Source organism: Gambusia affinis, linkage group LG21 (assembly GCF_019740435.1).
Source record: "Gambusia affinis linkage group LG21, SWU_Gaff_1.0, whole genome shotgun sequence".
NCBI classification, from domain to species: Eukaryota; Metazoa; Chordata; class Actinopteri; order Cyprinodontiformes; family Poeciliidae; genus Gambusia; species Gambusia affinis.
The window spans coordinates 16,315,997-16,460,175 of record NC_057888.1 but is presented as its reverse complement, the minus strand read 5'-3'; the positions used below and the strand labels follow the sequence as shown (position 1 = coordinate 16,460,175).

General features: G+C 40.7%; 1 protein-coding gene across 4 annotated transcripts; it reads right to left on the bottom strand.

Annotated features, from left to right (window-relative positions):
* Window positions 1–40,602: 40,602 nt before the first annotated feature.
* LOC122824055 (matrix metalloproteinase-16-like) lies at window positions 40,603–115,531 on the bottom strand. Of its 4 annotated transcripts, none has more exons than XM_044104244.1 (11): window positions 114,947–115,531; window positions 97,034–97,182; window positions 95,907–95,921; window positions 95,584–95,706; window positions 88,096–88,400; window positions 68,387–68,554; window positions 62,165–62,382; window positions 51,791–51,929; window positions 47,842–47,992; window positions 47,504–47,619; window positions 40,603–43,917 (listed from the first exon to the last, which is right to left on the bottom strand). In XM_044104244.1, exons 1-11 carry the CDS (start codon window positions 115,070–115,072, stop codon window positions 43,583–43,585), a joined length of 1,845 nt encoding a protein of 614 aa, XP_043960179.1. In that variant the 5' UTR covers window positions 115,073–115,531; the 3' UTR covers window positions 40,603–43,582. The 4 variants fall into 4 exon arrangements, with proteins under 4 accessions (XP_043960179.1, XP_043960180.1, XP_043960183.1 ...); XM_044104245.1 differs by having other exon boundaries at window positions 68,393–68,554; window positions 114,947–115,530; XM_044104248.1 differs by lacking the exon at window positions 95,907–95,921.
* Window positions 115,532–144,179: the final 28,648 nt, after the last annotated feature.

Below are 144,179 nucleotides of genomic sequence, written 5' to 3'. Positions count from 1 at the left end.
GGGGAACGGCCGAGTGGAGACAAGACAAATGACAGGAGGTGGACCAGGATTCGACAAGTCTATCAGCCCAGTTGATGTGGGGATTATGTTCCTGGAGCCATTTAAAACCGAGGATGATGGGAGAGTTGGCCATGGGAAAAACAAAAAAAGAGGTGAGTTCACTATGATTTCCAGAAATGATTAGGTGTAATGGTCTGGTCTGATGAGTTATTTGGGGTAAAGTGTTTCCATCAATGGCAGTGACTCGAAGAGGGATTGAGAGTGGCTCGGTTTCAATAGACATTTGTTGAACTAACATACTATCTATCAGATTTTGCTCACAACCTGAGTCAACCAGAGCGGACAATGAGAATGACTGATTTTTACAGATCAAGGTGGCAGGTAGTGACAGGCGAGGAGAATCTTTTCTCTGTAGGTGGTCCGCCAGCTCCCTCACTTCTACTGGCGGACCCGGGAGTTTAACCGGACTGGACATTGGGCGAGGAAATGTCCTGGGGAGCCACAATACAGACAGAGACGAGAGGAGATTCGTCTCTGACGCTCCTCAGGAGAGAGATGTGTCCGACCCACCTGCATGGGTTCAGGGTCCTGAGAAGCCTGTGGTGGAGCAATCGCTGGCATGCCTCCCTGAAACAGAACTGGTGGGTCTCTCTGTCTCCTCGCCCTATTACGGGACCGGATCCTATTATCAAGTCGGATAGTTAGGCTGATTAGTTCTTCCAAAGTCTCTGGTTCATCTAGGACAGCCAGTTCATCTTTTAAACCTTCGTTAAGAGCGTTGAAATAAACGCTCTTCAATGCAGCTGCATTCCAATTAGTTGCTGCTGCTCTTATTCTGAAGTCTATAGCAAAATCTGCTACTGTGCGTTGGCCCTGTTTAATCCCCATGAGCTGGCGCGAGTTGAAAGACTTATCAGCGTCTTGATTGAAAACCTGTCGGAACTCTTTCAAAAACTCATCAAACGAGCAGTTATAATTTGAGGGTGACGGAAATCGGGCCTGGGCCCAATCTAAGGCCCGGATAACAAGGACAAAACATAAGCGATTTTAGAACCATCTTGAAGGAAACTCTGAGGGGAGTGATTGAAAATTATAGAACATTGCATCAAAAAACCTTTACATTGACTCTGGTCTCCAGAAAATCTCTCAGGCAGTGGTGGTCGAACCTCGGAAAACGTGGGCTGGACCGGAGCCGGAACTGGAGCTGGGTCTGACGGAGCCTCCTGAGAAACGGAAGGTTTGAGATAATTAACAATTTCAGCTAACTGCTTGTTAGTCTCGGCTTGTCGGGCGCTAAGTTCTCTTAATGCTGCTTCGTGTGATTGGAGCAGGTTGTGCTGCTCGGATAACGTTCTCCTGATCGCGTCTGCTGGACTTGTCTGTTGGCCTGAGTGTTCTGTCATATTGGGGTCTATATTTCTAGCCCACATGCAGAACACGACTCAGGAGAGCAATAAAAGATATGAATGAGTTTATTTGAACAGCTCTAGAGAATGAAGCGGAAATGGCGGGTCTTGTCCAGGGGGGGAAGGGCTCTCGGAGTATCAGCACGCTACGAAGGAACGGCAAGATGATGGTGAGTTCACAGGGTGTGGGAAATCGAATTGCTGGCGAAGAATTGGAACAATCTTACTTGTGAGCAGGCGTTTCTTGTATTAGGAGGGTAACTGCAGGGTTCGGGGTCCTAGTTTCTTGTGGTCCTGGGGGGAACTGCGCTTAGCCACCGAAATCAGGCAGTAGCGAAGGAAGGCGTCGGGGGGGCAGGCCGGGTAGATTCAGGCGAGCGGAAACAGGGAAGCGGGTCGACTGCCAGTGGAGGGATCCAGGAGGGACTTGCGATCAACAGAGGAGGTAGCCGGGAGAGTCCAGGACTTCTCAGGGCAAACAACCTGGAAGCAGGAAACAACGAAGAGAATCACTACTAATTCGGTCAACGAGAAGAAATAGAGACTAGCTCTAGAGGCTCAGAGGTACCGTGGATGGCTAACACTCAGGCATCAGAGTGGTGGTAGTCAGCTCCTCTTGTACACCTTGCCTGACGAGTAGATTGATCTCAGGTGTGCAGGATGACGACACACCACTCCAGAGAGGGGTGAGTTTGGTGCTATCTGGTGGCGAGATGGTGAGTAGCAGAACCTAGACTCTCAAGGAAAACAAGGAACCCCGGAACACAACACTCCATCTTTTGAGCATTTCTCATTTTCTGCAAATAAATTCTAAATTTTTGCTGGGAATTTTGGGGACATTGTGTCAGTAGTTCGTAGAATAAAAGAACAACGTTCATATTACTCAAACATATAATATACCCATGAAGAGTAAAATCAGAGAAACTGATTTTGTTAAGAAAATGTTAGGATTTTTTTTTCTTTCCATCAATAAGCTAAGCATGCCATATTTTAAAGAGAAGGAAAAAAAGCATTTTTTGTGGATCAATGGATTTCTTCTTTTGCAACCTAGAAAAACAATATTGTATATAGTCTTTAAAACAAAAATTGGTTACTCTCAAAAAAGCTTGCTGTATTTAGCCACGTTTAATGGATGGGTGTTTCTCTGCTCCGGCTTCTTGTGCTGCTGGATAAAACTTGTGCGGTCGAGATTAATACTTCGGACACTGCCAGACTAAACTGTAGTAGTTCATATTTATTTGCTAATGACCACTCTTTTCACATGGTGTCATTACAAGAGATTTGAAAACTATAAATAGTGTTCCAAATTATGTAGTACTTTATTTTCATTCCTTTTTTTAAACTAAAGATATATTCTTCGCTCATATTCATCAGTACTTGTTATAAATCTAAAACCTACAACTTTCAACAACTTTGTCTTCTCTATTTTTATGGAGAAAAGTTTATGTCTTCCCGTGCGTCGTCTCTCCCTTGACTGACATGTTTCTCGACAGTCTGCAGTAATCCTTCTGCACCTGATCTGAACTGACACATATTCAGCAGTGGGTTCGTGACGACATCCCGTTGCTTAATTTGCAGTGATCGACTCTGACACATACCAGAATCTGGACCCCTGCTTCACCTGCACCAATCAAATCCGTCCTCTGATGGTACCGACACAGACCGCTTCCTGCATCAAAGCCGCCTTGATTAGCGCAACATGTTTTAGTGAGAATGGGGGTCTTTTAGAGCCACTGAAAGCTTCATTGAGCTCTCAGTGGTGATGATGATTGTTTTATTGAAAGAGCATCTAAATCCAGTGGACATTCATCCTGTAAAGGAGGCCAGTGGCCATTACTCAGAGATGTGTCTTTTTATCCCCTTTCTATGCTACCACTGACTGGAAACCACACCCACTGTGCAAGCTTGTACTAAAAGGTGAGATTTTAAATCAGCCATCCTACTTTCATGCGCTCATAAATACATTGTGTGAAATAATATAGCCAAATGTGATGCCACATTTCTGACTCATTCTACCAATATCATTCTTTAATGGCATTCAACAAAACCTTAGGAAATAAAATTTTTTCCATGTATCACCACAAGGACACAGTGAATGTGGGCTTTATCATCCTGTTGTATGACCTTTCTGAAATTTTGCAACCCCAACCTCAAAATCCAATATGGCCACCTTGCATATCCGCCTTATCATCAGTGGTTTTGCTCTAAGATTCAGTGTAAGATAGTGAAAGCAGCAATAAAATTGTTTCTTTTGGTCACCTTTTAGCTGATCATAGGCAGTAGGCTGTATTTTGTGAAGTAACAAGTTTGAAGTTGAGCTAAATTACAATTTTTCTGTTTTATTTATGACACATCAATGGGCATGTCCCTTCAAACTTGGACCTGATGTCCAGTCATCCAAATGTGGCTAATTGCTGCACCTAAAACCAAATTAGGCTTAACGTGTGACCTTACGTCAGCTGCATTTTAAACACACAGCCAAAGTGAAACGGAATATTCCAGACAATCAGTGGATTATTTTCATTGGATACCAACAAACATGCAATCAAGACAAAAAAAGAAAAGTAATAAAAAACTAGAAAGGGTGCATTTCGTATGAAAATGCAAGTGTGAATGCTGAATGCATTAGGAGAGCAAGCTGAATAGTATAAAAGTTGAATGGTGAAAATAGCACAAAGTATGCAGGAGAAGAAGCGTGGTGAAATTTACGGAGCAACCAGAAAAGTGGAACTCAATAGTGAACTACAGCAATCACACTATTGAATGCCTACAGCATTCACACTAAATAAAAATCTTCATCAACAAATATCAACCATCCTTAGGATTCAGAGACATCAGTTACCTAAAAGAACTAACAACATTGCTAAAAGAGCCTCATATATGAGTTTTTGTTCAATAAATAGTGGATAACATGATTGTTTTGAGATCTTACTTTCATGAAAGATCCATCACATATTGATCCTGCCATTCCTATTCAAGTTCTCAACGGAAAACTGCAACTTAAAAATAGTTAGATACCCACTTCATGTGTACTCAGTATTGAAATTCTTGGAAACAACAGAGCAGTCCCTAATTGGGTTTAGTTTTTTAATTTAAAATACACATCAATGTGTTAGTTCTCAATCAGAGTCCATTTCATGAAGTCATCTTATGACCCTTTAGAGAACAACAATCCAGTTGTGGTTAAATTAATCCAAAGGAAAAAAAAACAAACACTTGATGAAAAAGCAAAGCTCAATCTGCTCAACCAATTCATCTAAATTTTGCCTCCACCTCCCATTAATTTTTTATTTAGTTTACAAATAATTGCTGCCACTACACCATTTCAGGCAGCACTGCAATAGGTTTGAAAACCACAGAATAAGAGAACTGAGATGCTTTTTTTCTGTAAGGAAAGGGCAAAAGAACTAGTGACATAGACACAGATATTGAGGTAAATAATGACAGGATGATCCAACACAACTTTATATCAATGCAAAAACACCACCAGGTAAAGGTTAGGGCAAGCATGAAGAAGAAATAAAAGTTGGTAAGGGTGAAAATATGACTAATTCATCTTTTCTTTCACCTTTGAGTGGTTCCGAATGTTTCTTTCCTTTTATAATTTCCATTTCATTCCAGCAGCAGCTCACCTAAGATCATCTCAGGACTGTATGCATGCCTGCAGTACATATCAATACTCAAGAAGATGTCTGATTCTGCCCTTTTCAGCTAAACTTAACAGCCCTTAAAGTCCCTTCTGAACTTTTCAGAGGTCTGCTTGATGCATAAGTTGTTTTTGTGCTTGGGTCTCAGTCCTTTAAAAACATCCAAATAAAAAGGGAAACCCCTCTTTCTTGGCCTTTCTCTGTTTACCTTGAGCCGATGGCTGCTTTTACTTCGTTCATAAATCTCATTGTTGGCCGCTGACTGGTAGATTGAGCAGACAAAATGGGCTGCTAGTTTGAGCCTAGAAGGACTTTGTTCCACAACATTAAACTTTTGTTTCCAGGAAGCCTCCATCCTGAAACAAAGTAGTACCGTTTCTGCACAGAGAGGAGGAAGGAGTTAATAAAACCTAGAAAGGAAGTCCTTTGCCTTGATGAGGCCGTAGGACGTCGGCTGTTAGTATTATGAAGCAAAGGAGGTCAGTCACTTTTTGGTACTGCAAAATTGATTTAATGCAATTTCCATCTTTTTGGGGCTCTAATTGTTGAGAGTGTAGATGCTTTCCAAGATTCTCGTTCAAAAACATGGGTGCACAGATTTGGTGTGAAACAAATCATACAATTCCAAAGGCAACCAGGCAGATGTTCATTTACACGAGTCCAAGACGCTTTTTCAATTCTCTGCCGGCAGAATATTCTCCTTCTGGTTCCAAATCATATTGGTCCAAGAGCAACAAGCGGGCCCCAGACCATCATTCTACCACCCTCTTTGACTCTCAGTTTGATCTGATTTACATGAACTGATGTTAGTTTTACACCACATGGAGCTGGATCCATATCTTCCTGGACATTCCAATTATGTCTTATCAATCCACAAACTTTTTGCCTAAAACTCTTGGGAAAGATCAAGATTCTCTCTGACAATGGGGCTTTTGTGTTCACTTATTGCTTTAGAACTAACCCATTTTTACCCAGTTTAACTCGTTGAAATATGAACAATAAGCTTAATTGAGATGACTGGTTAATAAAATGTTTTAGGCTTTTTTTTTTTAAACACAAGACTGCCGGCTGATTGGGGAAAAGCTCCATCTTTAGACGAAACCAAATCACTGTTTCAAATCTGATGTAGTTTCCATGCCAGGCCACTGTATGGCGCTGTGATTTTCCGTGAAACCAATTGAAGTGCTTAACTGGCGCCACATCTTTCTTCTCACCAGGTCTGCGTGTTGGCTCCGGATCAAAAAATCAGAATGACCATCTCTGATCCTTCCTAAGTTTATTTTGAAACCATCCGTCACAGAGTTTAAAGTACGTCAACGTGCCTACGCCTTTGTTCACAGGCGATTATTTTTGCGCCGAATGAATAAACACCTCTTCTGACTCAGGTCTTTTACACTGTTGACCAAATGGTGTAAAAGAACAATATCTTTCTCTAAAAGTTGTATTTAACTCTTGTTTTCCAGCTGCTAGTGAGGTCAGTATGATCGTTAAGCTTTTCAAGAGATCACCTGTTGTTTAAAACAGAATCAATAAAGTAAGGTGTGGATAAAGGGACACTGAGATAAATAATATGACTAATGAATTTGAACTGTCACCATAACCTTGAATCTTTCACAAAACATAGGCAGGATAAGTAGATGAGACAATTTATAACGATATTATGAGTTAAAAGATGGTACTCAGGTAACCATATAAAAACGTAAAGCACTGGAACCTCTTTGGTTGGCCAGCCATTCCCCTTAAAGGTTACCAAAAAACTTAATCTATTTTACTATTTTGTTTCTCTCTGTCCTTGAAATTCTTTCAATGTGGTGTTGCTTTTTGAGATCCTTGAGGTTTCATTCTTGTCTGGCCGTAATCGGGACTGGACGTGCGTAGTAAATTCAACTCAACTTATGATGAGCAATGTAAACCCAAAGGGATAAAAAGACATTCTATGGATGTTTGTATGAAATCCACACGTCTCCATTTCTCTGTGCTTCCTTCTTCTCTTTTGACTGTTTAATGACAGTGGCTGTCAACACATGGTCATTTTAAGACATGAGTCTCCTTAAACAGGGACAGAATACAAACATCGTTACATTTCTTCTTTTTTTTTCCTTCTTCTTTTTGACATTCTTCACTACATGAGTGACAAAAGCAAACAAAACTGCACGAGAAAAGACTAAGTACTATAACTGGTGGCATCTCTCATCAGCTCCCCTCTTTCCAAGAGAGACGTGGCCCAAATCCCGGCTTTGATATGGGCTCTGAGTTAGGGTGAGGCCCCTGAGGTAACGAGAGACTGAGCTGTGAGCCTGCAGAAAGCTTCAAGAGGAGGAGGGAGAGAAAGACAGATGTAGCGCTGAAGACATCCACCCGTGGCGTAAGGCCTGAGAGCCTGAGAGGTTCTGACAAACTACCAGCTCCTTGCATGAGAACACATGCAGTCACCTGTTTTTATGCTCTCATGTTAATCCTGCTGCGAGGACATCTCCTTCTCTGTCTGGGAACTCAGAGACAGGGGACCTACTGCATGCTATCAGCTTTCCTCATCATCTTATAATGGCTTAGATTGATTTTCTTATTAAATATCCTCCCAGTTTGGAGATTAAATTAAAACCACTTTAGTTCTTTTTTTCTTTTTTTTTTTACAGAGTTACAGAGAATCTCTTAAAGGGGCGGTATTGTGTATTTTCCAAACACACAGTACCATTTTGTAGCAAGGTCAAGTAACTATGTTACTTTGAGTTATAAAAATAAATGTAATAGATTTGTATTTACACAACTGTTGCTTGAATATTGCTCTAATGATCCAACAACTACTTACTGTCATGAAACACTATGCAAACGCTCTGCCTGCACAGATGAAAATCAACTTAACTTGAAATGCCATATACTTGAAGCTGCAAGTGAAACTGGTGGCATAGCCTACTTTCTGATTGATTTGACTAATTATGTTAATGCTTTCCATTTTCTGTTGGTACTTTTCATGTCCCAATAGACAATCAACCTCAGACTGTAGAAAGAGAACGACCTCATATCTTACTGTAGAGGCAGTTGTTGAAGATACAAGCCTGAGACATGCTAACACACATCTCACCAAACACTGGGTGTCCAATAGCTGATTAAGGTAATGTCTTCTCTTATTTAAAGAGAGATGTTATGTATTTTCCATACACAACACTTACAGAACATTTTACAGCACAATAAAGTACCTTTGTTACCTTCAGTTGTTATAAAAATGGTTGAGATGCCAAACAAATTTGCAATTTGACACCTTGAAATTGGGTCTCTGTCCCTTTAAGAAGCGCCTGCTCTTTCCAACACTTTGTTTATGACGGCATAATAGGACGGTTGTTTGGGCACCCATGAATGGGTGCCAAGGGAGAAGCAAGGATTCTGCAAATGTCCATGACAGAAATAAAGCAACACCCCAGCCATGTTTTTGACGAGGGAATGACATCATAACATGATGTAAAGATGATTTTGCACAATACCGCCCGTTTAAATGAGCCTTGAACAGTCTGACATTTTGTCTCGTTATCACCATAAACTTTAATGTGAGGGTGCCAGTAGCTTGGGTGGTGGTTGCCGTCCTGGAGTTTTCTGTTCCTTCCCAGGGATTATCAGGGGGGCTTGCATCAGGGAGGACATCTGGTGTGCAAAGCGTCTGCCAAGTCTGCTGTACCCTGAGGAGGGAGGTGCCAAAACGATGATGAAGACTGCCATAAACCTCTCTGCATTTTGGGGGAATTTCATGAGAAATTGTTGATTTAAAATAAAGGGAAAGCTCTGAAAAAACCCTTAAAGCAAGACAACAACAACCAGAGCTAGAAAAGACTTGCTTAGATCAAACTATACTTGTGTGCTTTTCCGGCCTAGTCAAAGTCCAGACCTAAATCTAATTGAGAATGTAACATGTGCAAAAATGTTGGTTGTAAATTACAGTGGAAATAGCTGAAGGGTTAATTCCCTCGCTTGCCTTTTTTTTATTATTATTATTATTTTATTTTATGGCTGATGTCAATAACCTTTGATTACACCCTGACCACAGTGTTGTGATGAAGCAGAACAGATGCCATCTGGGTTCAGACCAAGATGGTAACAAACAAATTGATCATTCTAACAGAGGTTACCACTGCAGGCTAAAATTTCAAGACATTTACAAATCACTACATTACACCACACACACTACACAATGTTCTAATAAATGTTTCAGTGGCAGCCACCCTGGAGTCCTTGAAATATATTTCTCCTTTCTAAATGTTTGTACAGATGATGAATAAAACCAAACTCATCTACTATACCGCTGTAAAAACACCCACCACGATATTAGCTCCGACATGTTGCCTAAGAGTAGCCACGCAATACCACCAGCTCTGACAAAAACGTATTATGATAAGAAAATTACACTTTCTGGGTAAACTTTATTTCTGTGTACTATTCGGTGGGGCTTATTACGGTCTAAATTAAACCAGTAAAACTCCTGAACCAAGGCAGAAATCAGAATGGTAATTTGCTTCAGAGGAAAATGTAATAATAATGTTACCATTTCTTATTTATTTATTTATTTTCTTTTCTCCGCTGCCTAACAGCAATAAGTCCCTCGCGAGTGTAATGAAGCCCCCTTCGCTGAGCACTCCAGTGGATTAATGCGAGCCACTTTTGTCTGGCTCCCCAACAGACGATGAGCTTTCTAACAACCAGCGTCCTTACACTAAACCTTTATCAGGCACAACCCCATTTGATTTGCAGAACAGTTTGTCGCCCTGGCTCACATGTTGAAAGGGAGATTCAATAACGGGGACTTTACACATTATACTTAAATGGGGTCATTTGGCAGCTGGTATCTGCTCCACATGCTGTGTGGATCTATAGGGCTCATTCTGTTCCATTGACTTTCAATCACGTTCCTTTTAGTCCCTCAGGTCCCAACGACTGCCAACCAGTGACTCATTACAGTGATGGGTAAGGGCAACCAGGGTCTCCCAACCAGAGCACTATGTTGTGTACCTGCGTGTGTGTGTTTTTTCTTTGTCATGTATTTGCCAGTCTTGTTCTCAAAAGTACCTTCCCTTTTCAGATAGAAAAGTCCAAATTATAAATTCAAGATTATGAAGAATTTGACTGCCAAATGAGAAGAAATTATTCCAATAACCCCATCAATGCCAGTCCACACAAAATGACTTTCTTTTGAGTGTTTAAAAAAAAAAAGAAAAAAAAAAGAAATATTGTCTGTTGTGAAATGTGAAACGGAGTAGGGTTAAAAACCTTTTGATGCCTAGAGTCTCTTGGAACCAATGATATTGCCCTCAAATTGGGGATGACGGTACAAGATTGTCATATCTGATCAAAATATCAACAAATTATCAAGAAAAACATGAACAAAAACAAAATGAAAATATCAGCAGCAGTGTATATACTTGGTGAGTTTTTAGGATGAAGGTTGCCCGCCTCATGAGTTGAACAAATCTTATCAAAAAAAAATATGAGATTATGATGCATTTACTTGAAATCTATTTAGGTTTTCTGATAACTTAAGGAATGTTTGGTTATGGCAATTTTCATTAAAATAGGTAAAGAATTTCCATTTGATAGGTAAGTAAATGACAAGACTGATCAACTTAAAAATGAATGAAAAAATAATATGTTGTTCAGCCTTCTGCTTAACCTCGTGAACAATCCGGTTATCCACGAAAATCCCTGACTTGTAAGATGGAGTGGTAACCAAGTGGGAAGCCGCTGTGGGAAGCTCGTTTTAACAACACCCATCCCATCTATTCCAATCTTTCAACAAAGCACATTCAGGTCCATTTGAGACGAAAAAGAAAAACTGATTCATCTCCTTTGGAAAATATTATGAGGCCTCCCTGACTATATGTACATAAGGGTCCATCTGGTGCCAAGCACACAAACACAGATGAGATTTTATTGTTTCTCTGGCCTCTAATGTCGGATCAGCTGGGAACATTCCCACGTCCTACTCTTTCTTTATTACTGTCTGTAATACTAAAAGAAAGGCGGGGAAAAAAAAGGTCACCATTATTGACTGTACTGTTGTAGTTCTCCAAAAACATTATGTGTACGATGTTTGGAGACATATTTTATAATTCAGACTAAACGATCTACAGTAAATTATGCTACAAATTCGAGATCTTCAAGCAGATAAAAGCAGCAGTGAAATTTGTCAGATCAGGTGCAGTTAAAAAAAAAGTGTTTTGTTTTGTTTTTTCCAGGAAAGATTCATCTGAAATTCACAAAATTCCTATAATCTTTTAAATATCAACAGCCTTTAATGAGAAACGTCAGCATATGCAAAATGGGAATTAATTTCCACCCAGTGCTTGTGGAGCAATCCAAGACTGTTTCTCTGCATTAGTTTCCAAACCAATGCAAATGCAAATGGCTTCCTTCGAAGTCCACAATGTTGGCCCTTAGTGGGACCAGGATGGACATCAAACATTGGAGGACAAAGTACCAGAATGAAACATGAGAAATCTGCGGGCTCCATAAGCTTTGATGTCTGACCATGAAACTCCAGATTATATTAATCTATCAGGGTGGTAAGTGGAAGAAGGATGTTTTCCACTTGGCCTGTTAAAAATCCCATAAGACTGTAAAAAATATGTCTCATGTTCTTAAATGTTATTGACTATTATTTGTCTCATTTTGTTAAGTACAGTATCTTCATGTTCCTACAACAGCGCAAAGACATGATCTGTAGCTGCAAACTTTGACCACAAGAAGGCAGTGTTGCAAATTTGATTCACGGATTTTCAAGGGTTTTAGTGGTTTCTTAGTATTTTCTGTGCTTGTGCTAATAAGCAAACACAGATATTAGACTCAAATCATGGTTTGCTAAATATGTTTGTGAAATAAGATCTGAGCGTTAATGTCATGTATTTCTAAAATTGATTGTACAGGCGGCTCGTACTTGCTTTGTGACTTGGCAGAAATAGTTTTCTGTGTTCCGAAATATTAACTGCACCAACGTGTGTTCTCAGTGTTTAAAGTGAATAGTAAACACTCCCATTGCTTTTGAACTAGTTGCCAAAGATTTTGCACAAGTCAGTTCTCTTATCACTTAAAGCTAAAGCAAAAAGGACAATTTTGTCCAATGTTGCCCCCACAGGCTATTAAGGAAACTGCGATTCACAAACCTGAGCTATGGCCATGTGTCAGCAAGCAGACATATTATGTATTGTTCCTGTTGATCACTCAAACTATGTTGTGGGCAAGCAAACGCAGGGCTGTAGTCCAATGTTATATAATAGTTAGTGGTTCCTCTTTGGGGGAACATCTGTGGACTAGGTCATTTACCGCACAGTGAGACTACATGTGCCCAGCTTGCTGGTTTGTGCTACAGTATGATGTCATGGTGAAAAAAAGTTAGCTCTGAGCAGGACACAGTCACTTAAATAAAACTGAGTCAGTTTAGGTTAACATCATTGTCGTTAATTATGACATTAATATTACATGCCATGATTAATTACAAACAAAACACATTTTCACGTCTAATTTAGTTCCTATTTAATAAAAAAGACAGGATATAATTAAGAATAATTCAAATTAAAAGGAAAAGTGTCAGTTCAGATGCTAGGATGGGACTCAAGAGCATCAAACTGGAGAAAATGGTGAACCGTTTCCCTAAAGAGAAACAGTTTTGGGAAACAGTGTGGTGTGAGACTTTCTGGAAAGGTCACAAGTCCATCACACAAAAAGAAGCATGTGCACGCCCACAGGTCATTTAAGCTAACATGGAAATATCCGCGTTACCATCCAGCTGGTAAAGATAATACATGGGTGGATGTTACCCAACATAAGACATTTGAAATAACTACATTTCTTAAAAGATACACACATATGAAGGGATTTTTCGTGGTATTGCTCTGTAAACATGCAATACAAATTCGAAAAGAAGAGGAAACAGAAGGAGATGATGACAATATATCCTTGGCGTCAAGGATGTAAACATGAAGACAAGATGAAGCTTCATAATCAGCTTCAGAATCAAAGCCTGTGGAAGAGGACAAAACGGAAATAATCTGCGACGGCAGTTTGCGATGGATCCCTGCACGTGTGCTCATGCAGGTTTTGCCTGTGAAGTTGATGAAGATTGAGCCATTAAAAGCATCATCGTCGTTCTGCTCAAGGGAACAATTGATGACGACTCAAAACAGCAACAGAACTGTTATAACCTGTCTCTTCGCCATTTATCATCGTTAGGACAACAGCTGCAGCACTCTCCGTATCCCCATAAAAATCCCCCTCCGAACACGTCGGCGTGTGTGTGCGAATGTGTGTCTAAGAATCCCTGTCTCGCACTGTATGTTACACAAAGGAGGTAATTTACAGTGATGTGAGGGGGAGGAGAAAAAAAAAAAAGAAAACCCTCAGCGACAGAGAGGCAAGCACAAGAACCTGTTGGAAGCAAATTTGATCTTGGCCACAAACGGGTAACCATAGGGTTGATGGTGTTTTTGTGTTCCATATGCTCGCTGGAAAATGGGCTGTCATCTAGATTTCGCTGTGAACATAAGAGGAGACGGCAGGCTATTCACAGCACACTGGTTGATTCTCCCAGTGTACATTCACGTGCGTATGCTCTTGAAGATTTAGGAGTCTCCGGGGACCGGAGTCCAATTGCATCTTGCGTTTGTTTATGATCGGACGCAGTTGTTGGTGTGCAAAGTTGATTTCCCGGGGTCCGTGCGTGCTTGTTCTGGGGCCGCCACGTAGAGCGCCGAGGCACCGAGTCAGTACACTTGTGTCACGCCAGATGTGTCCTCCGCCCCGTCCCCAGGCTCTCGCTGCAGGCCCGCAGAGAGGAATTCAGTTGCAGCCAGCGGCACTTTGCATGATGAGCCTGGCCGATAGCCCCAATGAGGACTGATCGCACTACTTGGAGAGAAACGGGGAAGGACACGGAGGGAGGGAGCGAGGGATGGAAAACAGATGGGAAGGAAAAGCAGAGGAAGGAGGACTGTGGAAGAGATATAGATGGGGTGGATTGATGTAGGGGAGAGTAATGATGGGGAATGAATGGTTTAAGAAGAGTAATGTCGGTGTGTACAGAGTTCTCTTTAATAGGCAAATGGCCAGCCTTCACTGACAGTTATCATCTCTGACTTACAGCAGGTTCCAACACCTATTGTTACCCTGCTGAATGTATTATAAAGTTCAGAGGAAAATCATCGTTTTCACAGTTCCAGTAAATCTTTGACTGTGGCCTCGGTGGCAGCTGAGTCCATGGCATGTGCCATCGCAGAGCATGCTTAAAAATTAAAACACTCAGTGAAGCAAGCTGCTGCTGCTGCTGCAGGGAGGGGAGGAAGGGGCAAAGCAGGGGGTGCATCACATTAGCACTTCAGATCCATAATGCTGAGACTTATAAATAATTAGCAGCGTGGCACTATAGGGAACCAAGCTAGCTGTTAGTTAAAAAGCAAAAACAGGGGATTTCATTTACATCGGGCTCATTGATGTTGCGCACTATTCGGTCTCGATTCAGAAAGTTGTCTTTTGATCAAAACAGCATGTTTAAGCTTTGCAAAGGACATAAAAAAACATTTTGTTGTTGGTGTTTACGTCAGAAGGGGCAAGGCGCGTCGCAGAATTGGCTCGTTTTTCATTTACTGAATTTGACGTTTGCACAGTTGCAACTTTTGGTTGAACTGTGCAAACGTTTTAAAGACTGCAGCTCATTATTATGCATTCAAGTGTAGTGAAGTAGTGTGAAAAAGTGTTTGCCCCCCTTCCTGACTTCCTGTTTTTTCTTTGCGTGTTCGTCACATGTCAGTGTTTCAGGACACCACTCTGATTTAAATAATAGTCAAACACAGCATAAGTAAACACACAATGCAGTTTCTAGATGAAAGTGTTTAGTAAGTGCGAACAAGTGATTTCTAACCCACGTCTACTCTACATACAACTAAAATCTGTGAATATATACGAGCTTCGATAAAAATGCTTATAAGTGTCTAAATTAAAAATTCAAACACCAAAAATACCACAATATTCATTAATACGCAGCCGCTAACACTTACAGTCTTATCAGTTTTTACCTCTGCTAATGGGGCAACAGCCAATCAGCACCAAGGAAAGTGAATGGCATCACTGGATTGGCAGTCAATAGTGTGTCTAGGTATTTCGGCTTCCTATGTATATTTTAGATATGCTCTACAAAAGTGTTAAAGGTCAATTTTAAGTAAATAATCTCTGCAGTAAATAGTGAAGGTTTAAGACAAGTGAGTTGGTCGTTCAAAACTCTAGTTAAACAGTAAAAATCTAACATTTATCAGAAGTTTGCTGGTTTCAGATTTGATTAAAGGAAAAGATTTGTGACCAGATGTTGAGTTTTGAAGGCAAGCAAAGGAAGAGGAATTTAGCTTCACGCCGCCTGGTCCAATCACTGAGCCAACTTGACTTTGCAGCCCCACAGTTGTGTCTGTCAGCTCAGCTGATGGGGGAATCTCAGCAAAACAGCTGCTTTTCTCTGCAGAAAGTTCACCAGAAAGGACTGGCAGCTGTCCATTCTGGCCCCGTTCTTGTACGTTTTGGTGGTTCCCCAAATGAAAATCCTCCCAGAAAGATTTACTGACTGATCCCGAGCAAGTGTCAAAGAAAAAAATTACAGAGAGCCTTCCACGAAACAGACAGACACGTACGCATGATGCAAAAAACCACATAACACAAAGTAATCCTGGCAGCGCAAGAAATCTTCCTAAATTTTTCCCTCAGCAAGTTCTGATATGGATTTAAGCAAAACATTTTGAGGTGGTTAAAGCATTTACATTTTGGAGATCGCAAGACACCAATTGCGTGGATATAAAAGATCTTGTACAGAAATTTTAAATACATAAAGCATGGGGATAAGTGTATAAGCTGAGGTATTTTGTGCACTAAACACAATGCACAGCTATGCCATGTTTAACAGTCTTCTACAATAATAAATAAAGCCCAGTAATGCTGAATATATGGAGAAAGGGCTTGAGCTGTAAAAATAAAAAGAATATCACTTTGTAAAAATGCTTCTTTAGACAAAGTAGACACTGTCGTCTTCTCATCACTTTTCATCTGCTGTGCTTGTTAGCAGCCGTTTTCATGTGCTTGAAGTTGTTCACCAGCCCTGATAATAATTTCTTTATAATACCCGAGTCTGGCGATGAACTTTTCACTGAGGGCAGATTGAGTCAGAGCTCGCTAATCAGGAGCTGAACACCCACTGACCTGCTACATCCACCTCCACAGAGGTTTGATTGTCTCACCGTCGCGCCACTACACGACATCAGGGACTGCTGATGAAGAGAGAGGAAGTGCGGATGAGCAACAGGAAATTGTCGAGAGGAGACAACGGTAATAACAAAACTGTTCAATTAGGGTTTAAATACCCTCTTTCCCCCTTTTTGCCACGTCACAACCTCAGTCTGTATTTTCTAAGGATGTTATGTCATTGTACGCAAACAGGAAGCACAGGATCGTAAAGTGCTCCGTGGTTTTGTAAAGCTTCGTTCCGTACATCTTAGTCAGTAGTCTGCGCAGTAGCCTTTCACTGCAATTAGCACCAAGTTTATGACAACTTTTCATGAGCTTTGAAACTCAAGGAATGCTAATAAATGCCCACTTTTGTGTAAAACAGCTTAGATTACAGGGTTAGCATCTGTGAGCATCACTTTTCACGTCTAGCCACACGATTCTCAACTGGATTTGGGTCTCGACTCAAAACCTGAGTGAAGTTGGGCCCGCCTCTTTTTATCAAATTAAACAAAATTGGTGTCAAACGTTTGTGCAACAAATTTTTTGGTTTGTTTGTGCCGCTGTCATTTTAAAGACATTAATCAATGTTTCCATTTTCTCCACATTTTGTTAGCTTAGCCGCATAATTGCATAAGTCCTATTTTAAAATATAGCGTTACATTTGTGCAGCAAACACTTTTGTTTGTGTGCCGTTATCATTTTTAACCTCCCCATGCCCTAGACACACACACACACACACATTAACAAAATCAGACAAAATTTGTGTTGAATTAATTGTGCTATTGCACTGTTTGTGATGGTTTGGGCAGCAAAATGTTTTGTAGCACAGCTGATTGACTCTAAATTAGTTAGATTTTTATTTGGGAGTCCTGGGGTGAATGACTGGTTGACCTTTGATGACCTCTGGAAACATTTTTGAATATCTTTAAAGCGATAGTGGCACAAACAATCAGGTTTTGCTGCATAATTCAGGTTTGACACCAGTTTTTTTCATTCAGGTCTCCCTAGTTTCAACTCTTCTCTATCGCCACTTAAGGAAATTCTCCCCAGAGCATGACACAGCCACCACCTTGTTTCATGATTAATATACGCCGACCGTTTTCCGACAAATGTAGCATTTTTCTGTGTAGGCCAAACAGTTTCATTTTGATCTCAATTGATCATGAATCATCACATTTACCCCAATAAAGCAGCGTTATGATCATTTACCCTGTGCCCACATTCCTCCTAATTTGATTAAACAAAATAATTTCTGGAGCACGAGCCACCTCAGACCTCTTCTGCAAAGAAAGCCTCCGTCATCACTCATGTCATCAGACGCGGTCTGTGCTTCTCCAAATATCTCCACGCTCAGTTGCTCATGTTATGATCGTCGTTATGGGTTCCCGTTTTTGGAAATACCCACCACCAGAGCCGGAGACCTCGTTCCATTTCCCTCCCCGCCGTGAAACAAATCAAAAACCGCTTCGGCCGATCGTCTTTGAATGCCGTCTTTGCCACCTCATGATGACTGTGACATTAACCGTCGTCGTGAGCCGGCCGCCGAACTACCAACCGGGGTCCACTTCTGAGCGTGAGTCAGTCAGTGAGGAGGATGACTTCCTCAGCTCTCGCATTATCATCCGCGCACTTGCAAACCCATTTACGAAACAGTGTGAATGCGTATGTGTTGTTGTTCAGTTGCTCAGAGAGGGTTTGTGCGGCCTTGTGTAAAAGTTTTTTGTCTTCATAGTTTGCTTTGCAGCGGCTGTGACAGATTTTTGCGGCCAAAATTAATGCTGCTGTGGAGTTTTACAGTGGAAGCCAGCTTTCAATTTCTCTTCTTTTCATATTTTGTCAGTTTTTAGCAATCATGTCTTTAAACTGCAGTATTTTGCGAATCGTGGCTATTGATGGACAAGAAGCCAGCAAGGACAATCTTACCAAAATAATAGCAAGAATTTACTAAAATATAATAGTTATTTTCTGTAACAGAAGCTGAGTTAGAATGTGTCCGGCATTCGCAGACGCAAGTGTGCATTAACTGCATTTAATGCCCAACTTTAGCAGATAAATGCAAAGTTTGAATTGTGTTGCTCAAACAACACAACAATCATGGACTTTTATTTTGAGAAGTAAATAAATTAAACCGTCTGGGATTAAAAAAACAAAACTAGATTATTGTTGCATTGCTCCAACTTAGTTCTGTGATTGGCAGGCTAACTACTGAAAATCTATTTTTTCTTTTTAAATTGAGGCATCACATCAAGAGGAAATAGCAAATTTTTTGGCCCAATTTAATTTAGGGTGTCTCAAAAAAAACATTGGGAAATTATTACAGATATGTGACCTGAAAATTGCTTTTCTATCTTGAATGATGAATCTATGTAATGTATATGACTGGCAAGTACTATTGCACTTTCATAGAATGTTAAATTTTTTAATAGATGTACTAATGTGTGTGCAGTGGCCCAGTCAAAGTCCATATCTCAGTCTAATAGAGAATTTGTGAAGATACTTGAGACTTGTTTTTCACAGATGCTTTGCTGGAACCAAACTTTTGCGTCTAACACAGCGTTGCTGAAAAATCCGTACTGGAAGATCTTTTTGTTTTGGCACATGTGAGGAAGATCAAGAAAATGTTAAAAGTCTAAGTTTCAGAAACATAAAACATAAGGGATTTCTCTGATGCGTGCATCAGAGCAGAGTCTAATCAGTGGCTTGCTGTGTATTCTGCAGGGGGTTCTTCAAAACCGCTATTCTACACCACAAACACTCGCCAGTCGTCGGTGAAATGTGCCGTCATCTCTCTTACATCGTGATCTTAGCAGCTGTCTGGAAATCCCCCCCTCTCTCTCTCTTCTCCCATTACCCCAATATCCTGCTTTAACTCCTCCGTGATGTCACAAGGACAGATCTGGAGCGCTCGCCGCACCATCGTTTAAAATAAAACACAGCTGGATTGGATTTTCACTCCAAATGCAAATTTGAATTATTTGGGGAAAGCGTGGACCTTTTTCTTTTTTTTGCTCCAGGCAACAAACCTGTTTCCTCTAATTCTCTTTGGTGATGTCAGTGAATTAATTGGAGCGGGCAGTAGGGCAGTTCAACCTGGTGATGCCTGCAGCTGAACACACATTAACAATGTGCTCCAATTATTACACTTATATGCAATTGAGCATTTGTGTTTTTTGACTCTAGAAATGTAATAAAACTGCAGAAAAGTGGATCTTATTTTACTTTGACTCACATGTCTCAAACTAAAGGCCCCAGGGCCAAATCTGGCCCGCTATAGCTTTTTATACGGACCCCTGGACTCCAGAGGGACTCAGACATAGAACCTTCTAGATAACAGATGCATGTTTATACATTACTTGTTCAAGTAGCTTTTGTCTATATAGTGCCAACTGACATCAGTCTTGGAAGTTTATAGAAATTCACGCAAAATCAACAGGCTCCTGGATTTTTTTGGCGCTAACTGCAATTTTTCCGTACAAACAGGTCTAAACAATTGTGTTTAAGAGACTATTAACTCCCACCTGAAGGTGGCAGTGTTTCTTACCTCTCCACTTACTTTATCTCAGGTTAGCAGCTCATCAGGCCCATTTGAAAGCAAGTTTTGCTGAAGTACACCAAATACGCTGTGAAAACTAAAGGGAAAAACCAAATAAATCTGCTTATGTTTGACACAGAACATTACATAAAAATGCTAATTTCATAAAGTAAACATGTACCTCACTCCTCTGTCCAAGGCCTGCAAAGTTTTTATGACGGTAAAGTCCGTGTTTTGTTGCTTGGAAGCTTTGAACAGCATTCTGAAAAATGTGCGCTACAGTCCTGAGTCACAAAGATGAAGAATATCCTCCTCTTCCTCTAATTCGTGGGGTATTTCAGCCCAAAGTACTGACTAACAGGAGACATAGCAAAACTTCCTAGCGCCTGTTTTCTGGTTTTAATGTAGGCACATCTCATCACAAACTAAGCTACAGCACCCCTACTGGACATTATTGGTAACAACTAATAATTAGCTTATAAGACGGAAATTGACACTGCGAGAAAAAAAAAAAATCACATTTGCAAAATTTCTTGCAAATATTTCTCAATTAGCGCCACAAAATCTGTAATTTTAATTGCAAAGAAAATCCCCAAAACAAATGGGAAATCCTGTTGACGCTGATCAATGTGAAAAAAAAAGTTCAATAACATTTAATCTTAAAACGTACTTATTGACGGTAGAGATGGCTTTTGTTAATATTAAGCAGTTTGTTATTGGGTTTTTTTCACTACATCCTGGAACAACCGACCCCTGAGAGCATCCATGATTTTGATATGAACCAAAATGAAAATTAGTTTGACACTCCTGCTGTTTAGTTTATTAAATCCGCAACGGAATACGAGACAAAGTAGCGAATTGCGTCCAAAGACCTGAAAACAACGCGGCAAACATGATCTTCTTCTCGTCTCTCTGCACTCGTCTGATTCGAGTCCTAACTTGACATTTGTTTTTTTTTTATCCTGCAGCCAAACTCTTGTTGGTGTTGCCTGCCCGCTGACTAATTGCAATAACAATTGTCGTTACGGCTAAACTTGGCCGGAGCTGTGACCCGAGCCTGCTGTGAGCGGATCGGAGATAATGAAATAATTGCCCCTAATGCTGTTTTCCCCCCGCCGAGCCGCCGCCGAAAAACCTCCAGCCTCAGACGAAGAGGCATCAACATTCATTTGATCTCCATCAACAGCATTTTCCGCTTTAATTGAAATTTAGATTGTTGTTGACCCCCTGGGTGAGGTTTGGTGGACCGAGCCAGGGGGAGGCTGGATCTTGTGCAACACTAATGGGGTGGGCTGGCCAGAGAATGCCATCTATCTGTCATTGTGTGTGTGTGTGTGTGTGTGTGTGTTTTTCATAAAAAGACAAATTTCAGGCCATTTATCTTCTCCCAGCTCTGCAGCCGCTTCTGAATATGTATGTGTTTGTGATGATTAGATGTGAACACGCACACACACACACACACACACACACATGCCTTAGCTGTATGTGTGTGTTTTCAGTGTCGCTGCTTGGGAAAGCGTGCTCTGATGGGGATTTTTTTTCTTTTTTAAAGCTGTTCCTGAAAACAACCTCCGGGATGTTAGTGGAAGACGTTCCTCTGGCGACGCCGCCCGCCTGCGCCGGCTGCCTTCGCTTCAGCCTGTCCTACACATCTGCTTCTCCAACTAATGAGAGAAGAGGAACGCCTGCAGCGCTAGATGTAGAAAATAAAATCCAGCCTGTCAGGAGTCTCTTTAAAGAGAAGTGCTGTAGGTATTTAGGACTTCTGAGTCGAGTTTGGCTGCACAGGCGTACGGTTTCTCCGCAGTCCCAAAATGTGTGGAGTCTAATTTCAGTCAACTCCAGGTTTGGATAAGTATAGACAAAAATAAAAGATAAATATTTGTATTTCTAAACTTCTAGACAAATAGAATAGTTTTTCATTTATAGCTTGTTTCATTCTTCTCCTCTTTGCGTCCCTATACGGCCTTTGATTGTTCCTTAGTTCCTCCCTTTCTCGGGTCCTTCCTTATTGTTCTTCCCTTTTTTCCTCGCATCCTTTCTATCTTTTACATGTCCCTACCGCCTTCCTTGTTTTCTACTTTTTTTATACTTCTGTCTTTCTTTGATTCATTCCTACATTGATGCTATTACCTTTTCTTCTTTCTTTCCCTGTTTCTTCTATCCTACCTTTTGTTGTCTTCTGCCTTTCTCCCTAGTTTCATTCTCTCTCACTTGTGTCCCTTCGTTCTTGACTTCATCCCTTCGTGTCTCTTTTCTACCTACATGTGTCCATTCTTGTGTCCTTCCTGCCTTCACTGCTTCCTTCTGTCCCTTTTCCACGTTTAAACCCTATTTATCGTCATATTTTAAAGTGTATTCTTAAAGTTCAGGCCCTGACCAAGAAAGTTGAATCCTGCATAATGATTTCATGGAAATCATTATGCAGGAACCCTGAACGTGCTTTGGGGCAAATTGGTCAAAGAGACTAAATTCATGCAGTCGGGCTAAATGATCTGCTCTGGTTGTAGCTACATTTCCTGGCATCTTTCAGGTTAATTTACGAGTAAAGAGTCTACTATTTCCCTCTGCGTCTGTAGAAATAAGCCTCCTGCTTTAAACTTCTTTATTATTTCATTGACTTTCCAAGAATTCGTGCAGCAGCAGAGTGCAGTTTGTTGTAAAGAGAGCGGCGGCATTGTGGTCCTTATGTTCGTTCCCCCTAAATGTGCCACTTTGTTACAAGCTTCTCTCTTTTTCAGCAAAAATTCCACGCGTGGCTGAGTAATTACGCAGCTTTGAAGCTTTCACAACCAGAAGCTGAAGGAACAAGGTCATTCTGGTAAATGTCAGCCATTTCTTGTGTCTGCTGTCAACAGTGGCGGTTCTTGTTCGAATGGCACCCCGCCACCCCAGGTCCCTCCTTTCCCGTAAGACGCTCGTTACCGATACCGATAAAGCAAAAAAAAAAACAAAACAAAAAACGTTCATCGGATTTATTTTCTGTTCTCACCGCCAAAACATGACCGTGACAACGTGCTGCATCCAGGGGAACTCTGCTCTGCCGCAGGTTCAGTCGTTACTGAGAGGAATCACTGAGCTGGGACTGCGTAAACCACAGAGAGGTTTCCACAGAGCTGGACCCACTTCAGAGTCGCATCGCATGGAAAACAGTCCGGCACTCGGGTCGGGATCAATATTTCTGGAGAAAAGAGACGCCTTTGAGGCGTGCGCTCCCTCACTCTCTCTCTCTCTGGAACAGACGCTCGTTGTGCCACAATTACAGTTATGAAAGCTGTCAACGCAGCATGGGTTTTAGTGGACATGAGTTCTCATCTGGGGGACTGCACCAGAACCAGCAGGCCTTAATTATTCACAACGTGAACTTATGGGACTGAAAAAAAATATATAGCACTATTCAAACATAATAGGAACACAGATGGGACGCAGGCTCTGATCTCTTAAGTCACATATGTCAGAGTCAAGGCCCGCGGGCCACATCCGGCCCGCGAGAAGATTTTCTACGGCCCCTGGGATGATCTTGATTTATCATTAGAACCGGCCCGCAGCAAGCCGGCACCCCGTCTGAAAAAATGAAAGGGGGCTAATTAAAAACTGACTATATGCGTCATTTAAAAAAATTTCAATGAATATTCGAGTCCGGCCCTCGGCTTGTAGCTAAATTTTTTATTTGGCCCTCCGTCCATTTGACTTTGACACCCCTGTCTTAAGTTATTTATTCAAACGTAATTATCTTTGTGACTCAAGTTAAAAAGATAAAGTTGTGGTCTTCTTCGGCTGGACACATGCTCATGTGGGGGAGGGTGGAAGACTTAAAATAAATGTCACATGCTAATTTACAACAGCTTAGGTTTGTTTCTGTGATGAATATATGTGTAATATATGGCCCCAATGCGATAGTCCAACTGCACCCAGCAAGCAAAACATAATTAACTTTGTTTCAAATAAAGGAAGGAGACAAAGAGTTTCTGTTCCTACTTGACAAAAAAAAAAAAAAAAAAAGGAAAATGCTCCTCAGCCTTTGTCCTTAAGTTTTCTGCTGAACTGCATTTAGATTCGTGGTCGCTACACTCTTCATCGCATGAATTAGCCTAACTGAGGAACAAAAGACAACTCAGCCCGGTCTGTTTTCTTAATTGGTTTTTGACGCCAAGCGCAGATCCTCGAAGATAGGACCCGAAAGTTGGTGTTAGCGCGGGTACAGTTTTTAATTAGCCCCCTTTCAGAGCGCCGCTTCCGTGACAGCTCACAGCGCGAGCCTTCGACGAGCACAAACCGGATCCAGAGGTTGTTTAACGTGTCTTAACAGGAAGTAGCTAATGGCAACAGAGATGTTTAATCACCCATAGGTGCTATTCGTGGTTGGTAGGTGGACTGACTCAGTGACGTAAGCCTGGCAACATTTAAAAACAGCATGTTAGTAGGAGGAACGAGAAGAAACTGACGATATTGTGTATTATTTGCATCCAAAGAGATTAAATGACTGAGAGAAATGAAATCTTCTGTTCGCTGAAGCAAACCAAGAAGAAGGGACATACCAAAATGTTGATAACTCTTCAGCTTTTTCACAGTTTGCCATGATACAACCACAAATATTTTAATGGTTTTTGAGGCACTAGTGGAGTTTATTCAACAGTAAATGAGAAGAGAGGGAATGGGTAACCGTACATCAATTGGTTCAGGGCCAGGAATCAAAGTGTAATTTTATATATTTATATAATTAAAGACATCAACTCTGTATCCTCTTTTTATTCAATGCTTGCTCATGTAGTTTTAAGATGAACTTTTTCATTCGAAACACAGTTTTTCGTAATCTACTCTTACATCACTAAGGCCTGAAATCCCAAGCGCTGGGAAGGTGTGTGTGCGTGTGTGTGTGTGTGTCTGGGGGTGGGGGGGTATTAACCAGTCAGCTGGATAATCATCTCCCAAATTTGGAAGGGATCCACCGTGCTGTGGGATTAGCAGAGAGATTAAATGAGAGCAGCATCCGAGCCGCCTTCAGTCAGCAGACGCGAGGGATGATGGGCGGGGAGTTCGCGTCTTCGGCTACGTCGACTGTGAAAACACATCTCGCCTATTGATGGTTACAAGTCTGGGAGTTAAAAAAAATTACACCGCATGGTGCATTTTGAATTGAGTGCCAATGTGTGTTTCATATTTTGGAGGAAAGAAAAAAAACAAAAAAAAAAAACAGAAGAAGAAAGGGAAAAAAAACGCTTTTTTAAACCAAACGTTTCGGTCCGTGCTCTTGAGAGGTTGGGAAATGAGATTCTGCTGTCGTGTTTAATCCACCTCTATAATGACTTACCCGTAAGAAGGAACAGATAGTCTGAGCCCGCAGGAGGTTTGCTAAGTAACTCTTTCAGAGAGCAATGACTACCCAGCGCTAACGTAGCCCAACACCATAAACACAACCCATCTGCCAAGGAGGGTATTACACAGCTCCTCTCCAAGCTGTAAAAAGTAATTTTTCTTGTCACAGGTGAACACTTTTTTTTTTACACTCAGCATAGATACAGGAACAAGTCAGAAAGTGACTTTTGTGTGTGTGATAAAACACATTAATGGTTTCTCATAAAGAGCCATCAGTTCCACACATCCACCGTTTTATCAAACCTGGCACGTAATAAAAATTTTCATAATGGACTCTTAAATCACTTCATGAAGTCGGGCCGCAGTTTGGGGTTGTCGGGGATGAAAATCTAATATTTCAACACTGATTATGTCACAATGAGTGCATGAGTGTTTTACATCTGGACCTTCTTCTGTCCGATTTAATCTTCAGAAGAAAGTATTTTGCTTTTTTCAAAGGGAATAAAGGAAAAGCAAAGAGAGAAAAGTGTAAGTCAGGAGGTGTTACGTAGTTACAAATATTCACAAAACGTTTAACTGATTCCTCACAATTCAAAGTTGAATGTTAGATATATAATTTACAGAGGAGCCCGGTTTTTGTGGATCAGCTCTGTTGAACCATCATCTAATTACCGATTCTTAAAGATTATAAATAAAAATTAACTTTAATGCAAAAAGTTGAAAAAAAAAAAGTCTTTCATACTTTACTTTTCTTTTTGACCAGATTGTTAAGGACATTTTATTTGCAGACTTTTCAGTGTGAGGAATGGTTTCTGCGACAAAAGAAGAAATCACTTTTAGGCCATTGAGCAACATTATTCAAAAATATAAAACATTTTTTTTTACATAAACACACTTGCTAACAACAACAAAAAACCCTTCATGCTAAAATGACCCAGTGAAAGTGTGACATGATCGTTCATGTTCAGATGTTGTGAAAGTATTAAAGTTTCCTGACCCAGCTGCTGATGACCCTTAATACTTCACAATTAGCCTCACGGCGCTAAAATGACTAAACATAGATGAGTGCTGATCCTTTCATCACGGTGTCGATGGCTTTCACTGTCAAACTTTGTGGAATTGAAGACGCAGCATTTTGTTATTGCTGCTCCAGAAAACGGTTTCAAACGTACTTGGTCTTTTTTCAGGTTACAGGAATAAGACAAAACTTGAACTTTGATCACTCTATGTGTTGTAGATTTTCAACCGAGTCGCTGAACTTTGAGGGCTGCTGTTTCCTTTAGTCAAGCCGACGCTATGAAGCAGATTCCAACTTTAGCGTCATTAGCAGCCAACATTTAGCCAGTTGCGGTATCTTTTTACGGTGCTTACAAATCACTCCACCCATAAACCCCTCTTTCCAAAATAGCTCTTACCTCATTTACCAGACGTCCTTCGCTGGCAAAACCTGGATAACATTTCATGGGTGTTACATGCTCGTACTTTGCTTCCGCCTCCTGATTGTTTATTTTTGTTTTATTGTTGGCACCTTTGACGGTTCACCGGTGGGGGGCGGGGCTTAGCCAGCCCAGGTGTTTTTAGTTGGGCTGGTGGCGCACCTGAGGGAGATGAGTGATGGTGGCGTGTGCGAAGCTGCGGTAGCAGCGGAGTTCGAAAAGGAACATTGATTAAAAACGGTGCGGGAAGGCTCTGGATAAAAAAGAGTACCTTCACTTCGGGACGGATCCACCCAGAGGGGAGCGTCGGAAGTTTTGGCCGGGAGGAAGTTTGTCTTCATTTGTTTTGATTTGTTTGTTTTTTTTTGTTGGAAAACCGGCTGGACGCTAGGAATTTTAGCACCGGGGAAGTTACACGCCTGCCAAGACCAACCACCATCGAAATCACCAGAGGTGCGGTTTTCTTTCGTTTAAAAATCATTACGCACTTAAGGTTGCGGCCCCTCTCTCCCGTAATCTGTATAAAAGAAATAAGAACGAGCCAGGGTGAGGGTAGCGGGTCGTAACAAGTGGGGGCTGGAGTCCGGGATTGCGGAACTTCATTTTGACTTTATAAAAAAAAAAAAAAGAAAGAAAGAAAGAAAAAACCTACCATTGAAAAATCGGAGTTTCGTGTTTCCTGTAGTTGAAAATAGTGAAAAATTATGGAGGAATTCAAAGTCGAAGAATTCTTAAAAGAGGGTCGGATTTTAAGAATGAGAGACTGGTACCAACTTAAAAAGGAAGAACTGTTAAAAATAGCGGAGCACTTGAAGGTTCAGTGTCTACCTGGAATAAAAAAAGTTGACTTAATTGAAGCCTTAATAACAAAACTTTCCCCTGTGGCTCTTTCGGAAACACACCCAAATGCTATGGAGTTACAATTGGCTAAATTGGAATTAGAAAAAGAACGTATCAGGCAGAGAGCAGTACAGGAAGCTGCCACACTTGAGTTGGATAGAGAACGTATGAGGCGGGAGTTTGAGTACAAACATAAAGAACTGGAGAATGAACAACAAACGCTGGCATTAGAAAAACGAAAAATCGCTGCTATGGAAGCAGAAAGAAGTTTTGATTTAAGTAAAAACATCCGATTAGTTCCTCAGTTTTGTGAAACTGAAGTTGACGTTTTCTTTCTGTCTTTTGAAAAGATAGCAAAAGCTTTAAAATGGCCCGAGAATAAATGGTCTCTTCTTGTACAGAGTGTGTTTACTGGCAGAGCTCTGGAGGTTTATGCTGCACTTGATGCAGAGCAGTCATCATCTTATGAAGATGTAAAAACTACTGTTCTTGCAGCTTACCAGCTGTCTCCAGAAGTTTATCGACAGCGTTTCCGTAACCTGGAAAAAAGTACCACTCATACTTATATTGAATATGCTAGGGAGAAAGAAATAGCATTTGATAGATGGGTGCGTTCAAAGAATATTGGTCAGGACTATGAGAAATTAAAACAGCTTATTCTCTTGGAAGATTTTAAGAGTAGTGTTTCTTTTGAGGTAAAAAATTACCTAGAAGATCATAAGGTTGACAAGATTCAAAAAGCTGCAGTTATGGCTGATGATTTTGAACTCACTCATCAGACTTCAATGAGAGGAGGGAGTAAGTCCACTAGGTACCAAACACAGTATGGGAATGGAGCTGAAGGTGGTTTCCAGAGAGCATCTAGAGGGTTCAAGACCTCACAGATGAATGTGCAGAGACCGGGAGGCATGCATTTAGAAGCAGTGGTGTGCTACTATTGTGGTAAAAAGGGACACAAGAAAACTGAGTGTTGGGCTTTGGCTAATAAGCCAAAGATGAAGGAAGATACCCCAAAACCTGGTTTACTAGTGTTAGAGAAATCAACGCATGCTGGGGAGTGTTCAAACAACGCTCTACTGGATCTGTATAAACCTTTTCTTTCTTCTGGGGTTGTGTCTGTTGCTGGAAATGATTATCCTGTAGTTATTCTGCGAGATACTGGGGCTGCCCAGTCACTCTGGGTGGTGAAGGATGCGACTCTTCCTCCTTCTAGTTCAACGGAAATGTGTGCACTTATTCAAGGAGTGAACAATGATGTTTCTGAATTTAAATCTGTCCCTGTTCATGAAATCTATTTACAGTCATCCTTAGTAACAGGGGTGGTAAAAGTTGGGGTGGTGTCCAGTTTACCCATTCCGAGTGTCACCTTTGTACTGGGGAATGATTTAGCAGGGAAAAACGTACATGTTGCCCCTCTGGTTGTAAATTCTCCTGTATGTTCTTCTGAGACTGAGGCTCTTCAAAGAGAATTTCCTGGAGTTTTTCCTACCTGTGTTGTCACTCGTTCTCAGTCTCAAGTTAATCAGGAAGAACCCATAGAAACTGTGAGAAATCAGGAAGAACCAGACGTTATTCTTGCTGAAACTTTCTTTGCTGAGGGTCCAGCCGATGAACAAAAGTACAGTAAGGAGGATTTGATTAGGGAACAGAGTAATGATCCTTTCATGAGGGATGCATTGTCTCAAGCTGGTGATTTAGAAGATGTGGCAGGAGAGCCTGTAAGTCTGTATGTGAAAGATGGAGTTTTGATGAGAAAGTGGAGGGATCCAAAATGTCCTGCTGCTGAAGAGTGGAGAGTGTATCATCAGATTGTCCTTCCCTTTTGCTATAGGGAAGAGATTATGAGATTAGCTCACGAAGTTCCTACTTCAGGGCATCTGGGCATTAATAAGACCAAGGCTAGGATCATGAAGCACTTTTATTGGCCCACAATCCGGAAGGATGTTGTGGAGTTTTGTAAGACCTGCCATTCATGTCAAATGGGTGGAAAGCCCAATCAAAACATTCCACCTGCACCACTGATTCCTATTCCAGTGGTTGGAGAACCATTCAGTCGCGTTTTAATAGATTGTGTGGGCCCCTTACCAAAAACTAAGCGTGGACACCAATATCTGTTAACAGTTATGGATGTTGCTACACGTTATGTAGAAGCTTTTGCTTTGCGTAACATTTGTTCAAAAACAATCTTGGATTGCCTTCTTAAGTTTTTACTCAGTTTGGGCTTCCTAGAGAGATACAGTCCGATCAGGGCTCTAACTTTATGGCTGGAGTTTTTCAAGCTGTGATGAAAGAGCTAGGGATTAAACACTTCAAGTCATCTGTGTACCATCCACAGTCACAGGGGGCATTGGAACGATACCATCAGACTCTTAAGTCCATGATCAGGACCTACTGTGTGGATCAGCTTGGTGAGTGGGACAAAAGTGTTCCGTTTCTGTTGTTTGCTATTCGTGACTCTATTTGCGAATCTACAGGTTTTAGCCCATTTGAGTTGGTCTATGGACATGAAGTGAGGGGTCCCTTGAAGTTGGTCAAAGAGAAATTTCTGGCTGAAGAACCTGACAGAAATGTTTTGGATTATGGTTGTGAGTTTAAGGAGCGCTTGAAAGCAGCTTGTACTCTGGCTAAAGGACAATTACAACAAACACAAAGAAAGATGAAGAGCCATTTTGATCAGAAAGCCGTTTTTAGAACATTTGCAGTTGGGGATAAAGTGTTGGTACTTTTGCCCATTCGAGGGGACCCCCTGCAAGCAAAATTTTCTGGACCATATATAATTAAGGAAAAAGTGGGTGAAGTAAACTATGTTGTATCTACACCAGATAGGAGAAAGTCGACACGTTTGTGCCATGTGAATCTGATTAAGCCTTATTACGAACGGAAGGCACCATCATCTGCAGCTGTGTGTGTTGTTCACCATGTTCAGGAGGAAGAAAGGGATTCAGTTGAACTGGATTGTATGGGTCCTAAGGATCTTAAGTTGGCGAATAGTGCAGTTTTGGCTGATCAGGAGAAGTTCCTGAGTCATTTAACTGCTCAGCAACAAAATGATGTGACTGCTCTTCTGAAGAAGTTTTCTACACTATTTGGTGACTCACCAGGTTTAACATCTTTAACAGAGCATGACATAGATGTTGGTGTTTTTCCTCCAGTTAAACAACATCCATATAGAGTAAATCCTGATAAGATGGATAAAATTAGACAGGAGGTGAAATACATGTTACAACATGACATCATTGAGCCAAGTATGAGTGAGTGGAGCTCTCCTGTAGTGGTAGTTCCAAAACCTGATGGTTCTATTCGACTTTGTGTTGACTACCGAAAAGTTAACACCTTAACTAAGTCTGATTCTTTTCCAATCCCTAGAATTGAGGATTGTATTGATCGGATTGGTGCAGCCAAGTTCGTTTCCAAGTTTGACCTTTTGAAAGGATACTGGCAAGTTCCTTTGTCAGAACGAGCCAAGGAAATCTCTGCCTTTTGTACAACTGATGGCTTATACCAGTTTAAGGTGCTACCTTTTGGGGTTAAAAATGCTCCTGCTTCTTTCCAGAGGCTAATGAATCGAGTCACAGACGGTTTGTTGAACTGTACAGTTTACATTGATGATGTGGTATTATATGCTGATACTTGGGAACAGCATATGGAAGAGATGAGACGCTTCTTTGAGAGATTAGAAGAGGCTGGACTTGTTATCAACTTACCAAAAAGTGAGATAGGCAAGGCTTCCATAACCTACCTTGGACATGTGGTAGGACAAGGCAAAGTTAGACCTCGTGCTGCTAAAGTGCAAGCTATAGCTCAGATGCCAGCTCCAAAGAATAAGAGGGAACTTATGAGATTTCTTGGAATGGCTGGGTTCTATCGAAAATTTGTCCCAAATTTTGCTACAGTGGCTTCACCTTTAACTAATCTTTTACGGAAGTCTGAAAAGTTTGTGTGGACAGATTCATGTACCATGGCATTTGAACAACTTAAGGCCATTTTGTCCTGCGAACCTATCCTAACAGCTCCCAGTTTTTCCCTGCCATTTAAGCTAGCTATCGATGCTTGTGATGTAGGGGTAGGAGCTGTACTCTTACAAGAGGATAATTTGGGGGTAGACCGGCCTGTTGCTTACTTTTCCAAGAAGTTAAATCCGCATCAGCGCAGATATTCTACTATAGAAAAGGAGGCTCTGGCACTGGTACTTGCCGTTCAGCATTTTGAGATCTATGTGTCAAGTGGGGCAGACTTTGTTAAAGTATACACCGATCATAACCCACTTACCTTTTTGGAGAAGTTTAAGATGAAAAATCAACGAATTTTTCGGTGGGGCTTGATATTACAGCCTTATAATCTTGTGATAGAGCACATTGCAGGGAAAGATAACATAATTGCAGATGTTCTGTCAAGAATATGAGAGGTCGAAGATGTAGGACGTTTATTGGATTATAAAAATAAAAACAATAATAATAATAAAAAAAAAATAAAAGGAAAAAAAAAATTAGATATTTTTTTTTTGTTTAGGGGGGGAAGTGTTACATGCTCGTACTTTGCTTCCGCCTCCTGATTGTTTATTTTTGTTTTATTGTTGGCACCTTTGACGGTTCACCGGTGGGGGGGCGGGGCTTAGCCAGCCCAGGTGTTTTTAGTTGGGCTGGTGGCGCACCTGAGGGAGATGAGTGATGGTGGCGTGTGCGAAGCTGCGGTAGCAGCGGAGTTCGAAAAGGAACATTGATTAAAAACGGTGCGGGAAGGCTCTGGATAAAAAGAGTACCTTCACCTCGGGACGGATCCACCCAGAGGGGAGCGTCGGAAGTTTTGGCCGGGAGGAAGTTTGTCTTCATTTGTTTTGATTTGTTTGTTTTTTTGTTGGAAAACCGGCTGGACGCTAGGAATTTTAGCACCGGGGAAGTTACACGCCTGCCAAGACCAACCACCATCGAAATCACCAGAGGTGCGGTTTTCTTTCGTTTAAAAATCATTACGCACTTAAGGTTGCGGCCCCTCTCTCCCGTAATCTGTATAAAAGAAATAAGAACGAGCCAGGGTGAGGGTAGCGGGTCGTAACATGGGTCAGACGTATACACTTGTGCAGTGTTTTAGTGTGTTTTAGCCCATCGTTGGAGCTAATGCATGTGATAATGTGGTCTGCAGGTTGAACCGGTTTAGAGTTGGCCTTTATGCTGCCTTGGCACATACAGATGAGGAGCAAGAAAGCTCAGGCGGTTTCCCGGCCCTTTAAAAGGGCTCCCCGATGGATGTCAAACTCTAGTCCACGGCAATGTCTCAAAATGTCACCGCAATCCACACGCATCCAGGTGCATAAAACGATAACGGGGAGAGAATTTTTCCCTCCAGAGTCCGCAATCACCACCGAGCAGAGAGATATAAATTGGAAAGGTCCAGAGTAAATAACCCAGTTGTACTCTGTGCTCCAGGACGGACAAAAAACATACACTAGCAAACAATCGACATCGCCTTGGGACATGACTGAGTCACACTGAAGCACACAGTGGTCCCCTCACACATACACATGTGCACCCCTGGAAGCATATTTCAGGATTTTCAGGCCACTGACCATACATCCCCTAACCAGAACACCATGTAGCTCTCTGCTCATCCCTGCTCCAGGTCAGCTGCTCTGTGATCATACAGTGCAACATGCGTAATATGCTCTTTGGGTTTGACGGCCAAAGCCTGGATTCACACGCGGCTGGCTGCTTTGTGGCGCTCCCTCACTTTCCCACAGTCCTTTTGTGTCTCTCTTTCCTCCGTTCGAACCCACACTTCCCTTCCTTATGTATTCCCTCGGGTCTCATGTCTACTTGGGAAGTTAAGTTGTTTGCGTTAGATAGGGAAGATTGCGGCTTTGTTGGACCGAGGCTCATTAAATCCCACAGATCTTATCCTAATTGCCTGAGATTTGAGGGGCAAAATCTGCCGAGCACAGCAGGGGGGGAAAAGCTTGTCATTTGAAACAAACAGGGATCCAGCGCGGTTGTACAGAAGGAGCCACCTCTTGTTTTCGTCGCTGCAGAACTCAAGAGAAAACCTCGCACAAGCAAGCAGGACAGCGATGCCAGCAGGTGGACATGCAACCGACTTTCCCCGAACCAGTGAAAAACCTAAGTTTCCACTCGCCGGAAATAATTACAAGAAAGCACAAGAGACGAAGAAGCGACAGCGAAACATCTGGGTTGTGGCTTTAACCTTTTGGTGGTTCCCCGGAATAGTCTACGTTGAGTCTACGTCTCTTGCTCCATCTGCGTCTCAGTGAGCTGCGGAATCAGAGCAGGAAATAATGAACTTGTTTCGTTCATTTTTTAATTTTCTTTTCATTTGGCTCATTCTCATTCTGCTCATGCGTCTGTAAGAGTAAAGGTCAAAATGAACATCTCGGCAATCAAAGCCGAAGAGCCACTCTACCCAGAGCAATATGCATTTCAGTAAAATCGGTTATAAACAGTCTGCTTTGAATCTGTAGCTGCGTGTTCCCCCCGTATCTGGGTGGAAAACGGGAAATTCACAAGGCTTTTACAAAGAGAAAATTTTATATATTGGCCACAAGATCGAGTGAATAGTGTATCTTTATTGATAGTGATTTTCGTTTTGATGTATAAATTGTTTAACATACCTGTATCTTAGTTAATAATATGTGAGTTTATCAGGTAGGTCTAAAATTGGACATTTTCTCTCATTAGGAACCACTACAGACACTTATAGAAAAAGAAATAACTTGGAACAGCATTGAAACAAGGAAATGACAAGCATAGAAAACAGAAGAATATTCTCTATGCTGCTATCCGACTGTTTAGTTTTATTTTGCCATGTATAGAAACTTCTCTGATGTGAGTCTAAGTGTAAAGAAATGAAGAACTTTCTGAGAAACATTAAGTCTTGGGATTTCTTTTGATTTCACTTTTTGTATGATAAGTCTCATTAGTTTAAGCAATTGGGCCAACTTCCTTCCAACATTCACAGTTTGACTTTTAACAAGACTTTATTTGAAGGGGTGTGGATAAATAAGACTGACATAATACTGTTATAAACATGATATGACACCAGTTATGAATATAAGTCTTCATGAATGATTGAGTGTTGTCGTGAAGTGTCATTTGGTAAATAATGACGTGTTTAATGCAAAGTTGTACTAAAACTTGCACTAAAAGTCCATTAAAAGTGTCATTACTTATTGAATACACCTCATGACAACAGTCAAAATCATTCATGAAGAATCCTTCATGTTCGCAACTGGCATTATAGTATGTTTATAATATGTTTATCTTATGCACACCCCTTCAAATAAAGGACTACCAAAACTTTCAGCTTTGTATTGAGATACAATCACACTTTTCATCTGGTACTTTAGGGATCTGCAAACCTTTGATTCCAGAGTCAGAAGTGACTATTTGGCACTGTCAATAAAATATTGCTCTGTTTTGTTTGCGTTATTTTTTTTTTTTGTTCTATACCCCCAAGAAAAACAAAACAAAACAACAACAAAAAAACGAGGACTGGTTGACTAAACTTCGTCTACGAGGGTAAAGATTCGGTCTCCTGTTCCGCAGACACACTGAAAGCCCCTGTGCTCCAGCTGGAGCTGTTGCTCTACAGTACGTCAAAGCCTTTTTTCTTTTTCCCTCAAGTATGCACTCAAGTAATAGCTTTCCTTCAGAAGCTGAGATGTGGCGTTCCTCCATAGTTGGAGCATATAATTTGCACCACCCTTTCTTAAACACAGGGACCGTCGTGTCAAACCAGTGGTACACCAGTCCTACATGCGACATTGAAGAGGCGTTTCAACCACAGTATCCATAACCTTCCACCATCTAAGAATGCATTCTGCCCATTAACCCACTGCACAGCCAGTTATTACTGGAGACCTTTCTTTTTTGTTTGTTGACGGACTTGGAAATTTTCAAAAACGGCCTCCATTAAGAAAACTGATAAGGTCAGAAATCTTTCGGGCGGTGAAGGTAAAATAGAGTCATTCATTGTCAGCGTCTCTTTAGCAGATCCTTTCTCTCGCCTGCTTCTCACATTATCCAGTTCTGAAAGGCAATCAAGAGCTTTGTTTTGTCACAAGTCAGCTATAAAACTTGACATGATGGCAGAGAGAACCTTTAAAGTAAAATGTCTCCTTCTATATTTCCTACGCAGCCTAAGTCATTTCTTGCAGACAGTAAAGTCTGCCGTTATTGTCTCGCTTAACAACCTTTCGAGCAATTTGCCCGGAAGACACAGAGGCTCTGTTGCTTGGTCCGTTAAAAGAAGATCATCAGAATGTCTTTAGGAAAATCAGGAATTAGCTCAAGGTTTTCATAAGTGAAAGAAAAACCAAACTTTTTTTGCTTTGTTTTTGCAGTGCTACTGTAATTTTCACAATGACTAAAATTAAACTGACCTACATTTCTAAATTAAAAAAAAAGTTGTACGTTAAGAGAACGGCGTCTTTTACAGACTCGGAAAATAGTTGACTTTTCTTCGTGGTTGACAGCCGACGCATAGCGACGACTTATTAGCTTATCCGCATCGAACATCTCATACATCTTTCAGGGAGGTGGATAACAGTCAAAGGTAAAACGCTCCCTGGAATACGGCCTCCCTCCACCCCCCCGAAAAATGAGAAAAGCGCATAATGTCTGGGTCAAGAAGCCAAGAGAAAATCTATTGGCAGGAAGGGAGTGAGGGGAGAACAAAGTTGGTTGAGAGAGAGAGGGCGAGGTCTTAAAAGTTTCCAGGCAAATTGCTTCTGAGTCTCCCTTCCCTGAAGGAGCAGGGGATGGAGGAAATTTTCAAGCCCAATTCTTCTTAATCTACAAGGAGACAGATATTGATTATTTCTCTGAAGAAAAAAACAACAAAAAAACACAAACAGCATGAGAAAAAGAGCCTCTGGGTGAACCAAGACTATTCCGTCACAATCAAAACGTATCATTTATCGTTAGCCGGAGAGCCATGTTGGTTATCCCGAACTTCATAAATGCCTGCTGTGAAGGAGATGAGGGGGCGGCGGGGAGGGCCAAATGCATTTTGCAGGCTGACCTAATCAATGGTGTGATTAATGGAGCTAATTTTACCTGGACACTGTGGGTCATTACTTCCTGTTTTCCATCTCGTCCTTCCTGGTGTCTATATAGAGGCCAGCGTGGATAATGTGTTTGCCTCGCTAATGAGAGTCATGCATAGGCAGCGAGGACGGCCGAGGGTTGAAGTCACACAGGACGAGTCATCTGGGACTGCAGAGATGCTCTCTGCTGCAGCCGCTCGTGGCCCCTGCATACCTGTCCACTAACACGATTTAATTTTTCCAGCTGGAGTTTGATTGGCTGGATCGACTGGAGTCTAGCTAATCAGATCTCCTATACATTTTGAAGTTTACTCTTTCAGAATGGTGCACTGTGGGTTTGCCATTTAGCTAATGTTTGTAGCTTCAGCTAAAGCAGACATAGCAAGATATGAGCTCATATGGCCTCATGAGGTACTTTTCTGGTATTCTGCTTTTAAATATTACATGTTTCTATAAAGGATTACTTTTGTTGCCTTTGGGAAATAAGACGTCCTTTAAAATGGCAAAAAAAAAAAAAAAAAAAAGTGCAAAAGCAGTTTGGTTAAGGAGGTCAGCAGAAGGTCAGGTCCACTTTTCCGTAGCCGTCAACTTGACATTTCAGAAAATTTTATCCGACAGCAGCTGCAAGTAAAGCTGACCTTAGCCGTGAGTTCAGTTTCAGCAGTGGGGGCCACTTTTTTATTTATTTATTTATCTTTTGTGATGTTGTTTCGTGTGAATTTTAGCTGCATGGCTGCGGAAGCCACTTGAGACTTCTGCTTGAATAACGCCTAAAGACAAGGGACCTCCTGGAGTTTTTCTCCAGACGCCCACTACAAAGTTCGAACCTCTGACCCTTCGTGCGCCGAAGGAAAATATAACCTCAATTTGTTCAGGAGGTGAAGAGAGAGCGAGGGTATAATTCATCTGAGCTCTATGAGTCTATTAAGCATTGAACAGCCACTTCTAGTCGCCTCACGAAGGGGGATGCTGCTGTACGGTTCCTCGTTTAGCAACGTCGCACTTCAGCAAGGCAGAGAAAAACGCAGCTGATCTTTCGCAGCTTATTGAACACATGCGTTAAAATGAGCTTATCTCAAGTGGGAGAAGTGTTTGCATTAGAGAAGATAGGTAATGTTAGCGATAAAGTCAGTCAGTCTTTGAATGTTAGCTTTGAAGGCTGCCTGAAAGAACAGCTAAAATCTCTGAATTGCTGCCTGAAATGATCTTCAGTTGGGAAAATAAGTTAAACCACAGGGTTGTCCTACGTTTGATGAGTTTTAATTTTACAGAGATGTCCTAAATGCCAACAGAGCCGTAGTTTAGGAAAACAAACAGCACAAGGGAGCAGGAGAAAGTACAGTAAAGAATTATTCCTTTACTTCGTTTAGCTCTTGTCTTAGCTAAACCAATTTCCTTTTGTGAGTCAGTCCATTAGCCCCATACCATTGAAGTTAATGACGCGAACGCGGTATCTAACACAGCGGAGCGGGAGACAGCTGGAGAACGAAAAAAACAAAAAAACAAAACAAAAAACGACTAGCAGGAACATGGTGGGGAGGCTAAACAAAAATGTCACCAACTAAGACAAAACAATAATAATATTCCTGTCAAATATACTTCATGAATATTTCTACAAAAGCGTAATGCGTCTCCTTTGACTGTCTGGGGAATGTACAGTCTGGTCTGGGTATGTTTTCCTAATGCGTGTAGGTGTTTTTCTTAGCGGAGCTCTCCGACACACTAAACAACATTTGGAACCGACAACGAAAATGATTGAGATCGGAAAGCAGATTATTAGCTCGTCTGGTAGAAAAAAAAAAACAAAAACAAGCAGCGGTCTGAAGCGCCATGATTTCGCTGTTTGTGTAATTCATCCCGGCGCATTGCAGGCGGAGAGGAGTCATTGATTCTTTCACCCGACGGCGCTGTGCCGGAACGTCTCCTGCACCTTTAGAGGTTATTTTACCGCTCACAGATTAGAAGATAGTCTATGGAGAGGCAGAGAGAGAGAGAGATGGGGGAGACTCTCTCTGCCTCTGAATGGACATGTGGGAGATTGGTAGATGTCTTTCATCTGTCACGCTTCATATGGTGACATTAACTTTTCTGTTTCATTTTTCAAAAAGTGAATAATCACAGCAGGGCTCCCCCCAGCCCCGGGCTCTTTGAAGGAGTGAAGCTCTGAATGGAGGCACCCACATGAAAGCCTGGCATGCGATCAAACGGTGAATATAATACGCTGGACAGACAGAAAAGTGCATGTTATATCCCAGGTATGGCTGGTTCAGGCGCATGGAAGGGGGCTGAAGGGCTCCCCCTTGATTACCCGTAACCTTTGCCCCTCACCCCGTCAGACGAAAAGTAAAAGCTTGACTGTAGGGATTGCAGGGACAATCATTTCTGTTTTCTATTTAATCCTGGCGAACTTTTCTTTCTGTTCTATTTGTAATTTTTTTTGCCTCACCAGTCGTCGATTCTTGTGCGACAATAATAAGCTGATTAAATGTTACCTAGCAGCCACCACTCTTAATTCTTTTTTAAAACGTGTTTTTATTCTTGGCACGATGCGGCTTTCAATGCTGATGTTTGAAAATCTGTGAGCCAGCCGATGGCGGTGATTGGCTGTACCCCAAAGAGTGGCAGTAAGGAAGACTGTAATTATTAGCTTATGTTGTGGAGCAAAGAAGGTTTTCCACTGTGCGTACGAATGCACACTGTGGCACATTTTGTGTGTTGACTGTTAAAATGAACAGTGTGAGAGCAGGGCCACTGTACAATCATTGTATCAAAAGCACATCTAACGAAACAAGATTATGGTCCATCCTTTTAAGATTTCTTACATTTATTTGCCTACTTTTAAAAAATACCAAAATTTTTTATTTACGCTACCACATATTTTTATTTCACAATTTCTGATGGGACAGTTTTTGCGTTGGACATGTGCGCCGTGTATTTACGATGAAAGACCTCGGAGGGACGGACGAATGGCACAAAGATCAAAGAAACACACAGAGTGTGTTTGAAACGGTTAATGTGGCTTTTACAGACAATGCGTTTTGACGGACCTATATATATTAATATATATATATATATATATATATATATATATATATATATATATATATATATATATAGATGGGCTTCCATTTAATAAGCAGAGCACCGTAAAGAGTCAGGTTAAATGAAAATGCATGACTTATGGTCCCGTGTTAATCATTCAAGCTCTGAGCCAACGACAGCAGGAAGAGGAGGAAGAATGCTGACGAAAATAGCAGCACTGTAAAAAAAATAAATAAATAAAAAGGGAGAAGAGAGAGAGAGAGAGAGCTCCGAAGCCGGTCAGTTTGGTACCGCAGAGAGAAGCACAATGGCATCTGGGAGCACAGAGTTTACCCCAGCCTCTGTTTTTTTGGGAGGCTTACACGATTCTCGCTTGATCCAAACACGAGAAAAAGATTCGTAAACTCATTTTGAATGCCAGTGCAGATTTTAGAACTTCATATCCCTTCAACTGCAAGCCGCCCACCGAGGGCTGTTCAAGCAAATGAGTGCCTAAGCTACACACGTTGACGACTGAGCCCGGAAACAGTGACTGTAATGAGTACACGAACACCCGCTGCAGGGATGAGGGGAGGACACACAATGGGGAAAATCCTCGACAAAAAGCAGCGATCCAAACATAGCTGAGCACATAATACGTTAGGAAGAGGAAATTTTACTGCCAAACATTGCCGTGATGAGACCCTGCAGTTCCACATCACACACACACACATACGTGCACACGCGCGCACACACACACACAAGCCTACGCACGCAGACCACAGTCAGTAACTGTAGCTTGACCTCACGCCCTGTGTTTTCAGTAACTGTGTGTGAACTGTGTCCCCGCAAAGCCAGAATCAACACTCTGCAGCTCCCGTTTCACATTCGGCCCACAGTAAATAAATGCCCTTGCCGCACCGCCGGGATCGCACGTCTAGATCCCGTTTTTTTACATTTATTTTTAAAAAGTTTGTTTGTTTTTTTTAATCACGTCATTCCAAAATAAAACACGGTGCCACACAGCAACACAGGAGGGGCCGCTGAACTCACGGAGCCCGACGGCAACACAATTCTCTGAATCAAACTCTGCTTTTTTTTTTTTTTTTTCTCCGCGCCGACTAAGATTAATCTCTGGAGTTGGGAGTGTACGCGGCGGTTCGAGCCAACAGCCTTTATTTACAGCGAGCCTGGGCTGAGGGAGGGCAGAGTTGAACGTGATCCTGCTCATGCTTTAGCAAAAACAAGGATTTTATTGCACGTCCGAGTGAACAGAGCTGCACATTCCGGATATTTGTCTTGAGATGATGTTTGTCGCTGACAATGTCGCAATCCTTAACCACTCTGTTTGGGAGGAGGGATAGTTTGTTTCCGGTAGTTGCATTGCAATTAGGAAGGTTGCTGGTTCAGTTACAGCTTCCACATATCGATGCACAAAGGCACTAACCAGCCTGCCGGTGTATCAATATGTCTGTAGGGTAAGGCACTTCCAGTGGTCAGTATGACTGCAAAAGCCCAACAAACGTTCAATCCATTGAAGTACTGTTTGCCTGCACGATGCTACTCTAGTTGTACCCAATTGGATTAAAGTCTGAACTTTGACTGGGCCATTTTAACAAATTTGTACGCCTCGATCTGAACCAGCTGCTTACAGCTGTTGACGGGTTTTATTCCAGAATTGGATGGTCGTGGTTTGGTAAGAATCTCCTTAATTTCTAAAACATTTAATAATTTTTCTGCTGCAGTTTTTCTTGGTCATCATGATGCTGATCCTCCGACCTCTAAGTATTAAATAGACACAGATGGATTGTATTTTATAATTGGGTAACTTCTGAAGGGAACCTAAACAGAGTTTTGACTTCTGGATGACCCTTGTTGCAGGCCGAGCTACTCAAGCTGGAAACCGGCAGAGTCCGAGCGATCGGCGCATTCCTCTACATGAACAGGTCTCCTGTCATAAAGACAGATCACACAGCTGCCTTCCTGCTGCACAAACGGTGAGATTGGAGGCCAGTTCTCATCATATATTGATCAGTTTATTCATTCAGTCAGAACATGATTTCTTTTTTTTTCGAGATGTCCCACAGTCTTACACAAAGAAACCGTTGTGAGACATCCAACTGGACCATAAAAAACTAAGGAAAAAAACAAGAAAAAAAAAAAGAACAGAATGTGAGCATGAAAATGGACACACATTCAAAGACTGCTCGCCGACTACCGAGGCCAATTCGACTTGCCGATCATCCGATTTCCTGATTATATCCCAAAAGGTACCACTTGAATATTTTTTTTCTCCTTTTTTTTAATTCTTTTTTTTTTATATATATATATCTCATTGTACCTAGAAAAGGGGGTAGGCATGGGAACTGGGACACACTGAAAAGGTACAAAAATAACAGCATTTTCAAGAGAAAAAGTTCCTTCAAAGACGACGGGTTCTGAAGCCACACGGAGCAGAACCGGCCGTTTGTACAGTAAATGCTTGCATGCACGTTGACACAGGCACTGATCTCGACTTGTCTCGCTTCACGGGGCCCTACGCTACGAGACAAAAAAAAAAAAAACAAAAAAAAAAAAAAGCATTCTGGGAACTCTGAGCTCTCGTAAAACAAGGCAGTCAACTTTTCTAGATTTTTTTTTCGTGTGTGTGTTTGTGTTTTCTGTCCACACATGACCTCACAGAACAACCACTGAGAAAGAAACACGTCATCAAACCGAAAGGGACAAATTCAGTGAGGCGGAGGCTGCCGGTTCAGCCTGTTTTTGTCATGTAGAAGAAATAAAAAAAACCCAAAAACAGTAACATATATCTTAACACACAGAAATAGTGGCTTTACTCCATAACCTTCCAACAATACATTACTTGCAATACAGGGTGAACCTACTGTATATTGTAGTCCAGAATAGCTCAGCAAACCAGTGCCGATTATTCTGCGTAGTGTAATAAAATCCAGAAAATACCAATCGCGAGAAGCACTTATTTCAGCTCCTTTACAAAGAAACAAACAAACAAAAAATTAAAATAAAAGCAACATACAAATAAAAGAAAAAAAAAACAGAGAAAAACCGAGGAACAGTAAAACCAAGCACAAGTTGTATGCTTTATATTTAAGGCGAGTTAAAATATTGCAGAATAATTTGGCCCCTGTGTCTCAAACAGACTGCCACAACAGTCAGAGCTCCCCGACTCTCAATCGCTGCAAGGATCCAGAGAAGGGAAATGAGAACGAAAAGAAGTAAAATAAAAACAAAACCAAAAAGAAAAAGAAAGAAAAGAAACAATAAAAATGTGATCCTCTTTGGAAAGAAATTAACTTGTTTTGGTTTCGTTTGGTCTCAGGAGTTTGTTAAAGGGACAGCTGAGGACTTTCATTCTTGGATTAAATCTATTTTCCCTCAATTACAAATTAAGAAACGGAAACAAAGGAAGGCGTTTGATGATTGGTAATAAGGTGATAAAGTCCTTGAAGGGGGGATGATTTGAGTGGGCCATCAAGAGAATAAAAAATAGCTATTTTTCCCCCAACAACCTGATATGAGAGATGACGATGCAGTGTCCCGCCGTAGAAGTCCTCCCTCTGACTGAAAGCAGATGGGTCAGAAAAATTCAACAAAAAGGGACGGGATAGGAAGTCAAGTTTCAGAAATACAAAGTGATGCTGACCCTCTAGCGTCTTCTTGTTCTTCGTCTTTTTTTTTTTTTTTTTTAACGTCTGGGGACGAAAGCTCTGTTCTGGCAAAGATCCCTCTCCTGCTCCCCGTGTTGTTAAAAAGGCCGGGGGCTAACAAAGTCAGCGTTAGGTTCTGGGATCTCCTGAATCGCAGTCAGAATGTCTTGGCCGTTCCCGCAGGTCTGAACAAAAGAATCAGACCGCCAGAGAGACGAAGGGAGGCATGGCTGTGGTTTGTACTAAAGCGCTCCAGAGTCAGCTGTCCTCCTTTTTGGAAAAGCGACGGCTGTTGTCCTGTTTCCGTGTTTTTTTTCTTCTTTTTTTTTTGTTGTTGTTTTTTTTTGTTCTGTTTTGTTTTTCTCCCTCCAAGCGTCTCACCACCTCGCCCGCCCCCGGCTCCCTATAGTCTCTCTCCGCGGCTCAGACCCATTCCTGCATGGAGCGTTTGCAGTACAGTATGTGGCGCGGCGTGCCCTTCCTTTTGAACTGCACCACAGTGTAGACCAGGACCAGCAGGCACAGCGCCAGCACGCATGGGATGACGATGGCTATGGCCTTCACCGTGCTGGCCTCGTTGTCCAGCTCGATCACCACGTCCGAGTTGCCGTCGTCGGCCGGCTGGCGCCCGGGGTCCCTGGGCATCCGGTCGCAGCCCATGAAGTCCTTGACGAATGAGCGCGGGTATCCCGGCTCCACCCGCAGTAACTGGTTGTTGAACTTCCAGTACTCCTTTCCTTTATAGAAGTAGGTGAAACCTGACGGGGAAAGAATTTTAAAATAAATATAAATATACGCACAAAATCATGAGTTCCAAGTCACTAATAAATCAATCTGATATACATCATTTGTTGCTTCTTTGAAAACATCTCAACAAACAGACAATATGGCTGACACTACATGCTTGATGTAGGAAAAACTCAAAACGGATTTACGAAAAAGTCACAGATTGCATATTTGAAATCAAGTGACTATTCTGATATCAAAACTCGGATTGTTTTCCTCATCTGTGAACATATGTTTACATGCCTCCAGGTGGATGAAGAAAAAAAACAACAAAACACTCTTCAGTGTGGAGTTTATTACTGTAGGAAGTACACTCAGATTTAGATACAGACATTGAAGAAAAAAATAAGATGTAGCTAGCAATTCAAAGTGAAACTGTCTTTATGTGTGGAGTTAATTAAGAGAGTGACAGAGAGCAAGTCTTGAAGCAAGAAAGCGAGACGTTACTCCGTAACACCCTTTGTGTGTCAAAGAACATGCTATATTTCACAAATGTTGGCAGCCTTGTAATAATCTATTATCTGTAATGTAGGATGCTAAACACAATTTAAAATGTCGACGCTACAGTGTCCTTAGCTTTGTATTAAATTTGACTGCTCTCTCTCGCAGTGGAGATATCGTCGCCTCTGGTAGCATTATCAACAATTGATGACCGCTCACAGCTGGGAGGCTTGAAAAAACAATTCTTCAAAAGAAACCAGAATTGGCTAAAATTGCTATAGAAATGCAAGCTTTCCAAAAATAGGCAACAAAAAAACTGATTGGTGGATCTTTAGCCTTACCTCTCTCTCTGTACATATATAAATTATAACCAAGGTAAACTCTTTACTTGACAAAGCAGACGCCCAAAACAGTTTCCAACACATTGTGCATTGTTCTATCTTTGTTTTCTGTCTTTCAGCCCTCCTGCTTTGTAAAGCGGTCCTTACTGTCCCTCAGGTTTAATTATTTTGGTCATAAATGCTAATATATAGTCAAGCTGAAGCCAGAACCGTCAGGAAGACTCACACAAGACAGCATATAATGTTACTTTCTTTCCCTTTGGTGATCAAAAAATGCATAATCTAGAGTTGAAAATTTCAAGACGTCTACATCGCTACTGCTACATATCAACATTTGATGAAAGGTTCTGGGTTTTGGGCTGACACTGAATTAAGTCTCTAAAATGCTTGTGTGTTGTTTATTAAAGCTGAGTCCAAAAGCATGGCTGAAACTTGAAGTTCTCCTCGTTCTCTCTGGCCTCCTTTACACTTTTTGCTTGGCCATTTATTATTCATGCACACAATTTCTTGGGGAAGATGAGGGGAGAAATGGCCTAAATTTCAGGCAAGGAAGTGCCTGGGCTTATTTAATCGCTTGTTAGATGGAGACGTTCCTGGTGAAGCAGTGAAGAAGCATGGGGTGAGCTTTTTAAAGATTGATTTCGGAGCGAGACAAAAATGATCAAACGCGCAAAGAAGAGGAAGAGCTGCAGATATAACATCAAACACATCTTATTTAACCAGCACAATGTCCGACATTCAAGGCTAACCACGGTAACGCTGATAAAACGGCCACTGAACTGCTGAAACTTCCTGAGTGGAACTGAAGCTCCAAACTTTTCACAAATCAACCTGACAGTCATTGTCTAGCACACAAGGTAGACATAAAGTATATTTTTACCAAACCAAACATCAAGTACAGAACAACAGTAAGCAGCTAACTTAGTAAATAACTAGCCTAGCAAAAAGAAGAGCGGTTTTAGTTTGCCTTCTCAGCCGTCTCGCTTGGTTCAGCGCTTCTCTCCTCACAGATGAGGATGGTTTATAACATACCGCCAAACTGGTGGATTACAGTTTGACATTACGGCCAAAAGTTAGCAATGCTGAGTCCACGCTTCCAGCGAGTAATCGTTTCTCAATATGCAAGAGTCCAGACCCTCTGTACGAAGCAAAGCATAGAACAAGGGGCTGATTTTCACAAGAGTGGGTTCTCAGTCTAAAATCAAAGTATTGCCAAAATGACAGACAAGCACTTTGAGTAAACCTTGACTAGCTAGCTAATAGCCACTAACAATGCTAATGTTTTTCTTCACAGCTTCCTATAACTAAAGGGTTTTGTTCTTTCTGATATGAATTTGGTGACCTCTTCCTAAAAATCTAAAAAAATAAGAAAGTCTGACCTCAATAATCCTACATTCAACAAAGATTTTTTGACACAGTTTGAGATCCGGGGAACATTTGTTCCTTCGGTGAAAACCTTAAGTACAGCTAAGATGCAAAAAGTTTGAAAACACTTTGAGAATACCATACCTGGCTAACCATTTGTCATAAAAATTATTACAGTTAACAACGTAGCTTCCTAGTGGAGCTAAGCTTTCATTTCATTTTTTTAAAAATTGGGTCTAAAAATACCTAGACTCAATATCTCAACACTGAACAGAAGGTCTTTAAAATATCTATGAAGCCATTATTTTATTCATGATATCCCATCAACTGAGAATTTCAGTGTTTTATCATTAGGTCCATCTTAGAGTTAGTCAAACATAAAAACTGCAACGTACAGACAGATTCCCTGACAGAACTGCCAGTTTTTCTCTGTCTGCAAAAAATGATGATTTAAAAAAAAAAGAAGAAATTACTTTGTTCTAGGACAGTAGCTACCAAAGACTCACATAAATGCTGTTTGGTATTCATGCAAGATGTAATCTGGTCAAACCTACTGTGGGATACAGCTAGGTCAACAATGACCTCAAGCCCTGAAAGCCTGCTGCCTCACTCATGTTATCAATGGCTCCAGCATAGACATGATGCCTATTTGGGTCAACTGCGTCAACGTGATCCTTGACACACGGTATCCGCAATCAGCCAGACGGGCTAATATACGCACGCCGGCACAATGACGGGCAAAAACGCACACACGTATACGTCTGCTGGATACAAATCTACCCTTCACGCTCCGATAGATACCTGCTACATGACCTCGCTAGGACACACACGCGGCCAAAGATCTGGCGGCAGATCCTCGCCGCAGATGGGCTGAGGTTTCAACACCACCTGCTCTGCTTTTTCCAACTGTGCCGCTGCCAACGCCACACACCAAACCCACCTGGCATAACATCCACAGCAAAAGCTTTCCCCTTTTCCTAAGGTTATTTTACGGGCCTATAGGTGAGCTCAGTGAGAGTTAAGACATTCCACCTCCACACCGCTGAAGAGGGCCAGTTGGCTCAAACCAGTGCCCAGCGGGGATCTTGTCCTTTCTACTTTCCGTAGCTCTGCTCCAACTGGGTCTCGCTGCAGTATGGGCTGATTATGAAACAATTTCCCTTCGACGCCATCAACAAACAAAGGCAGGCTTTTTGCGGGATAAAGTTACGTTAAACTGTTTGCCATGTGCAAACAGTGTCTAGCTCTACTGATGTTACATGAAAGTGTGCCACCAGCTAAAAATCAGCGGGTAGCTGGGGCAAATTTCAATCAATCCTAGCCTGGTTTAGCTCCCATGTGCCGGCGATCAGCCAGAATCGATGCTGCCTGGCACATGACTGAACCGTATTAGGGTTGACAGAGATCGTACCATGGGCTTTGTCGACGAAGGCCCCCTGTGGTGAAGCGGGGACCCCCTTCCACACTGAGATGGGCTTTGGATAGCCAGGGTCCATGGTTCTCTTCTCCTCGTTGTAGCGCCAGTACCTAAACAGAAACAAATGATGAGCCACAGGAGGACAAAGCAGAAGCTGGCAAATATACAGTTTAAACTGACAACAGATGGTGGAATATTGTCCTAACACATGTTGGGTTAAAGAGTTATTCCATCCGAATGCATTTCAAAGACAGTTTTGAATATTCTCCGTCTTTACAAACACATCTATTCTTGATCTTTTTTTTTTTTCTGCTTTCTCCAACGTTCCCCACCTGTCTCCTTTGAAGAAATAGGTCTTGGCCACGTCCTCCCACCACACGGCCGTCTCGATGCTCTGGGACGGCATGCCGTGGCTGAACTGGGTGATGTCCCTGGGGTAGTCGGGCTCCAACTTCGTGTCCTTGTACACCCAGAATTGCTTTCCTGCGTATCAGGAACAAACGGAAGGAATGAATAATTAAAAGCGAGGCAAAACATTAGCCAAGAGCAGGGAAAGCTTCATAGCAAACTTTAGGGAATAATCTGCTGCTTTGAGTTACTCTTTTGGATCTGGATTTTTACCCAATTTATAGCAGGTGCTACTCTGGATTAAACACACAAGGATGAGAATAATGAGTAAAATTGCTTTGCTTTCACTATCCTATCAAGTATTGCTGTCATCCCTTTTGGTCGAACACCTTTTCCCACCACACTTTGCCCTTCTTCCTGTTAAGTAATTGGGTTAAGCAGCACATTTTTGACACAGTGTGACCCCAGGAAATGCATTTCTGCATCACTGGAGGAGTTGAAGGCTGGGCCAGGAAGAGGCTCTAGTGGGGGGAGGTGGATGTTTCCAGAGAAAAAGAAAAGCACATTCCTGTCAACACTGGGAGTAAAAATGTGATATCGAAAACCTTTACACATTTATTGGTCTTTCTCCTCACAGTTTTGTTTCATCTCAGCTCAAGAGAAGTCCAAATGGAATGTTTTTGTTTTTTTTCCCCTCCACGTTTTATCACTTCGCCCTGCTTCTTGAGGAGTAATTAGGTTGAAGCGCACACGTTCCGACAGCTGAGCGGTTGCTTGTGGTTTTTACAGTTTGATTAATATTTCAAGGCATGACACGTCTAAGCCAAAGAAAACAGAAGACAAATAGGAGTGTGCAAACTGAGGTTATTGCACCTTTATCCCTTGCTAGTTTCCAAATAAACACCAGTGACTGAATGAGATTAGTGGACATCCTAAACCTTTGCAAGCTCAGCATTAAAATGGCCTGAGCACCTTTACTTAGACATGCAGAAAGTCAGGCAAAATCCTAGTATTCAGAACGTTTCACTGTTATTATAAAGACTACAAAAATGTGGATTCATCCTGGAAAACCTACATTTGCACTTAGAGGGTTTACATGGAAGGAGATGTAGGACAGGGTGTTGCTTGAATATTAATGGGGAAGAATAGACTCCCATTGGAAAGGAAATTCCTGTCATTTCATGTTTTCCTCATACGGTTCGACGCTTGTTGTGGGTCACGCTTCCTCTGACTCTAACACACCACACCCTGAGGTTAATGGAGTCTCCCCCCTTTACCTCCCAAAAGCAATGAGTTCAAGCTGATTCAAACACTCCTCCTCAAAACAGATAAGATTATTTTTCTCTCTCTCAATAAACCCAACGTGAAATATGAGTTTCCTCCTTAGTTTTGGTAATTTTTTAAAAATGGGAGCCGACTTGAATCAGCCACAGTGGAGTCGAGATGCGTCTTCGAAGTCGTGAGGGTTGCTTTGATGTTGTGTTGACTCAGGCCAGTGACTAATTTCCCCTGCTTGAGCTTAGCTCTGAACGGAGAGTGTAATGCGTAAGGAAGATGTCTCACAAACACTCATTAACACTCCTCGAATCGTCCCATGTTTTGCCGAATTACAACCACAAAGTTTTTTCGAGTTTTATTGGGTTTATTATAAGGAAACATTATAAAACATTTGTTCACCAATCACCTCCAGGCAGACAGGAAGCTGGAGAAATTTAAGGATGTTTTCTGGGGAAAATCTCCATGTACTATTTAATTGAGGCAAAAATAGAAAGAGTATGGCAAACCTACTGAAATATTGATGTCAAGTCAAATATGGGGAAGGACAAAAATTATCTGTCATTTGTACAGGGCTGCAAGTCAGTAGGAAGAGTACTCTGAATGTGTCTGCTATCTAAAGTTTAGCAGTTTCCAATCTTAGTCTTTACAAGAAATAAAATAGAGGAAGTAGTAAAAAAAACAACTGAGGAAGGACTAGTTGTGATTTTGTGCTTTCAGGATTATTATTAGTGATTATTAGCCAGCTAAACCTTGGTCATGATCACAACATGTGCCTCTGCCCTTAGTAACATGAACAGATGCTAAGTTCTTTGCGAATAATATGTGCCAGAGTGTTTATTTCATACAAACTATTTCACAGCGGTATATGGCCTGGTAGACATGAATGGGAGTAAATAAGTCCGATGGTGTTCTCTCTCTCCACTCTGGGGGATTTATAATGTAATGTGTGTTCTATATAGCAGTTTATGAGAGTCACAGATGCAGCATTTCTTTTCAGCAGGTTAGGAATAAATGATATAAAACTACTTCAACTCATCAATTGTAGAAGTTGGAATAAAAAGTCCTCACAGTGGGTGTGAACGTTTGGTAACAAGACGGACTAGACGACGTTTCCTCAGCCCTCAGCCACACTGTTTCTTACTTTGCAATCAATTTAGGGATATCTAAACCTGCCTGCATAGTTGTAAGGTAATATATTTGGGTTATTGTTATACCACTTGTCATGATTCTTCAGCAGAGTCACATAAATGTACTACACAGCTCAGGATTTTTTATGCTTATTCTGCAGAGTCTTTCAATGTGTCCAGAAAATCCATGGCAACATGAATTAGACGGTGACCAAGACGTACCTGCTACAAAAGCAAGATGCATATGTATGCAAAGGCGCACTTATGCAAGGCCTGTTTCTACTGTATCACATCAAGTACGACTGAAAAAAAAAAAAAGGTAAACAGGAAAGCAATGACTCAACAAATGGCAGAGCATTTCCCTGTAGCAAAGAGCAACGCATGCCGTTTCTAGGTTTAGACCAGTGGTGTTAACTGGGATGCTTTTAATGCACACAGACGTCCAGGACCTCAATGATACCCAGACTTCTGGAGTCTGGGTTTTTGGGGAGAATTTATGAGACTTAAGAGCTGCATTTTACCTTCCCCCCCCTGAATTCTCCAAAATGTGGACAGAATAAGATTGTGTGTTGCACGACTTTAAATGAAAAATGGCATACTGTTCATTTGTATTTACTAAATCCATCCAGTCAGGCAGCACGCAGAGTGAAGTCTAAGTTGCAGGGATTGCAGCCGTAGTCTAGTATTTCCAGGAATTGTTTGGGGTTGAAAATAGAAATTCCGCCGAGAGAGGATTTGTAGTTTTCATCCCAGCAAACTTTAATGGCTTGTCTGCATCTCCTTGCATCACACCACCACCCTTCTTTCTTTCTTTTTATCCTTCCTATCTTCTTCTGTGAAGTGTGTGCAAATACACAGACTGCCAAGTTTGTTTGACGTTTCTTTCAAGTGTCGTCTTGGCTCTTGACATAATTGGCTTCAAAGCTCTTTTGGTCTACATTTAAATATGTAAAAAAAAAAAAAAATCACACAAGCATAAAAAAACCCCCACTCAAATCATGCATCATTAAAACGTAGCTTGCAGTAAAGATTCTGGGAATCAACAGCGATTTCCTAAAGCAATCCAAACGGGGGGATTTTTAGCTACGATTGATGATTTTTACTGAATATACAGTTTATTTCCACGAGCAGCACCAGAGGATATGCATTATGTACAATCAGATGTGTGGGATTATGTCGGAATATTCCAACTAAGCTAAACGATCTTTTAATCTTCCCCAGATTCACAATAAAATCTTGTAGCGATTTGAGCGAGCGGATAAAAACGTCTTCCTTCTTGCAAATGTAAGCGCTCATAGAAAATTCTTGCAGAATATTGGAAGCAAGGGGTATACGAGCTTAGAACAAAAGAAAACAAACACAGCACTCCCATGTAAACAGATCTTGAGGTAAAGCTTGCAGACACAATATTTGCGTCAAAGTTTAGGATCAAAGCTTTCTGAGAAACGCTCCCCACGGGAGAGGAACAGTGAGGAGCTACATGATGAAGGCAGAGATGAGTGGCGCTGGTGAGTGAACGATGCCTCACCTTTGAAAAAGACGAACTTGCCCTCGCTGTTCTCGTAGACGGCGTCTATCTTTGATGGCAGCCCCTTCCAGAACACGCTGATGAGCATGGGGAATCCCGGCAATACAGAGTTGTCTCTCATCCGCCAAACCCAGTGGTCCTGAGATGAAAGAAGAAGATGTCGTTAGAGTAGTAAAGTGGAATTTTTAGGAATACTGTCTTTATATTCAAAGGTAGAAAAGGTAACATTTGTAAGACTAAGAGGTTCTTAATTATTCTGCCCGTTTAGCAAAAGGCAAAACATCATATCTTTAAGACTTTAAGACTCTTTAAGCAGGTAATTTAGTAAATTTTTCTACATGAGACGATTATCTAGGCGTGGATTCACACAAGCTCTTTTTAGTCTGCTTGGGGAAGTGGGAATGCACAATCAAAATCTGATGCAAACTCTGGTCTTACTAAAAACTTAGGTGTCGGTTGGATTAAAGCGAGTTCTGGTGTGGTTTGGTGTGGTTCCAACTAAAAGCAGGAAGCAAAGTATAGCACAGGGTATTCTGGAAAAATACAACCAAAACAAACACGAGAGTCTTGTGCTAACGAGAAAAATCACTCCGGGTCTTTTGCCAAAGACAAAAGAGAAATCCTACAGGCACTAATGTCAGGCACAACTCCATTTTTGTTTGCATTTTGTGAAAAACAATGTTGCACGCATGCCTTCTTCTGAGGTTTACATGTTGTCTCCTTCAGTGGTTCTCGGTGTAGCACCACCGCTGGCGAGGAGGTGAACAGGTTTTCTTACAGGGTTGGCTCCGTTTCACACACTGTGGTGTGAACGTGAACCGCACCAGCTGAAGAATCAATCAGATCCAGTTTTGACATACATTTTTAGCCTACGTTTTTTAATCATTCAATACTTGCACTAGAGGTTTACAGCTGCAGTTCAGATTCTTTAAGAAAAATTACTTTCACCAATAAGAGGCAACTGAGCAGGCTGCTAACTTTAGCATCTTTAGTGGTAACGGTTAGCCAGTCACAGTTTTACAGCCATGCTATTAAATGGTTTATTTCTAGTCCATTACCCTGTTACTGTTTCGTTTCTCTGCTGGCTATGCTGAGAATAAAGGCCTTTCACAACCACTTCTTGGTCAGTCTAACTGCTAATTTTACACGCCTGCTTCATCAAACAACTCCAAAACTTTTTCCTCCTTTATTTCAAAACAGGAATTTCAAACACAGATACTATATGTTAATTTTAAAGCACCTGCCTCCACATCTGTGGTCAATATTTACAGCTAAGACAGCAACTATACTTTACTTTGAAAAAAAATATGTATATAGATTGTTACTCTTGCACCACAACAAACTATAAAAAATATTCACTGTCACTCAGCTGCGACCAGGTTTTACTCTCTTATACTTGATCTGTCACTAAGCACTCATACATGTACAGTTGGCATGCTGAATTTCATCTGATAAATATAGAAAAATCAATTATTAATCCAGGTTCTGTTACAGATTCTTGATTTCACTGTCCACACTGCTCCGATGCAAAACGACCCAAAGAAACAGGAGCTTTGTGTATTGTAACCTATTTGGCGCTGAATTCTAGGCAAATGTTTGCTTTGCTCTGCTTAAACAACAGAACCTGCTATCACTGATCAACTCTGGCTTGCCTGCTTTGACAGCTGTTATGCCTCAAAAGACACACTTCCTCAGGTTTCCTGGGAATGCCTCCTTTACACACGCAGACGTTGAAGAACACACTGGGAAAACCATCACGTATCTGGGGGCGAAACGATAGCCGGCGGCTTTATGAGGGTCTGATTTCCTCTGGGGGCGGCAGGGGGACATGAGTAGCCAAGTGGAAGGTGTGTCCTTTTGATGTTGGGCGAAACTTGATGACAGAGGGCGCCGGGGCAGACCCAGCTGCGAAAGCCATTAGAGCCTGGCGAGATGTCCCACCCCCTTTTGGCGATGAACGGCCAATTGAAGGTGCTCCGCGCTCGGCCCCAGCAGCCTGACCTCGTAGACGCCGAGAGACGCAGCGAGGGAGAGAAGACGACTCATCCTCGCAGCCTGCCTCTTTCACAGTCAAAGCAGAACTGACTATTCATGAAACGCGCCTTGCCCCGCTCTCTTTCTCTCTTCGTCTAATCCAATTGTTTCACTGGGACTGCACTCTCCCTGGACTCTGTCTCCTTTTTCTTTTTCATTTCCCCTTTGTCTCTCGATTCCGCCTATCTCCCCCTTGCTATGCCTGCTGCCTCCATAGATTTTTAACAGTGCAGCATTTTTCCTCTGTGCGAGGTCTGCCCGGTAATTGAAAACAGTTCAAACTGAGAAATCTAACCCCTTTGAATGCTTCTGACTGTAGAAAGGGCACACTCCCTCTCTGAAAATAAAGCTTGCACAAGCAGACATCCCTTACAGAAAAATAAGGGATGTCTGCAGACTTGAGAAAGACTTGAAAAATAAGCAAGAAATTTCAGCTTTTGGTTCATGTATGTTTTTTGAAAGTGCTTTCACCCGGGCTAGATTACCACATGTTCTCGATCAGTGAGATAAATTAACTATATCCGCCAACAAGGAAAAAAAAATGTACACAAACTGCAGAAAGCGTTATCAGACTGCAGATGACTTCAGCGCTTTGCAAAGCCAAAATCAATACAGCACAGCGCATTATTGCACAGAATGAGGTGCGGCGCATTTCTGATTACCAGAACTGTGGTTGGAAGCCGTAACAGTGACATAAAGCCCCGTTGCGACCACCACTGAAATCGATCCCAACGTGCGTCCTCGCCTGGCATGAATGTGTCTGAGGAAAGAGGTGAAAACGTCGTTCACCGTTGTGTCAGGACTATAATGGTTTAATGCTGCTTTGTCCTTCGCACAACATAAATGCTTAAAAAAACCATTCAAACAGATGAAGATAAAATTTTAAACCAAGGATAAAATATCTACCACCTTTTTTGACCCAAATTAACTGAACATGTACTGAAACATGTACTGTAGATGGTAATTACACTGGCTGTGACTGATGCTACCAGCTTATCAGAAAATCAAAAATCTTATATTTTGCCAATTTGTGAATACCCCAGCCTGTTCAATCAAGCTGCTGGAGGATGAGAGAGAGAGCAAATGTTTTTGCCGATAACAGGAAGGTTGTAACAACTACAGCAAATTCATAGCCTGGTATTGAAGTTTTATATTTTAACCCAATTGCTAATGTGCGTCTGTGACGTATGTAATGGTCCCGTTCGATGCTATGAACACTGTAACCATCTGCGAAGAGAGAATTACTGAGCCAATTGAGATGGTTGTTGAAGTTGATTCGATACTTGGAGGCGTGGCAGACGTGGACTGAATGGCGTTGTTCACTTCCTGCGATGTCATTGCTAAAACTACAGGCAGACTACAATTCAAGAACAGCACAGAAAATCAACATCGTCGTTTACAACTTCTTCTGTTCGCTGATTGGCTGGGTTAAACGGAGCTACTTAGCTCAATGGGAGAAATCCCAGACGGGAAGGCAATGACCAGTTTTGCTCTGTTTTATCTTTTTGAGCTTTCATCTTATGCAACATACCAGTGGCAGACTTTTTCTGATGTACACCCACAGAGCCTGCTCTTTCTGTAGTAATAACTCTGCTTTTTGTATTTTCCATACAGTACAAACAATAACGCAAATGAGTAACTCACCTACTGGCCATGAATTCCTATGAAGCTTTCAGCAATGAAAGCTTCATTACATCTAATGTCCTTTCTATTTAGACTCTAACCAAACCTGTGAAAGTGTCTGGGTCTAAGTTGTCACACCTCAATCAGAAACAGCTACACTTTTAGATAGTTGCTAAAGAAGCTGGGGCATACATGTTATAGATACTGTTTCAAAAAAAACCCTAATGGGATGACTGGCTTTTATCGTGGTTTTCCATCTCCGTCTTTGCAAAGTCGGGAAAAGAGAAAAACACTACAAAGACGTGGCTACTGTGTTCTCATTATTGGACGTGGGAGTCAGAGCATGTTCAGACATCACCAACCCTAAGCTGCAAGAGACCCCCCCCTGGCATCCCACAATCCCCTGCTCTATAATTGTCCTTATAAATGACTGCTGAGAATATATAATGTATGTCCTGATCTAGTCTAAGGGGCTCATTTAAGAGATTTTATGCTTCGTAGAGATCTGGGTCATTGAATGCAACCTCAACTCAATCTCTAGCAACAGCAGCCTGAGGTTATTACAACATGCATCGATGGATGAATATTACAAAAGCTTTCTATAAGCTACTGAACCTGTAGATTTTATTTCCTTTGCTTTCTTTTTAATATAACCACATCCCAACATGTGGTTATTATGTGGGTATATAAGCAACATCCCCTAATCGGCAGGAAATGAACAAGTTGGTGATGTTTTTGTTCCCTTTGTGGAAAACAAACCTTCAACTATGTTTGTTTATTTAGAATTTGGCATATTATACATGTACAAAAAATTTATATTTTGGCTGACATTACATGTACTTGCTGATCAAGACCTGTACTGGTGTCAGAACAAAATAGATCTATTTTATAAAAACTTTTTTTTTTTCATACTTTAAACTTCAGACTGAAAGTGATGTTTGAATCGTTTATGCATAATTAGCAATAAAATCTTATTAAATGAAGAAACTGAATTGTTTGTATTAGCAATGTGTCTTCCAAATATTTATTTGCATTAGTACCTACTACAGAATGGGACAATTTTTTTATTCAATTACCCGAGTAATAGTTTGAATAATTAATAGATTACATGATAGTTTACATTTTTAGTAACATTTTTAGGACATATACTTTGGTGATAATTCTGTCATTTTGTGTTCTGTTCAGAACTACTACCTCTACTGAGAAACTTCTGACACATTTAATTGTTTTAAAAAAGCTAAGTTTACAATATTGGGTGGCATGTTTATGCTGAAGTCCTTAAAAAACAATAACTGGGTAAAATTGGAAATGGAAATCAATATCAGTCTATGAAAGCCTGAATGTTACATCATTACTTATTTCAAAGTGTTGAATCTCCAAATGTTATTTGGGAAATATTTCCATAATTATATAAAAAGAAAACAGCTGGTTTATTTGGTTGGTAAAGCAAATAGATTAACGTAATCAAATAGCACGAGATAAGGGTTGATTTTAAAATAAATGTTAAAATCATTTTCCTGTATCACTTTGGAGAATTTACAGCGTTTAATTATAAAATCATTAAAATGGTCGAAATAAGTGTGATGACCCATGGAAGCAAAGTACTGGCACATTTGCATTTTTATGTTTAGCAATATTTGACGAGATAAACTTGCGTTTATTGCCCTCCAGCTCCCATCTTTTTATCAAGAAAACGATAATCTGCTGATTATTAAGAGCAGAGATTAATAGGGCAAAACGTGAGAAGATGTCAACCATAATTTGTTGACAAATAATTACATTTGAGAACATAACAAAATCGAAGCAATGTAACTTTCTGCAGGGTTTCATTCATCTTGTCGGCTTTTTGTTCCATCAAGAAGATATTAAAGCTTAGAGGAAAGTATGTTGTAGCAAATGTTTGACCCAAATCTCCAAATCCCCCGTATGGATTTTCTGGCTCTACGAACTGACAAGATATCAGTGAGCCATAAACCCAAAATCCAAACTTCAATAATAATGTCTGCGACTCTACATCCAAGTTTCACAGCAGCAAGACAAAAAAAAACAAAAAAAAACCCTGATGGAGTCCTGGAAACTTTTGCGTCTGGTTGGAGTCAGACGGCGTGGCACGGCGGTGCAGCACATCTGTGGAACAGCTGCAGGGAGCTTGGTTGCAATTAATGCAGAAGAAAAGAACTGGTCATGTATGAATCTATGCATATGGATAAAAGTTTGTCCTACCCCCCCCCAATTCCGCTGGGAAACCATATGGTTTGGGAGTTCATTGGGAGTGGGAACGGGAATAGCTGAAGAGATAAAGCTGGTACCTCTGCAATTTTAATAGGACATTAACTGGAGATGCCGAATCCAGACCGTCATCGGTGAACCTTCGCTGACCCGTTGTCGCCTTGCTCCAAAGAAAAATAGCCGACCATAAAACTGCCGCCCACGCCGGCGTGACGGCCGGCCTGTAGGTTCAGATTAACACACCTCGTGTAAATTAGGCCTGAGCACGGATAGATGGGAGAGCTGGAGCCACATTTCATCCAACTGCACACTTATTGCACACCTTGCGAATGTGCTGGCACACTATCAATATTTCCACTATTTGCCACATGTTGAGGAGCCTGGCTGTTTGCCACTGTCAACAGAGATATACGACATATCGGCAATAACATCGGGTGATTATGTGAACTTACCTGGGCTAAATACAAATCCAAAAATTTGAACATAATGTATAAATTTCTCTACATTTAAGTTGGTGTGTCAAAATTTGATTGTTTGTGTGATTTGTGAAAAAGTTTTGCAAGCGACAAATTTCCACATGGCTGTAGTTACAAAATCTGGTAGATGTTGATCTAATCCTGGAAAATGAATAAGATCAAGACAAGACATACTGACATAATTAACACCAAGAGGATCAACTTTTGGTAGGGATTTTGCGTGTGCAGGTTTTAGCTAATCCTTAGCTTTTCATGCTGTCGCTGCTTATCGTGATCGCCTACAGAGGCCCATCGCAGTACAGATTATGACCTTCATGTTGCGTCTGCTTCTGCTACGCTTCCACATGTGGATCATTTGAGTATTAAGGCAAAAATGTAACCTTTGTTTCCAGAAACGGCAACGTCCAATCTCCGGTTTCCCTGTTTCGAAGTGCCGAGGGGCCGCCTCAGGTGCAACTCGCTGATATTTCTAACTCTGCGAGGTTCAAATGTTGGAGCAGAGGGAAAACTGGCTCATCATTCTAAAGTACATACAGCTATTATCCTGGCACATTAAGAGGAAATGTTCTATTTATGTGTAAATGACTGTAATGTTAATAGGCTCTGAAGTGCGTTCAAAGGGAGAAAACAATCAAGTGAAAATAACACCCACAGTTACGAGTCAATACGGCTGTGTTCATTAGAGCTACACTGCGAAGGAAGCTCTTTTAGCGTGGGGGAAATTTTCCCTTTTTTTTGCCTTCTTTGTTCCGAAAATGCAGTTGTGCACATTCAAACGGAGCTACAACTCATGCATCCTCCTAATAAAACATGTCCGACGTGACTTAAACACGCAGAAGGTCAGAGTGGAAGTGAAAACACAATACATGTCAACTTGAGTGAAAAAGTTGCATTTGTTTCTTACAAAAAGCCGTTTTTTGCCTATTAGAAAAGCTTTGCAGCTTTCAGAGTATTTGCACCAGATGAACTCTGAAAGTTCCCAAGCATCTGCAGTCTGCACCTACTGCTAAGATCTCTGCTGTAATGACTTGGCGGAGGCTGCAATCCAGTCTTATAAAACAATCAAGTAGGATGGCGAGTAAAGCCGAGTGGCGCAGGCCAAATGGCTCGCAAAACCAACGAAACCAAGCGTATCATTCATGGACCCGACGGAGCACTGAGGAAACTGCTGTTATAAATGACAGCAAAGCAACGCAGGATAAGCAAACACGAGTCTGCACAGCATTTCTGAAATGAAAGCCATCAGTTTAAGCTGGTCTTTATGTCTCATTTGTAGGCTTTGGCGCGTTCTGAAGGGAAATTCAGAAGGGTCTGGAGTAATACAAACATCTCTAATTATGAATCCAGATAAACTTCTCTATAGTTGGACAGCTTCCTGTGCGAGGGGGGAAAAAAAAGGTGTTAACACGATACGTCAGTCATTTCGGAGAAACCTGGCCACGCTTTCACCGAGGAAGGAGAAATATAAGAACCACCTGCTCCTCCGGGGGGGGGGAACGAACTAACATTTTGAATCCAAGTCAAACTCCTTTGCCGGTTTTTGTGCTTGGAAATATCTCTTGACATTCTGGGACGGGGATTACGCTAAACAGGTGAGCAAATCACCGAGCCTCAATGTTGTTGGTGGTCCTAATGAGGAAAAGGCGGAGGGGCTTTACAGCTTCGTTTACGAGGGTCCTGCAACAAATCATCGCCGTCTTCCAGCGTTTTCGCGAGGATTTTGTTTGGACCTTTGGGAAAACGTGAGCTGGTGCTGCGGAAGCATTTGGAGCTGTGAGAAACGTGAGCCAAGCAGTTTCGACAACTCCGTCCGAAACCGGTTTGCTGACATTTGCAGCTGTAAATGCCTTAAGGGCGGAGGGTTTTTTTTTCGGCACTTTCCACTTCCACGTGTCCCCTCTGCATCCATACTGCAAAGGCTGAGCTTCAACATTTACGTTGAGATCTTTTACACAAAAAAGATCTTCTTTTTAAACACTTGGGTTACTATGTGAAACAGAAATCAAGGTTTTTCTGGCCTGAACATAACTTTCGTACTCAAATATAAAAAAACATTTCTGCAGCCAATCACTGATCCAAGCCAATCAAGAAAATATTGGCCAACTCCAGTCCTTGGCTGATTGAATGGCGAATTTCCAGTTTACTGTATAATAATGAAGGTCCTAAAAATTGTGATACTACAACTGTGGGTAAGTAAAAAGGTTGAGAACAAGAAAAAAAGCAAAGACTCCAAAGCAAAATCTGCTTTTTTATATTCGAGTTAAGTTTCATTTAACTTTTAAAATGGACTGTAAGAATGGGATTCTTTTAACAGCCCAAACTTTATTATTGTCTGGAGATTTTAGGGGATTTTTTTTTTGTATTTTTTTTGTCTAATTTCTAGTGCAAATATCTTAGTACACTTGAAATAAGATGAAACTAATTTACAAGTAACTTCTCAGCAACGTAGGAGCTCGTTTCTAAGTCAATAATTTCTTAATACTGACGAGAAAGTTCCAGTTCCACTGACAGATTATTTCACTTGTAACAAGGAAAAAATTTTTTCTTATAAGTGAAATAATTTGCCAGAGGAACTAGAACTTTTTCGTCAATATTAAGGAGTTATTGACTTAAAACAAGCTCCTACATCTTGCTGAAAGGTTATTTGTAAGTTAGTTTTGCCTCTAAGGTTTTGGCACTAGAAACTATACCAAAAATTCTTGGTAAAAGTTTGTGTTTTTATTCTACTATGCTAGTTTAAAATTATTTCCTTGTTTAGACGATGTTTCCATGCCTCGTAAATATCCCACTGGCACAAATTCACGCTTGAAATTGACCAGATAGGTATAAAGTTTAGAGTGATCTGCTCAGAATTGGCCCACAAAACCGTGATTGTTTCGTCTTTCATTTTGCAGATTTTTTCAAGACTTGTCTCGTTGACTTCCTAAACTCAAAATTGACCGAAGATGGCTGAACATTGTCTCTGTCTGGAGCTGAATAAATCCCATGATCCTCATCACTTTATCAGCTCGAGCGCCTGCCCCCGGAGCCACTATGGGCTGCAAACATCATGTGAAAGAGACAGGGAGAGACTTTAGGCTATAATGAAAAAAATAATAAACACAATCTGGGCTTTGAGGCTACCAGCTCCGTCTCACAGCCAGATTTATCTCATTCGGAGAGTTGAAATGAAAACCTTGGTGTCTGGAGAACAAACACACAAAGAGGGTTTTCCATTCCTCCGTTCCACAAGCCTCCTATTTAACCCGTGAATGGAATCTATTTATATCTACTAGACAAATTCACTCTCACATAAAGTAAGGCCACAACATCTCCACTCGGTGAGACTCACACAGGACAACGTTGTGCTGGTCTTAAGCTTAGAGTGCGTTTCAATGCCTTGTCTTCACCGGCTTCCACCAAGGATAAATGTTTTTTTTTTCTCACTCACTGGGGCGAAAGCACAGCACTGTTCATGTGTCTGCATTTGGATTTGGTCAAATTTCCACTTTATCCAAATTTCTAAACACCGGAGCCCCGGATAGCCTCCAGAGAGCCTCGACAGGAGAGAAAAGCGCCCTATGTTTAGTAGCTTTCACCATTTTTCTGCAAGAACTGCCAGCCAACTTTCCACCAAATGTTTGATATTACCTGCCCAGGCTAAATTTGAAGCAGATTAGCAGAAAAAAAATCCCACCCAATGTGTATTTATGCAGCCCTCCAAGCTCTTAATGATCCATTCTTTATTCGCCTCCAGTCGGCAGAATCTGTTCTTTTCCAGGCAAACCTCAAACTGACAGACCATTCAAATAGTCCTGCGTTAAATCTGCTGTGGTTGTTTCAGGCAACAGCGGATCCGTTTTTTTGCCAGAAAAGTCGGGGGAGAAGAAGTCTATCTCGAGGCGTGCAGGGCCGTGTGATCGCTCTCATCGCTGAGAGATTCAGACGAAGGGTAAAAGGAAAACAGCTGCGAGGTTCGAAATGAGCGAAGAAGGCCCCGGGTTTGTTTTGACACGACAGACTCTCCGTTTACCTTGAAGACGAACATCTCCCTCCTCAATATGGCCACCGTGTTGAAGCCTCCGTCGCAGATGTTCGGTATGGCGTTGGGGTGGGACGGCCTGTCTCCTGGGGGCAGCCTCGGAGGTCGCGTCTGCCTGTCTGGTTTGCGGGGATCCGAGGGAGGATGGGAGCGCGGCGGGGGCGCCGTGGGCAGAGGCTTGGTGGGCTGGGGGTTCCTATCAGGAGGCCCTGGGGGAAGACGGAGAAAATAAATCTCACTTGTCGTCACACTTTTAATCTGCAGAAGGTTGTTTTTACCACTTTTTCGACAAGCTGTGGTGGAGGGGAGTGGGATGAAATTGAAGTAATAAATCCCACCTTAACAGAGTATGAATGTAAAGTCAACGTGCTCCCATGGCATAGAGACATTTAAAAATTTCATCTCTCAATGGTGCAAAAGAAATGCATAATTATTGTTTCTATCAGGATTTCTGGTGGCACAATAAACGATACCTTAGAATTAAAAAAATAAATAAATAAATATCAATAAAATTCTTTTTAAAGAAATTCCAAACATTTTGGGGTTCATCTCTCTGTATGTAACATCTTCTCATTCCTAATTCATCTTCCTGTTTCCCTTTAGGACACAAACGTGATGTGACACCGGGGTAAGTATGTTTTAGCCAGCGGCCACTGGGTTGGACGAGAACCGTAGAGTTTAGATTTATGTCCCAAACCTCGGGCTTCTGAGGCGTTTGATAAGCTTGCAAATAGATGCAGCACAGAGAAAACCAAATGATATGAAGATGTGTTCACATTTTTCTAGCCCAAATACAGGAGCAGATAGCTTAACTTGTTGAGGAAATAAAATAAGTTAAGTAGGGTGCAGAAATGAGTTGGATTGTAACAAGTACAGCGCAATGCACCCTGCTCCGCTCCTACCAACCACTGATCCCAGATGATTTGTACTAGACTCACCCTGCACTTAAAACAAACGACAAGGTGGAGCTTGAAGATGTTAAGCAAAAAGCTAAAAATATTTAAATGATGGTTTAAAACAAAATTAGTGTCTTGGCTCGGGCCTATAACTAAAGTTAATCTGTTGGATTTAGTAGGATTGGATTTTTTAGGCCCGATCTAAACTCTGTCGTACCACGCCACACAATGATCAGGATGCTATCAATAAATAATATGAACATATTTATTATTTTTTTTTTATCTTCATACTTGGAATTTTTTCTTTAGTTTTTACATAAAACTGTAAAGGGGTAACACACAACAAGTTCAGTATCTTACAAAGTAATGCTTGCAACTTTAACCATTTAAATGGTAAACAGACGTCTGGAAGTTGCAGGACATTTTATAAATGTAAGGTAATTATGACGGTTGTTTTAGTCAGATGAGACACAAGATGGTTTCGATTCCAGTCCCCGTCAGATCCAACACCTGAAAGCGAGCGAATCTAGTATTCTAAACTTATTATTTAGGGATTTCTTTGCTCACTGAAAACATGTAGAAACACGAAGGTTACATTGCTTTTCTGAGTGAGGTTATATCACTGCCAAAAAAAAATAAAACAATGCAAGTCAGACACCATTACCAGGGGTCGCCATTAAACGTAGCCAAAACTGGATGTGCCAATTAAAGGAAGTTTCAAACTAGGTTTTCTTGAGCTTTCCTCTTCCGGGAAGCATTCTCTGTGATGGATAGAGATGAAAAAAACATTACTTTTTCCTTGCTGGATGCCTGAACACGGCTGAGTGCCATTCAACATTGATGAGGTACATGAGAGAAGGAGTGCGACGCGTTCATGGGAAAAACAGAAAAGGAGAAGGAGGTCGAAGGAGCGCAAACAAGTGGGTCGTGCGGATGAATAATTGAGCAAATCATGATGCGTGAATAACACACTGTAACTGTGAGGATATGAGTTGCCATGTGTTGACTGGGGTCACGTGGGTTGCCATGTGTTGATGCAGGAATAGACAACCGCGATATGAAAGATGCAAATGTGACAAACCACCGCGTCCTGAAAACGCCCCCAAAACGGCTTAAATCGCTGTTTTGGAAAAGTAAAGAATCCACTTAACATACTTCTGACACCAACAAAAGTCAGATTAGATAAATTGTGGGACAAACAAAGAAATGGGTGAAGCATTAATCTCGCTGGATTAAGCTCCTGTCCAGTCAGCAAAACTCATCAGCTGACTCCCATGATACTGATTCTGTTCACCGACTGAGTCAAATCCCCTGAAACACATCCCTAGATTAGTGGAGCCAGAGTGTCTGCGCAGTCATGGAAGCGTGACATGTCGATAGGCATGTCGATAAAACTCGCAAATATGCACACAACAACATGTTGGCGCAGAGCGGCAGCGACAATCGCGCCGATCACACACGGAAGCAGAAGACAGGAATCTGATCTGTGAACTGGGATAGCTTACACACGGATTACACAGGCAATCTGTGAAATATGTTTGGATTTTGCATATTTGCGAGGCTGAATAAACGAATGGAAAGGCGCTAATGTGCGATAAAGAAAATAGTAGATTGCACTGGAAACATAACGAACAATGACTGTCGTGATGACTGCAGTGTAGAAAAACTCCCACTACAAACATTCAGACTTCAGATCCAAATGTATCACTGCAGAAAATTTACACAATATGGTTTTTTCACTTTCAAAGCATACATATTTTAATCAGCTTCAATTTTAATCAGAAGCATCCTTTATTTTTTACCTACAATGTTTGTCATTTTTTAAGTAGAAAAACAGATGATATATTGTATGAAGTGCAAAGTGTAATATTATTGTTGTTTATTGGAATATTTGCGTGTATTTATGATTTATCCACTTTTCTTTCTGTACAATTTAGAGCACTTCTACGCATCTCTATAAGATGTAGTTGGACACATTTCATAAATTTCAACCCAGAAGCTCAGACTGAAAAAGGTCATCACAGGTATCTGGACATTTGGCGCCGAAGGGTCTAAAGAGTGCACTGTACCAGTAACGTCTAAACTGGGAATGTGGCAGTTTTAATCTTGATCAAAACCATTAACCTTTAGAAAACCTTGTGCCATTAGCATTAACAAAGGTTAGAAGACTGACTAGTGAAAAGTGGCTAAACTGGCCCAGTTGGATCCTTGGTTTTTACCCCAGAAGTGGTAAAATACAATGTACCCCTTACATTTTACAGGTACATTCTCTGGTAAAACCAGACTCCAAAACATCACAGAATATCGCATTGATTCATGTATCAAAGCATTGACTTAGCGTATTTACAATCTACTGCCATCGTGAATTTTATGGCAGAAATATAGCAAAATCAGCAAATTAACGATCTAAAAAATTTTTTAAGGTTTGAAAAATAGTTATAAGTTATCAATATATTCAAATGGAAACTTGCCTTTTACTCACAATATACAATGTACTGATCATACCTAATTTACTGCTTCTTGCCCTAAATCAAAGTATGACTTTCAGACAAAGATATAGGATATAAAGCTTAAATCACAAATCTTTGAGAAGTCATTTTAATATCACAAAATCTCATCTTACGAGACGTTGTGATCGGTGAATAAAAGGAAATGCACATAAAATACTATGATCCCAAATTCAAAACTTGTGATTCACAAGGAATTGAGATAAACATTGATCCAGTTCCTAATTTGGCAACATCTTGGTGTATCCTCGGTGAACTCAAGTATGCCTTTGTACACAGGATATGAGCAAGAATTGTCTCTACAGGGGCAGGAAGTCATATTCTTTAATGCCAATTGAGAAAAACATTAATTGTCCATGAATTAAAAGTAGGAAATAATTTTCCTTTAGATCTTAATATGATCTACGACAGTGATTCAACTTCGACATTCATTCTGCAAGGTCTTATCTTCATTGGAGATTGTAAGAGGAATATAAATTATCTGGAGAACAAAAACAACCGAGAGGCATTTCTTCCCGAGAGAGCAGACATAAGCTCCGGAATATCAAAGCCTCTTCTCACCGTTAGGCAAATCTAACCAGTGTCAAAAGTTGTACTCCCAGAGTTTCTTGTTTCCCTCTCGACACTCCCACGGACTACAAGTAAAAGTCCTAAACCCCTCGTAAAGACCGGTCACTGCCTCACTCCATTGCTCTGTCTTCATCTGGACTGCCTTCACCTAGTCAAGTCTTCTATTTGTAATCCGCCGTTGCTCCTCTGCACCTTGTTCCAGTTTTGTCCTGTGAGTTACATGGGTGTTGCCATGAGGAAGAAGAAGTGGGCCATCTGCAGCAGGGTAGAAACAAGGCTGAGAGGAGCTGCCATCACTCATCCTGCCCTTCAACTCTTGGAAGAAGGGAGGAGGAGGGAGGAGAAGAGACAAGTAAAACATGAGAGGGATGAGGAGAGATTTGATCGCTTGCCCGGGTCTGTCATTGCCACAGGGACGTGCCCTGACCATGTAGGCAGATGGCAGGTCGTTTTCCGTGAGTGTGTGTGTGTGTGTGTGTGTGTGTGTGTGTGTCCACTGCGTTGTCTCAGTGGAGTGGGACTAGTTTACAACAACGACAGCTGAAACTGACAACACCATTACTTCCCATCAGCTCCACAAGTCAGACAGATTGGTGGCATTCGGGATAATTAATAGTAATAAACATTTTTTTAGAAATACTTCACATCAGATTAAAGAGAAACATCTAGTCAGATGTTACAAGCCTAAAATTAGGAACTTTGCTAGTTCTTACATAAATCCTTCACCGTTTAATTGAATTTCACACTTCTGCCCTGCAGCTCTGTGAGCTTTATGACAAGACAAAAGTCTCTGCAATCACTCTGTCAATTCAAAACGGGTGTCAGCCAAGAATGTGTAGAGTAGGGGCTGCAGTGATGAAGCAGACAGTGGTCTTAAAGACAGACCTTTGGGTTTGATGTAACTTGTATGTGAAGAGATTTTCAGATCTATTGGTTGAAACCTAGCAACATTTCTTAAGCATTAAGGGTGTTTTCACACCTGATGGTCCAGGAGACTCGGTTCGATTGAGGACCAAAACTGCTACATCTGTTACAGTTTCAACTGGTGTGGTTCACTTCCACACTCCACTGTGCCAAATGATCCTAACTAATAGAAAAACCTGTTCAAGAGACTTTCTGGGCAAATGGACTAGAGTTTGATTAAAGTGGACTAAAAAAGTTTAAGGATTGTAGCCTCCAAAAATGACTGTGATTGGCAGCCAGGGAGTTTCTGGATGAAGTTGGCATCTTGCACCAGTCCAGGTGTGGATCCTCTGATGGTTCTCTGGCTTTCTCTCGCCGTCCACATGTTAGGTTAACTGGCCACCCCGAATTGACGAACCCAATCCTTCGCCCTCACCCAATGCTAAAGCAGGTAGAGAAAATGAGGAACTAGACTGAACTGCATAATGCTTCACTAACTAAAGGATCTTTAAAGGGCAACATGGGATTTACGAACCTTTATTCTCCCTGTGAAAACAGAACTGAGCATTCTCAATGCCTTTTTTTGGGGGGACATCAGGACCTCTTCGGGATTAGAGAAGTATAAAAACCTTAATATATGGACTCTTAAGACCTGGACTGAATTAGTGCAAACTGACTAACTTTTCTTTTAAACACATTTATGGAACCAAACAAAAGGGAACTTAGTTTTTCCACCAATTTGCAGCCTCATCTCATTCTTGGAAGCCAGTATTGTGATGATACTTGCTTCATGAGCCGCAAGCATCGTCACACTCCTAGTCAGAGTGAAAGAGAGAGAGAGAGGCTGCCCATGAGCTTGCCACTGTTTTTTAACTGAATTCATCTCGTCTCTAAAATAGACTGTAACCGATGCAAATTTAGAGCTGAATTGAATTACAGTGGACAAATCTAATATTCCAACAACAGCGTCTCTGTTAGCTCGGGCCTCGGCGTATATGGAGCCCTGAACCATCTGGATACCAACATCCAGATAGTGGAATAAACAAGTGTTGATAAGAGATGGGTTCACTCAGGCATTTCATCCAAAGCAAACCAAATCATGTCAAGCAGAACTTTTACTTATCACACAAGTTTTCAGGGATTAACGGTTTGCAGACATGAATGAAAGAGGTTGAATCAACAAGATTTAAAACACATCTCTCAATCTAAAGCGCTTGGAGAGAAATCATGACATCAGTATATGCTGTTGGCTCCCTTATGTTTGCCAAGTTTTTCAATTCAACACGTCATTACACACCTACACCCACATAAATCACATGCAAAATATAGACCCTTACCCTTACCGTAAATCTTCTGGATTCCCATCAGGTCGTCCATGGGCAGCTTGAAGTTGTCCGTGTCCATGTACTGGTAGAACGGCGCCATGATGGCCGTGGGATCGTTGGAGTGCTCCAGGCCCAGTGCGTGGCCGAGCTCGTGGACGGCCACCAGGAACAAGTCGTTACCTGGGAACAGAGAGACGAGGAGGGAGTGAGCAGAGCGGATGGAGCAGCTACCATGTTCAGCGCTGCTTTTGGCTGCTGCTGGCAGTGAACTGTTTTGTAGCATCTTATATCCCTCACAAGCAAACAGAGATGAATAAAAAAATCTTGGCCACGCTCTTTTTTTGGTCACCTTGCAGCTTGTCAGGTTGCACCGGTTGGCAGTGCTGGAGTACCTGGTGACTAATGGAAAAAAAAGATGCTAAAACAGGAATAGTTTTGGGTATTTCACATTTAGTAAGTAACGCAGTCCCTGTATGGTTCTAAAGTGACCAAGGACAGATGGTGTACTTCTACTGCAGTGATATCCAAACCCTTTACTAGCCAAGCATAAAGGGCTCTTTTCTCTCCTTTTTGGTTTCTTCTTTCACACTCCCTTTAGTCCTTGCTTTATAAACCTTCACAGGAAAGTGACGTTGCATTTTTGTTTTGACTGTTATTATCTGATGGTCTACCTGTCTACCTTCTTTCAAATGTTGAAGTTAATCATCTGAGGTAGAGGCCTAAGTTTATGTAAATGATACTTTCTTGAGAATCAATAAAGATAAAATATAAAAAAAAAAACATTCACATGTGCCATATAGTCTGGTGGCCTTTTCTAACTGCCACTTGTTTCCATCTTGTATCCTTTATTGTAAAATTCAGAACCGTGTGGAAATTTGATTGAACTTTCAAACATGTTGCCCCATCAGCGCTCTCCTGACTTCTCACCCTCCTCCGTCCTTCTTATCACATTTGACTGGAATGGAAAGGAGCATCACTTATTTATGACAATTCCTAGTAAAGAGGGGCACTTATCGGCTGCAAATCTGTCACATGAATATCACATCAGCGGACGGACCCACCGGATCACATCACTTCCAAGCAGGTAGAGAATTTACGAACCGGGCCGGCTCACGCAAATGGCTCTAATTGGGAGGCTCTGAGCGATACCGGACTCCATAAATGTCAGCGAGTTTTTACAGGCTTGATGGGAAGTCTTTGACAGTCAAAAAAAAAAGTCCTCTGATGACGACAGAACATTTACACAAGCTTGTAATATCGAACAAGCATCTGGAGATGTGGTTTAAATCAAACAAAGAGAGGAAGAGACTTTTAATCTGGGGGAACAGGAGAGCAGACATGCGTCTCACAGAGAAACTGTCATTCATCCCGAGTACACTGAGACAGACGACTGGCTCACTTAATCACCAGTGACTGTGAAGCAAAACAGATACATTAGCCTCAAAACACTGGCAGATGTAACCAAATCCTGGTGAGACAGAAGTAAAACATTTAGGAGGAGATTTTGTAAAGTGACAAAAAGAAAAAGAAAAACAACGGGGTAAATCTGCAGTCTTAAATGATGTCCTGGATTCTTTCAAACATGCTTTGCTTTCCAAACTCAGATAGATGGAATATTTTTCAATTAGAATAAGACGTGAGTCCAGCACCAAAAAAAAAAAAAAAAAACTAACTAAAAAATACAGCCACAGTTTTTAAAATATTACAAATTTTTTCCCTGAGTTATACTGGGTTTTCTCCAGTTATAAAACACCCTCCCACACCCGTTGCTTCTGAGGATTCGCCACCCATGTTTCAAAAGAAATGGTTGCACCAAACCGTGAGCCATCATGTCTGTAATGTTAACAACACAACACAGGCATGCTAACCTCGCTAGCTGACAAGTTAGCATGAGCCATCCAGGAACCAAAAGTTGCTTTAAAAACAGCAGAATGGCAGAAAACACATTAATTAAGGCACATTTACTGTAGGATAATAGTAGAAGATTAATTGATGCTTTAAATACAAGCATTGAGTATGACGGAGTATTAGAAGGAAAATAAAAAATTAAATAAAATTCTGAGACAAATCGGAAAATTACAAGAATAAAGTCACAATACTATGATTTTCTTCCTCTAATTTGACTTTAGTCTTTACTCTTGTAATATTATGACTTTATTCTTAAAACACTGACTTTATTCTCGTAATACTACGACTTCAGTCTCATATTATTTTGACTACATTGTCTTATGACTATTCTCATACAAATTTAATCTCATAATAGTCTTACACTTCTCAAAATGTCAGACTCTATTCTTGCAATTTTATTCTATTCCTGAATACTCCATCGTAAATAAGATCATGTCGTACAGTTTTAATTTAAATTGCCTACACACAGTACAATTATGAATGAGCAGGGCTGAAAAAGCCATGAATAAGACTTGCTTTAGACGCAATTTTTATTTATTAATTTTTTTTAAATAAACGCAGTACACATCCCGACACTGTAAAGTCTCACTCTACACTGGCTCAGGTCACATCAGTGGTCCAAACAGATTGGTGGCCTGCCTCTGTGGTTCTCCATCTCAGCCTTGATGTCTCGCGGGTCAGCTTTGAGGTCGGCTTTGTCGCTGTGTTTCACTCGCTTACGTAGCTCAAAGCGTAGACAGGTCGTCACGTCGGCCCCCCGGGGCCATAAGTACAACTAATTATCGACTGGTGGGCTTACTACATGGAGGTGAAGAGCACAGGGGGGTGTGTGAAAGAAGAGGCGGATGAAGGAAGATGAAAGACACAAAGAGTGAGGGGACTGTAAACAAGAGGGATAAAACGGGAGGAAAAGTTTGGGATGCAGAAGCAGATAAGTGGGAGAAAAAGATTCTGGAGCAGATGAACTAAGAGATACAAAAATAGCACGTGGTGTACACTAAGTCAAAAGGGCGTTGGGAGTGATGGTTACGTGAGGAGAAGTGGGTACAAACCCGAACAAGCCAAGAAGAGGAAAATGATAAGGCTTGGCTCGATTTATCTTGTGCGAGGTTCCCGTGTTGCCGCGATCGCAGAAGATGGAGATGATGAATTATACAACGCTAACCTTTGACCGATGCATTTATAACATCACCTTGCTGTCAGGGAACCCAAACACACACGTAAAGCAGAAAACAGAGGCTACATAAACAATGCATGACATGAAATACACCGCAAAAAGCTACTCGGGGGGCCTTGTGTGGCAACCCACTCAGAGCAATGTTTTTCTTTTAGTTGTCGTTCAGAAGCAGGAGAGCTTATCACACGGTGATTCATCATACCTGTATCTGCTGGCTTAGCATAAAATTAGCTTCTCTTTAAAGCATGAAAGCTATTTTTGAAGAGGAAAATTGGTGGGAAAGGAAAAAAAATAATCACCTCTGGGTAAATAATTATTATGCAGTTTAATTTTTTTGTTTGTTACATAAAGTGGGCAATGATCACAGTGGCAGCCCGAGGCAGACGCAATCTTGCAGAGACTCAGCAAGGGATAGGTCAAGGTTGCTGTTAATGAGATAGTGTGGCTGAGTGGAAAGGACAAAAAAAAAAGAGGAGAGATAAAGAGGGGGAAGATGGAGTAGAAGAAGAAAGAGGCTGGAGATTTATGATCACATGTACCTTTGCTTTGCCTTTCCCCACCGGGTTCTCAGCAAAGCAAACAGGACTTTTGATTAGAAGCCTGAACCCTCTGGCTGGCTGTTCTCCACGCCGCTGCGAACCATCAGCTGGTTGGAGGGGCGCGCCTGACATGACAAGACTGGATATGAGACATAACTGCACAAATAACAACAAAGGAATCTCACAAATCACAAGCAGGGGCTCTTGTCGATGCTGTTCAGCGGCTGTAATAGCGCAGGCTGTCAGCAGGTGCCTTCAGGAGCCAGTAACACTGTCTGACACTTGGCTGCTTAACTAAGCGGCCCCCTTGGTTCACCTGATACATGACATCTAACAAAAGAAAAAAGCAAAAAAAAAGCAGAGGCAGCCCAGCAGGATACTCCAGCCTCTTGCTTCCTCTGAACTTGTTATCCTTCGCTTTTAAATGCTCAAGGTCACACCTTTATCTTTTGCCTCGTTTAAGCAAATGTGAGGAGCTAGTTTCCGGCGCCACTTCCTCCTGTGGCATTACCATCATCTTAAAGACCCTAAAACAAAGTAGCTACACCTCCTCTTCTTCTGTCTGTTGTAAAGACGGCATCCAGGAGAGATGAACAATGTCAAAACCCACCACGCTTTTTGTAGAGAAACACAGCTTCAGCTGCTAGCCCGCTTCACGTCGCTCCAGCCTTAGCAAACATAAGCACTCTCTTTGTCCCAGAGGAGCTCAGATGTTTTCCCCATTGTTCAGCTCCCACAAGTCCCTCTGCAGCTGACACTGCGCTTTCAGGAAAGGACTCGGAAAAGGCTTCCAGTGTTAAATGATATTTTTTTTCCCCCCTGCAAGTGTAATACAAAAAAAAATGAGACGGTGTCAATCAACAGATAAAGGAGAAAATGGTTATAATAATAATTTAACACACACAAACACACACACACAAAGTAGTCCAGGTGTTATATGCAGAGGCAATATTATTGTTAAGGAAAGTGTCTATGGTAAATCTATCATTACAATGCCTATAACACTCAATTAGGTCTGGGCAACAAGACGGGGTGTAGCTGCTCTCACAGCTAGCTAATGTAGGTGGGTGGCATCAGCTAACTCACTCACTCACTCATTCTTTGGTCAGCTAGCAACAACCTGCAATACTTGAAATTGGCAACAACCTTCGTTGAAGCTAGCAGCATCTTTGAATAACTAATGCAGCAGCAATTTCAGGTTTTACCACTGTGCCTCAAGATGTCTACATAAATAAAATACAGCGGCGTGGAGTAACAGGAGAAAATGAGCACAAGAGCTCAAGAGGATAAAACAAGAAAGTTCACATCACCAATTTGGCAGTATTTCAGTTCCCTAAATCCAAAACTAATCAATATTTATCTATATTGACCGACATGAAAAACTTGTATCTTGCTACATTTTTCGGCCATTTTGTCCAGCCCTGGAGTCCATATGGTCCTTTAGCATCTTTAGCGACTATTGACTGAGTAACGGTTTGGCTTGGGGGTTCGTGATATGTGTGACATTAGATGTTTCCACTAAAATCTATAGTTAAAAGTTCTGATTTTCCTTGTGTAATTTTTAATATATAATAATACTGAAAGTTAAAATTAATTTCCTCCTTGAAGTGCAATTGTAAAGTCAACAGAGACGTAAACAACATAATTCTGACAGATTACAATATAGTTTATAAGACTAATAAAAATATTTTTCAATGTTATAGTTTAAGCATACTAATGCTACAGTTATGTGTCTGATTTCCCCTTTACTGTACAGCAGAGCAGAGAATTAGTTATGTTCACAAAGCTCTTACAATCACGTGTGACTGTATCATATGCCGACAGATAGTTCAACAATGTGGCAGGAAAAGGAAAAGGAAGAACCCGGAGAAAACCTGCAACACTGACACTAGGTGTTTGTTCAGGCCGGGACGCCACGAGAAATCAGCGCAACCTTGACCCTGAAGCAAGCTGGAGATCCCGTTTGCCAAGTGAGGGGGAAAATCAGATTCCAAAGGTGGCAGCCCAAAACAGTGAACCACACAGGACAGTGTGTGAAGGAGCCCTGGGCTGCCCAGGAGTGCTGCGCTGTGCTGAAAAGCAGCCAGGGGATCTCAGCCCAGTGGTCCGGCATTTGGCTTAGTGGGGCCCGAGACACGCACTCTGCTCGCTGTCCAACCAGAGCTGTGTGCCTGATTTGACAGAGTGGCCATTGTGAAGGATTCAGCCAAAGTACAACGCTCGCATTCTGCTCCTTTTATTTTCACACCCTCTCCGCTTCCAACAGCCCCTCTCAGGACAGAAAAGAAACACGCAGAGAGCCATTTGGTGCATTTTCCCAAATCAACTTGGAACACCACCACTGTTCACACGGGAGGCTTTCAGATGTAATCTTCCTCCTAAAAATATCGAAAAACTTGTTCGAAATCGGAATTAGTTTTCAAAAATAGGCTTGTTTTTAATTTATAAGAAAATGTTGTTCTGTTTACATACGAATGCATACTGGGTACGTGGGAAAGAAAGCAATCTGTGGCTCCCATTTCTTTTCTGCGCCCGTCGTCTCGCTCTGGGTTGTTGACACTGATCGAGCGACACTTGTGCTGCCGAATCTATTACACTTAATTCTCACGAGCTTGTCAGAGAACACAACAGCAGCTGATGAGAGCCCCATATGCGCACCGGAGTAATTATTTACTTACAAAGACTGCTGCAGAATGGAACCCGGTGAATGGAAAGCTGCCAGGCGTTTGAAAATGTGCCCGTTTCTGTGCAATCGCGGTAAACAAATTAAAAAGAAAAGAGCTACACGATGCTACAAGAGAACACATGGCTTTCAGGTTCTCAGACTTTTCTTAAGGGAGCACCCAAGACAGGGATGAGTGTAGGTCTACGTCGAACCATTAGTCTTTATTAATTCATTTGTCGTGGCAAGCCAACGGACTGTTGGTGTGCATTTATGCACATTAGTAGTGGATGGTATCCAGTTACGGCAACACAAAATGGTGGGATAAATGTTCTTCTGAACATTGAATCACTGCTCTGTATAAGACTTGATGTAGAAATTCAAAAATAGATTGGCCAATCGTTGAATTGATAGTTGACATTGTCCAGTAAGAGTGAACCAATTTCTTGGCCAGCTGATTTATCGGTGATTTATTAGTGAGCGTCCGATACTTACATGTGAAGCAGATCTTTTCCCCCGATGTTATCTACCTCAAAAAAGGTCTGAAAATCAACCACTGTCCTCTTCTGCTTTCCTGTGAGAGAAGTTTGACCGACAGAATCTTATTTTACTCAAAAAACATTGACTAATACCTACGAAACAACCTTGTTTGTTTATCAGTCAGCCATCTTTCATGGCAGAGCAAAAAGGAAAAGTAGCTGAATTTCAGGCTTATGATCAGAAGGTAAGATCAGTTTCACATTTAAGTATCGCACAAAATAAAGAAAATCTGGGCCGACTGATTGGTGTAAAGTAAGTGAAAACATGTAAAAGCTGGTCATCGATTACAGATGGAGGTTTATATTGTTATAAAATAGATTTTTCTATTAATTATTGAGTGGAGGGTTTTATTTTTACATCTCTACAATTTTCATGTGTCCCATAAGTTGAGATTTATTTAATACTCAGGTCAGCATCGTGTTTCCTGGAATGAGGGTTTTTCCAGGAAACATTTGTTTACATTTTAACAGCAGATGTAACGTTTCGTCGATAAGCAAGTTGGAATTAGGTTGGTTTTATTCAAAAATTCATGCGCTCCGCGGCTATTACTTAAAATAAACATAGATACATCCAGGCACTGCAAAATTTATTGGACTCTCTTCTCTCCATTCATGAACACTTAAAATAGCACGGGTCTCTTGAAAGGCTTCCACCTCTGCTGTCACTTTTAGTTTCTTTCCGGAACAACTTATGCTTTATATTTCTGTAGCTTTTTCAAACGTTTCGACTACAAAAATAAACTCCTCTACTGTTTCACCTTCCTGTCTAGTTAGTTGGACAGGGATTCACGTTTCCAATATTGGATCCAAAGACACATTAATGGTACCTGTCAAAAAGTCTCCAAAATGTCAAGCTTTGCTGCCTTAAAATGCGAAACATAAGTTGAATCAAAAGTGATACTCCTTCAAGAGTGAGAAAACTGCATTTTCATATAAACTCACCGATCCTTGGCGGGGTTGTTTACACTTTTTGTTCACTAAGCGTAATGCTCAGGAGGATCTGAGTGACTGGTGGGAGGCCTGATCGAGTCCCTGAAACGTGCACCTCTGACACAGTGTGTGTGCGCATGCGTGCGTCAGTATGTTCATGTGCGGGGGCAGAAGAGAGGACCGCCACCCACATGGAAAGTTGATGCTCTTGCCAGTGGGCGGCCATCTATTTCTAGTGGCGGCCTGGTGGGCGGGCGCGCATGGTGATATCTTCGCTTTTGTTTCTGCTCACTTCATCTCGTTTTCAGCGGGGTAAAGTGTGAAAGCAATGATCTAAATCCATTTTGTCTCTCCAAAACCGGCAGTCGGAAAACGCGGTTATGTAACTCCTGGAGATATACGCAGCTATGATAAACAAGGTGTTAAAAACGTCGGTTTCCGGTAAATTCGACTAAAAGGACGATGGCAATGGATGAGGGGCTGTTATTAAACTCTATTCCTAAATATATGTATTCACCTGAAATCCCACCAGAAAGAATGTCTTTAGGTTTCCATCGTTAAGTTCCACCAAAGATATAAATGTTTTCTCAGCAATATCAATGTATATAATTGCCATATTGTGCTTTAAAACCCTAGTTTTGCAGAAACAGTTTTCCACAAATACAGGTGTTGTGCCAAACTTTTCTGTTGTCTGTCATTTTGACTGAGGAAAAAAATCTCATCCTAATCTATTTGCTGCCACACAGCAGACTGGAGATACAAGCAACGCTTCAACCAAACTTTTGAAATCAGGGAACATTTCTCCAAGTCAAGACTCTCTAGATGAAGCGTCTTTGTGATCCTCTGCACTGGTTTGAGTGGGTGGAAACCCCACAGGATACGCTGCTTTTGAAACAGTGATTCAGCTGCACAGTTAGTTGCATGAATTTTGGTGAAATTTGGTGACAGATGGCCTATTTTGTCAACATAAAAAAACCTCCAAAAAAACAGAAACATTTACTTTACCCCTGCACAAATTGAAAAAAGCTTGTTCCCTTAAAGTTTTTATACTTTAATATCTGGAGAGAACAAAAACAATCAGCTCATATTTTGTTATTTTCACTCTGAGAATTTCATACAATCCCTAGCCTTTATCCAATTGTGATTAAACTGAAAAACGTGCATCAAATTACACTTTAGTTGATCAATCAATCAATCGAATTTTATTTGTATAGCACATTTCAGCAGCATGGCATTTCAAAGTGCTTTACCTCATAACAAACACAAAGTAATGAAACATAGAAGTTAAAGTTAAACTTCAAAGTTAAAGTTTGTTTTGGTATATTCATCTTGTTGATCAGAACCAACCACTGGGTGAAAATATACACCTGACTGTCATTTAAAATCTATTTCCTATTTCTACATTGTATCAAATCACAATGCTACATCATACAATGTCGACTGTCACAAAGCGTACTTAGAGATAAACTCCCCTCTCTGCAGTCTGCTCTTCCAGTACCCTTGAAACGCGTGAGCTCTGCTTTCTGAGCCATTTCGCCTCCTTTGTCCTCCCACAAGCTCTTCTACTTGCAGTAACTAAGCCATCAGGTCTGTTTCAGCTGCCATGCTGGATGTTGTCACGCCCATACATGTGTTTTTACTGAAAGATGTGGATCCGCCCTCGTAGTACGAAAAGTATTTGATTCTCTGAGTTCATATCCTCTGAGAGGCAGAGAACCGGAGACGAAGCGGAGGAGATTGAGACAAAGATAGAGGGAGAAGGTAATAAGGAAGATTAAAAAACTTTACTGTATCTGTGCCGAATGGGGAAGCTTTCTGAGCACCATAACCTGGAAAGATCGAGGATTTACTGCCTCTGCAAAAGAGGCGATTAAGCCGAGGGACTGCTGAAGTAAAAGACGAATTTGTGGGAATTCTTTTCTTGACTATATTTACCCATTAAAATATTTTGGTGATTTTACATTTTAAAAAAGTCTAGAATAAATAAAGTAATATGAAAAATACAGACAAGCTGATTTTTACTAATGAATAGTCTGAACTGACCCTGAAAAATTGTTTTACGCTACAAAGGACACAATGGATGATAAGGCTAAGAGTTATATTATTAAATAGGGAAAGGTCTACACACTGCATTTTCACAGTTTTAGTGATGATGTTTTCATATATAAAAAGACAACACTGTAAAAATCAAGTTTGTTTTTCTCCTTGGAGAAATTTAAAGCTTTTAGAGGTTTGCAACTTCATCTAATGAAACGCTTACAATTTTCTTCCTTCAACGGGAATTATATTATAAACAAGAATCAAATTTCTAAGACTCAAAAACTCGTTAATGGCAAATTATTAAAAGAACATGCATAAATTATCAACTTTTTGTCTACTCCCAGGTTAAAATATCAATGTAATACAATTACCAATGCAAAAAATTTAAGTAAAAATGAAATAAGGCTCAAGACTGAAGAAACCTTCCCTTTACTAAAATATGATGCTCTATTGATGCAGTTTTGCAAGTATTTCTAAGGCTCAGCAAAAATGTCCTCAATATTTAAAAGGATCTAGTCAGTCAAAAATGTTGACTACTTCACATAAGCAGGCTATTTCCTCCTCCATGTCTGCACACCAATACAGGGCCTGACACCATAGAACCATAGAGAGTCACAAAGCACAGAAAGAATGCAACTATTTGGCCCAAAATGCACCTGAAAAAAGAGCCATTACTTGTTGGAATGGAATGAAAAACCAAAACACCAGTAGGACCTATTTGCAGACGCGTTGGCTAAAAAAAGAAATCGATAACAAATCTGAATGCATGACGATGCACAGACAGAGGAACCTCACTGCCTAGACATGGAACAACTTCCTAAAGCTTCGTCCAAACAGCATGCAGACGCATTCTTTCCAGCACTTGGGAAAACATATGCTGCAATCCTGACATCTGGACAACAACGCAAAGTTACTGCCTCCTAAATGTTGCAATATGTTGTAACAAAAAAAAAAAGAGAAAAAATTCTGTTTCAATTTAACTAGTGCAAGGCATATGGAGTTCATATGTAGGTTGCCGTTATTTCTGATGATTATAGATTAGAGGTAATGAAAACCAGAAATTTAGTTTCTCAGAAAATCATAATACTACCTGCTTGAAAGTTAAGTGGAAGGAAAAAACAGTGGGATTGAAAAAGGAAGCTTGTAAAGGCAGCTTTGAAATAGTAGTGAAGAAAAGCTCATTTAAAGATTTGTGATTGATTGATTGATTGAGTGGTTATACAGTTCAGTTGGACATACTTTTCAGTTGCTGACATTTATTTCCATTTAAAAAGTAATTTTCTGTTTTTTTGAAAAACAAAACTTGACGTTTTTATTGGCTGCAACCCATAAAATCAATAAAAATAAACATAAATATTTTATGGATTTGGTATCGATTTCTTTTAACAAATTCATGAAACAACTTTTGAATGACATTCTAACTTAGCGGGATGCACCGCCAATCAATGAAGTATAACCAAGTTTACAGAAATACATTTTCTAGCTGTTTGGTGATCAAATCCGGTCAGCATTTGCATATCTGGATTGTTTAAGTTTTAATTGTTTTGAAAAATGGCCGAGGGGCATCAAATGTAATTCCATCTAAAGGTGCCAAGCTCGGGGAGAAGATGTGAAGCAAGGCGGAGTGAGGAATAACAGAAAAACAGAAACAGGAAGGAAAAGACAGAGAGCACTGCTGCCTCCTCATCGCTCAGTAGGAGAAGCAAACTAAAAATAAACCTGCAAGGACACCATATGCTCCTCTATTTCTCAACAACTCTTTATCTTTCCTCTCTTGTACTCTCCCGTACTCTAGTATCTCTCATTTCCTCTGCACTCCTCTCTGTCCCTCTGCTTGATTTCTTTTTATTTCTTGACTCCACGGAATATGTGCCCCGCTGAGAAGCCGAAAATTGATTCCCTTTCATTGTTGGGAGGCTAAAAAAAAAAACATCCGAAATGACAGCTGCTTTCAATGTGCCATCTAGTAAGGGGATTGGACATCAATGATAAACCGTTCTGCCAATCGACGTCTGGGGAGACGAGCTTCCTCCTGCGACCATCAATCAATCAGCTGATGAAAGTCGATGCTGTTCCGGCCTCCTCGCCGTGGCCAATCCCGACTCTTGTCTGGTGCCCCGGCAACCCAGCTTCTGCTGTCCAATCCTGCTACCTGGAAACATAAATTATTCCTTTCTCCCTTTTCTCCAGATGGCGAATACTTGGTTTTTCTAACCTCGCTGGTTCATTTTGCAAGCGCGGGTGAGGAACATAAAAAAGCCTGTTAAAAATATTTTTAAAAATCTCTCATTTCCTGTGTATGGGATGCTACATGGTTTCCTCCGATGAAGACCTTCCAGGTCTTCAGCGACCTCCTTGGCTGAACCCGGATGCTTGTGTGCAGTCACAGTATATAAGTGATGATGATATCTTTTTCTGGTGCGTAGTTATTTCTGTACATTTAAAAAAATAGAAATAAAACATAAAAAGTCTGGAAGTTGGAATAAAAACCAGCTTATCTGTTCCTGCATGATTTGCTTTGCTTTCGCATACAAACACGGGCGCCTCATGCACAACAATGACCTTGTGATACCGCACAGATCAGTGCTGGCTTGTTTACCTTTTGTGACTACCAGAAATAATAAAAAAACAAAACATTAATAAATAATAAAAAACAGACAATCCAATCATCTCCATGTCCAGTTCCAGTCCTTTGTTTCTGCCTTATCCCCAGTTCCCACTAAATCCCTCCACAATCCTCTCCTTTCCGCCCTCCAGCATCCCAATTTCTTTTATGCTGTGATGTTTCGAGCAATTATTCTCCATCCTCTTACTCTATTAAATCTCTCCCCCTTATCGTAGCCTATACATTTAATCTTCCATTCATCCATCCATCTATTGATCCCTCAAAGCTATTCCACTGTGAGCCTCGAAAAGCAATAGTTGAAGCGTTCTGAGAAGGTTCAGAAGCTGCGGGGAGCATCTTTTTTGATGCTGCTTTTGCTGAACGCACGAATGCTAACAAAGGATGCCAAATAGCCTTTTGTTTGCTATGTCGTGTGCTTTATTTCAGCCAGGTGGAGCAAACGTTTTAGTGCACTTAAAGTGACGATTTTTTATAAAACTACTTTCTGTATAAGAAAAAAAATACACATAACTTAAACCTTAAAACATATTAGTTTAATGACTAATATGTTTTTATTAAATAAAATTAAAAGGAGAGAAATTTTCAACGCAATCAGATTTTAGAGTGATTTTGATAATCAACAAGTCTTGCACTGACTCAATATATTCAGGATTTCCTGACCACTTTGGGCCAAAAGAGTAAACACCCAATAAATATGTTAAATAAGTGTTAGTTAAACTAATAAATAAACAGGTCAGACTGCCGCCAGTCTGAGGTACTAAATTTTCATCAGTGCAGACAAAGCATCTGCGCAGGGCAGCAGTGTTTTGTGAAGTATATGTACGGTGTAAATATGGACATATGTACAAATGTACATGTTTCAAAGTAAAATTTTCTACAAATAAAAAAAGAAATCAGCGGCACCATTTCTAAGATGGTAATCAAACTGTCCATGTTTTGATATTAGATACGTTTTAAATGCAATCAGGCATAATTACGTCCTTTAGCCTGTTTTATTGATGAGTATTTCATAGACTTTTTACTGTTTTGCCAAAGTTGTGTGATTTTTGTAGTTTTTTTCACATTGCTGCAAGGAAAGTTTCCCTAAAGAGACAACGATAAAGTGATAAAGATACTGATGAGCTTACTGGTGAGGCTGAAAACCAAAAATAAAAGTAAGCCTTTTCTTCGAACCTCCAACTTATAAGTCAGGGTTCAATATAAAGATTTAACTCATTAAATCTTGCATGTTAGGAAGTCTAATACCCCTTTCCCTGGAGATGTTGCTGGGATTAACTCTGGGTACGTTTTGTTTCCTTTCATACAACGTATTCCAGACTTGTTAACCACCAAATAGTCGCAGCCAATAGCCGTTCAAACAGAGTCCAGGATTGATTTCTGGTACGGATTGATATGTAGACATTTATGGCTCTGCAATCTGATATTGTTAGACTGAATTGAAATGACCCGGTTTCTTCTGAATTGGACTTTCAATGAATTGATTGCATATAGTTTGATATGATCTGGACATGTTTGTCATGTCCTGATTTCGTTGCGGGTCGATGCTGCATAAACTGAAATGGATTGAGTTGAATTGCTTAGTGATAAAAAAATCCTCGAAGAAAGCTGCTGAAAAATACAAAATAATAATAATAAAAAAAAGACATCAAGCTCTAAACTAGTTTTCCACTGACACTATGCTGATTCTGTTGGTGTCAGCTTTTTTTGTGGCAGGACAAGTAACACGTCTCCTTCTTTCACAAACCTGTTTTGCTGTAATTGTTACATAAAAAAATGATTCAAGCTACTATATTAAAAGATGCTTATGGTGTAATGAGATGCTAACAGTGAATTGCAAATTAAATACTGAAAATCTTTCTTCATGTCCTGCATGTACTGATCAAGTAAAGCCTTTTCTCCTGATTGCAAACTCACACCAAAAGTTCATTCAATTTTTTTAGCACGCAAGCAAAGACGCAGAAAGCAGAAGCTGAAAATTTATCAGCGAGCCGTCATGAAGAAAAGGCGTCTGAAAATCTTTGCAGCAAAATCTCTTTACTAGTCTGCTTTCACACTCATAAAGGGGTCTGAGGTTGCTGTTTGGCATGAGTGATGTGATCATGAAGTTGGCTGTCATCCATGACTCTTGACTCCCAGACCCCCTACACACCCACACACACACGCACACACACACACACACACACACAGCATAGACGAGAGCAATCAGCGTAAAGCGGGGAAGAAAACAAACACGGCTGACTGAATGTTGGGTTCAGCTCCGTGGAGTGTTTAGATCTTTTCTCAGCCCTGACACACACACACACACATATAATGCCACCGTTGCAGTTACCAAAAAATAAAAAAAGTAAATGGTCCTTTAAATCTAATAAGATGTTATTAGCCGATACAGCTGATGAATTGCTGGAAGTAGAGTCTTGACAGATGCTCAGCAGCAGCTATGTTATGTTTACATGCATCAAAAGGCTACAGCTGGTACTCATTATTAATTAATCTGCCGAGCATGTTCTCATTTAATCATTTCCCTGTAAAATCACCCAAAATATTTAATTTGCAATTACTTAAAGCTCGAGAAAAACATGCATAGAAATGCAATTTTCTTTGATCAGAGCGCTTCTCTGCCATTGCCTTTTTTGTTGCCTTTATCATCTGCACGTGCAGCAGGCAGTTTCTGTTGCTCGGCATATCCAAGTCTCTGAGAAAGCCATTAGTTAATCCTAATAACTACACGCATCATCCTGTGCTGTGTGCTAAAAATCCCTTTGCACGTAACTTTGGCTTAATCCCCTACCCTCAAAATGCCTCAGCGTGAATGAAGGTGCAGAGAACCCTAAAATGCACGCACATCTCGGATGTGTGTGCATTTGTTTATCTCCACGCAGACAGGAAATAATCCTCTAGTGTGCACTAGTGACATCACAATCAAGCACAACATCTACGACGCAACGTTGGCAACGGACACCATGCCGACTGATCCTTGTTGACAACAGAGCACATGGGATTAGGAAGGACAGACGTGGGGGGAGGCTTTGCGGACAGCAACTCATCCAGTGTGCATCTAAAAAAAAAAAAAAACCAAAAACAACAACAACATAAAAAGAAAAGTAGTAAAAATATTAAAATAAAATTTAAAAAAAGCGGGAAAAAACCCCCGAGGGAAACAAGATTGAAAGAAACATGAGGGAGAGGCAGAGACTGTGTGCTGCTCTGAGCTAAAATTACATCACACCCAGCTGTTACCTACAGAGCTCCCATCCTGACAGAGGGGGAGCATGGGATGAAACAGTTATCATGAAAAACATCTAAAAGCAGGAAATATATTTATTTTTAGAATGTAAAATAACTACTTATGCGGTTGGTAGAAATGTTGAAGCTTAACAGCTCTGTCGGCTGTGTGTTGTAGTTGCCTGCTTAATGCGAATGCCGTTTATCGCTTCTCTGTAAAGTTCTGAAACATTAAAGCTTCCTTAATAAGAGTCACTCTAAGTGTCCACACTTTGACAGTTCATATGTTTCGGGACTGGAAATACTCACAAGCAGACATGTTTGTCTTTCTCTTGAATGAGGCAGAAGTGCCTGTAGTTCAGCAACAGATGGGGGAGGGGACGTCGTGCATTCTCCAAACTAATAACTGGTCATTCTTGTGATTTTGTGCTTTTAAAGTTTCATACCTGTTTTGACAACCGCCAACTCAAAGTAGTTTCTGTAATATTCTGAATGAAGTTATATGACTCCAACAACACTTTGAAAGGCCTGGAAGACTATAGTGAACTATTGGTCACTTTGAAATATTGCCAAAGTATAACTTCAGGGTTTCTCTCAGTGTTTTATAAGCCTGGAGGCCACCAGGTTTTACTTGTACCCCCACCAGACTAACCATTGCTGATGTATTTAAGTCTTTTTAAAATGTTTGCATTTTTTTACATTTTATACTTTGTGTTCAGGTGTTAATCTTCCAATCTTTCAATAAAACACACACGGCTGACTGAATTATCAAGTGAAATTTTCAACCTTCATTCTTACGCAACTTTGAGTTTGATATATAATCTAAATTACCCTGCATATTTAAGCACAAGCCTTAAGCATAAACTGATGCAGCGGCTGTCCAACCTGAAGGCACTTTGATCTTTGACTTCATATCAAAGCGTCCTTGGCCTTGGGCGTTGAGCCAAGCACTTTCCTTCATCTGTTCTGCAGCTTGGGAGCGGACAACAGAGGAGCATTTCTATAAATTACAGTATAAAGAAAGAAATGCAGAATGCGTGTGTGTGTTTGTGTGTAAGATTGCGTGAGCGAGTAAATACGGCTGGAATGTTAAGTGCTTTGATTGCGAAGCCCTATCACTAATTATTACTTCCTCTGTTCAGTTTTCAGTATGCAAATTGCAGAGCTGCTTTTGGTGCAGTAATACCACTCTATGATTAGCTTTAATCACAGTTTTAAATAGGGAGCAAGGATGCATTTCTATATAAGGATAATAGCTGGAATAGTGTTGATGTTTCATTCATTAATTCTAATTAATATCACGCACTCAGACACTTCTTGGGAATTTGATGTTTGTTGTATTATAAATAAAGTGTTTGAGCGAACATCCCGTTCCCCGACATTCTATATTGTTGATTTATTCAACACTATTATTTTAGGTTTTAATAAATCTAAAGACAAAAGCAAAATCTTACATTTAAAGTTTTAAAGAATTAAGCGAGCAAAAGCTAAAGTTGGTTGAATGAAAACCCTGTAGCTGGAAAACTACTACAGCAATGCCAAAAAAAAAAAAAAAAGAGAAAGAAATCTAGCAGTAAAACCTAATATCTGTATCAGATTCCTGGCACATGAAACCCTGTTATAATCAGCTTCTCTATGCAACCCTGGTTACTAGGAAAATGACTATATGCAACAGTGAGCAGTGAGGATAGAGCAAGAGCATGTTCACATTTGGCAATGGAGGCCAGGCATAGCAGAACTGCATGCATTATGGGATGTTTTCACAAGAGAGTAGGCTGTAGCAGCTCTGTATTAATATTGCATAGGAAGACTGGAAGAGAGGTTTACTGTGTGTTTGTTGGATTGCACTGAAAGGAATGCAGGGAGTGAATCTTAGCTCTCGACGATTGCTGCTGCTTCTCCTTCCTAAAAGACATCCACAGGGCTGAAAGCAATACAATACACTCTGTATGGTGGGTGAGCTTTGCTTTGGCTGAAATTAGAAGCAACTCCCTTTTTACTTTAGGATTAAAGCTTGTTTGTCACAGTACAAAACATGGACTAACAGCCATCAAATTACGTTTTATAAACAGTGCTATGGCCAAAAAGCCTTCAACATTCCACTTAGCTTGCTAACTTACATCATGTCATATGCTAAAGAGTTAAAGTTGTCATTGTTGCAGTTGGTTGATGAAAATCACGTCATTTTGTTCTCTGCTTCATGTAGTCCGGCCCTTCTGGTGAACCTTTTGCCCCACTTTGCATTCACAACCATGGTGTGACTGGTCATATTTCGTTTGTAGGGACAGCAATGTTGTCTTGAGCAGAATGGACAGTTTTGAGGAACAATTGTCAGGGAATACACTGAACTCCCCCTGTCTGGTTCTGGTTCGATGTGCAGTAGGTGGGATGACTTTACTTGCTGTGTGTTGATTGTGAGTCATCTTGAATTGCACCTCTGGTAAATGAGGTAGGTTCTACATTTCTTCTTCTCTGGAGTCTGGACAGGACATGCTAGTCATTGGCGCTTAGTGACATTAACATACTGTTTAAGCTACTGGTGAAATAAGATTGGGCCCTACCGCATAAATTTAATGTGCTCAACTGATATCCGTCGGTGTGATCAATCCAGTTAAAATCCTTCCATAAACATCTTGCCTCGTGTTTAAAATTCTGTCAAGTTCCTCACTTCTAATCCCACTGCCTTGTATTCAACAGCTCCCTTCTCATCTCTGCTCTCCTCCTCAAATATTTTTACTCCCCGCTATGCGGCTCGCTCAGTCTTCCCCTCTCCGGCTGTCTCTCCTATGAGTTCTTCAAGCTTCAATATTTGTCTAGAGATACTCTGCCATTGTCTCTCATCATCTTTTACACTCTCTGTTATCCCTGCTGCTTTCTGCTAGTCAATTCATCCGTTTTTTTTTCCCTTTTCAACTTCTGTCCCTGTCTGATTATGACTGACAGCATCATCACAGTTTTGACTCGGTAGTGATCATGCGTCCCTCTTGCCTCTGGACTGCGGGTAAGGATGGCTCCCATGATGTCGCACTGAATCCAAAGACATGATTAGAAATAAACTGTTGTTAAAATCTGAAAGAGATTGAACTTTAAAATGAATGTGATACATTAAACATTGTATGTTCTTGTGCTTTTGAATGAATAACACTTTTCAGAGATCTGTTGGAGTTCAAACCGCAACAAGCTCCTCAACTTGCTGTCTAGACCTCTGCTAAGGCTCCCTGACAAGCTGTAACGCTTTGAAGACAAACATTTGGTCAGGGCAGAGGTTTGAGGTCAGCATACAGTGAGAGGTAATAAGTTTAGGTCAGTAGAGGAAGTGCCTCAGCAAAGCAGACCAACGCAACCAAAGTTCAGAAGCAGACCTACACCGTGCAACAGCATCAGACAATATAACAACGTTTCAAGCCTCGTGGGAGCAATCAGACCACACAAGACTGGATTTCTGAACAGCAATACATTTGTCAGGGTTTTTTTTCTTCACATTTCTGTCTTTCACAATTGTCTTTTTATTTAAATATAAGTTGCAATATGAAATTAAAACCACTTTTTTTTTTTACTTTCAGCTTGAGTGGTCATTCACTTTTTACATTAAGAGAATCTCAAATTAGCAATTAGCGGGGTTATGTCAGCTACCAGGAGTTATCCAGCAGTTTCTTCTTTCTGCCTTAACTCTGAGCTTCCAAAACGTTCCAGGCAGACGAAGGTTGAAACAAAGGAATAACCTAAAACACATTTGCTATAGTAAATTCAGCCTGCCTGTTATGTGCTGGAAATCTTGTTCTCCCTTGTTTTCCTGGAGCTTTATTGAACATGTTAAACAAAAAAAAGCTAACTTTGAGATTTCCTCCAGTCATCACACATTCCAAATGATAAGGTATCGTTATCTCCACATAATGTGCTTAATTTTTGTAAAAACTAACCATACTCAGGTCAGGGCAAATCCAACGTAATGTTTCAGTCAATGGATCCTATTTCTAAATTTACACATTTTTGAAAAGATTGTGATATACACAATTAACATTTTGCATGAAGGGTGAAGGTGAATTATTTGATCTAAATGAAATTCAACACTGCCTACCGTCATGGTTGGGGTTTCCCAGCGTCCACGGTTCATCGGAGTCAAAGTGCGTGTCTCCTCCTATTCCAGGCCCCGGAAAGTAAGCATGGGCAAGAAAGCCTCCCTCTCCGTCAAAAGGGGAGCTGTCGCCATGGAAACCCGAAGCAAAGATGATGGTGATGTCCACGTCCTTCTTGGTCCTCTCCAGCTCGCTATAGGGCACGGCCTCGAAGCGCAGAGGTGTCACGCTCTGCCACACATCGAAGGCTCGCCGAATGGCGTCGTGGGTCTCGTCGGCGCCCACCTTGGGTGTCACGTTCTTTATGCTGCCCAGACATGAAAGGAAAACCCAAGAGGTTAGCATAGAGACACTACAGTGTTAGAGTCATGCTCTCACTGGGCTAGGTTACTGGAATTAAACTCTTCTAAGTGATTGGATGGTATCAGCACTAAGGTATGTCCTGGTTTTTAAAAAAAATTCTGATGTAGCAACACTAAAGACAGTCATTTTGAAGAAACTGAAAGAAAAATGCCAATTGTGTCCCATGAGAATAATAAAAAAAAAAAATCAATACAAAAATGCCGCAACCATTGACTGTCAACTTTCACGTATTAATGAATGCAATTAATCCAAAACGTTTAACGCATTAATCTTACATGATGCAGTTTAATCACAATATTTGTCTTGACCTAAAAGCCTCTCTCTTACGGAGGGTTACTTCCGTAACGGTCTTCAGCGCGGCCTTGTACTGTGGTCAACAATGCAAAGTGAAAAGGAAAAGATGATGTAAAAACAAAATGACTTCGGTTAAACCTTCCTGAATATGAAAACCAGAAATACTGAGACAATGGAACATTTCCTTAAATATTTTTTTTTTAAAACGCGCATCTTTGCATTTCAAACTTACGAAGTTGAACTTAGTGATTAATCGCGATTCATCACAGTGGTAGAGTGGAATTAATATTTTTTTAATCGATTGACAGCACTAGCTTTTACTCAAAGCTACGATGCCCATTTCTAACGCTTCATCATCGGACGAGGACCAGGAAAGAACCCCGGTGCTTCTCAATACCCTGTACTTCAACTTCATCTCATGATTCAGAAGAATCTAAAAATAAATGAATAAATAAGTACTGTCGTTATCTCGGCTTGGTGCTACTTTACGCTCATCCGGCTCGCCAGCAGAGAGCTAAATGAAGCGATTTGTGAAAGAACACAGCTGAGCTCTCCCCTGCCGGCTTCGAGTTGCTGCAGGTGTGCTAAGGACGAGACAATTTCCTGCCACAGGAATTTATTTTCTAATTAAGGATTATCAACAGCCCAGTGCCTGCTGAGAGCTCCGGTCTGGTTTAGGAAATCAGGAAAAAGTTCTCACCAGTTTATTCGCTGTGAAAATATCCTAGTGTCATACTCTATTAAATTAAGGTTGTTGTGTTTTTTTTTCTCTTCCTCCCGAGATGTATGGATAGTCGTGGTTTACATCACAGGCCTGGTTTGTGTCTATCACATGGCGGACATCTGGAGAAAGCAGGGTGGCCGATGTTCAGCCGTCAAGCACAGAGGGTAGAATAAAGTGATCAGCTAAACAGCGCTCTGCCAGATGCTTTCTCCCACCACAGTCTTCACGTTGCAGACTTTCGAGTTTATCGAAGATCTCGTCGTTTTTCTCTTTCCTTCCCACATGTCTTCTTTGTGTACACTCTGCCACCTCCTTGCTTTTGTTCCCATTTTTTCTTTCCAACTCTTCGCAGTGTCTATGTTTGCCTGTCAAGCTGTCATTTCCCATGATAGCAGCAGATATTATCAGGAAGTCTTTGTCTGCCGCTGGAAGGCACATTTACATGCTGAGTATTTGCAATTCATGTTAGCTGACGCTCTCCTCTTGGCTCCATCTCTAATTAGGGATATTTTAAGGCTGATTATTAACTTGAAAAAGCATGGGGGTGAATCAACGGCACTGTCCTCTGAAAATGCCCTAATTGCTACACCCAAAAGATAAGCTTATTTAGAATATTCATCTTTCGAAACGGGTACACTCGCACAGAAATGTCCTCACATCATCAAACAAATGTTCAGGCAAATATTCAAATGCAGAAAAAAGACAAATATACAGTTACAAAAATCTGGACTTTGTTGTTTCTGTCTCCTTCCAAACCGGTGAGAAGATATCTGAAATCACATGCTTCTGCATTTCTTAACTTACAATTGATCTCAAGTAGCAAACATTAACTCAGACATTTAATTATTTGCATGATTACCCATTACATATTAGAGAACATACAAAGGAAAGATTTTCTCCTGACTACGTACTTAAATGGGATGTTTCATGTTTATAACGCAGTTTAAAAAATGCCATCAAGACATTAAAGTTAAGGTTTAGCATAGCTAGACAATGGGGGTGTAGCAGTGCCTGTATGCATACTGAGTCATCTAGATATCGACATCATTCATGGGTGCAGGTGTGTTATTCACCAGCCTGAGGTTAGCACCGCTGTCATCCAGGACAGGACACACACTTCCGCTTCTTTGGCATCATTTTTAGAGTGACTACAGAGAACAAAGCCACTGGACTTTTTTTCACAGCAAAACTTAAGTACAAGTTAATAACGTTGGCATTCAGTCAGGAGTTCTGTGATATGGCAGCAGCAACGCAGAGCGGGTTGAACTGACAAGTTTTGAGCTTGGTCAGGCCAGGTTGGTGATCAGCTGCGTGTCTTTTTCTTGATTATTGACAGTAGCTATCCGCTACCAGGTCGCCATGGCAACAGATGCAACCCAACACAGCATATTTCTCTTGGTAGCTTTATATTTACTATGAATTATAACTCAATCATTAAAGAAATTATAAAAAGCTCATATGTCAACTTTTGCTAAACTCCCAGTATCAAACGAATTTAAATCTGAGTGACCTTTAAGATAATCATGTCCAGGCATGGACGAAAAAAATATATAAATCACCCTGTCAGATATACTTAGGCGCATGACAGATTATTAGCGATAAAATAATCACCAAAAACTGCAAAAGTGCAAAACGAAAAGGGCCAAGACAAACATCTTAAACTCCACAGGCACAAGTGTTTGCTAGTTGGAGCAGCCGCAAATCATCCCCGCCTGATTCAGACCACATGGAGACTCCGAACAAATGTCCACTTTGTCTTTTAATGGAGGATCTTCAAGCAAACAGAAACACAAGTGTGATGAGGACATGAAAGGCTCTGCAAATCGACACCAGCTGACTGCGACAGACGTTCAAACACGCTTTCCGAGATGAAATTAAAGAAAAGCTCTTTTTTTTTTTTTTCGCACCTTGGTGCTCTCCACAAACACATGACTTGCTATGTTTAAGAGCCCTTAACAGCAACAGCAACTGCAGACCCTTGCGGATAAAAATAAGAAAAAAAAAAGCAGATTTCATTTGAGTCAGTGAGCCAACTCGCTGCGTGCTCGTCCTTCCATAAGGGCACGGCGGATAAAGAGAGAACAACACGCGGAGAGAAGCAGCGCAACAATAAATGAGAAGATTCCCAGACTCTGTCGGGCCCATAAAGGATATTAAAACTCCACGGTGCGAAGTGGTGATGCTTCCGGATGCAACACATGTGCTGTAATAGCACCTGCACGCAGGGAGAGCGGTGGGGAGGCCAAAGCTAATTAGTGCCTCCACACGGAGACTACTGTATGTGGCTGCGTAGAAACTGGCACACACCTGGGGCGATCATGCATTTGTTATGCTTTCCAAATGCCAGCAATGTTATTTAAGATTATTTTAAGCCTTAGAGTCGGAAACAGCAAGAGGGAAGTTTTGGGAGGGGAGACTGTATGGAGGAAAATTGCTTCCATGCAGCCATCAACATGGGGAGTATCTTAGCGGGGTCTAATATCTCACTTTGTTCTGACTTTTGGGTAATTTTTTGAGGAGATTATCCAAAAGAGAAAAACATTTTAAAAAAAACAGGTGACGAGTCGATTAAAAACAGCCATGTTTAACTTTACAAAAGCGCAGACACCAACTGAACTTTTTTCACATCTTGCAGCATTACAACCGCAAACGTCAATGTGTTGTACAAATCTTTTATGTGAGAAAGCAACACAACGTAGCCTTTCATTTTGAAGGCAGACACAAAACAAAACAAAACACGGTTTTCAAAAATGATTGACAGTTCATGATTCAAAAACTGTGGCACGCATTTAAATTTAGTCGCATGGAGCCAAGACTTCGTGGCACCACTTTTTTTGCTACCGAAAAATCCTTTGGGGGTATTCCTCTTCAATCCTTTTCATGACATAAATCCCTCCTTTTCCAGAATTAACTTTCCACGGTATTCGGTTGTTTACTTAACTCCATTATGAATTTATGACAGTGGGAAGGGGGCCTTAAGTATCCTGAAAAAAAAAAAAAAAAAAAAAACAGAAATAGGAAGGAAGGACTCAACATTAAGCATATAAAATGAAGTCTGGGAATAAAATAATTAATTTGTTTATAACTAATTTTCCTTTTCCTTTTTTATCCAGGCTTGGAAAAAAACATAAATCAAATGTTTCAGGAATATCTGTTGACTATTATTTTGATTTTCCAGTTAATATTTGAACAGCAAATTATGTTTAATCTGACATTTTTGTTTTTACTGAATTTGGACCAGGTGAAGCTAATGCCAGCTTTTGTATTTTCTTTTTAAATGAAAATAGTTTTTTTTTTTGCATTTAAGATAAAAAACGCAAAAATATATATATATTTTTTTACATCTGGCAAAATGCCAGATGTTCTGGTAAAAGGCATTTTTTGAGTCTGTATTGTCCAGTTTAATGAATAATCAATCACGAAATTAGTTGACGATTATTTCATTAATCGATTCATCACAATTAACACGTTTAATCATTTCAGCCCTACCGTCTGAACTTTGATATGTCTCTACTTGGTGTTGATCAATCAAATTAAATCCCCCACAAAATACGTTGAAAACTGTGGTTATATGACAACATCGCAAAATTTTAAGGGCACGAATGCTTTCACTAGGCACTGTAGCAGGAGATTTATTAAGATTAAGAAGATTTTTCCAAAGTTGTTAAATGAAACTCTGAAACTTTAAAGAGATGAAAGGAATTGGAAGATGAATCTGCTGCATTACCCTTTGCACCAATTGGAGATTTAAAAAAAAAAAAGAGCAGCTGCAGGCACGTCCGGCGACCGACTTACGTCCGCGCACAGCAGCAGCAAACCAACGGACGTCCGTGCAGCCTCGCAGATTACAGATCCTTCAAACTTATTACGTAACTCCTCGAGCTTCAGAGAGCCCTCTTTGGCCTTCCACCAGGATTTTCTCCTCATCCTTCCTCTCCTAAATGCCTTTCTTTCTGCAGCTGCTTCTCCTCCACGCTTTCCTCCCTCCTCATTTTTACACTCCTCCGCTCTTCATCAAGCCTCGCTCATTTGCTTCCTTTCATTCGGGCGCCGACGCAGATGTGCCGCTCGTTTGCCGGACTAATTTTAAACCCGGTCCCAGCTGAGTCTCACGGAAAAAAAAGAGAGAGAGAGAGAGAAAAAAAAACGTGGGCAGTTGTGCCATCCGTGATGTAAAGTTCCAATCGGGCTGTAGGTTGTGATGCACAGATTAGATTGAGTGTGCAATACCGCCTGTACAGTGATCTCCGAGGTGGAGAAGAAAGAAAAATGACAAAACAAAGATCAATTGTGGAGGATTATTAGATGAAGCATGGAGTTGGGGGTAAGAAAGCCTCTAGCAGCAGAAAAATATTACAAAATGTGAGCTACTGCCCTCACTAAATCAACACAGCGATATTTTACACCCATGCTGTTCCATACATTACTGCTCATGGAGCTGGATGTCAGAGAGGAGGGGGCGTTTGTGAGTTATGAGACTCGAGATGAGCTCTATAGTCGGAGATTTGTCGTGCAGACTGCTTTCCTGTCTTGGTTTTAGGGCCGGGCAGGGATAAAGCTGGCTCTTTCACAGATTAACGTCCTAACAACACGGCTTTTTGGCATTACGCGAACTCAAACTTTAGCTGACCCTCCGTTCTGTATAGCTCGAGTTCAAATCGCTGTCAGTTCTGTTTGGCTGGCGCTCCTTCAGTACATAAGTTGGAGGATTTCACAGTGATATTTGACGGAAACACACGTTACAAAGGCTTTTGCAGTTTTTCTTACAAGTAGGGATGCACCGATTTACTTATTTTTTCACTTCATAGTTACCGATATCTGAGATTCAGTATCGGCCAATACCGATCCGATACAGAAAATCTGCACTGAATTGACTTAAAATATTTCTTTCATTTTATAAAGATATAAATGTATTGAATTACAAATATATTTCATAACCTTGCATCAGTACAGCACACTTATTTACATTTGCAACCAAACCCTTCTAAAGCTTGGTCAAAAGTGTAAAAACAACAACTTCAATTTGTTCGGTCAGCACAATTAGGAGCACAACAGCCAATGTAAAATATATAACAGAAACTGAAACCCATGAAAACAATCGGTTTACTACCTTTCTCAAACATGCAAACATTAATTTTGCAAAAGCAAACCTTTCAAATGGTTTAGAAAGTGCAATTAGGAGTTCTAAATATCACCTAGAATAAATAAAGTGTGATGTCACTAAGAACACAAAGTATAGATTTAGAGTGCACAGACCTATACTATGCACTCTAAATGTATAGATTGTATAGTATGCATAGTACTATGCATCCTATAGTACTGTGTATATTATAGTATGCATAGTATTATGCTGGATTACATTATGGTGTAATCCAGCCTAATGGATTATAGCCCAGTCCATTATGCTGTAATGGATTGGGCACATACTGTAGTCACAGAAACCCAATGTAGTACTTTTTAAATATTGGGACCGATACAGATATTAATATGGGATTGGTGCATCTGTTCTTAGAAGCAGTATAAGGCTTATGATGCAAAGATCATTCAGTGGGCGATCATAAGCAACGGGTCAAAAAGTGAAAACTTGATATGTTTACTAAATTACTAAGCAGGAAATGTCCACTTTTATTTCTCCAAAGACATTCAGTTTAAAAATCAAACAGGTTATAGTTAGAGATGGAGATTAAGCGAGAAATCGGCTTGTGATACATTACCGACTAATTTTTTGCCTACAGAATAAAATACAGATGTAAAAGGAAACTGTATTTTCTACATCTTGTGAATTCATAAAGGAGGTTCACTCGGGCTTTGAGAGAGAGCAAGACATCAGCAGATAGCATAAATATAAACACATAATATAAATATCTTTCTTTGTAATAGTTCTAAAAGAGAAACAGGACAGGTCAACAAGTAAAAGCTTGACAGAATTCAGAGAAATTGGCACAAAGTTTAGATCAGTGCCTCTCTCATGAGAGACTCATTGGATCACCATGGGACAAAATGGAAAATGCCGGTTCTGACTTTGGGGAAGGAAAGGAACAAAAAGACAAAGAAGCAAACAAAAGCTAGATTTATTCTACGTCACCGGAAGAAATCCAAACCCACCCACCTGTATGTGATATGTTTATGTTGCCACTTCTGGCCAGTGAGGGCGTATCGTCGTTTCCTGACGCTGAATCTGGATGCGCCGCTGATCTCATCGGGAACCCCACACCTGGGCCTCTTCATCCACCTGCAGGACGGAGGTGCGGGAACCACGAGTCAAAACTCAACACACATTCTGTTGATTTTTGCCAAGTTGTGCAAGCTGGCAAGAGTAAAGTCCAATCCAGGGTAGGACATATTGACCCAAAAACGATAGCACAAAATTTATTGAAGCTAGACACATTTAACGCCTCTGACACACACATTGACACACAAGAGGTGCCTCACCTTATGGTGTTATCGCTACATCAAGCCAGAGAAGCAGCAGGGGGGGAAAAAAAGCAGACAAACTGTTAGCTTATCATATTTTACTCTGTTTCAGCCCTGTGGTTGAACAGATGTTCGTCCGCTGGCCACCGTATTGCAATCTTACAGTTCAGTGGCCAATCGGAGCTCATTTGCTCTTTGTAGCGCAGATGGTATTTCACCGTCAGTGAGGACAAATATCAGCGAATGCAGTTTGCAGGTAGAAACAAATAAAAGTCAAGTCAGGATGCCCCAGTTAAAGGTAAGGCAACGTTTAGTTTACAGTGGCTATGTCTTATGTTTTTCTATGAAAACCATTTTAGTAATAACTGGTTTAAAACTCCACTTTTATTTAAGGGAGGTGCATGTGGGTTAGCTCTCTACTTCACACTATTCTCGCTATTTTAAACAAGACATGTGGCTCATTTCCTGAGGTCTGACTGATTGAACGAGGAGTGACCAATCACTGTCCCTTTTCTTCTTCTTGTTCCTCTGCTGGGCATTAATACTGAGGCACTTTGTATCCTTTGATCTGACACCGGAGATGAACTGTTTGCAAAGGGTCCATTTGATCAAATTAAAACACCTCGCTTAATCTATGTCGGGACAACTTTGTGTCTAGCAAAATGCCTTCAGAATACAAAGTACATCTGGAACGAGGAGTGCGGTAATCATTCGCATCCCGGCTTGAATGTGAAATCTCGTCGAAATGCTTGAAATGTTTTATCCAGACGGTTTTCACTCTTCATACAAAACGGTTTTGTCTGAGACATGGCATACATTTAAATAAGACCTTATCTGTATGTTATAGCTTTAAATTGAAGTGAAGGAAGGACATCATTTTATTTGGAGGTCACATCTTAAAATATGAGAGAACCGTGGCTGTTTCCTGGTTAATGTGCCACAATGTTTTGTCAAAGGAGTAGCAGTTTCTATCTGTATGTATATATAATTTACACAAATAGAAAGTGGCAAAAATTGGGAGACAATTACAGGTGTGCAAATAGGTTAAGCATGGAATTTACTAATATGACTATTTTTTCACAAATTAAACTTTCTATTACTTCCGAAGGCATTGCTCAGGAAGCATAAAAGCGTGTATTACTTACTCTATAGTGTTGCTGTCCAGATTCCCTGTGACATTTAGGCCATAGCGGCGCTGCATGGCAGCGATAGCAGTATGCATGACTCTGGCAGAACGCAGCACAGACATTCTGGGGTCTGCAGGAGGTAGGTAGCCATACCTCTGGAGCCACACCTGAAGGCAAGGAAACACAAGAGCAAAACATTATTATTTAAAAGATGTTTTTAAAACATTTGTTATCTTGACGTTGGAACACATCGGCAAAGAAAAGCTAACAGTGATGCTAAAGTTAAGATATAATTAGCTCTGCTTAGCAGTGGTGGAACCAGAGGGCATGGTGCTCCCAAACTTAAAAGCGTCACGTTTACAAAAACATTGACTCACTTACTCCTACTTTTTGCATGTTTGTGGCAGACAGAAAGGGCATCGCAACTCTTTTTGTCATGTAAACTTAACTAATCCTTCATAGGATTTATAGGTGACACATGTTAAATGAAGTGGTGTTAGCTGTATAAGCAAAAGGAATCCCTCTCCTTAAATATTTTAGTCACAGTAATTACAGTAAGGTTTTGTTTGATATGACAACAGTTTGTAACTGTAAATCTTCCTTGCTAAAAATCCATCCATCCATTTTCTGTTCACCCTTTGTCCCTAATGGGGTCAGGAGGTGGTGTCCATCTCCAGCTACGTTCCGGGTGAGAGGCGGGTTCACCCTGGACAGGTCGCCAGTCTGTCGCAGGGCAGCACAGAGACACACAGGACACACAACCATTCACACACACACTCACATCTAGGGAGAATTTAGAGAGACCAATTAACAGTCATGACAGTCATGTTTTTGGACTGTGGGAGGAAGCCGGAGAACCCGGAGAGAACCCACCATGCACAGGCAGAACATGCAAACTCCATGCAGAAAGATCCCGGGCCGGGAATCGAACCCAGGACCTTCTTGCTCTACCAACTGCGCCACTGTGCAGCCCTTGCTAAAAATTGTTTCTTCATTATAGTAGCTCATTGTTCTATACAAACATACATAAAAAATACATCAGGCTGTTGAAGGCTTTGTAAATAAAATTTTACATGAAATGATACTTTGCATGTAGGTATTTTGCATTGTGGTATTTCTTTCAGCGCTGGATTGTGGGCTGGTGAACTGAAACAACATCGCTGGTGTGACTGATTTTCCAAAGAGTTATATACAAAATAATTAAATACCAGAAATCAACCACGTGACCAGAGTAAGTATTTGAGACAGATTTACAGGATAAAAAAATGTCAAGATGCTTTAAGATCTCAAGATCTTGGTGACACATTACAGACTGAAAGCCTAAATTAAAAAAGCAGGTTTATGAGAAAGAACGAAAGATATCAGAGCAAATATCATAAAGCAAAGGTTGTGGGAACATAGATGGGTTAACTTCTGCTCCCAGTCCTCTTCACAAAAATGCCAAACAGATTCGCTGAATTCTGTTCAAACTCAACAAAGCCAACCAGTTTGTTCTGGAGTTAACGAGCAACAACGTCTCCGAGTCTCGGCGAGCCAACGAACCCAGAGCATTCCTCAATTCAGCAGATCAGCACTCAAAATCGAAGCTCTACTACGCCGTAGACAACAGTGTTGAGCTGTTTCTGTCATCACGGTGGCCTGCTGTTCAGGACGGCTCAGGATCCACTCTGGCAATGAAATCCACTAAGCAGCGGGGGAAGCACGGCGAGATCGGCGTGGAAGGAAAAACCATTACTCCTCTAGGGCAGAAATGTGACTCTACGGATTCACTTACACTGAGTGGGAAAACGAGCCGCAGAAAGGAGCACTTCAGAAGCTTGTTTTATGATGTGGTGTTGATATTTGTAAATGCAGACAATGCATGTTTGTTTTTTGTTCTGTTTTTTTTACAGTATACTCTGTAAATATGTTTATAGGTCTTTACTGAATTATATGTGAGTTTATACTTGTAAAAAATAACCTTTTTCTTTGCATTTGGTGAAATGAGGACTAAGTGATCTGATTGCTAAAATGTATGAGAGTAACACTTTTTAAAATCACTTTGAGGCAACGTTATGTCATCCATCTTTTGCTGCTTTAGAGTAGAAGAGGAATTACGCAACAAGCCCAACGAGGGACAGATCCACCGTCAAGCTTTGCAGACGGAAATGTTTATTTCATTTTGGCTAAATGACGCTTCAATCAAACTATGTACACCTCAAATATTTAATATTCAAAAGTGTGTTTTTAATTTTTCTGGAAGCTTTAAGTATTAAAAGACAATTCATTTTTTAAACTTGGACAAATGGACTTAGGCACTTTTATGCATCCCAAAAAAGCAAAATTCTCTTTCACGCACGTTACTTTACATGTAATTAAAACCAAGAGAATTGATAAACGAGACAATAAATGCAGTAAAAATAGGGATTTCCTGGATATTCCAACTTTAGAAGTTTCTGAACTCTGAGCAGATTATGATTTTTTTCCCAAAGAATGTAAACGTAAAAAATACAAATGTGATGATGCATAAATGAAGGAATAATAAGACGATACCTGTTTTTTTGCACGTCTCTAGCCTTAATCTTCCATTTTTTAATACTGAAAGAAAAGAACATCAAAAATCATTCAGTTTGCTCTTGAATTTCATAGGATCTTAGATTTAATGCAATTAATGAATGGTGAGGAGGGACAATTTTCAGTGTTACACCAACTGATCCAGGGAAAAATCTGCATATCTCAAAAAAAACAAACTAATTTACTTTAGTTGATTGCTTACAAATCTCTCATTTACCACACTGGCATATCCCTGCATTACAATAAGTCAACAGTCAGTTTTAATTCACTCTCTACTTGAAGATGAACAACACCACAACCAGCCATTTCTAGTATTGGTTTATCTGTTTTGACTGTTTGCAATCTATTTACTGGGACCAAAAGGTAGACATTCACATTTTGCTGCAAACAGTCAGCATGCAGTCTAGTTCAACTTGCACTCATATTGTTTTTCCATCTAAAGTACTGCTCCCACATATTCCTTTGTCTTTTCTCATGCGTCTCTCTGTTTCTGTCTGCGCTCCTGTCAGCTTAGCGGTGAGAACATTACAATGTCTGTCAGGTTCATTGGTGCAATTTTCATTCAGCTGCTCAGCTGCTGAAGCTTCCCTCCGCCACCTCCTCCCCGCCCCGGGCGAGCTGGCATGTAGATGCACAAGCCCCATGAAGCCACAGACACAAATTCAGCGTGAAGATGTTGAAGCGAGATGCTGCAAGCGCCTATATGGCCGCAGAGATTTTGATGTTTGTTTGAGAATTTACAGCAAAGATATGGTTCAAACAAGTCGCAGACATTCAGTTTGTTTTACGGTGAAGGCAAGAGGTGTGAAGCTGTCCTTAAAAGTGTCCTAAAACTATATATGAACTAAAATTAAAAACAACAAAACAAAGATAAAATTTGCTCAAAATTCACTTTTAGTGTTGGAATTTTCTTCTTGGTTATGGTTTGATAATTACCACAGCAACACAAAAATAAAAATGACTGTTTTCAGCAGCTAAGGATAGCATAATGACCACCGAACAAAGAAAGGAGCGACACTAGTTGCGTTTCCATTAACTCCAAATGCGGAAACTGAAATCACAAAAATGATTTTGGCTCCAAAGCATAAGGAGTTTGCTGTGGCAATGCCTGAGTTAGACTCAAACATCTCCTCTGATGGCTGACGATGAGAGCTGGTGTCGTGGCTGAAATATAAATATATCTCCTGTAAGTGTCTGTCACAGCTGTGACTTTAAATGACTTATCATATGATCAACCAGGTGTGGTTTTAATTACATTTCTTATTCAATGGAAACACAGCAATTGCAAAATTGTTTCTTTTTTCTGACATAAGCAGATTATTGAAAAAGTTTTGCGTACATTTGTAATGCAGTGGTTGAGCTTTTCATCATGACATCTGTTGTCATATTTGAAGAAAGTCAGTTTTACTACCTGACAGTTGAAACTTTGGAGTAAAAAAAAAAAGAAAAATCCACTGTAAAAAAACACAAAGTACAAGTAAACATAAGTACTTTTAGTTCTAGTGCAAATATCTTTGTACACTTGCTAAAAAGTTACTTTTTCTTGCAAAAAATCTACTTTTTAGCAAGAAATAGAGGCTCGTTTTAAGTCAATAATTTGTTAATATTGATGAAAACGTATTTGTTCCTTTGGCAGATTATTTCACCAGTACTTTCACAAGACGATGAGCCAGTCGTTGCCAGTCTGATGCTCCGACGGTGACAGGATGTCGGACGGTGTCAGGGCGCGCTTGGTAGGTGAAGCGCTCGTTCGGGGTCCCACGTGAAACCGAGACATAAACATGGAGGTAGGATGAGCACGGTGTAGCTGTCAAGCTGGTTCTTTATACACAACGCCACAGGGAAACAACCAGGCAGAGCAGGCGGTGAGCATAACAGAGGAGGGCAGGCGGTGATTCCAAGGAAATGTTCTGCACTGGCAGCAAATGCAGTAAAGCTAGTCCCTCTGGTCACTGTGTTTTTTTTCTTCTTCGTTACACCTGTCTTGGAACTATAGAATAAAAAACTCTGACTGCAGAGGCTGTAATCTCAGGATTTAATATGGTTTCAGCAAAATCAGAGGCAGACCAATGAAATTTCAAATCAGTTCTTCCCTTTCTTGGTCTTTAAGCACACCAATCAAGAGCATTTATTTTGTTAGCACTTTTGTGGTAAATAAAGCAGCTAAAAGTCAGAACGCGTAATTTTCTTGTTCTGACTTTTAGGTGAACGAGAAGGCGTAAAGCATACTATGTTTTACACTTTTACATATAAAAAAGTGAAGGAAAAAAAGGACGTGAATTTGTGGATGTTGAAATGATCATCATCCAAAATTGGAAGCCGGTGGTCGGTGGTAGAGACGTGAATCTTCCAGAGTCCAGCGATTTGATTCAATTTGATTTTTAGGGGCACGATTAAATTCTTAAATGATTTTTGATTCAGAAACCAACTTTTCAAGTCAAACGCTCTAGAAATTATATTTAAATGATGTGACAGACGAGAGTAAAAGACGATGTAAACAAATAGAACATTTACTTAAAACAACTCTGTAAGGTTCCATCAGCTTTTATTTAAGCAAAAATAGAATAAATATTCTGTAACTTAATTTACAGATTTATTATTCAAAATTTTATTTAACCAAAAATTAAGGAGACTAAAATCAATTTTTGAGCATTTTGAATCGTTTTGGAATTTCCAGACTAGGAATTGTGATTCTCTAAATAATGAATCGTTTTTTTCAGCATCTCTAGTTGGTAGCACTGTTTACTCGTAGCAAGAAGGTTCTCAATTCAAATCCTAACCGGGGATCCGTCTGGATATTTTTTCTGCAGAAAAACTTAAAACGTGCACGGAGTTGCTGTACCTTTAGAGTCAGACTCTCCCAAGCTCCAATGAGAAAATCGAAGAGAATTGTGGTGGAATGATTAAACGAGATTTTCAACTTGTTTTCTAAAATTTATGGATGTACTCTCTGATTTTGTATGTTATATTCTGAAAACCTAATATATATGTATGTATATATATATATATATGAATGCTTAAATGTGCTGACATAGTGCAAAATTTCAAAGATTAAATCTTAGCCTTTAATCTTTTCATCCTTCATTATGAAAAAGATTATAGGTCAGGCCATTAGTTTTACTTTTTTAGCATCCTGTGACCACTTTAGGAGTCCACAAGGTGCACATCACATTGTCAACACCTTAATCCATCCCAACATGATAATGACAAACTAAGTTTCCATGTTGCTATAGTCTTATTGAATAGGAGGAGACTGCTTTGCGCAGTCAGAGAGCGTTTCTTCCATTCTTTCAGTCACCAGTCACTTCTTATCTGTTTCTGTTTTCCTCCTAAATCCTTCCTTCTCTGCTGCCCACCTGTCCTGCTCATCGATTCACTCTTTCACACAGTGATCTATGGCTGCCGGCATTCTGCAGATGTGAGGATTCCTGAGGCTCCGGCTCGACAGCCTCATTCATTCGATCCGACAGAAATTCCTCCCCGTCCTCAGTCTGCAAATGGATGGAAATGAGAGCGAGGGAGAAAGGGGGGAGAGAGCGAGAGCTTGTGCAGCTTGTTCTGTGTTGGACTCCTCGGAAATGCATTAACAGTGACTGTAAATGGGGAAAACATAAAGGCTTGGAAAGGGGTTGCCACTGCAGGAACTTTAAATCTAAACACATTAAAGGCACGCTAATTAATCCAACAAAGCCCAGAAAATGACTATAGATCCTCTCTACGCAATTAAGCCGTATTATTTTAAGAGGTCTGGGTGCGCTGCGAGAGCAGAAAGAAAGAGTGTTTAATGAGTTTGAACTTCTGCAGATACTCAGCTACTGTTGAAGAGAAGAGAACGAGTCCAACAATGATGCCCCGATAAACATGAAACTCCTGGAAATGTATCTTCACCTACTTTAGGGGATCTCTGCACTTTGTTTCACTTCCCCTCCAAATGGATTTCCCTTGTAGACTAATATATAAGAGGTATCTAGTCTGAGATCACATACATCCACACTTTTTTCTTACGGCGCTCTTGCAACTTTATTTCAAAAACTGTACAGCTACTACACACATGGGTACTTAAACTATGAACGCATATCTGTCAAAAAATACAATTGATATTTTCCCCAAACTTACTCTCCAAATCTTAAACATTGTTTGTGCAGTGAAATAAAAAGTAAAACCAGAGTCAGCATAAGACTAAGCTGCTGCAGGTTGGCCCAAGATGGTGACATAAGAACTAGGGCATGAAAGTGACTCAGACGTCTTGTCTTTCCACTGATGCCTCATACCGCCACTGAACCGAGGCGAACTTCAAGCCCTCACATCCCATGGTCCCTCCCTATCAGTAAAGCTGGTTGGCCGCACCTGACAAATAGAAGGCAACCCGATTAGGTGAAGGGTGCCACAAAAAAAGGGAACCAACTTTTAAGGCGGCCTGATCCGCTTTATAATGAATGAGATGCGAGTCAGGAAGCCTGGTCAGCATGGCAACGCGCAGACAACATGTGGTAGCTGGACGTCATTGTCATTTGTGACCAATCGGCTGATAAGAGCTCGAGTCACCTCGAGTTACAAGGGGTCACGTGTGTGTTAATAGTTCATGGTGAGTCAGGGGCATGAGTGCGGTCTCAGGTCAGGACGAAGTGACATCAGGGGAGAGATCATATGACGACTTCAAGCAGAAAAGCATTATGTGTGATACCTCAGTGTTGCTGCATTGCTGTGTGTCTTAAAAGTATATTGAAGAGAAATTTGCAGGTTCAAAACATAAATTAAAGGGATGGTATTGTGCATTTTCCAACAAAGTAGAGCCATTTTTAATCAAGCAACTTTGTCCTCTTTAATGGTTATGAAAATGTTGCATTTATGACTCTGACTTTATAATTTTACGTCTTGAAATTGAGCCTCTGTCTCTTTAAGGAACTTTCCAAATATGTTGTTGATCAGGGAATATCAGTAGAACATGATGTAAAGCAATTTGACATAATACTGCCTCTTTAAGGAAAAGGTGACTAGAAATAATAGCTGTCCATAGGGACACAGTAACCTGTTTGTTGTTACACTTACAATCATGAAAGTTTAGAGGTCCAACAAGAAAATTCATCTTATTTCTGATCAGTAAATTGACCTAAGCACTATAAGGAAACACTAACAACACTCCACAGTATGCATATTGTGGCAGAGTGAAGAATTTTAATGTTTTATGTTTTCATGTCCACATTTCTTCAAGGATGCGGGGGAGTGGGAGAAAACATAACTTTTCCAGCAGAACGGGAGTAAAGACTGAATTTATTACAGCGAACTATTCCTGTTTGGGCGGGAATGCCTGTCTTAGAACACCATGGATTCAGGAGTTTGCTAGCCCTCTTGGAAACTCATAGTTAAGGTAATGGAACTTAATTCTCTAGGGAGAACCTAAACGGGTTTGTTAGTGCACCTGACACCAGCTGATGCATTACTCTTAGCAGCACCGACTGCCGCGCGAGGTAGATACGCCGCCTGAAGGTTTCAGACTGCCAACAGTTTCCACCACGGGGTTGTACTAATCAGTCACGTTGAATACACCTACTGAAACTCCCTCCACTTTTTTTTTTATTCGGGTCATCTATTCAGTGATGGATTTCTGTCTATGCAGGAATGCTGACGGGAAGTAGTTAGCGCCCTGCTAGAAGAAAAATTCAGGTGGAAGTCTTTGCTGCCGAGTCTTTTTCATTCCTCAAAAATAGGTCAACCAATGACTCAAAGGTCTATTCGGCCATTACTGGTTAAGCACATTCAGTCATTTGATACATTAAGCATTCATCTAGCAGCGATATGACATTAAATGTTCAGCGATTCTGCTCTCCATTAACCTTCCTACCACACCGCGGGTGGTAACGGGGAAAAAAAAAAATGCGCCTCCGTTTGTCCGGTAACAGATTTGAGACGGAGCTCTGTGAAACAACGGCGTTTTTTTTTTTCAGGCACAGGTGAACGGTCGCAACGTGATCCCATCCTCCAGGGGTTGCTCCGCCGCCTCTGACCGGCCTGAATTATTTATCCGGTACACGCCAGACCGCTGGAGAGTGTGCCAGGGTCGTCAAGGCAACCGCTGTCTTTTTTTTTTTTTTTCTTGCCCACACCGATAAACTACAAACCCACACACACACATGCATGCATTAATTCAAGATGCTGTACTTAAATTCATACTAAGGAATTTCAACAAGAAAAACAAAACAAAACAAGACTTTTAATGAGACACAAACCGTAGTGTGCACCTCGTGGCCTCTGATGGGGTGTGATTATTGCAGAGGCTGAGCAGGGCATTGCTGCATCTTAAGCCCCAGGCGCCTACAGATTCACAAACACACACATTTGTTTTATGCATGCCATGTCTGCTATCTCGGTGGCCCCATTAGGATAAAATGCCACAAAAATGTCACCCAAAAATGTCACGGTGTGACCATACATACTGAACAGAGACTCTACAGTAGACGGTCTTTGGAGATTTTAGGGGCCTAAAATAGAGATCAGAACCTTGTGGCCAATCTCTAGAGCTGAAAATGCTTTGATTTCGTTATAGGAATATTAATAAAGATATAAGATATAAGAAGAGTCTTGAAGTTATTTTTGTTTTTTGCTGTTAATTATTGTTCTTTAACAACAGGATTGCAGAACAAAGGTACAATGATTGCAATGTTGACATTTTAAGCTTTCGCTTTCCCTGTGTTAGCTGTTAGCATTAATAAATTAGCAATCTCTGTTTTCTCTTTTCTAGAGAATCTTTGCTTTCTAATCCTTGCGATAGCTGTGAAGCTTTTAAAAGGCTGCAAACATTTAAAAATCCAGGATATTCCATGACAAAGATTGAAGTACAAAAAAATATGAGCTCTGGTCGGCTTTGACGTTATCGGTGGTCTTGCTCTCTTCCGCTTTCTCACAGCCTGATTAAATCAAAGTGATGCATCGACAGTAAGGGTGGAAATCTTTAGACATTAATGTTTCAAATTCAGAAGGCTGACAGTCAACTAAATCTACATCTATTTTACAGACCAATTTATTTTAAATTCATTTTAGTAATCTGATATTCCTCCGGTACATTCTTTTATAGTTTATTTATAATTACAGACAAGGGTCTCACAGTGATTGCTGTCGTTTGGTGCACACATGAAGCTAGTTGTGCTGCATCACAAAACATGCAGTTGTTTTTACAAAGATCTGCAGGCATTTTTTAACTATCTCACCTTCATTTAAAGATCTCAGGATTTTTTGTATCCTGAACATGAAAGCCCTGGTTCTCAAGTACTAAATAACTCATTTGTCACAAAACTTGCAAGAAACAGAATTTGCTACCCCTGTTCTATTTTAAGGAAAACTTTGACATCACTTGCTTGATAATCCTGTAAGGCCACAGACAGATTTAGCTGGTTTTTCCTACATCCATTGTAATATTTGTAATACTGTCTCTCATGTTTGTTTCAAAATATTCCAGCTTAGTTTTTCACAGCATGCATATTGTGTGCCATCTTGACCAGAGGACGATGGTTGCATTACTTGTTCAATTATCTCCCAGTTACTCTGTTGTGTTACACTGAAGCACTTCAGAGGTCTGTTTGCTGCGTCACTTATAATTAGAATATCAATTAACATCAACATAATGGAGTAATCAGTCCACAGTACAATATTACTTTACATTTCTGTATTTCTTTGACGTCAATGAGACTGAAAGTAGGTAAGTGGGACTGGGACAAAAGATCAAGTTTCCGACTGGACAGTCACCTGTCAAGGCCAATAAAGCAAAAAAAAAAAAAAATTGTACTGGTCACCATCAAATTTGTTGGTGCATCTCCAACTTACAGCAACGTGAAAAAACAGCCAAATAATTCTCGACTAAGGCAAGGCATCAACTTGACGGTTTTATGACGACTGCTGTAGTTATTAAATTTGAAGTTATGGAAAGAACAGCTTGCAACAGTTCACCATGACTCATAAAACGCTGCGCGTAAAAGAATCCGCACACACTCACACTTGTGCTTTAGCATTTCTTCCAGAGGCTAAATTTACAGCCCCACATAGGACGCCCCACAGGCAATGCGTAACGTTGCGATCATCAGTCACATTTAAGATTTAACACCCCAGCAAGCTGTGACCAAAAACATGTCTCGGAAGAGGAGAGAACGTCTGTTCACCCACAGAAAGGAGGACATGAAACAATACATAACAGTAAGAAGTGCTGAAGAGTGTCAGGTTGGTGTGCACATGTGCTGAGGAATGTTTTAGGTCAGTGAAGGTGTTTTTGTGTTTGTATCTGGGTGAACAGACTAACACAGACACCCCAGTGGTCCAGAAATCTGCTATCCTACCAAAGCCAAATGACGCAATCCATATGAGTGCTCAAAGACGAGACACGCCGCTAAAAATACACCAATACATGCGCCTATGAGCGCTCAGACACTGGCAGTTTAGCTCCTTCCTATATTCTGCACTGACGGTGTGGAGAACTATAGCTAAAGGCAAACGGCAGTAGCAAACTAATGTATTTACTTTGTTTAAGATGAGAAAATCCAAGAATACAACTTCATGCAAATAAAAAGCCCGGTTGCATTTGTGATTGATGGGACACAAAGGCAAACCTAATCGCTTTTACATTAACTGCCTTGGGAGTGAGGGGGAGCCCCAGCTGCACAGGAAGTGATGCATTTTCAATTTTGGGCTATTTTGCTGAATTGTGTAGAGTAGATAAGTAGTTAATACCAATGCCAATAACCACCGTGCCGCTGGGAGGGAGCGAAACATTCAAACTTCATTAACAGAAAGTTCAAGGGAAAACACACTGGAGCACAAAAGTACAGTGACCGACTGCCAAGCAATTTCTGAGAAATGGCACAGCAAAAATGCACAGCGGGCGAGCACCTATCATTAAAAACAGCATGCGAGATCTATTAGCCCAGTTATCTGTTTTCGGTAGTTATAATCCAGTCTGAATTAAAGCGTCTAGTGACCTGCAGGACTGCTGCGGCTGCACGCAGGCAAGTGAACTCGCCCACCCTTCCAACCAACACATGCTCGAGACATTAAGAGGAAATCCCCAGAAGCTGGAGAATCCACATGCGTTTCAAAGAGACTCACGTGCGCGTGCGCGCGCTACTTCACATTAGTCGCTTTCGAATGTTCAGGTGCCACTTCAGAGGCTGAACATGCCGACTGGGAAGACAAGCTGAGACGGTGATGCCATTTCTCACGTGATGTCAACAGCCCTGTGTTGTGTGCCACAAAGACTCACAAAAGCAAAGTGTTTTTCAGGATATTTCCAGCTTGTAAAAGTACAGTGTGTTTAATAGACACAGCTTTGACAGATATCCCAGCCAAAGTCATAACAAGTAAATACGCCAATCATTTTGATACTAAGCCTTGAATAATATATAGAAGTGTCTAAAATTTGCATGTTCACTCATTTACTTGTTACTCTTTCTTTTATTAGTTCACTAAAATCCGTTGTCAACACCTTTTATGCAGCTTACTACTTACTGTAGGATGGTGTTATGTTGGGTAGCAACACCTGACTACAAATTTAAAAGACTTTAATTCACTTTATCAAGTAATGCATTTTTCATAACTCAAGCATGTCTTATATTACGTGCTGATTTTAAGTCTTAAATTTAATGGATACATTTGCAGAAACTCTGAAGTTAGTCGCACAATAAAACTTGCTAAGCTCGGTGGTTGGATGCTAGGGCTGTCGAATTAAAAAAAAAGAGAATTAAAGTTAAAGGTTTGCCTCAACAGAGCCGACACCTCAGCATTATCTCACTTTGTGTTGTGTTTCGCCCATCTGGGACGTTTTCATGGAAACAATCTTCAAGATTTACATGGAGAAAACGATTACCAGCGTCTCACGAGCAAAGTTTACCTGAACCATAAATTCAGTCATGCATTCATCTGAGACAAGACGTGTCAACAGATGGGAGAACAATTTCGCACTCTCTTTGTTGTACAGCAGATTATCTCTGACTAAGCAACTCCACTCAGTCTCTGGTGAGCACAGAGGCATGACTCAAGCGCTTAATGTTAGTCAGAGCACAGCACTGCACCTGATGCCTCTGTGAGTAGAATCAAGCCGGTGCGATGCTCAGGAGGCTTTGACGTGTCTACAATATGTTCCTTGAGCAATGCTTCATCAGCAAGTCAAACAACAGACAAATCTAGGTGGATCAAATGTGAATAAATCTTAATTGTACAAATAACTGATTTAGTAAAGCAGTGAATTACGTTTCTTTTCTGTAAGCAAATGTAGGCTATACATGAACTAATTTACCTTGATTTAATAAGGAAAACCAAGGTCTTACAAAAAGGTATGGCATCAAGAACTGCAAAAGAAACGAATCTAAAAGGTTTAGTTTTAATCCAGAGAAACGAGTGGAGTGAGCAGTTTTCTCCAGCTGTGTACACTTGCCCCTCCCCCACCTCTTAGAAACTACGAGAAATTATCTCGTAGTTTCAAGTCCGTCCTCTCTCGGGAAAATGTTGGCAAATTAGCAAAAAGACAAAATGACCCGCATCCATCTTCAAACAATGCCAGTCTGAACGTTTTACTGTAAATTAGCTTCATTTTATTCTTTTGAGATTTCAACTTCTGTCAAAAATGACATACAGGATTCAGAAATGCTAGCAGACTAAAAGAAAAGATCTACTTCTTTTATAAATAAATCACATAAAGACTGATGTCTGCAGTGACGAACCATGCTAACTGCTAATACAAGATGCTAATGTCAAACAATGTAAACGATATACTAACTTTCTTTGACGATGAGTAAAACAACATTTTTAAACAACTGCTTGCTCACACACTGTGAAATTGTCTCCTTTTCTATAAATTAATATGATTGATATTAATGAATGTTCACAGGAGGGCCATAATTTAATGTCGCTTAATTGTAATTGTCAAAGAGACGTTGCGAATAGCTAGCAATAGGAAAGCACCAATATTGATATCTGACAATACCATTGTTGTTATGGCTAATATCTAATATTAAATAACTCTATATACAGTATATCTATATCTATGTACAGGTGACCACACCACCTGCATTGCTTCTCTGATTCAGTAAAACACCTCATAATCCTGTGCTGCATCACTAACACTGACTGAAGAAATATGACATGACCAACCAAACAAAACTCTTCCTCCCCCCAAAACACAAAAAATAAATGGCAACAAGATGGAAATAGACATTGGTTGTTAAAATCAGTCCAGTTCTACTTATTGGACCAAAACCAATATGTTTAAAAAACAGGTTAACATGAAGGTCAGAAACTGGTCACAGAAATCTAACGGGTCCAACTCAACATGAAACAATAATAGAAGAATGTCATACTAATAGAAGAATGCTAAAATGGCATAGCAACCATTTTAGTTGGTTGCTATGCCAACCGAAATTGCAAAAACGAAGCCCTATTTTAATGGACCGTCTACTAGCATTGGTTATTACATCACATTTTCAAAGTTCTTCAGGGGGGAAACAATTGGATAACCAGCAGCTCATAATGATTCAAAGCACAGACGGACAGAGATATAGTGTTAATTTAAGTGTTAGAAGTTGGTACAAATTACCATTTTATCACTCCCTGGCAAGCTGCATGTGCAGTAAAATGTAATCCAAGGGAAGAGAAAAGGGGAAAGCAATGAGAGGAGTGTGGCATTCTACATTAATTAGTCCACAAAGCTGTCATTGAAGCTGCCACTCAAAGATGTAATGTTTTCTAAAAGACAGCAGCCTGGCCAACGATTACAGGGCAGCGGCAGGATGAACTTAAACCACTCCTGTTATTTGGAGGAAATACTCACCTCTGCCTGCATTATTACCTTCTACAACCTGCGCTAGAGGTATAGGAGACAAACACATCTATCCTCGCCGTCATAACAAGTGCAGAAAGCAGCTCCGGTGAAACTGAGTTTCCACCGTTTTCCTTTTTTTTTTTTTTCTTGTTTTGTTTACAAGCCTCCAGACAGACAGGAAGACAAGTCATTCCTAACTACCTGAAGCCAAGCTCTGCAAAAATGGATTAAAATAATGACACAATGCATAATGCGAATGCACAAATCAAGCTTTTGTCTGCCAAGCACCTAATTCCAGCTTACTGTACGTTAGCATATTGGAAAAAAGTGTCATTCAGATCTAAACGAGAGAGAAATTAGCAGGATTATATAAGAAGAGGTCCAGATTGGTCAGTGAAGAATACGTTACTTTTCTGATGCATTCCTGGATGAAATACCACGTTTATTAGAATCAGGAGTGAGGGATTCACAGGCAGATTACGTTTACGCTGGAGTATTATGTACTTAAAGCCCCTTATTGTTCTATTAAATTATAAAGAAAATATGCACGCTGATGCTTTACATGTATAGAGAAAAAAATCATATTATCATATCATCCATAATTCCCTAACTGGCTATGATTCAAGTAAGAAATTATGGTGGATCTCCAATTTTCATGCTCTGATTTTGCCAGATTGTAGCTGTATTATTGTTTATTTTTGTGGGGGTTTTTTTGTTTTGTTTTTTTTTTAGCCATTGTTTAAAAAAATGTCTGCACACCTGAAATCCCCGAGGTGGCAGATAATGAACTTTACATGTCCACTAGTGTGTTGTCGTTTGTTTTTTTGAGATGGGACAGCAAAAAAATTAAATAAATAAATAAAAAATAAAAGGTCCACATGCGTGGAAGCTTTGCATCATGTTGTGATGTCAGGAAGCTCAGGGATATCAAACTACTGAAACCGTATTTATTCAACACGGCAGCATAAATACTCCGACAAACATGTGCTCAGCGGTTTCTTTACAAGACACATTCAGTATCGGGATAGTCTTGCTTGTTCACTCTCAGAAACACACAGTTCTCAAATATCTTTCTTTGTTCATATGGAAACACATAGCTCCTTTGTCTCTGACTAGATGCATAATTCACAAGAACATAAGCACGCTCAAGTCATACGGGGGCTGTGCACTGCTTTGCTATATGTTTGAGATTTCTAAGCAACAAGTTGCAGAATCATGGCCATGTGCCCACGAAAGCATTTCAAGGATGCGAAGGCTTGTTGGAGGACAATAAAATTCGAAGAGGATGGCAGAGTAGAAGGGAATGCTCTGAAGCACCACAACAATGTTAATGTGAAAATTACACTTTTTATTGCATTGTGAATTGTGTTAAATTTGTGAAAATTTGGGTTAAATATCACAGAAAAAGACGACTTTTTCTTCTTCAACATAAGACAGAGAAATCTCTGTCAAACAGCAGCTCAGTCCAAAATCAGTTCCCAAGAATTATGAACGACTCTCGCTCCAAATGAAGCCTGAATCTGTTGCCAAAGAGAGCTGGTTCACAAAGCTTGTGAGATCATGTGGATATGTGACCGCGAAGCTTGAATGACCTTTGGACGATCTCGTTTGGTGTTCAGATGATCGATGAGATGATTTACTCTTAAAAACGTGGATGTGAAGCGGGCAGATCAGGCTTTCTCCTGAAATCTCATGGAAGTGCCCTTTGCTTTAGCCTCCAGAGATCTCTTTCTGCTGAGCCCATATAGTGGGAGGCTGAAAAAACACAAACATCTGGCATCCATCCAGCTCAAATATTTGCTCCAGTGACCTTTGTGAGATCTTTGCTGATGTCGAAATCGCTAAGTTGCGCCTCTTTCACATGAGGCCGGTCAGAACGGGAGTTTCCATTCTTGAACATCTCAAACTGGACAGGTTTTTGTCTTGAATGATCCTTCTGTAAAGATCAATACCTCTTAGGCTGCATGAGTAGTAGAGTTTTATCTGTGCACATATGTTGCTGATTTCATCGTTCTCTTCCCTTACAGCATGAGGGAGTTGTACTAGTTCTACTCTAAGGTATGGCAATGTATTTAACCCCCAAACAAAGAGTGCTGATTGCACCAACTAGAACAAATCCTTCTTTATATTCAGCTGACGAAGACTTAAAAGTGGTGAGCAAAGTACAGTACACCGGTCTCATCATAAGCAATGATGTATGCGATGATGACAACGTGCAAAGGCAGTGCTGCAGGTTCTGCAGGCGAGCTCATGTGTTGCCACTTAAATTTTACATTTGCAGGCAATGTCACAGTAGCTCCGTTTACCAGCCTATTGTGCTTCCTTTTCACACAGCTCACTTATAGCAATTACAAAGCCAAAATGACAAAACATCCTGCTGGCTTTTATAAATGCGTTAAAATTGAAATGTATGACACGAAGTTAAAACAGAGTTAAAACAGAGACGGAACAATTCTCCCCTCTTGCTGCTCAAATAAGTGAATGCAGTGATTTATTTATTATTCTTTTGATTTTTGATGAACGGGAGCAAAAATGTGGAATAGCTCTAGAAGCTCCAGAGTTCTCAAGAGCTTCTGCAATTCTGCTTTAAATAGAATAACACAAGCACAGCAAGCTGGTAATTTGTACATTTGGCGGTTCGCTCAGATCGCCAGCCTGCAGCCCACTGATTTACAGACATGTCACTTGTCGTTTGTAGTTTTAAAACAGCCTTACTTTATAAAAGTGATGGGTGGGGCTCGTTGTGTTTTCACAACACTACTGTCTGTGTTTGTGGCAACAACAACATCCTTCCAAACACCCACAGTCTTCTTGTCTTCTTTGTAAAAGATGAAAAAAAGCTGCCTTCTTTCAGCCAGCCCAGTGGCAATGTGCAGGGGGGCAAGCAGTTAGAAAAAAAAAATCCCATCAGATTTGTTAGAAGGGAAACTATTGGAAGGTAAGGGCTGTAAACAGACAATGTAACTTCTATAACCTCTTGTAGCTTGATATGGGTAACTGACACGTGCCTGCTTTCGCATTGATGTACACTAAAGAGATAGATTTGGTGATTACATCATATACAAATGAAAAATACATCATAACAAAGAAAGGATACAACAGAAAATATTAGCTAGCATCAAATTATAACTTTCTAAATCCTTGGTATACCTAAATACCTATCCATACCTTGTCTAGTAAAAAATGCCATGTTTAACCTGTGGCATTTACGTGGGTTGCTTTATTTCATTTTATCTCATGCACATGAGGGGCATTGTGCATTAATGAACATGTTGAACACAACGCAACAGCAGCCAAGGTTTCTCTTAGCCTTCTATCGTTTATATTCTTGGTTTTTTTTTATGCCTATACACATAGAGGGCGATTTGATAAAGTAGAGCTACAAACCAGTTGGGCTTTCCACAAAGAAGCTGTTGTTATTGTGAGAACAGGAGCTACACTCTGCCTGTAATACTTTCTTCGTTTGGTGTTATTATAGGCATAATACAGCCGCACAAAGGAACAGGCGCGTTTCTTCGTAGGTAAAGATGCTTTTTTTTTTCTTTTTTTTTTTTATAAACAGATACCGGTCCAGTACTTACCTCCACGCTGAACGGCTGCTCCTCTCCGTTCACGGCACATAAAATCCACAGCAACAACTGCAAGCATAACGTCCCCATACAGCGACTATTAAGACATCTCCTGCTGCGGAGAGCCAATAAAACCATAGTGAAGCCCGTCGTTGTTGTTGTAGCTCTCTGTCCGTGCTCAGCTTTATTCACAGTCTATGCACACAGACGCGCGCGCGGCAGCAAATCCTAGACGTTTAGCAGCAACATCGTCTCCTTGCTTTTCTTCTCTTAGCGGGGTTGAAATTAAAGCTGGAGGAGATGTTTGAGATGGGAGAGAGAGAGAGAAACGGGAGAAGAAGCGGATGCGTGCGGCGCGCTCTCCTCCTCCTCTTCCTCGGCCGCGTTTCTTTCTTTCTTTTTTCTTTTTTTTTTTTTCAGGGAGGAGGTTTTCCCCCGGAGAAGCGGTCACCTGTCAGCAGCCTCCCGGTGCAGCGGTCCCCGGGTCGGTCCTCCGTTGCAGCGGCCGTTGTTCCAGGCGGACGCGACCAGCTCGTTCTCTGTAAGCGCGCGGCATACCTGCCCGTTTTCAACTGCGAGTCCAATCGATTGCGCATGTGCGCACTGGCACCACGCAGCTAACCCTCCCTCTCCATCCCTTCTCCATCCAGTCTCCAATAAAAACAACTCGCATCCCGGCAGCTCTCTTTGCCATGTTTGACACAAGCTGAACACTTGCAGCCTTCTTTTTTTCCCCCATTTTCTACTCTACTCCATTTGAATGTAAACAAACACTTATTTAACCTCACAATACATAGTAGAGTTCAGGTTTGTGTCTTCCCCCCCCCTTGACAAGAACCACTGTTATAATTGTTGTACTAACAAAAATAAATACATAAATAAAACACTGTCGTTACTTTAAAAATGCACAAAAAATTACTTATTCTTTACTGCATCTACAACGAGGTATGTAAAGCTCTACAGTGGGTCCTAAGAAATAATTGTTGCTGTCTCTTTATAAAAAACCTTAAAATATATTTAACAGATTTGGAGTTTTTTTTAATTTGTCTAAAGTTAGATAACCTTATGTTAAAAATAATTAAATACACGTGTCATTGCATCTGTTTGGAGCAAATTTGAAATAAATTCTTCGCACAGCCAGTAGAGGGCGATGACAGGACCGATCCTGTTCTAGATCACATTATTCAGCAGAACTGCTTAGAAGATGCTGATACTTACAGTCGAGGAAAATTAAGCAAGCTGACCTGCTGTTACAGCAGGAAGAATAAAGTGTTCAGCCCCACTCTGTAATAAAAATCCTCCTACAGTTTGACTAATCTTTTAATGAAGATGAAGGGTGTTTTAACAATTCTGGATATTGTACAGGTTCACTTCAATATATTAATGTATTTTATATAGATTCATTTTACACAGACTAAAATTCTTCAAGAGCTTAATTTCAGGAATTTTAAGCAAATGAAAAGTGCAAAAATCGTTTCTCAGAAATTTTGAATAACACAGTAGATTGATTTTTAATGTAGAGATATTGCACAATGGCCTAACTAATCATGAGGAAGACTGTCCGTTTGACAACTGTCCGGCACTTTGTGGAGTGGTGTATCAAAGCATATTGATGGGAAGTTTAAAGGAAGAAAAAAGTGTAGAAGTTTAGCAAAAGGCTCAATGGCAACTGAGATTAAGGGAGCTTTTAGGGAGGACAGAAATCACATTGATTAGTTTGGTAGAGATTCACATGGTGTAAATATTAGCTGGAGTCAATATATCAAGAGCAAAAACACACACAGATGTAGTGCATGGGTGTTAATCAAAATACATCCCAGTGTGTGTAGATCTAGATCCATGAAATAAATTGACTTTTCAAAAGTATTCTAATGTACTGAGATGCACCTTTAACTAATCTTCTGACAGTTTCGGATATTATCTGATACACAATCTTAATGTCATGTAATTAAGAACTTTCTCTCACTCATAGAGTTCAGTTTGAAGTTGGTTCGGTTTAGTTTAGTTTCTTCTGAGAATAACAAAATGCTGAATGTGATGAGACAGGTCAATGTTTTTCTGTTTAGCCTAACTCCAAGGGAGGATTCTGGTAAACATTGTGTGTCAGAACAAAAAGTCAGACGGACTCCAAAATACACACGCCTCCTCCCATCTTCCTCCGAGGACTTTTCTCCTTCAAAGCTGCACTGAAATTTCTACATTTTAGTTGCAGTTCGAGTGCCTTGCAAAAAGTATTTTTTTCTTTTCAATGTTTTATCATATTGCAACCACAAACTTGAATGCCCTCAAATATGCACATGCTTTGTTAAAATCCATTATCTTTTGGGTCTGAATCTCAGCCATAGTCTCAAAATCTTTTCCCTCCTCCAACAGCTTTTCTTCCAGGACTACCCGTTATTTAGCTTGAAGCTGCCAGTGCCGTGTTTCAGCATGAGCAAAGACGTGTTGAGGGTGGCATACTGTGTTAAGTTTTCATGTTTCATTTTGGATGTAGGCAAAAGCACTTAAAGTTGTCCTGTTACTAGATTCTGTGCTCTCCTTGTCCGGTTTGATGGACGGCCATGTTTTATCAGTCGTCTCTTCAGATGACTGACCAAACGGCGCTCTTGGAGGTTTTTAGACATTAAATACAGCTTTATAACCTCGCCAAGCTTTGAACCGCTCCACAAACAAGTTTATCTTTGTCTTTAAAGTCACCAAAGTTCTCTAATACTCAAATGAAAGATGTTTGTTTCCCTTCCATAAAACACTTGCAACACTCAGTCCCAGTGAAAAATATGCAAACCTTTGTAATATGCAGAAATTTTAGAGTGAAATTAACATAAAACCAATAGCATTGACAATAAAATAAAACAAGTGTTTGAGCAAATTAAACATTTAAAAAGTTGTACATACAGGTTCAAGTAAATACTGACACATACACCTCTACAGATCCAAACTCCAGCTCATCAACAAGTTGCCTGAAGCCTTCATCAAGGTCTAGGCGTAATTCTGACGGGATAGTTGCCCATAACTCTTGCAAGGTTGGCAATGTTTTATTTTAATTCACTGTTTCTTACCACAGACTTTGCTTTTAAGCTTAATCCTCAATTTACAGTATTAATAAGATTGTGTGATCTGTAACTGCGTTTCTTATTTAATGGAAACACGACTGTGAAATTGTGTTTTTATTTTTACATTAGTGGAACATTGACAAAGATTAGCGCACATTAGCAATGGAAACACAGCTACTGTGACCACCAAAGCACTAAGTGTTTATGTTCCGACTTTAACAGCGAAAGTTGTACTCAACACCCATTATTTGTTGACGCCTCCTAAAGTGCTGAATATCCTATTTGTAACAGAGGGCAATGGGGGAAAACAGGAGATTGCTGATATATCTCATCAGTATATGCGGCAGAGCATAAATTAATGAGACCAAGGAGATGATGATAATGTGTTCCTGTCACTCAGATCAGTGGCTTCTCGTGCGAAGAGTCTTCCTGTACTAATAACTGAGTTGCAGGGGGTGCAAGACTCAGCTTAAGTGTAAAACTTTCAGCCTAATGAGGCATATTCGAGCTTATGAATGAACTTGTTTTAAAAGATTAGCCTCATCTGATTTTGCGGTTAATGTTCAATTTACGAATAATAGCCACGTTATTACAGTAACATTTTCCAAATAAGAATTAACGAATCTAATATTTGATTATTTCAACTGTACTATGAGTTGTGCAGACGTTTAAAGCAACGTCTGCCATGTAACTCCAGAAACGGAGGGTGTCTTGTAGGCTTGTAGCCTTCACTACCCAGTAATGCTGTTACCTGTTCACTTTCAAAAAAAAAAAAAAAAATGCGGCCACGCAGAAACGGTGATTTACTGACCAGTTATGAGGAAAATCAACATTTTAAAGGAGAACTACAAACACGTGCCTAATGTTCAGCTTTGTAAAATAATGCTAATTACATTCCTTGCTAATCTCTATGGCGCCTTACTCCAGCGAGCATTGTGAGTCATTGTCATCGTGTTATCATACTGCCTATTAAGCGCAAACAAAAAAACCCAAAATCATCAGGAATGACAATAAAAATAATCATAAATAATCTCCAGATGTATTGGACTGCTTTTCTAACTTCCTGTATCAGCTATGCTGTAAAATATGAACAGAAGATACTATGTTTTTGACATGCGGCAAAGGTCGCCAGGCCGGGAATCGAACCTGCGACGGCCACCTCGAGGACTAAGGCCTCTTTATGTGTGTTGTGCTTAACCCCTGTGCCACCACAGCACATCCCGTAAAATCTTAATTTTAAATGGTGTATCAGTTTTGCTTCGGTTCAGTTGTCATCAATATTTTTTATGAAATTTGCTTGACATGAACTCACACTGAAGACATTTGCAAAATATGCTTTCGTTTGCAGACATATGCAGAGATTTAGACAGGACAGTCAAAATCTCTGCAAAACAAGAAAGAATGCAAAGAGCTCATTTATAGCTACTTTAATTTGCACAAACAATGAAATTGGAGGTATGTTCTTAATCTGCATTTGTGGGATATAACTACACTCGCCAACAGTCATTTATTTACAAGCCTATTTTTAACCTAATTCTTTAAAAATAACTTTTACTTCCCTCCTCATTTCTCTTCCTATTTTCCTGTATCTTCCTCTGTAATCCTGAATACCCGGCTTTACTTTTTTAACGGTTCTGGCCTTTCCTGCGCCGTCCTTCCACTCGTGCGGAGATTTTGCCAGGACTCTCGAAAGCCTCTCTCTGCAAAGCGCAGCTCCATCTCTTCACGGCTGCATCTGCTCCCGGTCAGACGTCGCTCATCTCTTGGCAGCGTGAACCCGAATCGTTCCGTCTGTCTCCCTCTCTCCAGGAGCAAGGAGGTTAGCGGAAAAGATATGATGAGGAGAGGCCCGCAATCTGCCGAGGATAAACTGCTCCTGTTTTAAAATCAAGAGCTCCAGAGATGGGATAAATAAGGCGTGGTGTCCTGGAGATGAACAAGTCGTTCACATTTCTGATTTGGCTGGACAGTTAAAAAGAAATCTAAAATCTCTTCAGGTTTTGTCACGTAAAAGAAAAACAAAAATCATAAATTATCCAGGTATTTTGTTCGGATTTTATGAGATGGAGCCAAAACAAAATAGTGAAGTGGTAAAAAAAAAATAAAATAAAAATCTTAAATAATTTGCAGTGTTAACATCTCTGCAGAACTAGAGACTAAACGTGTTGCCTATTCTTCAACGCAAAGAAGCTCAAATCCAACAGACTGGACGGAGCACGTCTGTGAACATTAATTTTCACGTTTTGCCCCCAGGCTCCCAATTGGACTTATGTCTGAACTTTGACTAGGACAATTCTGTAACTACTGTTGTCTGCCTGTAAGGTGAACATCAGATGTGCAAATGCAGTCTGAAGTTTTTTTTATGACCCTGTAAACTTGTTCACTACCTTTTCCCTGACATGTTTGTTGGCCCTCATCATGGTGTCTTACAGAAAATCTCAGGTGGACTGCCTTCACTAATTTACTAAGTGAGTATTACAGCAAATAGGGCTGAATCCACAGAAAAGAAGTAACATATAAAATAGGGATTCTTTCACTTTTTTTGTGTGTGTGAGAGAATCCCGTCTTAGGAGGCTTTGTTTCCTATATTACTCCTGTGTCTGGGTGGGATCAGGAGCGGATCGCATTTCCTCTCCAGATGTTGCCTTGAATTCGGCTCGAAGCTACAGCACAGGCTGATTGCTGTGCAGTGAGAAGCAGCCTTTTCGACAAGGCCAAAGACTGACTGGGGTTTAATCAGCCAGCTGAGCCCAACTAAACAGGTCAAAAAGCTCAAGAAAAGGGCTTCATATTCCAACAAGTATTTTCCACAGTTGGATGGTTATTTAGCTCTAAATCCCTAGTCGATGCAGAGTGGCTTAAGTTTATATGCAATATTTTTTTTTACTCTCTTCCCCTCTCCCCTTGTCTGTCTATTATTGTTTAAAATTAATCAGGAAGTCTAATTTGGCTGTTAAATGAACATTTCTGAGTGCACATTTAATCATGCAGTTCAAAAATTTTGTTTCCCGGCTCGTACAGTAGCCGCCTCCTACGTATCAGAAACAGCCTTGCCAAACAACTGTGCAAAGAAGAAGAAGAAGAAGAAGAAACCCCTGCTGTGTTTTTCACCGGCATGCATCCCCAACTTGAGGAGCACATCCTTAAAAATCCGGCTTTGCTGTCCGAAACCTTTCATTTTGTCATTTTCAATCACGCCTTGGCCGAGCTCTGATGACCAAATGACACAGGAAACGCACACATCTGGGGTCCCTGGCTCCGACCACCCGCCCATCAGTGATGTAATTGCGCTTGCTTCCTGGACGTTTTAACACAAGGCAGAGAGGCTGCTCTCTATTAACCCAGCCATAATGCCCTGCCATGTGAAGCTGTGCACTGGCTTGTTTAAACCTTAGGCACACACACACATACACACACACACACAGAGTCAAAATGGGGGCCTGTTTTGTATTAAAACAGCCTGATTACATCCCACACATTGCAATCATTGGATAAAGAAAGAATATTTACATAATGTGCTCGACTTTACACCCGCCTGGAATGAGGGGGGGGGGAGGAGGGGGACTCTCAGTTGTGGGTTTGGGATAAAAAATAAAAATAAAAAAATAACCAACTTGCAAAATGCAATTCTATTTACCGTGACTCAGAACAGAAAGAAATCAATGAGAGGAAGAAGCTCAGTGAGTAGAATGGGTGGTTGATTTTGTTCTTAAATTAGCCGGGAATGCATGTGGATGACAATGGATTTCTTTGGCTTTGAAAACAGGCTGGGAGTCTTTAAAAAATATATTACACACAGAGCTTCAAAGAAAGCTGCAGCTGTAATAATCAAAGTATCTAACTTGCGTCTTTGAAAGTTTTATTTATTTATTTTTTTAACATAACAACAACAACAAAAAAAGTTCATTTCTTTTTCTTTTTTTCCAGTAGCAGAGCTCATGGTGAATCCTCTAGGAAAATCTTTAGAAATGTAATTCATCCCCAAACTACGAATATATCAGATTATACAGTGATACCAGCGACTCTACAACATTCATTTTCCACCTATTTCCTATATTCCCTGTATGAAAGAGCTTTAAGCCTGCTATCCTGCGTCTATGTTTGAGACTTTATTCTGAAGCAAGACAGGAAGTAAAGTTCCTTCCTGTAGAGTTTTGTTGTGCTGGGTTGTTTGTGGGATTGACTGACAACATTCAGTTAAAAAAGGCACTAAAAAGCCCTCCAGGTTGTCAATCATGGCTGTGTACGCGCTGCTTGAGGTACTAATGGCGAAGAAGCAGATTACTGTTACAGGAAAACTGTTTATCACCCGTCTTTGGTAGCTATGCTAACTAGCCTGAGCATTACAGGCTCTGCTTCGGGGAAGACATTGCAACATAGCATACAGCAAAGGGGAGGGTCTGAGCACCATTTACACAAGCATGATAGACTCTGCTAAGACCCTCCTCTTGGGTCTGATTGGCTGTTTCTAACAGAGCTGTGTAATTTTGCAGATTGCCCTGGAAGAGCTGCATTTTTTTCTCAGATTATTTGTCTCATACTCTACTGTGGTGGCACAGTGACAGTTTTAATAAATATGTAAAAAATAATAATAATAATAAAAGATTTTTATTTTTTATTTTTATAAAACTGACATACTGCAGCTTTAAAACTAAAAATGTTTAATAAGTGAAGGGAAAGGTAAGGGTCCGTACTCTGAGGTAGCGTCTTAGTGAAAATAACTCTGCACAGATGTATCCATTTGAAAAGGGTAGAAATCTTTGCTTCTCTATTTATGAACTTAATCATCAGTTTTTTAATCGTCACAGCAAAGTAAGAATTTTTTTCCGAGTTTCCTTCTGTTTTAAATCCCGTCATCCCTTCTTAAATGTCTCTTTCATAAAGCTCTCACATTAGACCTCTCCTTCGAAAATTATGACTGATCTGAAGCTCAGAAATTACTTCCAATCATTCTTCTGAAGTCTTGAGAGAAGTGATAAATCTACAGGGATCATTAGTTAATCCTGTTTCTTCCTCCCGGGCTTTGCACACTGTCATACTCGCAGTTGTCTCTTCCTGCCAACTCTTAATAGACAGACAGAGCACTGGGATAATTCAGGGGATCATTTCCTGTGCTTAGACATGGTTTCATTTATTTCCATTTTTCTATTAAGTCACACTGTAAATTTCTGGTTCTGAAAAGACCAAATATCACAATCCTCCAACTGCTGCAAAGTAATTTGAAGGAAAAATGCTTGAACATAAAACATCCATTTTACCGCTTTTAGTATTTTTCGTATGCAGACATGTTAGAAGAAGAAGAAGCAAAGATTCATGTTTTTTTTTTCCCCCCCTAGCCTTCTCACCAGGTTGAAATTTCAAAACGGGAACGTCCTGTAAAATGTTGTCAATCTGACAGATTTTTAATAACGTGTATCAGCCAGTATATCGAGCTTAGATAGTTCGTGTAATAGCTCCTTGGAGAGACCTCTCATAAGCCTGGAAACTGTAAGCTTCAAAGACGGAACGGGGGAAAGTAATTCACCACACTCGCACACAAACAACCTGCGGGGAGATTTTCCCTCTGATTGGACGTGGTTACAGTATCACAGAGTTCCTCCGCTCCCCTCTGCACCGAAAATGTTCTGAACATTTCCTGTAGGGAGCTAACAGTTCTACGCTGCACGGTGCAACTACCCCTTCGCTTTTAGACCTGTGACTGATCCTCAACACGGAAATGGAAGTGGGTCAGATTGTGCTTCTGGCGAACGCTCTCTTTCTCTGGCTAAGAGGTCAGGCAAGAGTTTATTCCTTTTTAGGCTTGGGCTCGTGGGACTACAGCAGATCGTAACAGAACTGTCAATAATTTCAGTGGGAGAGGAAGTGCAACACCAAAAGAGGGAATAGCCACCCGGTCCCCTGTTTTAAGGTTGAAGCTGCAGTAAGTAACTATTACAAATAAAATATATGTTAGAAATGTTTCAGGTGTGACAGTGTCATTACTGTATGTTAGGTCATAGATGATCTGTGGGGAAAAAAAATAAAACTCCTCTGCCTTTGTCCAGTGTTAACTACAGAAATACACAGCTCAGTCAGAAACAGCCAATCACAGCCAGCAGGAGGGTCTTAGCGCTGCCAATCATTCTTGTGTACACCGCTCACACGCTCACCCCTTTTGTATGGTATGCTACAGCAGAGCCTGCCAAGAATTATCAGACTGTTTTCCTGTAGCAGTAAGTTGTTTTTCATCCATTAGCGTATTAAGCTACACGTTCACAAAAGCATGACTGACAATGATAAAACCCTCCTCCAGGCTCTGATTGGTTATTTCTTCAGACAGCAATAGCTTAATTAGTTTTTTACAAGATTATTTGTCTCATACTGTCAGGATATAGTGCTAGTTCAACAGATATGTAAAATAAATATATTAGTATTAGTATTTGTTTTAGTTGCATAGCCAAGCTTTAAGGTTATAGCTCCCATACTAAGAGCTTTGTCTTCAATTAAATCTTTGATTTAGCTTCCTAAGCTATAGCATTGAGCTGAGTGGATTAATTTCTGAGATTTGTATTATCTTTTATTCTGCTACCCACAGCTGGGGAGGTTGTACTCCAGTCCCAAAAAAACAAACAAACAAAAAAACAAAACAAAAAGAAAGCATTTATTTGTCATTGAACTGAAACGGCACACCAAAATACAGGATGCAGCTCCAAATGCTACAAATCATGAGATTAAAAAAGTAATAATAAATTCTGACGTAAATAATTAACTTCAAATACAGTTAGGAAAAATTTAACTGTATAGTCTAAAACGCAGCACAAATTCATTGTCCGTGATTATTGCAACTTCTTTTATAAGCTTAAGGATCAACATGTTGTTGGAGACCTAAAACCCAGAAAACATCCAAACATTTTTTTGTGGACCTTCATTTATATTAAGGCTGCAGGATTTGGTATTTTATGTTTGGGAGGCATAAAGGATCATTCAGCAGAGAGAGAGAGAAAGGGAAAGAGAAACAGAAAGAGAAAGAGAGAGAGAGTGCAGTCGCTGCAGCAAGGTGAGCAATACCATCAGCGCTCTACTTTGAGCCATTATAATTGATTATCGTTTCCAGAAACAGTTATTACGCCGGTCCTCGCTGATTGCTGAACTGGTTCTTGGCTCTAGGCAACGCGTCGTCTTCCTCTGAACCAATTGGAAGAGCCGCCTGCAGCCCGGAAAAGTGGGTTAGCCAAAACCGGTCCACAGAAGGAAAGAAAAAAAAAGAGCATGAATTAATTCTGTGATTCACTAGATGAGTTTTATTCTTATTCTAAGAGCGACTTTGGTAACCCAGCTGTCGGCACAGATTAGACCTCTGTGTGAATCGACTGATCGGTGAACACCTTGAGTGTCTCGATTATTGCTTGGGGCCAGTCAGCCACCCAAATGATTTTTGAAATGTGTCTGAATTGTAGCCCAGGTTCATAAAGTGTGAAGCAGAACAAGACTTCACAGACTTAGTATCTTTTTTTTTTTACCCCTCTTCTCTCTCTCTCTCTCTCTCTTTTTTTTCTTCTTTTGTCACTTCAGCTCAAATGTTGAAGGGGAAAATGTGCTCTAACAGAATCTAAAGTCATTGTGAACTAACCTCAAGTCAGACTCTGGTCCGCTTCAATATATATATAGTTTGCGCTTATATTTTGAAAAGTAAAGAAAAAATAATTTGTGCATAACATGTTGGAAGGAAATTTTTGCTTTGTTATAATTGTGCAAAGATAAAAATGTTTTTTGTTGGAAATATTTAAAAAACTATATTTTCCATACATATTTTTGCTTGCTTGCTTTGTGATTAATTCAGTAAGCAAGCTTTAAATCTTCTAGGTTGTTTGCAAATTAAAGGTTTCCAGTTGCTTGCAAAAAAAACATTTGAATTTTGCATAATGTGAACATATAATCATATAAATTCCTGTATAAAACCCATAATATTACATATGTTGCTTCTTTGGATGGCATTTCTTGAACGTCATTCACTCAGCTATTCTCACGCAACATTGATACCAATTTATAGCCTATATAGCCTTTTTTTAACCCCTTAACTCGTAAGCGAGTTCCTGTGATCACATTTCATATCATTTGATGCCAACTGTAGACCATAAAGTCAAAAAGCAAAAAAGCAATTTGTCTTTTCGCTGTCTGGAAATTTTAAGGAACTCTTTTGGTTCCCTGGCACATTTATTATTTATTTATTTGTTTTTCTCATCAACGTCCAGATATGACATCTTCCTGCCTCTGAGTTAATATTGGCGAGGCTTTCAAGCTATCGCTTTTCACCAGGCGTATGAAAATGTAAATGCGCGAAACCGCAACAAACCAAATGAGTTCAGGGCCGGGAACAATCACGTGCCACAGGAGAAACCCGTTAGCCTGCAGACGCTTCTCAGTTGAGCGATCAAGATAAAATAAAGGTGTTATGACAGTAGAGGCCTTTTAAAATGTTAATTGTAAGCAGAAAGCCCAGGGCCGTCGTTGGCAAATTGGCTTCATCAGCCGAGAAGCACTTTGGAAGACGGCTATGTTGCAGATGTTAAGTGGATATAAATTGAAGTCAGGAGGACATTTTCATTTTAAATGTTATAGGAAATCTGTCGGTCATTAAGCTGGGGGTAGCATACTGATGAGGATGAGTTCTGTTTCACTGACAAGAACGAGTTTCAAACCGGCGGTGCCGGGGAAAGGATGGAGAATTTCAGGACTACACTGTAAAATGTAAAAGTAAAGTGTACTCAAAAAGAAAAGTGACCTGAACTCATTCCAGCTTACTCTGTTGACTATACTAACTTAAACTTAGCAAAGACAACTTTCTACTGAGGCAAGTAATCAAACTCATCAGCAGCAAGTAACCCGAACTTGGAGTTATGAGTGAGCAAAACGCATCTGCATAACCAGCAGAAAACTCGGCATCATTCGGCAGCTCTCGTTGAACGCACATGCGCATTGGACACTGACGAGTGACGACGTGTTTGAAAGAAACGCCAAACTGTCAACAATACGGCGGTTGCTGCAGCTACGTTTGGTCACGGTAAGTCCCACTGTTTTTTAGCAAACTTATATTCGTTATCTCGGCCATATAATTCATCCGTAAGTCCAGGTTTTGAGGTTAACTTTATGTGTAATGATTTAGCGATGCCTGGGACTAACGTTAGTCGAAAATATCATGTTTATTTAGTGGCAACAAGATGGAGCGGCAGAGCAAAAAAAGCTGTCCGGGCGCAAAACAAAAAAAAAGGAAAAGGGATAAGGATAAAGATGTTGACGGGTTAAAAAAGCCGCTGTACTGTTATAGAAGGCTTATGATGAGTAGACTGCCATAGGTAGGACAGCTGTAAACTGTAGGAGAAGCAGCCATGATGAAGAAGTGTAGGGTCACCAGATTTGGGTTTCTGAAAAGGACACTTCTTTTTTTGTTGGCGGGGGGGTAGAATCGGCGGACACACATGCGCCAACGGGGGTGTGGGGGGGGTAGAACCAGCGGTAGCATTAAAATCGGTAGCACATGTGTGCATGCTACCGATTTCTTGCCATACAAAGAAACCTGGAATGGAGTAGTGGAACGGAGTGGCAATGTAATCACAATGCACTGTAAGCTATGTAATGTGTTTTGAGGCAGTTGACCAAAATCCCGGACGATTTTAAATTCCCCGGACATTTTTTAGGTCTGAAAAGTAGGACATGTCCGGGAAAAAGAGGACGTCTGGTCACCCTAAAGAAGTGTTACGTTGATATGTAATTGTGGTGTTGCTTCTATTGTTGTTAGGACTGAGAGGTGTCTCACACCCCCATTGGGATCCTGACCATCATTCCTGAGGACAGGCAGGCCTCCACTGACTCACTGCACCTCCAGTCTTCAAGTACTGCCATCATTTTGGAAGGAAGTCTTGTCATGAATGATCTTGGAAATCTTCCACATGCCATGTGTTTGCTCTTTGGACTTATTTATTCTCTGAATTTGGAGTACCCTCAACAACTGAAGTACACCTTTGACTTCATCCAAAGGGTGCTTCTGTCACTTGGACATAAATCCCTAAAACCAAAAATACAATCACTCAAAAATCTTCTGATGCAATGAGTGAATGTGATGTGACATTATGGATCAACGTTGATACCTTTACCGTTATTGGAAAAGTGATTTCTATTTCTTGTTTGATTCTTTTTTTGTTGGAGAGAGCATCATTGCATTTGCAGACTACTAAATGGTTTTATGTTAATGAGGAGAAACATTACTTCACTTCACTACTTCACTATTTACTTTATCAATGTTATGATAAATGTTGGGCTCTAGTATTGAGAATTGAGTTTTTGTTTCACACCAGTCAACAAAGACATTTAAGCAGGGATTCTCAAAGTTTTAAAGACTGAGGGCCATTTGAAGGATTCAATATTAGATTGAAGGCTACCCTAGAAAAAAAGTCGTGTCATTTTTTTCCCTAAAATAGTATATGGAAAACTTTGTTTCCAGGTTAGTGTATGTAACCACACTTGAGAACCTTGTATTTAAGGTAAACTTGTTTAATTATTAAACATTTTTCCATTCAAACTGTTGTCTGTTGGCTCTTCGTTCCAATAACTTAACACTTTTGGTTCATCTTACTTGAACATATCAAGGCAATTGGTTTCCTGATATTTTGCAAGTAATGTGAACTCTTAAACGTGTAAGTATAACTTATTTTTATGAGTACTGCTTAATTGACATAACTCACAATTTGAAGTAGTCATAATTGACATTTTATAGTCAACTTTACTAATGATTTTGAGTTAACGGCACTCAAGTTTACTGCCATTGCATGAGTTGTCTGAATGAATATTTTACAGTTAACCCAATTAATGATTTTGAGTTAACGGCACTCAGGTTTACTGCCTTTATCTGAGTGGTCTAAACATAGTTATTTTTAGCTACTTTACTTGAAGATTTTGAGGCAATCGGTTTCCTAACTTTTTTTAAGTAAAGTGAACTTATTACTTTTTACAGTGTACTTGACTCCAGCTCACACAACCTCACTTAAACATTTTTGTGAGAGTACATCTGAAGCTACGCTAATAAATTATGTATCCATAAAGGGCAACTACACTTCATCTATTGTTTATCTCTTGTCTCACCCTGTTGTATTTAATGTAAATTCCTCACGCGTGCATGGTGTCGTGATCATTTTGGAAATAAGAGGAAAGAACAAAGAGAACTGAAAATGTGCTGTCGCTGCGTATTCCAACAAGATAATAATCTGAAACAAAATCAGCACAGAAAAGGTTCAACAATCAATATTTCTTGATGGAAATTTCAGCACCTTGACCTAAATCCAATAGATAAAAAGCTTTGTAAGCTGAAGAGAACTTTGTATTCTCCCACCTTCAGTAAGGTTATAGGAGAAGACTGAGTGCTGTCCTATTAGTAAAATGTCCTTGTTCTAAGACACCAACAAGTGTGCAGTTTTGCCAAAAACTACTATTTCTTATCTCCGGATTTCCCGCAGTGAAATTTCACCAACATGACCTTTGTGAGATCTGTGCAGCCGTGATAAAAGATGAATTCATTTTAAGCCTCTTTAGGCGTCTTTGCCAGGGTAGCCAACAAATGCGGCCAGCGCTGTAAAACACTAATAAATAATACAGAACACGTTTCAATTCCCAGCTCTCCACGAGTTTGTCAAATTTGTGACAAGTGAGCAGTATATCAAAACGAATGCTAAGACTCTTCGCCGACTTCCACAGCGATCGGCAGAAATTTCAACAAAACAGGGGACAAACTGACTGTGTGTGTGTGTGTGTGTGTGTCTCTGCACCCTGGTCCCTGTCCAACACCATCCTGGCAACTTCGCCGATGAGACAACATGTCTTTCCTGGCAGGGCCCCGGCCCCCTACACACATATGTGACAGCATCACAGGAAGCATACCTGCTGTTTTTGACCCTGACTCATGAACCACACTGCCAACTAGGGTGAGGATGATGTGTAATGTGTTTATGTGTGCCACCGGTTTCTCTCTCTCTCTCTCTCCCTCTCTCCGCACAGAGGATGTAATAGGTCACATCCTGTGATATTTACTGTATGTTGACCTTTTTCCTGTTGAGTGCGATCTTCCGATGGCACGTAGTTATGAAGTTCTCACGTAGACTACAGTGCTGAGAGAAAGGTCCGGAACGTGACATTTTCCATCACGCGACAGCAAAGACGCCCCCCCATCCCAAAAAAAATGAAATACCAGCAACCTCTCCGATCGCGAGTTTGTGCAGAAGTAGCGATTGGCTTTCACCTTCAAAAACTCCTCACTGTGCATCAATGACTTAGATGAACACTGTTGACTGAAGGTTGGGAAAGCAGGTTTTTGTTGGGTTTTTATCGGCCAGTCAGGACTGACCTTGACAAATACAGTGAACCACATCACAGCTCAATTCCATCTCTATGTAAAGAGGTACAAAAATGTTTTAGTTTTTTTTTCTTGATAAGCTACTCATTGTTTTGGAAAGGTTTTCAATACCCTTCTACTTAATTCACAATTGGTCACAGTAGAAACATATTTTAGTGTATTATTTTGGGATTTAATCCAACAGACCTCTAGTACATCACTGTGAAATGGAAGCAATATCATAGATAGCTATGTGAATATATTACCTAGGCAAATTCAGAAAAGTTTGTTATGACTCAGCAATTTTCAAGCATGGATCATCTTTGATCTAAACTACGGCAGTAGGCTTTAATCTCCGATGGCGTTGCAGAAAGTGAGGTTCATTGTTACACACATGGGCTCTTTCCACCAATCGAGTGAGTTATGAAGACGATTGGTTGAACTGGTTCTTATTTAGGGGTGCCGGAGTAAAAGTGATTGAAGACACACGCATACAAAATGCTAAAAATCACATTCCATTTTCCTTCAACTTTACAATTTTGTGCTCATTTCTGCTAGTTTGTCAATTGAAACCCACTTGAAATAAAAATAAATTTTTAGGTGTAATGCAAAAAACCCAATTGTTAAAGGTTTAAAGTACTTTCAAATGCCATTTCATCAGTTGAGAGAGGATATTGGCAAACTTCATACCTATTTACCTTTCGAGACCTGAAGGTATTCACAAGACGACCACGTATTTGCTAATTCCACTGCTCAATGGCGACAATTTCTCTGCACAGATAGAGTCGGAGTTTGTAGTAACATTGTTTATTTCCTCAGAGGAAAGCCGGGGATATATACTGAACAATATGCAGATAATAACTTGCGCTGCCTGCTTGGGGAATTGAGGCCCCTCAAGCAACATCCTAAGCAGGTTCCCCTGTCTGACGCTGATTTCTTTGGTCTCATCCTTTCTAATGAGCACAGGAATGACTCACATCATCAATATGCAGCCATTCCCCCACCGGTTTGTTGTTGGATGTGATCCCACAGTGCGTTCTGTGCGTCTCCCTCCGCACCCTTGAAGGACTCATAAAACCCCGCCGCGGTCCTTCATCGCCGTTGAGCCGAGTTAGATGTGGAAGCATTGCTCATTGCTGCCGTTCTGTTTCGCAGTGAATCCATCCAACGTCACCCACCTCACCAGCGGGCCAGCGGACGATCCAAGCTAAAATTACCGCTTGCTGTCTGCATGTCAAACCCTTCGCGCGCCGCTGTCAGCATTGTCATTTGTTTGACCCAGTAAAGCCTCGCAGCGCCCTGGCGCTAAAAGCTTTATCTAAAGCTGCGACGGGCAATCTGTGCAAGCTGTAATCAACAGCTAATAACCATCCAGGCGGCTCAGCCAATTGTTTAGACAGCCAGGTGGAATTGGATTAGCCGATTGGGTCGTTCGCAATTTAACTGCGAGGCTGCGGGGTTAGATGCTCCAAGAGGGAACGGCGCAATCGCTCTGTCGGCACCACGCCGGGACACGTGGACGCCGGTAATGGAAGGAGTGTCATAAACTCAAAAACGAGCGAGCAGAGATGCGACCCGGAGACGGCATCCAAAATGGCTGAGCAATTTCTGCGATTCGATTTGTGGTTTTTAATATTTGGATGCCTAAGCTAAATGGTGGCAGAGTCATCGTGGGTTCTTTAGATGTGAGAGTGACTGCAGGTTCTGTTATTAAGAGGGAGATAATGCCTGGTGTGGCCCGTCTAATTCACTTGTTAGTTGTCGTCATGAGGAAAGCTAGTTGGAACAATGAGTCTGTATGGCTTGTAAGTACGAAACAAAGTAGGTATGTTGCGTTGCTAATACTCTAAAAAGTAGCATGTGGTGAGTCATGGAAATATTTTCTGTAGATAAAACTTTAAAAGGGACATATTATGCAAAATTTACATTTCACACATTTTTTTATTTCCATTTGGGTTTCTACTGCTTCTGAAAATAGTCCAGATGCTGGGTTAAGTATTTTGTTTGGTTCTGGAAAATGAGCAGAATGTACTGTCACAAGTCAGCAAGCACTTCCCCTTACCTAGCGACCTCCAGTGAAGCCCCGCCTGTTACCAAGCAACACAGGTGGAGATCCAGCATGATTGGTCAGCTGGTTTTACTGCTGTTTGCGCTATCCAATGGCTGCTGGAAAAGACACGTGTTTTGTCATTGATTTGCAATGCAGAAACCACTTGCTGCATTCTTGTTGGTTGTGCAGGAGGCTCAGCTTTCTGCTTTTCAAAGATGTACGGTTGTATAATTGCACATCTGATTGCGGTCATTTTCACATGCAAGTGTGAATGTTGAGTTAGGGGGCGTGGCCTGCAGCAGATAACTTCGACTTAAAGTGTCAAGAGGCCCCAAAGCACTTAATTTGGAAAGTAGCTCAAAGTAGGCAGTACGTAAAATTACTAGAAGTAAATTTTCAAAGGCAATCCAACAGAAATGCAGTGAAAGTTGATGAGCCAAACTATCCGCATGCTGCAGGGCTCCAGTACGCGCTTGTTGCCGGTGCGTGTCGATGCTGACCTTTAAGTGTTTTGCAATCAGAACATGTGCTTTCCCTTGATCAAAGGTGATCAGGTTTGGCTCCATTTGACACACCGAGCTGCTGCAGTAACACAATCTGCTCTAGTGGGCCAGTTTCACATCCCTAAATAGCCTGTGAAAAAACAAAAAGAATGTGTTTCACCCAACTGAAAAAAAACAAAAAACAAACTGGCCCAGGGTAAATTCATGACCCTGGCCAGAGTCCTGATTCTATGTGAGAAATAGGATGTATTACGGCACATTTCAGGGTATTCTGCTGGCCAAAGAGCAAAGCCAAATTAGACTGAAAATAACCAAAGAAGCTTGAAGTAGAAAGTAATTTGTCCCGCTTTTTAGCTTTTGTTTCATGTTGTAAATCGGAGCAGAGCTATTTGAAATCAAGTGAGAATATTTCCACATGTGAGGGAGAGGTCAGCTGTGTTCACGCGCTGTGTGGAGCGAGAGGTGACGCTCAGAAATCAGCCGGCAGAGGGATTAAGAAAAGCGGCGTTGAGCAAGAAAGAGGATGCAAAAGCATCATAAAAACCAGCGGCAGCAGCTCTCAAGCTGTCAGTCAGCAGCAGCTGAGTGAAACCCAATTGCATCAAAGTTCAGACAGTTTTCATTAAAAAATAAAAATCGTTTCCTTTGTTGCTAAATGAAAATTTGCTCTCAACAGCTGCAGAATCTGCTTAATGGATTGAATGTTCGCAAAACAGGTGTTAAATTGGATCCCATGCCAACAAGTTGTTGTTTTTTTTTTGTGGGATTTTTTTCCGCTTTGGTGTGGTTAGCGTCTTACTTTGGGATTTTTGACTCTATCTTTTTCTTCTGTCCGTTTCTCCACAACTGGCAGTCTCTTTGATTAAAATTATGCTGTCATCTGCTTTCTGTGTTACTCACCCTCAGAAATGGGACATGTCCCACCCACTGCAATCTGTCTCTGTTACATAGCCGACATTGGGGAGGGACTCTGGTTACTTCGCGCGTGCTCGCACGCATACACACCCACACACACACACACACACACGTGCCCTCTTATCCTTACACACCCACTTGTCATTTGGTGCCCAGATGGAGCCCAGGCAGGCAAAGCAAGCTAGCTGTGCACCCTACTTTTTACAGAAGGATCTGCCTCAGGGCATGGATGGTAAAAGAAAAACATCAACGAGTAACTGTGATATTCTATATGCAGTAGAGGAAGCAGCAAGGTGGTAAAACTGGAGTTTCCTTGAACACCAGCAAGACCAGAAAATAATTATGTTTGCATTCAAATTTGCAGGGAACGTATTAGAAATATCTGTAGAAGTTTAATCATAAAATGGGTAAAGTTGCTCTCAAAAGTTCAAACACACCATGTTAAAAGTTTTATGCAATTTACCAACACTGTGACACGTGAAATATTGTTAGAAACTAAATCAACAGGGGCCAAATAAGCAGCTACAATAATTACATGCTTGCATTAGCATCACGTGACTTCACATAAGTCACCAAGTGCCCCAAAGTTGCGTTGCTGTATGTTTTTAGTTCTCCCTCCAGGTAGATCCTTTTTAAAACTCGATGGTCTGATAAATAGGATGCGCTAAAACCTCTAAAAGCTTTGAACTCAGTATAAGCACCTGAAATCAATTCTTAAATGGACAGGTAGCCGGCGTGGGGACTTTAATATTGATGTGATGTGAGCTCGCTTTCTGGGCCTCATTAGTATTCTTGCAGATGAATTCAGGATCCATAGATGTTGTAGGAAGATCAGAAAGCGAGGCATTACAATTACCTATTCTAGAAGTTTTTAAAATGCCTTTCCGTCCCTGTGTTGGACGTGGAGAGAAACAGCTACACTCTGGCAATGTTTTTTCAGTTGATAGATTGCTTTTTGTGGCATTTTTGATGTTCTGTGTGAAATTAAATAATCTGAATGGTTGATTTCCAGTGTTCCAAGTTGGGTTGCATGTTTCTCTCCATCTGAATGTCTGTTTCAATAACCAAAACTTAGGCTTTGACATGATTTAGCCAAAGAACATTCTTTTAACTCATTCCTTAATGACTTAATATCAAAATACAGCTGAAATTGCATGTTATAATGTTTTTCCCTTATTAAAAACACATCAAGAGTGTTGCTTTGATTCCTTTCATGTATGATTGAGAAATCCTATCTTCGATAAGCTGTGCTAAAGGTGGACTTTGTGACTCCCCCACTCAGATCCTTCAGACTAGCCAGCAGCAATCAGCAAACACAAGACAGAGTTTTGTGAAGCACAAGAGATTTTTTAGAAACAGACACCCAATTTCTCGGCGATCACATTGCATTTAAGTCATATTTGATACGTACAGCATTTTCTGAACAACCGAAGGTAACAAAACAGAGTTATTTTACTGTGCTGCCCCTTTGAAAAGCGCATCAGTGGATCAATATGCTTGAGGTAATCAGAAGATATTCTGACAATATTCAGAAGAGCTGTGCAGCAACATAAAGCTCTGTCTGGAAGACTAAGTAGTCTTAGTAGATCTAACGCTGCGACTTGTAGCTCTTGTACGTTGGATAAGAGGGTTATGTAAGTGACAGTGATTAATTTGAAGCGCACTGTTGTGCACTGAATGCAGTTTCCAGGAAATGCATCAAACACACTAAACAAAACAGGAGCTCAAAGCCCGTTTTGCCGTTGAATGCAGAGAAGGCCACTGCTGACCAGGACTGTGATTCTGGATTAGCACGAAATATTTCAGAGCCGTTTTTGAACTACATGCAAACAGTTACACAGTGATCCCAGGGGAGGGCAAGATTTGTATTGTAATACTTTCTGACCATGAAAATTTGCAGAGTGGTTATTTGAGCAAAACCTTTGGGTGAAATTGTACAGAGTTAATCAAGGTCAATTATATTAGTAATTCAAATAATACATAAGTCAGTCTGTGGCCTTTTTCTTACTTAGCGTATTTAGACTCATTTATAAGTACAATTAAGTTATACATATTAATTTCATAATATGTATAGAGCTAACATATAACTTTATACATGTTAAAGTTGCATATTAGCTTTAATATGCAGGGTTTCCCACAGTGTATTTAAGCCTGGAGGGCCACCAGTCTTTAGGCTTCTTTTTAATTATTTGCTTTATTAAGACTTTATAATTGGTATTTATGTATTAATCTTCCAGTCTTCCAATAATACATAACTATCAAGTGATATTTTCATATCTCCTGTCAACTTTAATAGGCTCAAAAAACTCAAAAACATGGCTGCCGACTGGATAATTGCCCTAGTGCCCTGAACGCTGGGCTTAGCAAGTTTTCCATATGTTGGAATTATGCCATGACTCCATAATTATTTTATAATATGGAGTAATTCAAATAAAATGCAGTTTTATAAAACATTTTAGAAACAAGTTCTGCTGGGTAAGACCCTCATATTTATTCCCACTTAAAATTGCATTAGTTATCTATAGGTGGGTCACATCTGGAGGTCACAGTAGAAAAACGTTGACGCCCAACATGTTAGGTTTTATAAAGGGGAAGCATGTCCTACTTTTGTTTTTTAATATTTGTTTAGTGATTAAGACTGAGTACATTTTTGTTGTTCACTTGTATTTAAATCAAGTTCTTTTCCAGAACAGAATTTAAAAAAAAGATCAACAATTCATATGTGGACACTTTTTTTTCAAAGGAATTTAATCTCATTATAGCTTTGGACATCTTATCACTCATGCTTTCCCTGCCATCAAAAAATACACATTTAGTGCCCCGTTTTGGCATTTTGATTTATTCCCTTTTTTTTTTTTAAATCAGAGAGCGAACACCGTGGCTCTGCAGAGTCCGGCCTACCGTCTGTCCTGTTGTTGGGAAATCTGTGGTCTCCTCTCTGCAGTTGGCTACCACACAGAGGATGCACGTTTCCCTTTGAACGAGGACGCCATCAGCGCCGATGCCACTCGTGCTACTTGATACTGGCGGGGAGGTGAGTCTCTGAAGAGATGAAATGCACTTCAGCGTGTTGTCAAAAAATGAAAAAAACACACACCAGAGGTCTGGCTCAAGACTCCCATCAGCCAGGAAGCAGGGGGCTCGGCTTGGATTACAGGTTATCCTGGAAATATATCCTCCCTTGTGGTCTGTAGAGGCATCAGCTGCACACTCAACCTTCCCCTGGAAAACTAGTGTTGTACAGACTTATTTTCTCACTCGACTACATGCTTGAGCGGAGTTAAGTCAGCGATCCTGACAGCAAATGTTGCTAAAGATGCATTCATTGGAACCAGTTGCCGACTCTTGCGATTAAATTGGAAAAGTCCCGACCTTACACATGCCACAAAGACGGATATTTTACTTCTCATTGGCTTTTCCTCAATGGTCTCTGTAGAGCCGTTCCCCTCACAAAACGTTAGTTGTTTCAGTTGTACGTCTTCCACCTTTGTCCAATTTAATTTTCTATAAAGAAAGTTTGGAGTACATACCAGATTAAATTTGAATAATTAAACTAAGAATGACTTGCAATTTGCTGCTACTTTTTGGGTGAGAGTAATCAGTGGTGAAGTCAGCTTTTGTCAAAGTCAACCCAAAGTCCACAATTTACACTCTAAGATGATAAACTCTTGACACTGAAGAATGCCGTCAGATTCTCCAAAAGAACTCCTCTTTCTATGTTCCTATGACTTTTTCCTTTTCTTCTGTGGGACTTCAGTGAACAGTTGCTAGGTAACTTGTATACATTTTCTACAAAGTCTCAGGTTAAATGATTAAAATGTCCAAAGTGCTTGCCAATACCAGTGTTTGTGGTTATATTCACAGTATCCTATTTCATTAGTTTGTCTTGAAGGACCTTTTCGTTTCAGAAATTATTGGAAGGATAAAAACGAAACAGGTGGCAGTTATCTATTTTTCATAACCCCCCTCAGGCAAACTGTCTAAAATCCTTTTTTTACCCAGCAGCACCGTCTTGCAAATATCATTCCTGCTTGTGTGTTGTTATTGGACAAACTTTCACGATGACAGTGCACCTATAAGAGCCATAACAATAAACCTGATCTTAATACGCAGAGAAATTTCATGAAGACATTATCCCGTTATTGTCTGTGCTGCAGGCGGGCGCTATGAAAGTGGCTAGAAAACAGGAAAATCACCTAATCATCAGCGTCCATAAAAACCTAATGCTTGTCTAGCAATGCAAGTTATGGGAGGGGATGAAGATTTTATGGAGTTAGAGATGACTGGGGCATAAAATTCAAGCTGGTAAGATTGCCTTGAGGGGGGTCTTTTATGTCCAAACTGTATGAAACTTTGAAAAATTGGACACGTTGGATGTTAATGGGCGTTATCTACTCCAGACTCTCCACAGGAGCCTGTCAAGGTTTCATCGGCCTCCCTCTGTTTCAAGCCTTGCCGTACTGCATGTCTTCCCCCAGGTCACAGTGCATCGGCAAGAAGAAGCGACGGATAAACGTCGATTCAACCAGCATGGCGGTTTCTGTCCAGGAAATGCCAGGGCCTCAGCGGGAGGTCGGCCGAGACAGCGTCAACGGTGTCACCGGAACTGTCTTTCAAAATTTCTTTTGGGTGCAACATGCTGTTCGGTGTCGCTGCAGCACATTGAGACTGCGCTTGCAGCATTTTTCTGTGTGTCTCAAGGCTGGTTGGTCAAGGGCAAGCTAGCTGTAAATCTAATTGGGAGAGTTGGATCGCAGAGCCTGCCACTTAGTCTTGCCAACAGCCGTGCCCTGCCTTTGACTTATATCCAACATAATTCTGATGGGAGGATATGACCTGTCCTCTCTGTTTAATCTTCATCTTCCCCTCTTTTCCTCTGCTTACCTTTATTGGTAACAGCTAAAGCAAGGGGGAAAAAAATGGCAAACATTCAGTCACAACGTCACATCTTACCCGAAGCTTTGATGAGTCAAACTCGACGGCTCATCCTGAAGATAATCTCTGGTCACGGAGCACCAGTCTCATTAGGCATTGCTTAGATGTTCTTGTTCATGTATTCATTTATAACAGCTGAGTTAATTGTGCCAATGAGTATATCTTCTTATATACGACTGCCTCAGTGATGCGAGGAGAGCCAGCTCTCTATTCAGAGGCACATTGGGGTGAACAAAAGGACAGAGACATTGAAGAGACGTGCATGTGGCATCAGTTCATTATCTGTTTCCTGAGGCAACCTTGGCACACGACAAAACGATATGTTAGCGGCTTAATTCAAGGTGTCCTGATTGTGTTTTCATCAGTCAGGGCAGGAACTCAAAAGAGAAGTCGCGCATACCCATGGTTCTCAAACAGTGCCACTTGTGGTACTCTGCTAACATTTTACGGTTTTCAGAAAAAATTAGGTGGCGATCAACAATTTTACAGTGAAAACAAAAGGCCAAATACAAGGCAATGAGAATAATTGCTTTAAAGAACTAAAAGAAGCGGGCCTTTGAAGTCAGAACATGGATCTGGGAATGACACCATTTCCATTTTAGCTGTTTTCTGCAAGATAAGCTATTGGGTGTTGGTAATGCTAAAAAAGGCTTATTTCCTTAGCTTTAAACCTATATGTGCAGAAGCCTTGGAGTTCCTGCAATCTGCGAATTTGCTGACCAACCTAAACAGTGGAGTGCCTCTTGCAGTGTTTCAAAACCTTTCAGCCTGGATTGATTTAGATCTGTATCTGTACTCTTTGGACCCGGACAAACAGCGCACGTGTTTGATTCTATCGGCATCGTTGTTCTTTACAAAGAAATGTTCCAGGATTTTTCTTCATGGCCAACTTGGAGATATTTTACACTGTGTGCCTTTGAGCTGTTTTCTCTTGCTTCACCTCAAACATTCATTCATACCGTTAGCCAGCCTTGACGTTCTGAACACACTGCATGGGGTCTTTTAATCAGTCTGTGCTTACCTGAGTAAATGAACACAATATGCTCAAGGTTTTTTGATCTTCATGTCAGTAGGGAACGTCCAGTTTCCATTTTTAATGTGTTTTTTTTATTTATTTCCCCATTAGCTCAAGAACACATTATCATTAAGCTACGATCTCTACACAAGTTTCCAACTTCTGTAAGAGTTTTTTTTTGTTGTTGTTTCTAAGACAGCTCTAAAAAGCACAGTGTTTAGAGAGAGCTACTATTGACAATCAAGGGTAACATCCAGGAACATTCCCAGTGTTGGCTTTAAAAGTAGTTTTAAATCAGTCATATTTTAACCACAGCTATAAAATTTTGTAGAAAAATTCAAGATATATTTTTTTTCCCTTGAAGATTTAAAAGTTTGGCCGGAAATTATGTGAGGAGCCATCCAAATTTGCGCGTGTCGTAACTCTATTAATTCTTTGTCATGGCAATTTCTTGCTGTTGTTGCCAAAAGACGGAAATTCTAATTCTTATGAATGACAAAACTTATTGAAGGCCTGATAGATATAGAGTATATCATGCAGTCTAAAAGGGTCTAAAAATGCTCTAAGCCAACTTGTATTTTCAGTAAGAAAAAGAACATTTGTTCAAGCAACCATGTTTTAAGGATTCTGACTGAAACACTTGGTGACCTTAACCAAATCCTGTCATCTTCTCTATTGCATTGATCCCTTCTGCCTTCCTGACCTAAAATATGCACTAATCGTCCCAGTAGTTCAGCCAAGGCCATTAGATGACAACCGCATTCAGTTGACTGCTGAGCTGGTCAAGGAAAGACCTCAATACTCAGCCAGTAGGACTTCGTTTTAGGCTCAGCAGGGCCTCTCTGAGCAGGTGTTTCAGCTTAAAGTCAGCAGACATGAACAATGGCAATAATGTTGAACAAACACGCAGAGGATCCCTCAGCTAGAATGGTATTTCCTTTTTTTTTTTTTCCCCCCCCCTTTCAAATCTGGAAACCATTTTAGCCAACTGGGTTTGCCAACTCCCTCTTTTCACCACTTACTGGCATGTGTTATATGGCAGCATACACACACACACACACACACACACACACACACAGCGTACCTGCTCTCTCCTTCTCCGTGTAGCTTTCTGTATAGGAGTCGTGTTTGATTGATGGGATTCTGTTTCATAAACCCATCTGGGCCCTTTGATACTCAGAAGAAAGACGGAGGATAAAAAATGGTTTTGAAAATACTTCCACGATAAGATAATGCTTTCAATGAAAGTTGTCTTCCGTGTGTATGGATTTCATTTTCGTTCTTAAGGATGGGTAATGCCACATCGAAAGATTGGTGCTTTGAATAGCTTTCCTGAGGTTTTTGCTTAACCGTGAAATCATCAACATGAAGCTTATTATTTTTGACCAGACATCTAGGATGTCTCCGCAAGGTACTTCTGATTTTGACCATTCTTGCCACATATCTCCAAAGGTCACAAGAATTGATTGATTGATTTATTTTTATTTTTTTTATTTTAAACAAAACTTTTAATGTAAATCAGCTGGAAACTGAGCTTGACATGCGCTGAACAAGAACAAAAAGAGTCTCACTGGTCCCAATTGAAAATGGAAAACTTTCACATTGCTGCTGCCGCCACATTCTCGTGGGGCCGAGTGGACAAACACGACAAGAAAAAGAAAATGACACAAGACCTTAAGTTCTCAGACAGGCAGAAGTCAATTTGTCAGAGTGATGTTCAGCTGCTGTAATCTGTGGGAATGGGTGGGAAAGTCCTAGCTGTGATTGGTTTGCGTTGAGGGTTAGAAACATGACTGTCTAGGAACCCTGCTGTCTGAATGAGTGACTGTCCCCTCAGTGTTAACAAACCTCTCTGACATGGTGTCAGGACAATGTTTGCTTTGTGTGAGTGCCTGGTGGTAAAAGAGGGGGCTGGAGACTCTACCCGAAGTCTGCATGCTGTACAACGTAGCCGGGCTGCTCTTTGGGAGTCTCATGCATTGAGCCTCTAGGGGGCATGCCATCTGCAGCTTGCCACCAAGATGTCCAGCAGAGATTGTGTCATGATACGCCTTCAGGGACGTGGTCACGCTAAACCCTTGAGATATGTTTACTTGAGATTGACTGCTGCCTTAAGCCCAATGTGTTTTGGCAGCAAATCCTATCAAGACATTTATTGTGCTGCATGTCTCGAGAGATGGCGTAGTAGAGAAAATATGTGCTGAATTTAACAGAATAAACAGACGTTATTAACTTATGCGGAGAAAATTGGTGAATAACAAATATTTTGATTTGTAACACCCGGTCCAGAAGTGACCTCCCACTTTACTTTGTCATGCATGAACTGGAATTTTCCATGCGTTATAAAATTAGAGACGAAATGTGCAATTTTGCAATCCTGAGATTTGTCATGTGTCAAGGAGGCTGAATGAGAAAAATGTGCTCCATTATGATTGATAATGAGTGCATCTTATCACATGGTGACGTTCCAAGATGCAGCAACCAAAATCCTTTTCAAACCTTTTCTATGTTTGAACTATTTTTTAATACCTCACTAGAATTGAAAATATCCTACCTAATGTAAACCTTTAATTAAAGTAATAAGTGTGCGATAATGAACTTTCTCCCTAAATTGAATGAATGTAGCTGAACAAAGATAAAAATACTGAACATTTTGTGGTTTTACCAGCTTATTTACTTTGTTTGCTCAGTTATTCAATTCTACCTTTTTTTTGGACTTTTGCTGTTAAATTCAGATCTTCTGCACTTAAAAATGTAACATCCATACTATAGGATAATAATCACTGTGTTATGATGTTTTTCTTTCTAATTTCAGGGAATATTCTATCAGTAGTATACTCAACCTCTTTAACTCAGAAGTCATCTTCTTGCAAGCTTTCGCTAGCATCTTTATTCTATACACTGCACACCAAAGCCAAAAACGCCTTGGCAGAGGCTAAAAGTTTTTTCTTTTTCCTCCATCATTATAATTGCATTCAAGTTGAGATCAATATTTACGGCACATGGACCCCAAAGGGCCGAAGCACTAAGCATTTCTTCTTTTTTTCCCAGGTCTTTCATTTGATTAAGGAAGACTGCAGGCAGAGCTAAAGGATGCCTGCTGATTAAAAGCTGAAGGAAACCAGGGGTTATTCTCTCCTGGTAAAAGGCGTCAACCCTTGACCTTTCACTGTATCTTCAGAGTAAATATGGCTCTTAGGAGAAAAACGGTTCAATTCAGAATTAATTAGTTATGGTGAAACTCAGTAGAGATTTTATTTATAAAGAATAAAGTGAGCAAGTTGGATGGCAAAAAAAAAAGACAAAAATGGTTGGTGAAGGACAAGAAACACAGAGAAATGAAGTCTCCAGAGTGTGAAAGGCCAACGTCCCACACTGTGATTCCATCTGGCCTCCATCTCAGCATGTGTGTGTGCGTGTGTGTATGTTTGGGCGAGTGGAGGAGCGCCAGAGCGAGAAATGACCCTGTGTGTGTGTGTGTTTTTGTGCGCGTATGCGCCAGGGCTGCATTTGTGTGTTTTTGTGTGATGACATTCGTGTGGGTCTAAGCATTGCAAGTGTTTTTATTTTGTGTGCGTGCGTGCGTGTTTGCGCGCACTGCCTCAGCGTGTGTCATTACCTGACCTGCTTAGAGAAACTTAACTAAGCCAACAGGGAGGCATCTGTGACACAGCAGGACCCGCCGTTACCGGGACGACTGGAGGTGATTACGGAAATCACCCATTTGAATTTGAGAGTTTTGCTGTTTTGAAATTCCCAGCAAACAACCGTGTGATAAGACGAGAATTGAGTGGATCCTGCTTCACATCAGGGCTTCTTGCCTGGGAGCCATTTGAGTGAACTAAATACTACAAGTGAGAAGCCAGTTAGCTGGGTGATGCTAGTAGATGAAGCTCAAATGGTTGGAAGGAAAATCTGCTTAAGACTCATGTGAACGCCACTTGTTACTCAGAGTTGACCTGAGTTGCACTCATTTTGGTTATTAACATGCAGTGGTTACATAAATCTCAGGAAATAAAGAAAAGTCAGTCGCAAACAGTATTTTCTAACAATATGTGCCTCACACACTAATTTTGACCTATTTTAACCTTCTTTTGTCAGGCCAGTAACAAATGGATATACTCACTAAGCATAGACCCTTAACTGCATCAATGTCAATGTTTTGAAAAGTCATCATTTTGAACCGTTTCTCCATTTTGTTGAAATGACGTGTTGTCAACAGGTGTTATTTAGAGAAACTGATTTGAAGCAAAACTAATCAAAGTCTTGTGGCTTAAAGACATTCATTGTGATGGACCTCCAGCCATAAGGCGAGTGTAAGGACTATAATTCCCATAATGCACTACTTTCAGTGTCATAAAGCTAACAAGTAGCTAAGCTACATTTGGCTAAGGGCTACAGCATTCCTAATATAGC

What these genes read in the sequence shown, in the direction of transcription:
- LOC122824055 (XM_044104244.1), bottom strand. Translation starts at nt 115,072, where the DNA reads ATGGTTTTATTGGCTCTCCGCAGCAGGAGATGTCTTAATAGTCGCTGT. An exon ending in AGCAGCCGTTCAGCGTGGAG is followed by an intron (nt 97,183 to 114,946) that starts GTAAGTACTGGA and finishes CCTTGCCTTCAG; the next exon opens with GTGTGGCTCCAGAGGTATGG. An exon ending in GGGAAACCCCAACCATGACG is followed by an intron (nt 68,555 to 88,095) that starts GTAGGCAGTGTT and finishes CTCTGTTCCCAG; the next exon opens with GTAACGACTTGTTCCTGGTG.